The following is a 144,179-nucleotide window of genomic DNA, read 5'->3' as shown; positions in this document are numbered from 1 at the left end:
CTAAATACTCTTGTGAGAAGCTTAATCATGCAGGTGTTCCACAAGGATCAGTTTGAGGACCAATTTTGTTTCTCATTTATGTTAGTGACATAATTCACGCAAGTTCTGAAATCAAATTCACAATATATGCAGATGATACAACACTTCTTCTAGCCACCACCACTACCACCACATTATGTTCTGAATTATGTTCATTATATCAATGGATTAAATCAGAATAACTAAAACTTAATGTTACCAAGACCTATTATATATTTTCTCAAAATCGATCTCATAAACATTATTTGCCTACACTGATGTTACAGGGTGAGAAAATAGAGCGTGCTGAATGTACTAAGTTTCTTGGTGTATATGTTGAATATTTAAATCGGAATAATCATATAAATGAAGTTTGTTTGAAGTTATCTAGGGTATGTGGTATATTGTACAGAGTTCTTAATCATCTTTCAGCTGAGGCCAGGATGAGTATATATTACACTTTATGTTATCCGTATATCAACTACTGCATATCTATATGGGCGTGTAAGCCTACTTGGCCCTCTTTTCTTGACAGAGTATTAGTGGCCCGAAAAAGAATTCTTAAATGTATATTTTTCATTGGACAATTTGATTCTACTGCAGATTTATTTGCAACTCATAATTTGTTAAAAATTCAGTTTATTCATAAGAATATGTTGTAATTGTTAACATTCAGAACCATTAGGAATCCTGATACTCAAATATATAAATTTATTGACAGCCAATATAGCACAAGAAGAAATAATTTAAAACTACAGTGTCCAAGGTTCCACACAACTCTATTTAAGAACAGCATTATATGTAATTGTCCTCTTAAATGGAATACACTACCATAAATATTAAGATCTTGTTTCTTACTAATAATATATCTATGTTTAAGAAGATGGTTACTCTTCATTTAAGTACTTTACAGAACTTATAGATCTTTGCCATTCATTTCCACAGTTGATCTCAAGTAAATTGAATTTAATGTATCATTATTGAAATTGATGTGCTATTATTGTAAATAAGGATACTAAGGTTGCCTGTCCTATATATTATACATGTATGTATAAATCTGTCAGGAGCTGTTGCTTGACGGACTGTGCCTGTACTTTACATTAACATTAACTTTGGTTTGTAGAATTCGGTGATGGCAATAAAATTACTTTACTTTACTTTACACACACACACACACACACACACACACACACACACACACACACACACACACACACACACACACACACACACACACACACACACACTTCCCGGTATCGACTGGCTGTGGTTTCTTTCTTCTAATGGATGCGGTGATTTTATAATGACTGGTGCCCCTCCCCTCCACCACTACCACCACCATCAGTACCACCACCACTACTACCACTATCAATACCACTAACACCACTACCACCTCCATCAATACCACACTCACACCATCACCAGCATCATCATCAGTACCATACTCACACCACCACCACTACCACCCAGGGGCGTCTTTTCAATTTTCCTTGGGGGGGGCATAGGCTATTTAGGAGGCCCCCCTACTCCAATTTCTCCCCATGGATGGAGTGGTGAGTGACCAATTTGAAGCCATATGCAAAGCTATGTCTTGGGGATTAAAGCAATAAACAAATATATATACTGTATATAATTATTTACTAAACCAATTACTTCCTGACACACGCACAAATGGATTTTGTAGCATTGGCAAACGTTCAAAGTTTTAACTCCGACTTCGAACCACAAAAGAGAATAAAACCATGCTTTCGTGTAGCCTACAATTCTAAGTTAATTTTACTTTTTGTAAAGCATAAATATCATTTAAGTATTTGTGACTGATTTTGTCATATAGATTTTGCAAAAAATTAAAATGCTTAATTGGTTCTGATGCCACCCTGCCACCCCCCTACCGTGCCCTTTTTCCTCAGGGTCCCACAGTGCCTCACCGTCGCCCTGGATCTTTCCGGATCACCTCCCACTTTGAGAAAAACTAATCTAAATGAACTCTTAAGACTGCTACCAACAGGTACGTTTTTCCCAAGATGAGTAAAAGCTTTTAATGGTAGCCAGATACAATAAAAAAGGCACCTCGATACTGAATTGAACTGAACAGCGGGCTAGGAACATGTTTACATCGACATCCTTTACTATTCCTAGTAAATTATTGTGATTATTACACACACACACACACACACACACACACACACACACACAAATGGTCCTGACGAAATTTCAGTTTGGGTACCACATGAATGTGCAAAAGAGTTAAACAGACCACTATATTTAATATTCAAGGAATCCTTATACCAAGGTCATCTACCTGATATTTAGAAGAAAGCAAACATTGTTCCCCTATTCAAGAAAGGGAATAGACTGAATCCACTCAACTACAGACATCACTGATCAGTGTTGTAAGATACTGAAAAAGCTGATAAGAAAAGTTTGGGTAAACCATCTAGAAGAACACAATATGATAACAAGACAGTTTGGTTTTAGAAAGGGAAAATCATGTGTTACTAATCTATTAAGCTACTATGATACTTACAGAAACATTACAGAAAAGAGAAGGATGGCTAGACAGTATCTATTTAGATTTCAAGAATGCATATGACAGAGTACCGCACCAAAGACTTTTATGGAAACTATACCATCAAGGAGGTATCCAAGACAACCTATACTGTTGGATGCAGGATTTTCTCAGAAAAAGGGGAATGAGAACAGTATTAAGGGGAAATTACTCATCATGAAGGGATGTGACTAGCAGAGTTCCACAGGGCTCAGTGCTGACACCAATTATGTTATTACTATATATAAATGGCATAGACAGTAACACTGAAAATGGAAGCTATCTAAATATATTTGCGGATGAAGCAAAAATACAAAGGAAAATTACTAACAGATTCTTGCAAAGAGCTGCAAGAGGAATTAAATAAGCTTCATGAATGGAGCAATAAATGACATATAGAATTTAATATGGACAAGTGTCATGTATTAAGTCTGGTAAAAGTCAGAAAAGACCAGATTGGGTTAATAAGTTAGGAAGATCAACCTACACATATCAGATAGGGAGAAGGACCTAGGAGTGATTATCAGTAACAGACTATCTCCAGCTGACCACATCAGTGAGAAGGTACGTAACATGTATACGCTGCTTGCTAATATGAGAATAGCATTCATATATATAAATGAACACATGCTGAGAAAGATAAGAACATCATTCATCAGACCAACCCTGGAGTATGCATCAGTAGTCTGGAATCCTTATCTCAAAAAACACATAGATAAGATTGAAAAAGTACAAAGCGCGGCTACAAGATGAGTACCAAGCTTAAGGGATCTAAGTTACGGAGAAAGACTGGAAAAACTGAATCTACCAACACTACAGGAGAGAAGGAAAAGAGGAGACATGATTTTGCTATATAAATGCATTTCAGGGAAAGAGAAAAAAGACATAAATGAATATAAAACCTATGGGGAAGCTCAGCAAGAGGACTCCGCAAAAAATTACATAAAAAGAGAGGCGATAACAATGTAAGGAAATTCAGTTTCCCTAATAGGGCAATTGATCAGTGGAATGTACTATCAAATGAAATATTGTGTGCCAAAACTATTCATAAATTTTTGGATACGTATGATAAAAAGGGTTAAATACACCTGACAGTATGAGCTTGACTCATTCCTGTAAAGATTCAATTAGGTAAGAACACACACACACACACACACACACACACACACACACACACACACACACACACACACACACACACACACACACACACACACACACTATATTTCACTCAAAATGTATTGAGGCTAAATACACATTATTTTTAATTTCACGGTGTTAACCTAATAGTTTTTCATTAATTGTAGTTGATTTGGTGGCCCCCTTAGAAGGCCTGGGACGGGGGGCGAGCGCCCCTCGCTGCCCTCCCCTCCCAAATGACGCCCTTGCTACCACCACCATCAATACCACACTCACACCACCACCACTACCACCACCATCAATACCACACTCACACCATCACTACTACCATCAATACCACACTCACACCATCACTACTACCATCAATACCACACTCACACCATCACTACTACCATCAATACAACACTCACACCACCACCATTACCACCACCATCAGTACCTCACTCACTCCACTAACATTACGACCACCATGAATATCACACTCACACCACCACTACCACCACCATCAATACCTCCGCTCACTACCACCACCACCACCACCTCCATTACCACCACCATCAGTACCTCCGCTCACCCCCACCACCACCACCACCATTACCACAACCATCAATACCTCTGCTCACCACCACCACCACCACCACCACCAATATCTTCGCCCACCATAGCAACACCACCACCACCACCATCATTACCTCTGCTCACCACCACCACCATTACCACCACCATCAATACCTCTGTTCACCACCACCGCCACCACTACTACCACCACCATCAATACCTCCGCTCACCACCACCATCACCACCACCACCCACCACCACCACCACCGTCACTATTATTAGTACTACTGCTACTCACAACATATACTACATTACAACCATCAGCAAAAAAAAAAAAAGAAAAAAAAAAAAGGGCTACATGATTAGTACTATAATAGCACCACTACCACCGCTACTACCACCGCTACCACCACTAACCATCGCTGCTAACAAAAACAAACACAGCTTAGCCTATTCACCACCACCACCACTACTGTCACAAGAACTTCTACTTCCACCACGACCAGTAACAACAACCATACTGCACCATTACTGTAACCACCATTACCACTACTATCACTATTACAAGTAACAACACGCGACCGTCATCCACTCACTAGATGTAGTTGTGCCTAGTTCTTCCTTCGCCTATATCATTCTCTTTCTGTGTCTGCCCACTTCTCTTCAAATGTTTTCGAACCTTCCTTTCAGTTTTTATTACTCATCTTTCTACTTCAGGTGGCGTTACATCAAGTGAGAAGCCTAATGGTTTCCCGTAATCCAGGAAATAATTGACAACGTTGGATGGTAACCATATAGCCAAATTACGAAATAATATAGAGCCTTCTATAGTGTCCCTGTTCACTGGATGGGGAGATGCAAATGCGGCGTCCATCCGGGATGGGTCAGTTCGGCCAGACAGGCCTCTGTTATTGAACAGCAACAACAACATAATACTGCAACACCACTACTACCACCATTACCACTACTACTACTGCATCACTACCACCATTACCATCATTACGACCATTACCAGCACCACCACTACCACCATTACCACTACCACCAATACCACCATTACCATCGCTACCACCATTACCACTACCACTACTACAAGGGTACCACAATTACCATCACTACCACCATTACCACTACGACGTCGACCACCTCTACCACCATTACCATCACTACCACCATTACATATATAACCGGACGGCGCCACTGCCCGGTTATACAAACGCCCCTCAGCTGCTTCCCTATCTCCTGAATAGAGGATGATGGACTGCAGGAAAAGGGCAGCTTAAGCCTGCAGTCCACCAAGTTCACGTTTGACATACTGTAAGCCTGGGACCACAACAACGAGAGAGAGAGAGAGAGAGAGAGTTCCTACGCAACAATCAGTCTTCCATTACAAAATAAACGCAACAATCAGTCTTCCTTTACGAAATAATGATGCGCAAATTTTAGGACAGCTCCTCCTTCACCTCTCTCTCTCTCTCTCTCTCTCTCTCTCTCTCTCTCCGTTTATCTGTCTGTCAGTATCATTATCTGTATATGTCTGTCTGTCTGCCTGTCTATCTTACTGTCTATATCCTTGTCCATCTCTCTCTCTGTCTCTCTCTCTGTCTCTCTCTCTCTCTCTCTCTCTCTCTCTCTCTCTCTCTCTCTCTCTCTCTCTCTCTCTCTCTCTCTCTTTGTTTATCTATCTACCTACCCATGCATATATCTAACACCAGATGCCTTTACCAGTAAGGGATGGTAACAATCTACTCGCCTACAAGTCACCATGTCCTCAGAAATCAGGCTGCCTTCTCTCAAACTCACACACACATCTCTCATATACCTCTCCATCCCATCCCTCCATCTCATCCTCAGTCTCTCCTCTCCTTCTCCCACCTTACTTACATGCTCTCTCCTAGTCAGTCTCTCATTCTCTATTCTCTCCAGCTAAAGGTACTTCTAATGCTTTTTAACACATCCCCAGCAACACATGTAGTAGTAGCTGTAGTAGATGTGGTAGTAGTAGTAGTAGTAGTAGTAAAAGTAGTAGTAGTAAAGTAGTAGTAGCAGTAGTAGGCTAGTAGTAGTAGTAGTAGTAGTAGTAGTAGTAGTAAGAGTAGCAGTAACAGTAGCAGGCTAGTAGTAGTAGTTGTTGATGTTGAAATAGTAGTAGTTGTAGTTGTTGGTGTTGTTTTAGTAGTAGAAGTAGTAGTAGCTGTTGTTGGTATTATTTATGTAGTAGTAGCTGTTGTTGGTATTATTTATGTAGTAGAAGTAATAGTAGTAGTAGTAGTAGAAGTAATAGTAGTAGTAGCAGTTGTAGTAGTAGTTGTAGTTGCAGCCCCAAGTTCATCTGGACGTCAACCCGGGGGACTGCAGGCATAGATTCCGCCTTCCCTGCAGTCCACCATCCTCCTTTCAAGGTATAGGGAGGGGACTTAGGGACGTTTGTTTATCCACGCATCTCCACCGCCGGGCCATGTCGGTGCTACCCCATGAAGGTGTCCCTCTCCATCACAGCAACATGCGTCCTGAAGGCAAGTGAACGCGCTCCTTAACAACACTTTAAGATTTTTGGCTGCGTTCTTTTCCTTGGCACGCTATCCCGTCTCCACGCCCTGTTGCGCCACGTTTCCCCTTGTTTTCCTTTGTTTCACCCTGTTTTACCATGTTTCACTCTGTTTTGCCTTTCATCTTATTTCACCCTGCTTCACCGTTTCACGTTGTTTCACTGTTTCACCATGTTTTTCACCTTGTTTAAACCTGTTTAACCTTGTTTCGCCCTGTTCAACCCTGTTTCACCCTTGTTTTATGTTGTTTTACCCTGTTTCACCCAATTTTATCCATTTCACATTGTTTTACCCTGTTTAACCCTGTTTTATCGTGTTTCAACTTGTTTCACCTTGTTTCATTGTTTCACCCTATATTAGCCCAATTTCACCTTTCACCGATTCATCCTGTATCACCCTGCTTCATCATGTTTCACTTTGTTTAATCGTTTCAACCCATTTTGCCCCATATTAATCCTATTTCACCTTCTCTCACTTGTTTCGCTCTTGTTTTACCTTGTTTCACCCTGTTTCAGTGTCCGGAGTGGGTCTGTGGGTCTATCCCTGGTAGGGCGAGAGTGACGGCCCAGAAACGTTGTGGTAAAATTTCTAGCCTTGATTTTGTGACCCCAGAGACAAGCATCGAGAGAGAGAGAGAGAGAGAGAGAGAGAGAGAGAGAGAGAGAGAGAGAGAGAGAGAGAGAGAGAATCATGAAGCGTATCGTACCAAACTGTCAGGGTTCACTCGTCTCCGTACAAGCTTGGAATATTTTGTCCAGATATATTTGTTAAATAAATACACACACACACACACACATATATATATATATATATATATATATATATATATATATATATATATATATATATATATATATATATATATCACTGCTACTTCTAATACTGCTGCTGCTGCTGCTGCTGCTCCTCCTCCTCCTCCTCCTCCTCCTTCTCAACCTAATACTAATCCTCCTCTTCTCGATATTACCCACATTCCTAATTATGGGTTCTCGTATTTTATGACCCAGCATTAAAGGCTACTACTTTAAATATTCGTAGATTGAAAATTAAAATATTTCTTTCTAAAGTTACCTAAGGGTCTCGTGACATACGTATGTATGTATGTATGCATGCATGTATGTATGTGTCTGTATACTTCTCTGCATCAGCTAGTTCCAAGCTCATTTCCATATCTAAAGTGTGTGGGAAATTGGTTAGGTAATGCCATCACCCATACAAAAGCGGGCCTCCTGTTAGGAACACTCTCTCTCTCTCTCTCTCTCTCTCTCTCTCTCTCTCTCTCTCTCTCTCTCTAGCTATAGGAAATGGGTCCCATTCTCAACAGTTACTGAAGATCGTATGGACGAAAATTATCTCCATAATTCATGCATAAAGTCATCAGTAATTGTGGCTTGGTTAAGGAAGTTCCCTAACACCATTTCCTAAGTGATTTATTTTGTTTACTAAACCTTACTGTTTTCTTTTGTGTTACATGAATCCTTCCACTATCGCCATACTCTGCATAAACAACATAAAAATGGGTAATGACTACCTATATCTAAAATTAAATCGCTAAGAAAGAGGTGTTAGGGACCTTCCTTAAGTAAATTAGACAGAGGAAAAGCAAGTGGTCCTGATGAAATTTCATGTTGGGTGCTACGACAATGTGCAAAGGAGTTAAGTAAACCATTATTTTTAATTTTCAAGAAATCCTTGAGTCAAGGTAAACTACCTGATATTTGGAAGAAAGCAAATATTGTCCCCTTATTCAAGAAAGGGAATAGACAAAATCCACTCAACTACCGACCAGTATCACTGACCAGTGTTGTATACAAGGTATTAGAAAAGCTTATAAGAAAAGCTTGGGTAAATCATCTAGAAGAACACAATATGGTAACAGAAAGACAGTTTGGTTTCAGAAAAGGAAAATTATGTATTACTAATCTGTTGAGCTACTATGACAGAGTAACAGACACAATACAGGAAAGAGAAGGATGGGTGGACAGTATCTATTTAGATTTCAAGAAAGCATTTGACACAGTACCACACCAAAGACTTTTATGGAAACTGTACCATCAAGGAGGAATTCGAGGCAAACTGTTTTGTTGGATGCAAGATTTTCTCATAAAAAGAGAAATGAGAACAATACTATGGGGAAATTACTCAACATGGAAAGAAGTGACTAGTGGAGTACCACAGGGCTCAGTGCTGGCACCAGTCATGTTTTTAGTGTATATAAATGATATAGACAGTAACACTGGAAATGAAAGCTATGTAAATATGTTTGCAGATGATGCAAAAATATTTACTAACACAGACTCTTGTAAAGAGCTACAAGAAGAATTAAATAAACTTCATGAATGGCGTAATACATGGCAAATGGAATTCAGTGTGGACAAGTGTCATGTAATCAAGTTTGGTAAAAGTGGAAAAAGACCTGATTGGCATTATACGTTAGGAAATAAAACCCTACACACATCAGAAAGAGAGAAGGACCTAGGTGTGATTATCAGTAACAGACTATCTCCGGCTGACCACATCAGTGAGAAGGTACGGAACATGTATACACTGCTTGCAAAAATGAGAATAGCATTCACATACATAAATGAAGACATGCTAAGAAGGATAATAACATCATTCATCAGACCAACCCTGGAGTACGCATCAGTAGTCTGGAGTCCTCATCTCAAAAAACACATAGACAAGATTGAAAAAGTTCAAAGGGCCGCTACAAGATGGATACCAAGCTTAAGGGATCTATGCTACGAAGAAAGACTAAATAAACTGAATCTACCAACACTGCAGGAGAGAAGGAAAAGAGGTTACATGATAATGCTATATAAATGCATATCAGAGAAGGAGAAATAGACATAAATGATTACTTAACATATGAGGAAGAATCAGCAAGAGGACACTGCAAAAAACTGCATAAGAGGAGAGGTGATAAAGACGTAGGGAAATTCAGTTTCCCAAACAGAGCAATTGATCAGTGGAATGCACTACCGAATGAAATAGTGTGTGCCAAAACAATTCACAAATTTAAGGATATGTACGATAAATATGGTTTAAGACACGGAACAGTACGAGCTTGACTCATTCCTGTAAAGATACAATTAGGTAAGAACACACACACACACACACACACACACACACACACACACACACACACACACACACACACACACACACACACACACACACACACACACACACACACCTGTATCCCCGCTATCCTTATCCAATCACTTTTTTTTTTTTTTTAAATCTAGCATTAACAGAGTCCGGCAGGCTATTGTTTTTGGTCGAGTTTGTTTGTTGGCAACATTACGGAAAAACGGCTGAATGAATTTATATGAAACTTTCAGGATAATGTGGACACTGGTTCCAAAAGAGTGATTAAAATTTGAATGTAATCGAGTGACCTTGAAAGGTCACAATCAAGGTCACGGATTTTCGAACGGCTGTAACTTGCAACCAGTTGAAGATAGAGATATTTACTATTATCAACATACAGGAGCTCGCAATCCAGGCTTTCATTTGGCACCAAGACCTTTCATCTTGAGTAATCTTGAAAGGTCAAACTCAAGGTCACGGAGGCGGCAGGGTAGCACAGTGGCAGAGTGTTTTACTCGGGACCCGGGGGGTCGTGAGTTCGAGCCACGCCCGGTAGCTGCCATGCCTGGAGGGTTAGCTCCCTCCTGTCACCTGTCAGGGCGGTATGATCTAATAAGGTCTACCTCTGGGGAACATTTTCCCTTTCAAGGTCACGGAGATTCAGGGGGCTATAATTCGAAACTCGTTGAAGATAGATATTTACTATTATCAAGATATAGGAAGTCCCATATGAGCTTTTATTTGACACCATGAACTTTGACCTTGAGTGCCCTTGAAAGGTCAAACGCAAGATCACGTGTGTTCAGAGAGCCTAACTTGAAAATAATTGTGCTATTACCTTAGACTTTATTTCTGTACCGTCCTGACACTAAATAGCAGTAACGATTCAGTACTGAACAGCAATAAAGCAACTGTTGTCGGCCGAGATTTGTTGTGCCTGGCACCACATGTTTCTTAAATATTTTCACCCAGGTCTCTCTCACCATTGTTTTCTCACTCATTCTTTCTCGGTTTGTTTTGTATCTTTTTCTCATGTACTTTCATCTCTCTCTCTCTCTCTCTCTCTCTCTCTCTCTCTCTCTCTCTCTCTCTCTCTCTCTCTCTCTCTCTCTCTCTTTCTCTCCATTTCTTTTTTTCCCAATTACTTTCCTCCACCCTATCACCTTCTTTACCCCCATTCTCCTCCTTCCTTCTTCCCTCTCATTTCCACCCCTCTCATTACACCCACTCAGTCATTCCTCTTTATCTTCATAATTCTCACTCATGTTATAATTTCTCTTCGCTTACCGCCTATTTTTTCCCAATTTGTCTCTCTCGGTCATATCATTTCATTTGGTGTTGGGCCGGTATGCTCATCAGTTAAGGAAGCTACTGAACGCCTTTTCCTAAGCAATATATTTTGCTTATCACACAGTACTGTCCTATTCGGTGTTATATTAATCCTTAAAACACATCTACATTCTGCACAAATAACGTACAAAACAATATTAACCAGCCATATCCAAAAATAAATCGTAAAGGATGGGGTGTTAGAGCACATCCATATCTGAAGAGAATACGGGCCTTGGTGGAGACGGACGCCTTCACCTGGTGGCACCGATATAGCCGCTCCGTCCCTCTACTCCCTCCCTATCCTCTGAAATGAAGGATGGCGGACTGCAGGAGACAGGAAACTACAGCCTACAGTCCACTGGGTTTACATTCACATGAACCTACAACAACAACAATAATAACAACAGCTGTCAGTTTCTTCATTATTTACCCTATTCCTTTGCCTTCCCTGCCCATCGTTCCTTTTTGACGTTCTCCTTAATTCCCTTTCATTTTCTCAGTTTCCCTATTTTCTCCTTATTTTTCCATAAATAAAATGTCTCCTAAGAATAAAATCTACCATTAATTTATCAGATTTTCACATTGTTACTCCAGGCCCATCTTCCTTTTGCACACTTTAATTCTCGCCCATTTTCTCTTTTTCATCATTCGCTCTTCATTTTTTTCAATTTGCCCTTCTTCTTCGATTTTATGTTTCCATTCTCTTCATTAACTTTTTGAGACCATAGGCATTAATGTTAACTTGCAAAGAAGAGGAGGAGGAGAAGGGGGAGGAGGAGGAGGAGGAGGAGGAGGAAGTAGAAGTAAAGGTGGAAGAAAGAGAAGAAGATGAAGGGAAGGAGGAGGAGGTAGGGGAGGAAGAAGAAGAAGAAGAAGAAGAAGAAGAAAATAAAGAAGATAAAGAAGAAGAAGAAGAAGAAGAAGAAGAAGAAGAAAAAGAAAAAAAAGAAGAAGAAGAAGAAGAAGAAGAGAGAGGAAGTAATAAAAGAAGAAGAAAAAGAAGAAGAGGGGGAGAAGGAAGAGGAAAACGAAGAAGAGGAAGAGGAGGAGGAGGAGAAGTAGAAGTAAATGACAGACCTATAACAGTTGACTGTCATTTTTCCTCATTCACACGACAATCATTCCCGATCCTCCTCCTCCTCCTCCTATTCCTACTCCTCCTCCTCCTCCTCCTCCTCCTCCTCTTCTTCTTCTTCTTCCTCTTCTTCCTCCTCCTCCTCCTTCTCCTCCTGTCCGTCATCATTACCTTGCCGGTCATTAATTTTTCTAGAGCCATTTTTCTTCACAGCATTTTTGTCTTTTCCTCCCTTAACCCGTCTCCTCAGCTCCCCTTATCATCATCATAATCATCATCATCATCATCACGTTCACTCATTTTACCATTTCCTTGAAATCCTGAACTCCCATCACCATTAATAGCCTCTCTCTCTCTCTCTCACTCTCTCTCTCTCTCTCTCTCTCTCTCTCTCTCTCTGTCTCTCTCTCCCTACCTACATACCTACCTACCCATCATCATCATCATCTCTTCCTATCACTTTTGTTCAAGACTTTACCTCGCCCTCCTCCTATGATCATTACAATCACCCTCAATCATTTTCCGTCATCTTCCGCTTTTCTCCTCGTCTCCAAGCAGCCCCTTCATCTCCCTCATTACACCTTCATTTCCCCCTTCATCTCCCTCTACCCTTTCATTACATCCTCATTTCCACCTTCATCTCACTCCACTCCCTTCATTACACCCTCATTTCCACCTTCATCTCCCTCCACCCCTTCATTACACTCTCATTTCCCCCTCATAACGCCACCAAAGAGTCATGCATTATAGAGCTGAAGGACTGTAGGATTCACGCCCTTCCTTCCTCAGTCTTGGTCTGTTTTTACCTGAGAGAACTGGGCAAATCTGGATCCGGACACACCAGCCCACTTACCATCCATTCCCTGGCATAACGCAAGCATTGATCTTCTTCCTCTCCTTTTTCACCTCCTCCTCTTTCTTCTTCTCTTCCTCCTCCTCCTCCTCCTTTTCCTCCTCTCTCTCTCTCTCTCTCTCTCTCTCTCTCTCTCTCTCTCTCTCTCCCCATTTCTTTTTTTTCCTAATTACTTTCGTCCACCCCATCACCTTTCTTTACCCCCACTCTCCTCCTTCCTTCTTCCCTCTCATTTCCACCCCTTTCATTACGCCCACTACATTACTCCTCTTTATCATCATAACTCTCACTCATTATATCATTTTTCTTCACTTACCGCCCATTTTTTCCCCCTTATTTGTCTCTCTGCGATCATATTTATCATTCCCTTGAGTGTTGGGCGGCCCGGTATGCTCATCAGTTAAGAAAGTTCCTTAACGCCATTTCCTAAGAATTTACTTTGCTTATCACACCTTACTGTCCTATTCGGTGTTATATTGATCCTTTAAACATCTCCTTACTCTGTGTAAAAAAAACGTACAAAACTATATTAACCAGCCATATCCAAAAATAAATCGTAAAGGATGGGGTGATAGAGAGCGTCCATATCTGAGGTAAATACGGGCCGTGGAGAGGGACGCCTTCACCTGATGGCACTGATATAGCCGGTCGGTGGAGCTGCCCAGTTATACAAAAGGCCTTGTACTCCCTCCCTATCCCGTGAAACGGATGATGGCGGACTGCAGGAGACGGGAAACTTCAGTCTCCAGTCCACTGGGTTCACATCCAGATGAACCTACAACAACAACAGCAACAACAATAGCAACACCAGTCACTTCTTTCATAATTTACCCTATTCCGTTGGCTTCTCTGCCCATCGTTCCTTCTTCACGTTCTCCTTAATTCCCTTTCATTTTCTCAGTTTCCATATTTTCTCCGTATTTTTCCATATTTAAAGTGTTTCCTGAGAAGCAAAATCTATCAGTAAGTTTTTCTGTGTTAATCTTCCTTCTGCACACATTCTTTAATTCTTGCCCATTTTCTCATTTCCATCAGTCACTCCTCATTTGTCTTCAGTCTGCCTTTCTTCTTTGATTTTATGCTTCCATTCTCTTGATTAACTTTTTGAGACTATAGGCATTAACGTAAAATCGTGAAGAAGAAGCGGAGGAGGAGACAAAAATGGAAAAAGAAGAGGAGGGGGAGAACGGAAGAGAAGAAGAAGAGGAGAAGGAGGAGGAGGAGGAGGAAAAAGAGGAGGAGGAAGAAGTAGAAATAAAAGTGGAAGAAGAAGAAGATGAAGGGAAGGAGGAGGAGGTGAGGGAGGAAGAAAACAAAAAAAGAAGCAGTAGTAACAGAAGAAGAAGAAGAAGCAGAAGAGGGGGAGAAGGAAGAAGAAAATGAAGAAGAAGGAAGAGAAAAACGAAGAAGAAGCGGAAGAGGAGAGGAGAGAAAGAAGGGAGACCCATAATAGCTGACTGTCATTTTTTTTTATTCTCAAGTTATTCATTCCGATCCTCCTCCTCCTCCTCCTTCTTCCTCCTCCTCCTCCTTCCTCTCCTCCGCCTCCACCTCCTCCTTCTCCTTTCCTTCTTCTTCCTTCTCTTTCTCCTCCAGTCCTTCATCATTATCTTGCAGGTCACTAATTTTTCTAGAGCTATTTTTCTTCACAGCCTTTTTGTCATCTCCTCCCTTACCCCGTCTTCTCAGCTCCCCTTATCATCATCATCATCATCATCATCATCATCACGTTCGGTCATTTTACCATTTCCATCATATCCTGAACTCCTATCACTATTAATACCTCTCTCTCTCTCTCTCTCTCTCTCTCTCTCTCTCTCTCTCCCTACCTACCTACCTACCTGCCTACCTAATTACCTATTCAACATCATCATCTTTGTCTATCACTTTCCTTCAAAATCTGACCTCGTCTTTCTCCTATCATCATCACTATCACTCCCAGTCATCTTCCTTCATCTCCCTCTTTCCTCATCGTCTCCATGCAGCCCCTTCATCTCCCTCCACCCCTTCATTACACTCTCATTTCCCCCTTCATCTCCCTCCACTCGCTTCATTAAACTCTCATTACTCCCTTCATCTCCCTCCACCCCTTCATTATACTCTCATTTCTCCCTTCATCTCCCTCCACCCCTTCATTTCAGCCTCATTTCACTCCTTCATCTCCCTCCACCCCTTTCATTACACCCTCATTTCCCCCTTCATCTCCCTCCACCCCTTCATTGCACCCTCATTTCCCGCTCATAACGCCACCAAAGAGTCATGCATTATAGAATTGAAGGACTCTAGGTTTCTTCCCCTCCCTCCCTCAGACTTGGTCTGTTTTCACCAGAGAGAACTCGGTAAATCTGGATCCGGACACACCAACGAACTTACCAACTCCCTGGCCTAACGTCGGGGTGGATCTTCTTCCTCTCCTCCCCCTCCGTCTCTTCTTCTTCTTCTTCTTCTTCATCATCGTCTTCTTCTTCTTCTTCTTCTTCCTTTTCTTCTTCTTTGTCTCCTGTTCTCACATCGTACAAATAATCTTAGTAAAATGACGAAAATCACAGCAGGTTATAACTGTTTTCTGTAGGACGATTAGGGAAAGATGTGAGCAAAGCTTTCCTTGCCTAGTTCTTCCTGTAGAAAAATCTTCTGTCTAGGCTTTCCTGTAAACGAGTCTATATATATATATATATATATATATATATATATATATATATATATGTATGTATGTATGTATGTATATGCTGAATATACCCCTGTCTAGCTCCTCCTTTAAAATAAATAAATAAATAAATAAATCTCCTTTGTCTAGTTCTTCCCGTAAAACCATAAGTTACGACCCCCTCAGTATTAATTTGTGGTGACAGAAATTACTCGTAATTACTATACTCTTTTCACCTTAACTTGGCCCAGATTTTCGTCCTTTTACAGCTTGTTTCACGTAGCTCAGTGGCAGAAAAAGGCAATGCAACGGCTCTACAACATCTTCTTGGCACTTCTTCGTGACAAGGATCATGATATTTTAGTACCAAACTGCTATTGTCAGGTTAGAGAAAAAGCTCAATAATCCACCTTAATTTGCCAGAATTTATTGTACTTTTTACCTGTCCCCGCAAGGGAGGGGCTCGGGGACGGGCATTGTTTTTCCTCGGTTTGTCTGTTAGTATGTTTGTCTGTTTATCTGTCTGTCTGTCTGTCTGATAATAATTTAAGCGAAAACTGCTGGTGCAGTTTTGACTAAAATTACAGGGATGATGAACTATGACCTTTTGATCACCTGTTTAAATTTTGAGCGAAAGTGGGCCAAGGCCCAGGCTATAGGCCCAAAAAATGTAAAAAAAAAAATATTATCTCCATAACTTCTTTCAGATTCGTCATATCGACATGGAAAACAAAACCTAACAGTGCGTCTTTCAAATCTGCATCCTCATTACATGGGGGGGAGGGGTTACCCCACCAGTTAGCGGTAGAGAGGTCAGCGTCAGGTGGGTCGGGCCTAAAACTTCAAATGGGCATAAAATCGTAAATTTTCACCCGATTTACTCCAAATTTGATATGTGACATCGTTGACTAGATATTATGTTGTGTTTATATGTCAGCACTAAAATGACTGCCAGGGACGGGTTTGCTGTGCCTTGGCACCGATTCTTGTCTTAATTATTTCTCGTAGCTCAGTGGCAGAAAAAGATAATCCTACGGCTCCCCATCTTTTTCATTGGACTTCTTCGTGACTAGCACCATATTCTACAGTTCGTTCACTATAACCTGGCCCAGATTTTTCGTCCTTTTGCAGCTCAGTGGCAGAATAAGACAATACTACGACTCAAAACCCTTGCACTAGCACTTCTTCGTGACTAGCACCAGATTTTTGTGACAACCTAAGGCTAAGTGGAAAGAGTATACCCCCTCCCCATCCCAACCTCGGGCTTCGTAACACCGATTCCTTAGGGATTTATTTTGCCTATTGCATCCTAACAATTTCGTCCGTGGCATTTATAGTGTCTGGTTATCAATATAATTTGTATCAGTAACATATGAAGACAGTTAGTGTAATACAGAATAAATCGCTTAGGAAGATGTGTTGAGAGGCCTCGACTGAGATTGTGAGACGGTAGGTGGTGAGGAGGGAACAGTGAGAGATGGAAGGGGAAAAGAAAGAGGAGAGACTGAGGACGAGGAAAAAGGGAAAAAGAGAGGAAGAGGAGGAAAAGAAGTGGGGAGGCGGAGACATTGAAGAGAGAGGAGGAGAGAGGGATGAAAGGGAAAAGAGAGGAGAGGGAGGGGAGAAAGGATGATGAAATAAAAGCATGTATAAGAAAGAGAGAGGGATGAAGGAGGGGAAGGGGAGGAAGAAGGAAGAGGAAAAGAGAAAAGAAAAAGAGAACGGAGAAAGAGAGAGAGGGAGGGAAAGGATAGAAAGGAAGGAGAAGGTTAGGGATGACAGAAGGATGAAAGGACAGATGTAAGAAAGAGGGAGGAGAGAAGAGAGGGAAGGGGAGAAAGAAGAACGAGAAAAAAGAGAGACAGGAGAGGAAGGGAGGGAGGGAGGGGGGGAAGCGGTAGAAAGGAAGGAAGGGGAGAAAGAGAGAGAGACAGAGAGAGCCAGGAGAGAGGAAGGGAGGGAGGGGAAGGGTAGAAAGGAAAGAGGAAGTAGGAAAGGTATAGAAAAATTGGTCTTACTGACTGTTCTTCATATCAAAATAATCGCACTACCCTTGCCTTACCCTCAACCATTCCATCAACTCTGTCTGTCTGCCTGTCTGTCTGTCTGTCTCTGTCTGTCTGTCTGTCTGTCTGTCTGTCTGTCTGTCTCTCTCTCTCTCTCTCTCTTTCTCTCTCTCTCTCTCTCTCTCTCTCTCTCTCACTCAGTTATTGCTGCCTTAGGTCATTTGAGAGGCGTGGTGCGTGACGTCTGACATTTTTAGGACTCTCCTTTTTATATTACGTTATTTTACCCCGTGGTGATGGAGAGAGACGCTTTCCAGCGTTGGCACCCAAACAACCGGTCGGCTCTCCTGTCCGGTTATACAAACGCCCCTCAACTCCCTCCCTATCCCCCAGAAGCAGGTGGTGGACTGCAGGAGGACGGCAACTTCAGCCTGCAGTCAACCGGGTTTACGTTCATATGAGCCCGTCGTTGCAACTAATAACAATAGTAGTGATAATAAGAATAATGATCATGATAATAATAATAATAATAATAATAATAATAGCAATAATAGTAATTTAATAATACCAATGCCACCACGACCATCACTACAGATACTATATACGGTACTACTAATACCGGCAGTTAAGAGCAAGCGATACGCCTTGAGCGTAGCGAAGCGATGTTTGCTTTCAGCTGAGAAATGTGCGGCTCGACACGACAATGCCCGACACGACACGGCCCCACCGCGATGGCCTTCAGAGACTAGCTACTTTGTACTATGTGAGATGGAGAAGAGTTTTTTTTTTTTTTTTCAGAAGATACCAGATACATTCAGTAGGCTAAATTTTGTTTTAGCTGTATATCTACTCACGAGACCAAAGAAACCCCTTGGAATCTCAGCTTTCCTAGGGAATATACTGAGGGCTTCAATTGACATGCTCCGCTATGCTATCCAGTTTTAAAAGTTTTCATGATGTAACAGTATGTTCGCTTGCATGAATTCCAACAATGAAATATCGGATATTACGCTCATCATTTTACATGAACGTTTTTTCTATGATTAGGGGGTGGAATCAGCAAAGTTACTCTCCCAGTTTCTGGGTTTTATCATTCTATCAATAGCCAAGCGTTTACCGACGCAGATCATACAATAGACAAGGCAAGTCGGGAGCAGAGAACTGACCATTGCGTGAGTGGTAAATGCTATATGCACATCCTAAGAGAAAGTGTGACAGAGTGAAAGCGTGAGAAAGTAAATATTTTAGCTCAAGTACTGTTCTGTTTCTGTTCAACTACCTCACCAGAAATATTCTAAGTTTACACCAAGATGAGCTCACAAAGCTCATTGTACTGGCAATAATACCACTACCACTACTACTGCGACTAACAATAATAACAAAATAATAATAATAATAATAATAATAATAATAATAATGATAATAATAATAATGTCATCAGCATGAAATGATAAACAAAACACAACTTAAATAAACCATCATATTCTCTTTAAAGGAAAGAACTTGTACTCTCTCTCTCTCTCTCTCTCTCTCTCTCTCTCTCTCTCTCTCTCTCTCTCTCTCAGTGCACTAGGTCATTTATGAGGGATGGTGCGTGATGTCTGGCATTTTGGACACTGACCTGTTAATATTCTCACGTTCTTCTACCCTTTGATGGTGGAGAGGGACGCCTTCCCGCGGTGACACCCTTATAACCGGTCGGCTCTCCTGCCAGGTTATACAAACGTCCCTCAACTCCCTCCCTTTCCCCTAGAAGCAGGATGGTGGACTGCAGAAGGAGGGTAGCTTCAGCCTGTAGTTCACCGGGTTCATGTTCATACCAGCCTGGTGCTGCTGTGGTTATAATAAAAACAACAGTAAGAACAGCAACAACACTAAGAACAACATGAACAGCAGCAAGAACAAAAAGAAACTGATGAACAACGACAAATACTACTACTGACACTACTACTACTACTACTACTACTTCTACTACTACTACTGCTACTACTACTACTACTACAGTACTTGTAGTAATAGTAGTAGTAGTACTGGTGGTGGTGTAGGTAGTGTAATAATAATAATAATAATAATAATAATTATTATTATTATTATTATTATTATTATCATTATTTATTATTATTATTATTATTATTATTATTATTATTATTATCATTATTTATTATTATTATTATTATTATTATTATTATTATTATCATTATTTATTATTATTATTATTATTATTATTATTATTATTTTCAATATTGTTGTTATTATTACAGTATTATTAATGTAATTGTTGTTACAGATCCCGGTACTACTATTATGATTAAAATGATGATGATGATGATGATTATCATTATATAATAACAAGCTCTTTTCATCACGGGGCGGTAATGAAAACTAAACACGTGTGCAATTAATCACCTTATCATTCCCATCAGTAGGAAGAATTGAATACGTTGTGCTCTTTGACGCTCTCCTCAGGTGTGTCTAAAATTTTCCCTTTTTGTGATCAAGTAACAAAATAAATACATGAATAAATAAAAAGACAGAGGCGATGACTTCCCTGTGACAGTGTCTGTGTTTAGAACAGGCACGAGTTTCTTTTATGCCTGTGAGAGGAAGAGTTATTAATAATAGTTGGGATTTACGTGTGTGTGTGTGTGTGTGTGTGTGTGTGTGTGTGTGTGTGTGTGTGTGTGTGTGTGTGTGTGTGTGTGTGTGAGAGAGAGAGAGAGAGAGAGAGAGAGAGAGAGAGAGAGAGAGAGAGCATCTACGGCTATTGCCAAAGCATAAAATACATATTTCTGAAAATAGGTACGACTTTATAACACACACACACACACACACACACACACACACACACACACACACACACACACACACACACACACACACACACACACACACACACACACACACACACACACACACACACACACACTGGTCTACCGTTTCCTCAGACTCTTCCTCTCCTCTTCATTAAACATTGATACAAATTTAATCAATCCATTCAAAAAGAAGATGTAGAAAATATAAGAAGAAAAAGGAAGAAGAAGTAGAAGAATAAAGAAAGAGAAAAAGAAAAAAAAGGTGAAAAAAAAAGAAAATAGCAAGACAGAAAATAGAAAAGGAGAATGTCATAAATTTTAACTTACACTGATATTAATTTCAGAAATAATACTCCCGCTCATGGTTACAAATAGGGTGAAGGGAGTGGCGATTTTCTAATGTGTCTGCGAGGGTGGTATCTGTGGAGAGAGAGAGAGAGAGAGAGAGAGAGAGAGAGAGAGATGGGGTAGGGGAAGGGAGAGGTGTGGGTGAGGAATGAGATGGGGAGAAGATTGAGGAAGGGAGGAATAAAGTTGGAGGAAGGATGAGGTAAGGGAAGGGGAGAGGTGAGGTGGGGTGAGGTAGGGGAGAGGAAGAGGAGGAGTGAAACGGAGAGGGGGAGAAGAGGAGTTGAGGTGGAGAGGGTGAAGGGGGGATGAAGGGTGAGGAAGGTAGAGTGAAAATAGGGCAGGGAAGACATAATAGGACTGGTTGACGGTCGTGTGCAAGTTCCATCCATCCACCCATCATCCTGTCCTATGTCTCCCCGTAAGGAGTGTAGGAACTCGGGGCTAGGCAAGTTGGTCCTGACATTTAAGATGAGTGACCAGCCTCACTCATCCCCGAGTGACATTACGTGAGCAATAAACCTCAACCACCCCACTGGATATAAGCCTACAAGGGCTCAATCCGACTGGAGCACCTTAATTACCCAACAAACTATCAGGCGCCATAATTTGGTTATATGGTTACCACCCAGCATAGTAAATGGTCTCCTAGTGGACAGGAATCCATTTGGCTTGTCACTCAGTGTAGAGCCGCCTATAGGCAGAAGGAAGAGGAAAGTATGAAGGAAAGAGGGACAGAATAGGGAGTGTAAAGTCACCAGCAGGCAGAAAGAAGAGGAAAGAATGAAGGAAAGAAAGACACAAGAGGAAGGATGGAAGAGAGGAAAGGGCAGACCCCCAAAGCAGCACTACACTGAGTGAGTGGATGGTGAGTTACATAAAGTAATAAAATGGTCAATCGTAATCATCGGAATTTCCTTATTTTATCTCTCCGATTTAATAATAATAATAAAAAAAAATAGTCAATCGAAGCTGGAGATTATCGTATCCCGCACGAAGCATGCACCCTCACTGTGACGTGACAAACCCTACCAGGGCCACAGCTGGCCGTCACTCACAACAATGTCTGAGAATCATACATCAGTATCGGTGAGATTTCTGTGATATTCAGCTGTTATTATCATGTTAGGTATGTAAGACTTAGTGTGATAGCTCTCTTAAAGATGAAGTGTGCTATGTTTGTGCTTTAGTGAAGAGTTTTATTGGCTTTAGAGACTCGTAATGACGGCGAACCTTGCGACAACCAGGGGGTACAGTCACCCACAAGAATCGTGTCCTTTTCTCGATTCTCAAAAATGTGCGAGCAGGTTTGTCGAAGCTGCAGGGAGACTCATGCGTATCTGGGAACAGTGTCAGTGGGGGTTAGGGGTATTGGGGAAGGAGGGGGTGGTGCGGTAGTTGGCGAGTTGTATGCTGCAGTCATTATGTTATTGTATAGCTTTTCCTGCTCTTGGCTTTGACAAGTTCTGTACAAGGAATGGAGATGGAAAGGGATAATAAAAACTATAATATATTACCACATGCTAAAAAAAAGCATGCAGGTTCTAAAAAATCGAGTTGAAATGCGACAGGGAGGTTCCTCCTGTCCTCTCCACACACTCCCCGTCCACCTTAACACTGCATTGAATCCAACCCACTGACTCTTTTTCCCTGGGCAGCTGTATAGCACCTAGTCGACAAAACATTACAACATAACAAAACAAAGAAAACATTGCCTTATCGGTTCACATGTCTTTAATATGAGACGATGTAGCAGAACTTTATTTTGTGGCGACATCTGAAACCTTTACAGAAGTACGGTGTCAAGCTACTTATCAACCAGAAACACTGGAGGTTGGTGATGGTGAGGAGCCTAAACTCGGTTATAGACCTCAGCTGTGACGTAGTGTGAAAATGCATGGTCAGCTAAGGTGTAAGCATCACAAGTATTGTCAGGCAAGGCAACGAGGCAAGGGAACCATCGCTGTCAGTTATATTATCGATTCATTTCATATGATTAGTGTGGCACTAAAACGTAGTCATAATCAAGCTTTCAGTGTTTTACACTGCTGATTAGTAGGAAGTAATGTCTTTTGGGCAGATATTTAATGATATCCCCTATATACTGCATATGGAAACTAACCACCCATAGATATGTTGTTTCCAAATTAGTGGTGAGACAAAACCTAGAGGTAAAATTGTGACAGTATGGCCCAAAATGTGTTATCATGTATTCACATAAGTTAAACAGCGTTTAATTTTTCTTAGTGTTCTTAGGTCTATATGTTTACCAATCTTCCCCCAGTAATTTCAATAAAAAAGGAATAAGTAAACATTTTGTAATCTTGCAGTTGACTCCAATTTACGGTTATACTATACTGTTATTGTTTACAGTCAAATCATTTGATATATAGCACGGATATGTCTTTGTCATAATATAATTATTGGTCTTCATGTTTTATATATACCGAAAATATACCGCGTCTATACCCGGGTTTAGATTCTCCACCGTCACCAACCTCCATTGTTTCTGGTTAATAGGTGATTTAATTACTGTAGCTAAATGTTTCAGATGTTGCCACAAGGTAAAGTTCTGCTACATCGTCTCATATTAATGACATGTGAACCGATAAGGCAACGTTTTCTTTGTTTTGTTCTTATGTTGTAATGTTTTGTCGACTAGGTGCTATACAGCTGCCCAGGGAAAAGGAGTCAGTGGGTTGGATTCAAGGTAGTATTAAGGTGGACAGGGAGTGTGTGGAGAAGGCAGGAGGAACTTCCCTGTCTCAGTTCAACTCGATGTTTTAGAAGCCTCACGTCTGTTTTAGCATGTGGTAATATATTATAGCTTTCATTATCCCTTTCCATCTCCAAGAGCAGGAAAAACTACACAATGACATGAGTGAAGCAAACGACTCGCCCAATGCAGCACCATCCTCTCCTTCCCCAACCCCCCCAACCCCCACTGACACTGTTCCCAGATACGTGTGAGTCTCCCTGCAGCGTCGACAAACCTGCTCGAACATTTACGGGGTTCGAAAAAAGGACATGACTTTTGTGGGTGACTGTACCTGTAGGACAAGTGGGTAGCACAAAGATTTCATTAAGTCGTAATGAAGTTATTTATGAACGGAATCAGGGGCATATAGCTCTGAAATTGGGCAGTAAAACATAGGGACGATGGCACAAAGGCCGAAATATTCCAATGCTTTTTCCTCCTAGCTAGGCCTGACCGTCGACAGCTAGGCCTCTGTGGAGTATTTGGTTATCAGAACTCTTGGTCTTATGTACTGTTGATGTTTGAACATCTTTTTAGTAACAGCCAGTCTGATCTGCAGAAAAGATATTCGCATCGCTACCAATGGCTTAAGCCAAAGTTAGAGTTGGTTTTGCTTGACAGGTGACTGTTGGGTTATGTTAAGCTGTATATGGTAGGCTATGATATTTTTTTTCACCATATAGGCTCATACACACTGATTGTCTGAAATCTGGTATAAAATTTGTGTTTAATTTGGCCATTAATAAAATTCCAGAATTCAGAGCAAAAATTTGTTAAAGTTAGTGGAAGCGTTTCATCTTTAGCTTGAAAACTTGCTTTGACAGACTTCCGTTCTTTGTAAATATTGATTTACAATGCACATACCGTAAATTTATTTGTGCCTTAAAAATGGAAGTCTGTCAATGCGTGTTTATCTGAAGGGTAAATATCTGTTAATTTTAGCACGTTTTAGCTCTGAAACTTGAGTTTTTATTAACAGTAATATTAAGAATTTTTTTTTTTTTCCAGATTTTAGATGATCAGGTGTACATAAACACATATGGTGATAAAACTTATACCGTTTTCCCCCCGATCCGATATTTTCTCACACTGTTGCACAACAGTTGGAGTTGCCAGTTGTGATGAAGTACTCCCGCTGCACTGCTTGCCACCGCAGCTTCCTGGTTTTCATCTCTAGGAACAGTGATGAATCTTTATTCTGGTGTGATTCTACTTGTGTTCTTGCACAGTGGAACAAAGCACCAATGGTGGTTATATGCTGGCCTATCCATGACGAAGCAAAGCTGGCTGATCAGCAGAACCACAATCACACAGCTGGCGATCACAGTCTTGTTTTTTCTTCGGGCTCAGTGGCCTATGACGTCGCAGCCACTCGAGGTTCGCTCTGCCGTCAACCACTTTTTGTGCAACTTTGAAGGCTTGTATCTCTAAATTTTTACGTTGGTCTGTCAAATGTCATAGGATAATTCAGCACATTCATCTCCCAAATAAATTGTTTACTTAAAAAAGAAAAAAAATCGACCGTCAACCACTCCATTGGCGATGAAGGAAGATAATGATGACAAGGAAGAAATGAGTAAAAGCAGGGGAAGGAGTGAGGAGGAAAGACTGGAAAGAGAGAGAGAGAGAGAGAGAGAAACCTTGCAAAGACCAGTAAATACAAAGTTCCCAGTAAAAAAAAAAAATATTGAGCCGAATATCATAAAAAAAAGACACTGAACAAATCATCTCCAGGAAATGGAAAAAAAAAAATGTACGCTCAATCGTGTCAGTATTAAACCTAGCTCACTCCTCTCTCTCTCTCTCTCTCTCTCTCTCTCTCTCTCTCTCTCTCCCTCTCTTTTGATCAGTCGTTACTCTACATTATAAGCGCCGGAAATTTTTCATGTAAATTTATACTCTCAAGTATAGCTAGGAGGGTTAGCTGTGGCAGGGAGGTTTTTGAAAGTGAGTGAGTTGGATAAAAGAGAGAAAATGATAGAGTATCAGGAGAATTGAAAGATGAGTGGAACGCAGTGAACGATCAGGAAAATGGCAGTGTGGAGAAGGAATGGCAGTTGTTTAAGAGTGCTGTGGTAGGGCATGCGGAAGAGGTGTGTGGTGTGAGACGTGTGGGTGGTGGTGTAAAAGGAAGTGAATGGTGGTGCGAGGAAATAAGTATGGCTGTGGCTGAGAAGAGACGTGCATATGAAGTGTGGCTGCAGAGGAAGGATGAGATGTCATATGAGAGGTATAAGGAAAAGGGGAATAGGGCGAGAAGAGCTGTGCATGATGCTAAAGTGGCAGCAGATGAAAGGTGGGGTAGGCGACTGACTGAGAATTTTCAACAGAATAAGAAAATGTTTTGGAAGGAGGTGAAAAGGGTGCAAAAGGAAGAGTCTGGGAAGGAAGAGCAAGTAAAAGCAGAGGATGGAAGGATGTTAATTGAGATGGATGCAGTAAGGAAGAGATGGGCAGAGTATTTTGGGAGATTGTTAAATGTAGAGGAGGAAAGGGTGGCTGATATTGTGGTGGATGGAAGGGTGCAAGGAATAAATGTGTTGGGAGAGTTAAATGATTCTTTGATCACGAAGGAGGAAGTGGAGAAGGCAGTAAAGAAGATGAAAACAGGGAAAGCTGCAGGTATGGATCGGTGTGCCGTGGAATGCCTGAAGGGTGGTGGAGTGACTACTGTTGACTGGTTAGTATGATTGTTGAATGTGTGCTTTGTGAAAGGTATGGTGCCAATTGACTGGGCAAGTGCTTGTGTGGTCCCTTTGTATAAAGGCAAGGGTGATAAGTATGAATGTACTAGCTTTAAGGGTATAAGTCTATTGAGTGTTGTAGGTAAGGTGTATGGTAGAGTGTTAATTATGAGAGGTAGAAAGGGTACAGAGGGAGTGATTGGTGATGGGCAGTGTGGCTTTAGGAGAGGGAGGGGATGCGTGGATCAAGTGTTCGCTGTGAGACAAGTGTGTGAAAAGTATTTAGCGAAAGGCAAGGATGTGTTTTGGGCATTCATGGATATAGAGAAAGCGTATGATAGAGTGTTTTTGATTGGTGATATGAATGGTAAAGTTGGGAATGTGAAGGTGGATGGAATACTTGGTGAGTGGGGTGTGCCTGCTGAGATAGATGAGAATGGGAGTGCGTTAGTGGACATTTGTGCTGGGAGGGGGTTGGTGATAGCCAATACCCTCTTCAGGCATAAAATGATTCACAGGTATACATGGCGAGTGATGAGAAGGGTGGGTGGTGAACTGAATGAAAGGAAGGCAATGATTGATTATGTGTGTGTGGATGAAAGGATGCGAAGATGTGTAATGGATGCAAGAGTGTATAGAGGTTGGGGGAGTGGACTTTCTGACCACTACTTGGTGATGGCCAGAATTAAAGTACAAGAAAGTTGGAGGAATAGAAGAAGGGAAAGACGAGAGGAAGGAGTAGTTGCAAGGAGAGTGGAAAGGTTACAGGAGGATGAGAAAAGGCAGAGTATAAGAGAGAAGTGGAGGAACGATTGGGCAAATATGAATTGGAGCAGATGGGAGACGTAGAAGGTGTGTGTAGAATATTTACAGAAGAAATATGTGCAGCATGTGATGTAGTGTGTGGAAGGAAGAGAAGACGGAGGGGGGTGCAAGGAACAGCGTGGTGGACTGAAGAGGTGAAACAGGCTGTGGCACAAAAGAAGAAAGTATACAATGAATGGATGAGAAATAGGGGCGTGGAAGAGGTTGAGAGGCGGAAGAGAGAGGTATATGTAGAAAGGAAGAAAGAGGTGAAAAGATTAGTAAAAGAGAGTAAGAAGAGAGTGGATGAGGAATTTGGAAGAAATTTGAGTGTAAAGTGGAGGGACTGTAAGAAAATGTTCTGGAGAGAAGTGAAAAGAGTAAGACAGGGTGGAAGTGAAGTTAGCAGGGGAGTGAAAGATAAAAATGGTAGATTACTAGTGGAGAAGGGAGAGAAAGTGAGCAGATGGAGAGAACACTTTAAGGAATTGTTGAACGTAGAGGATGGAAGTAATGCGAGTATAAGTGGCTGGGGAATGGCTGGGAGAAGGAGGGAGGTGAGAAGACAGGAAGAAATTAGTAGGATAGAAGTTGTGGAAGCAATGAAGAAAGTTAAATTGGGGAAAGCCCCAGGAATTGATGGAGTGTGTGGTGAAATGCTGAAGCATGGGGGAGAGATAGTAGTAGAATGGATGTGGAAGATGTGCAGATTGGCCTGGGAGGAAGGTAGAGTCCCGGAGGATTGGAAGTCAGGTATAATTATTCCCTTGTACAAAGGAAAAGGGGAAAAAGAAGTGTGTGGTAACCATAGGGGCATTTGTCTTCTTAGTATAATAGGAAAAGTGTATGGTAGGATACTTATTGACAGAGTTAGAGAAAGAACAGAGGAATTAGTTGGAGAAGAACAGGGAGGCTTTAGGAAGGGAAGAGGTTGTGTAGATCAGATATTCATTCTCAGATCTTTAGTGGAAAAGTTTCTAGAGAAGGGAAAGAAGTTGTATGCGGCATTCATGGATTTGGAGAAAGCATATGACAGGGTGGATAGACAAGGATTGTGGAAAGTGTTAAGAATATATGGAGTAGATTGAAAGTTATTGAATGCTGTGAAGAGTATGTACGATGGTGCGAAGGCTGCAGTGCGTGTGGATGGTGAACTAAGTGAATTTTTCTCTTTGAAGGTTGGGTTGAAACAGGGATGTGTCATGTCTCCATGGTTGTTCAATCTGTACATGGATGGGATAATAAAAGAGGTACAAGGTAGGGTAGTGGATGTTGGAGTGGCCCTGGTGAGAGAGGATAGTGTTTGGAAACTCCCTGTACTGTTGTTTGCAGATGATACTGTGTTGTTCAGTGAAGACGAAGGAGAGCTGCAAGGCTTGGTGGATGAGTTTGAGAGAGTGTGTAAGAAACGGAATCTAAAGGTGAATGTAGGGAAGAGTAAAGTGGTGGTCTTTGAGAGAGGTGAAGTCAGTGAATGTACAGCGAGGTTGGATGGTGAGGAATTGGAAAATGTGAGTACGTTTAAGTATTTGGGTAGTGTGATGAGTAAGGATGGAGGTTTGGAGGGTGAAGTGCTTGAAAGGGTACAGCAGGGAAGAAAGGTTGCTGGTTCCTTGAAAGCAGTGATAAGAAACAGGGAAGTGAGCATGGAAGTGAAAAAGTTACTACATGACAGTATTGTGATACCAACTCTAACGTACGGAAGTGAAGCTTGGACGTTGTTGGAAGGACACAAGTCAAGAGTGAGAGCAGTGGAAATGAGTTATTTGAGAGGAGCCTGTGGAGTCACATGGAGAGACAGGCTGACGAATGAGGATATTAAGGAGCATTGTGGTGTTGATATGGATGTGATAGGAAGCGTTATGAGGAACACACTGAGGTGGTTTGGCCATGTGGAGAGGATGGAGGGTGAAAGACTGACGAAGAGAGTGTATGTGAGTGAGGTGGAGGGGGAAAGAGGGAGGGGGAGGCCGAGGATGAGATGGAGGGATGGGGTGGAGAGGTATATGAGAGAGGGGGGTGTGAGCTGGGAGCAGGGGAGTGAAACGGCGGGGGACAGGGCGACTTGGAGGCGATTTGTTTGTGGCCACCCCAAGCGGGATTGAGGCGTCTGGCAATAGATAGATGGAATAGGTAGTATGATAGAATTGATATGGAGGCTTTGTGGACTGTTTTAAAATTGTATGGGCTTGATGATAAGTTACTAAAAGGGGTGAAAAGTTTTTATGTATATAGTAGAGCATGTGTAAGAGTGGGAAATGCTGTGATTGATTGGTTTCCCGTGAGAGTGGGGCTGCGACAGGGATGTGTGATGTCACCTTGGTTGTTTAATATTTATATGGATGGTGTAAGGGAGGTGAATGCAAGAGTGTTAGGCAGAGGTCTGAGTCTGGTGAATGTTGATGGTGGAGAGTGGAATCTGAAGCAGCTGCTGTTTGCAGATGATACTGCACTGGTGGCTGATTCAGAGGAGAGATTGAGACAGTTGGCAGAGGAGTTTGGAAGGGTGTGTGAAAGGAGGAAATTGAAAGTAAATGAGAATAAGAGTAAAGTGATGAAGTGTACGAGGTTGGTAGATGGTAGGGGGATGAATTCAGTTTTGAATGGTGAGTTGCTTAAGGAGGTAGAGTAATTTTAATATTTAGGGTCACATGTTGCTGTGGATGGAAGAATAGATGCAGAAGTGAAGTTTAGAATGAATGAAGTAGGTAAGGTGCTGGGAGGAATGAAAAAAGTGTTTAGATGTCGTTCGCTTAAAATGGATGTAAAGAGAAAGCTGTATGAGGGTGTTGTGGTACCGACTGCGTTATATGGGGCTGAAACATGGAATATGGGTGTAGCAGAGAGGAAAAGTTTGAATGTAATGGAGATGAGGTGTTTGAGGAGTATGTGTGGAGTGACGTGTATGGATTGAGTGAGATATGATGAAGTCCGAAGGAGAACTGGAGTTGTTCGGGAGATGGCTGATAGAGTTGAGCAGAGGGTGTTGTGATGGTTTGGGCATATGGGGAGAATGGATAATGAGCGATTGGTGAAAAAGATAACTAGATCTGATGTGAGAGGTGTAAGGCTGAGAGGGAGACCACGAATAGGATGGATGGACAGTGTGAAGAGAGGGCTGGATGTGAGAGGGATGTCTTTTGAGCAAACAAGAGTGGCTGTGCGTGAGAGAAATAAATTGAGAGAAATTGTGAATGAATAAATGACGACGCAGCCCTGAGGGGATATTCTCCCGCATTTGGTCTGATCAGCTAGTCAGGTCAGGTGCTGGTAAGGGGATGGGCCCTGCTGCGGATGTCACTGATTGCACTGCGCAGTTGACCCTTGTGTGGTGTGATGCAGTGAGGATCTGTCCCTTCTCCCTTTTGGGGCTAAGATGCGCATGAATGTGTTTGAATGGATGAGTAAATGGGGAGTGTGTCATCCTGTCTCGGTTACCTCCCTTTCCTTGGGGGAAGCAGCCTAGGTATATAGATAGAGAGTTTATTCTTAACCCCATGAGCTGATGAGGGATGCCTTCACGTGGTGGCACCGATATGACCGCACGGTGGAGCTGCCTGGCTATACAAACGTCCCTCAGTCCCCTCCCTATCCCCCGAAAGGAGGATGGTGGATTGCAGGAGGAGGACAGCTTCAGTCTGTAGTCTACCGGTTTCATATTTCAGATGAGTCTGGGGCTGCAACTACCACTACTACTGCTGATACTGTAACTACTTATACCACCACCACCACTACTACTACTACTACTACTACTTTTACTACTACAACCACAACAGCCACTACTGTTGCATCTACTACTATTGCAGCTACCACCACCACTGCTACTACTACCACTACTGCTACTACTACTACTACTACTACTACTACTACTACTACTACTAGTCAGTCGTTTTCCATTCACTTTTCAGCCGTCTCATCTAAAACTTTATAATTGGCAATTTTTTCCAGCCTGAATCGCGATGTGTTTTTTCGTTCCTATATTTGCAACAGGTGACGAAAAATAAAGATCCTTTATTTTCCGGTTTGTCTGTGTTTTTATTGGAACTTGTTTTTTCTGTTTTACATCAGTCAGTGAAGCTGGGCGGAGGTTATGTATTCACCCGTGTATGTCTGTTTGTCTGTGTACACGATATGTCAAAAAGATGGTATCGGATTTCAATTAAATCTGGTGGATAGGTGGGCAGTGGGCCAAGGAACAGTGGATTAGATTCTAAGGAGGTTAGAAATTCGAACGCAGGAATAAATCATAAATACCGTTGGCGCTGGGGGAGGTATGCGCTCTCAGAGTTTCAATAACAGGGCAGGCTAAGACTGTAGAATTAATTGAATGAGACCGTTAAATTATTTGCCTGTTAAGAAAAAAGAATTACAGCAGTGAATCTTATATTTTCTTGGCCTTGGCGAGGCATGCATAAAAATGCCTGAATGTAGCGAGAATTAGTTACAAATACTTCATTAGCATGGGTTAATGCAGTGATGTATGGTTATGATTATGATGATGATGATGGAGATAATGATCATGATGATGATTATCATCATTATCATTATTTCTTTCCTCCGTCTTCTTCCTCTATCCTCTCACTCAGCCTCTCCATCCTCCTCCCTCTGCTCCTCCTCCACTCTCATCAGCAGGTAACTTTGAGAGAGAAAAGATAAGCAGGAAAATAAAGAAAAAGCAGCAGGTGAGGAAAGCGAACCAAGTTGTAATTGGAGACAGAGAGAGAGAGAGAGAGAGAGAGGGGGGGGAGGGGGAAGGGCAGGAGAGAGAGGAAGAGGGAGTGGAAGGGGAGGGGGAGGAGGGATATGAGACTGAATGAAAAGGGATGGAGAAGGGGGAAAAGAGGAGAGGGTGAGGGAAGGAAGAGGAAGGGCATGGAGTAGGAGAAGGGAAGATCAGTCGAAGACAGGAAGAAGAGAGAAAATAAGGAATGAGCAAGAGGAAAAGGAGGAGGATGGAAGGATCAAAGGAGAGAGAGAGAGAGAGAGAGAGAGAGGAAGGGAGAGAGAGAGAGGAAGGGAGAGAGGCCACGGGAGAAAAGAGGGAGGGAGAGAGAGAGAGAGACAGAGGGGAGAGGTAGAGAAAGGGAAGGGGAGAACAGGAGAGGAAAGAGGGTGGATGAGGGAGGAAGAAATGGTGGGAAGAAGGGAAGGGGAGAAAAAGGAAGGAAAAAGAAGAAAAGGCTAGCCATATGGAAAGAGACAGATGATATAATGAGAAGAAGTTAACTAGAGAAGTTAGGAGTAAGTCAGAGAGAGAGAGAGAGAGAGAGAGACGCACCCACACCCACACCCACCCACCCACCCACCCACACACACCCACCCACCCACACACACACACACACACACACACACAGTGAGACAGACAGATAGACAGAGTAGAAGAAACACCTGTCGATTTGTAAATACCAGTCGACTCGTAAAGACCTGTCGACTTCTGATATATTCTGAGAAAACGATTTCTTAACTCACTATGATTCCCAGGAAAGAAATTTAATCGGCTAGTCGTGGTCTGGGGGTTAAGTTTACAGCATGGTGATTTGGCCATATGGATTAGCAGTGATTTTATTGACAGTTCTAATAATTATAGTATGATTTTTTTTTAAATCTAGGAAAACGAAAGTTTGCACAGTGGTAGACCTGGGCCATGTTTTAGGTCATAATATTTTTCATTTACTAAGTAGGACGGATTTTTTTAGTGGTAGACCTTCAACCGGATGGTGTTTTAGGACTTTTGTTTTGTTTTGGTTTCAGAAGGAGAACGAAATTTTGCACAGTGGTAGATATCCACCAGGACCAGGCTTTGAGCCCGTGGGAGGCCGTCCACTTGGGTCCAGGGAAGCATCGGTATGCAGTGGTGCCAGGTCTATGGAAATATCTGTATTTCTACAGATATTTTGTTGTTCATCCAGAAAAACAGATTTTTAGGCAAAATCTACAAAAATTTTGGATATCTACAGAAAAGTTTACAGAAATCTGACAGGATTTTGTATAATAGTCAAAATATACATGAATCGTGAATTTAATAAATCTGAGACTAAATATTTGTACACAGTCTTTGCCTCGAGGTAGTGACTGATGTGAATAATGAGTAGGGGAATTGAAAAAATAATAGAGTTGAGTTGTCTTTTTGAATCATGGAAAAGTAAAGTGAACTTTATTTTTTTTTTAAATTATTATGCAGTACTTATCACCAAATATCTAATATACATATTTACTGATGGAATTTTTGTTTCCCTAGCTTTTCTATTGATTGAGACTCACTCACACCAAACTGTCTTTATATTCTGGGGTGTACATTAAAATCATCACGGGTATGTCACGTAATGTTTATGCTTTGATGGATTTTTCTTTCTTTGGCTCAGATTTTGTAATGGTTAAGATTTTCAGAGGCCAAGTCAAGTGTCACACTTTGCTTTGCATATTAAAATTATCTTGCGTTTATAAAGTCATATCATTTGTAATCACCATTATTTGTGTATTCTCTTGTCATGATGGTCATGTATGGTCTACAGAAATTTCCCTAAATCTACAAAATGTTTTTGACTAAAACTACAGATATTTCAGGGCCGGCACCTGGCAACACTGTCAGTATGCTCGGCCATAGTTGTTTACCCGGGCAACGGCAGATACCCCTGTTTGTATATACCTATTTGTATGTGTGTATGTGGGTGTATGTATGTATGTATATATGTGTGTGTATGCATGTACCGGTATGTATGAATGTATGTAAATAATACCAAGATATAAATTGTTAGATAGGTCGAGAGGTATATAATAGATAGACACGTAGGAAGGCAGGTAGTTAGATAGATAGATAGACGGATAAATAGACAGACACACAGATAGATAGGTAGCTAGGTAGACAGATAGGTAGACTAGTAAGTAAGTGGATACACAGATGGATAGATAGGTAGATAGAGATTGATAGACAGATAGACTGACAGACAGAGATAGGTAGATACAGATAGATAGGTAGATGGTAGATAAGTAGATACGAGGGTAAATAAATAGATTAAACAGATAAATAACCGAAAAGACCGCTTGTGTTGAGAAGCTAAGTTGAAATAAACCCATAAAGTTGATGTGCTGGAGAAGTTCAATGCGAACAACGTTGGACACACTGTGGAGGACAGTGCCACTGCTCGGCCAACTGCTGTCCAGGTTAACCATCCTCCTCCTGCTGTAGGTACTCGTACTTCTTCCCCCACCATACAGAATGAGTTCCAGTGAGTGTGGAATGGCACCAGGTTCGCGAGAAAAAGGAGCATCATTCCAGTAACCACATACAATAAATTTCAGATTCTCGCAGAAGTAGAGGAAAAGCCCCACGAGGCATGGGTTGTGGGGGACTCCATCATCCGTGGTCAGTTGGTAGAATTTTGAGACAGGGCACCCACTAAATGAAACCGTTTTTGTATTCCAGGTGCAGGAGTAGATGACGTAGATGAGGCTGTGGGTGACGTTTTTAAGAATGCCTTGTTATAATTCACACAGGTACCAATGATGTCGTGCAAACCCGATCAGAAGAGCTGATAGAGAAGTACAGAAAGACGATCTGACACTACAAGGAGAAAACTAACAATATTTTAATTTCAGGCATTACTTCCAAGGATTGATGCAGGGAATGCCTTCTTCAGCAAAGTGTTTAGTATAAATAACAGAGTCAAGTCACTTTGTTTACAGGAAGGAGTTGAGTTCATCAAAACATGGAACCAGTTTTACAAGCACCGAATACTATTTGTGAATGATGCACTACACCTGAGTGCTGTTGATTCTGCCCATCTCGGTCGTTTGCTTAGTAATACAGTAAGTTTTATTCTGGAGAAGAAACAAGCATCATGGCAGGCAAATGTAGACATCATGTGATCCGATAAATCAGTGTGTAATGGAGGCTCCCATCATCATAAACACATTAAAGCTCTTCTGGTAAATGTACATAGTCTGTGCCATAAATTTTCTGATTTAGAGGCCCTTGTCTTTACTGAAGATTATGATGTAATTGGTATAAAAGAATCATGGCTAAATACTGAGCAAAGAGATTTTCTAGCAGAGTTTATTTTATACACTGGGCTATCACATTTTTTGTAGTGAAAGGAAGAATAGAGCAGGGGGTGGTGTGTTGTTATATATTGTATCAGGACTTCATACAGTTGTAATTACCAAGCCATGTATTGAAAAAAGTGACACTATTTATATTTAGCTAAGAAATGAATCTTGTCATAAAATCTCTCGGTTTAACTTATCATCCATCCGGTCAGCCACTCAGCATTGACAGTGTAATCTACAGTCAAACTGCTGAAATCTCTTGTATACAAAGCACTGTAATAGTGATTTTAATTTACCATTTCCAAAATGGGGAGAAGCCCTATCCTCTCACACAGGGTTAGACCTGTATAAAACTTGCAAGAAAGATCGTTGTATCAATTTGTAAATTACCTGACACATGGAGCTAACATCCCAGATCTTATCATAGCCACATCAGATAATTTAGTGAGTAACGTTACTGTAGGAGAAGAATTTAGTGCAAGTGATCATTGCATAGTTACATTTAACATTATATTCAGTAATGATAATATCAGGGCCAGTTGCAAGAAAGTGCCCGACATTCAGAGGGCAAACTTCAAGAAATTAAACGCAATTGTAGGTGCAGGTGACTGGCATCCCATTGTCAAAACTTTAGGTATCAGTGACACAAAGAAATATTTGCAGAAACTCTCAACAGTGCAGTCAGGTTGTGTATTCTAATGAGCAACAGAAATTATAATACCACAAAAAGTCAAAGTGATAAGAATATATATGATGCCCTGCAATGGAAAACCAAAAAAATAATTAAATGCAGTAAGAAAAACCTTGAGGCACATATTGCAAGTATCAGTAAATAAAATCCCAAAGAATTTTTCAGTTACGTAAGAAGCAAAAGGTAATAACTCTAACAATGTGTCCCCTAATCACAGATAACGGAAAGCACACTGATGAAGAAACTACGATGGCAAAAATTTTTATTACTTTCTTTGCATCTGTATTTACAACAGAAAATATACATGCGAGTCCTGCTGTTTCTCCATTTCCTATAGGAGAGGGCAGCATAATCAATAACATTACAGTTGGTGATCTCGACATACTTGCAATTAGCAAATTAAAAGAGAATAAAACAACGGGACTGGACAAAATATCTCCACGTGTATTAAGGGAACTGCAGATTGAAATATAAAAGCCTTTATCTGGACCTTTCAACTTATCCTTTAAGAGCAATAAGGTGCCACATAACTGGAAGCTTGCTAATGTAACCCCAATATTTACAAAGGGCAAAAGAGCACGGCCAAAACACTAATCCCCAATTAGTTCAACGTCAATGGTTTGCAAATAGCTTCTAACTATTTTTAGAGACATTCTTATGAAACACTTACACACAAAGAGTCTCATCAAAGATTCGCAATACGATTTTAAAAATAATTGCTCTTGGCTCACGAATGTGTTGAACTTTTTTAATGATAAAGGCTACTGAACATGTGCAGTGAGACTAAATCTGTTGATGTGGTCTACTCGATTTTCAAAAGGCTTTTGACAAAGTTCCACACAAAAGATTCCTTCAGAAGCCAAAGACACATGGTTTCAGTGGTAGAGTTTTCGGGTAGATAGAAGTTTGGTTCACCGGACCAAAGCAAAGAGCTGTAGTAAATGGAAAATAATCAGACTGGATAAATGTTACAAGTGAAGTGCTGCAGGGTTCAGTGTTAGGTCCTATTCTTTTTTTAATTTATATAAATGATGTTGATGAAGGATTCTGCTGTAGGATTTCAATATTTGCTGATGATTCTCAAATAGGTAAGAGAACAGATACAGCATTGCAAAGGCAGGCATATCAGAGAGTTCTTGATCAACTGTTTAACTGGGACCAAGCATGGCAAATGGATTTCAATATCAATAAATGTAAAGTGCTAAACATTGGCGGTAAAAATGTAAGAGGTAGTTATAACATAAATAATGTCCAACTTCATAGGGTAAACCATGAAAAAGACTTAGGAGTTATAATGACAAACAACTTGAAACCAAGCAAAACCGTACAGAAGCTGTGAAAAAAGCCAATATATTGCTTGGATTGATAGGTAGAGCAGTTGAATATAAAGCTGATAATATCGTCCTCACTTTGTATAATTCCTTAGTATGCCCACACTTGGAGTATTGCGTTCAATTTTGGTCACTGTAAAAGATGTGGATAAACTTGAAAGGGTACAGCTAAGGATGACAAAGATGATCCCTAGATTGACAAATAAACCATACGAGGAACGTTTAGAAGCCCTGAATCTCTTTACCCTAACTAAACCGAGGTTACGAGGAGCTTTAAGATAGTTAGAGAAGGTACAGAGGGAGTGATTGGTGATGAGCAGTGTGGCTTTAGGAGAGGGATGGGATGCGTGGATCAGGTGTTTGCTGTGAGGTAAGAGTGGGAAATACTGTGAGTGATTGGTTTCCCGTGAGAGTGGGTTGCGGCAGGATGTGTGATGTCACCTTGGTTGTTTTATATTTACATGGATGGTGTTGTAAGGGAGGTGAATGCAAGCGTTTCAGGTGGAGGTCTGTGTCCGGTGAATGTTGATGGTAAAGAGTGGAATCTGAAGCAGCTGCTGTTTCCAGATGCTGCTGCAATGGTGGCTGATTCCGAGGAGCGATTGAGACAGATGGCAGAGGAGTTTGGAAGGGTGTGTGAAAGAAGGAACTTGAAAGTAAATGAGAATAAGAGTAAAGTGATGAAGTGTACTAGGTCAGTAGAAGGTAGGAGGATGAATATAGTTTTGAATGGTGAGTTTCTTGAGGAGGAAATGTGTTTTAAGTATTTAGGGTCACATGTTGCTGTGGATGGAAGAATAGATGCAGAAGTGAAGTTTAGAATGAATGAAGTAGGAAAGGTGTTGGGAGGAATAAAAGAAGTGTTTAGATGTTCGCTTAGAATGGATGTAAAGAGAAGGCTGTATGAGGGTGTTGTGGTACCGACCACGTTATATAGGGCTAAAACATGGAATACAGGTGTAGCAGAGAGGAAAAGTTTGAATGTAATGGAGATGAGGTGTCTGAGAAGTATGTGTGGAGTGACGCATATGGTTCGAGTGCGAAATGATGAAGTGCAAAGGAGAACTGGAGTTGTTCGGGAGATGGCTGAGTAAGTTGAGCAGGTGTTGCGATGGTTTGGGCATACGGAGAGAATGGATAATAAGCGTTTGGTGAAAAATATAACTAGATATGATGTGAGAAGTGTAAGGCTGAGAGGGAGACCACGAATAGGATGGATGGACAGTGTGAAGAGAGCACTGGATGCAAGAGGGATGTCTGTTGAGCAAGGAAGAGTGGCTGTGCATGACAGAAATAAATGGAGAGAAATTGTGAATGAATAAATGATGATGCAGCCCTGAGGGGATATTCCCTTGCATTTGGTCTGATCAGCTAATCAGGTCAGGTGCGGGTAATGGAATGGGTCTTTTATGATGTGGCAAGGATAAACCAGCTCTGCTGACGGGCCCTGCTGCGGATATCACTGATTGCATTATGCAGTTGACCCTCGTGCAGTGTGGTGCGGTGAGGATCTGTCCCTTCTCCCCTCTGGGGCTAAGATGCTAATAAATGTGTTTGTGTGGGTGAGTAAATTGAGAGTGTGTCGTCCTCTTTCGGCTACCTCCCTTTCCTTGGGGGAAACAGCCTAGGTATATAGATAGATTATTTTTACTGAGATCATTATAACGGAGCCATGTTTTGTAACTGACTCGTAAATCCCATTGTATTTACAAGTACGCAGTCTGTGCTACGCTATCATTACACTGTTGTACCATTAGTTTAATTTATGTTATAGAACTGGATATAATGAGTTTAGACTTTGTACTTTGTTACGGCCTTGCACACTTAACCTGGCCTGCGTGCGGGGGAGACCGGGTCTAGGGAGACCGGGTCTAGTTGTTACATGTCCAAGTTGTTACACCCCCAGTATCTCCATAATTAGTCTATAGATGACGGAGTGGTCTTCGCCATGTTATGCGGCTTTCATGCAAAGATAAAGCCTGAAGTGGCAATTTCAAAGTGTTGCTTGAATAAGAGCTAAGGGGAAAAAATAGGCATTTTAACTGTCAATTTTTTTTTTCCATGATCAAAGTTATTTTGATATATCAAAATTACGTGTTGATGCAGCTGAGTCTCCTGGTGCGTGGAACCATATATGTGAAAAGGCTATGAAATTAGCAAAGGTTAATGGCGGTGGCGTCATTTTTATAAATATAAAATGGCCAGCATTGGGTTTTGTTGTAATGGATTAGTTGTTACAGTGTCAATTTACCACATTCGCGAACAACTGTACTAAATTATCCCAATACTTTCAGCTAATCACATCAACTGTCATGGAGGCAGCAGTCAAACGAGTTATGGATAATAATCAGACAATAGTGCTGCAGATCAGTACGGTGTAACGTAAAAGTAACATATTGGTTAATGAATGGTGTTGGTAAAGGTAGTCTTATGTAGATCTAGGTGGTATCTGTGATTATCTGTCAGTTTACCTTGTCAGTCAATCTATCTATCCACCAAATATATCTATCTGTATCTATCTGTCTGTCTCAAACTATCAATTTATTCCTTCATCTGTATATATATTGTTACATAGCCTATGATTTCATCATCCTTTGTGTAATTTTAACGCACAGTATGCTGCATGTTTGATCACGAGCGTGTTCTGCCTCAGTCCCCCCCTTCTACCGTTATAGTAGAGTAAGTCGTTCTCTCTGTTGTCCAGAGCGGGATTGTGAACTCTATGTCCCCATGGCTTTCATTTGCGCGTCCTCTTACAAGTTATATCAGGCTCTGCCGGCCCCTATATAATGAGCTCAGTCTCTGCATCATGGCCACTTAGATCTGCTCCTCATTTTGTTCACATCTCTGTCTTCCCCTGTACAGATATTATTATTGTGAGTGCTCAAGAAATCTCCAAACATCTAGCAGCTGTGTGTAATTTGAGTATAACTGTTGTATTTTTTCTTGTACTGTATAGCATAAGTTTAATTTGTAGGCCTAGTGAAGTTTGTAATTTATGTAGGGTTCTTTGTCAGTCATTTTTGATAATAGTTTGTATCTGTAATTATTTATCTGGCATTCACTGAGTATTATCTGGTATCTCATTTTATCAGGGCTGACTTAGATAAATTTACTCTTGCTAATTTCGTGTTAATAGAGGCTATTGCAGTTGACCATATATTTAACCTGTTTTTGCCATTACATTATCCTTATGAGTCCTGAATGTTTTGTTGTTAATTTAAGCATTAAACTTTAACTTGTAATTTTACCTAACTCTTTTGTTTTGAACCTGGAACTTTACGGGACAGTAGTGACTCTTCGTATTCTCACTTAAAGTGTACATTATCTTTCTGTTCCGTAACATAAATTTGGCGACCTCATATCAGGATATTCAGGATATTATCATAAGGATATTGTTTGATATTTTGTGACTGTGATATATTCATGATGGCTACTATTTCTACACTTGATGAAGCCAAAGATTTTTTGTCAAATGTGCAAACAGTGTTGGATATAGAAAACAGAACAAAGAATGAACTTAAGCTTGTTGCTCAACAATTGGGAATTGTTGTTCGCTCTCATCATTCTAAAGATCAGATTGTTGACATGATTAATGAAAGCTTGTTTAATGTAACTCCTCCAAATGAGCAAACGCAGATTGAATTAGCTAAGTTACAGCTAGCCCTGCAGGAGGCTCGTGTTAATGAGGCAAATGCTCGTATTTAAGAGGCAGAGGTACAGGCTCAGGCACAAATTGAACTTGCCAGGATTCAGGCAGACCATGAGTATCGCATGAAACAAGGTGGAACTGGATCATCTAGCTCTGATGATTTTGATGTGGCTAAAAATGTTAAACTTGTCCCTCCTTTTAATGAATCTGATTTAACAAAGTATTTTCAGTTGTTTGAGAGGGTAGCTACAGGTTTTAATTGGCCTAAGGAGTATTGGCCAGTACTCCTTCAAACTGTTCTCACTGGTAAAGCTCAAGTAACTTATGCATCTTTGCCTCAGGATCAATCTGATAATTATGATGTAGTTAAGAGCTTGATTCTTAAGGCCTATGAGCTTGTTCCTGAAGCTTATAGAGTAAAATTTAGGACAACTTACAAGCAAGATAAGCAATCCCATGTTGAGTATGCAAAAATCAAAGAAGATTTGTTGGAGCAGTGGTTAAATTCTAAGAATGTGGATTCTGATTTTGGTAAATTTAAGCAGATGATTTTGCTGGAGGATTTCAAAAGGTGTATTAGTAAAGATGTAAGCCTATATCTTGATGAGAAAAGAATAGATAATTTGTCTGATGCTGCAGTTTTAGCTGATGAGTATGTTCTCACTCACAAGAGATATTCTAGAGGAAAAGGGAAAGCTGAGAGTAAGTACGTTGCCTCTACTCAGAGTACAGGTAACAGGAAAGAGAATAAGGATGATGTTTCTCAGGAAGTAAATACCAGCTTCACCTCTAGATTTCAGAAAAGTAAATGTACTTATTGTAGTAAGCTTGGTCATACTACGGAGAGATGTTTCAGGAGACAGCGTGATGTGAACAAAAAGGAGTCTTTAAATATTCAGTCAATTGGTCTAGTGTCCACTCTTGAGAGTTCCCAGAATTCTTTAACTGAGTTAACTGAACCTGCTTTGAGGGGTAACTTAAATTCTCATGATGGAGCTCCTCTTTTGAGCAGTAACGTGGGTGACACTCTCAAGAGTTCATGTGCTAATTTCCTGTCTGATGGTTTTGTCAGTCCTCTGGACAGTAATGACAGGAAATCAGTTCAAATATATCGTGATACAGGTGCTTGCCAATCCCTTATGCTGACCAGTGTTCTAGGCTCTAATGTTAATTCCTCTGATGAAACTGTAATCTTACAAGGTGTAGGGAATAATTACTTCTCTGTTCCTCTGTGCAGAGTGAATTTAGAGTCTGGTTTTGTTAATGGTTCCTTTATGGTTGGATTGGTTGAGACACTCCCAATGTCAGGTGTAACTTTCTTACTTGGAAATGATATTGGTGGAAGTCAAGTGTGTCCAGCTCCTCAGTTGTCTAGTGAGCCAGTGGCTGCGTCCCAGGATTGTGATGTCCCTGATGTGTTCCCTGCATGTGCTGTCACTAGGGCTAAGTCTAAAGTTACTGGTGATTTAGAGGATAATGATGATGATGATGTTATCCTAGCTGACACTTTTCTTGCTAATTTGGACCACTCACCAGATGAGGCAGTACCCCGTAGTGTTGATAATTTGTCTCGTCAAGAGTTGGTTGAGTTGCAGGTTGCTGACCCTGAGTTGAAAGGTCTAGCTAACTCTGCTTACAGTGAAGAAGAGTCAGCCGGTGCTTCTACTTGTTATTATGTAAAGTCAGGAGTACTTATGAGGAAGTGGAGACCCCCAACAGCATCAGCCGACTGTGAATGGGAGGTTGTACATCAAGTTGTAGGCAGGATATCATTAGAGTGGCTCATGATTCCAGTTTGGCAGGACACCTTGGAGTGAGGAAGACTGTGGCACGCATTTTGAAACACTTCTACTGGCCAGGTATCTTCAGGGATGTTTCCTGGTATTGTAAGTCTTGTCACACCTGTCAAGTTGTGGGGAAGTGTAATCAGACCGAAAAGGTTGCACCTCTAGTTCCCATTCCCCCTTTTGAGGCGCCTTTCACCCGTGTGTTGGTGGATATTGTGGGCCCTCTTCCTAAGACTTCTTCAGGATTTTCTTATGTGTTGACCCTGATTGATTTGGCTACTCGTTATCCTGAAGCCATTCCACTTAGAAATATCTCAGCAAAGAACGTGGTTAAGGAAATGCTGGGGTTCTTCACAAAGTTTGGTCTGCCCAAGGAGGTACAGTCAGACCGAGGAAGTAATTTCATATCAAATGTTTTCAAGCAGTCTCTGAAAGAGTTGGGCATCACCCAGATCACGTCTTCAGCTTACCATCCCCAGACCCAAGGAGCGTTGGAGAGATATCATCAAACACTCAAATCGATGCTCAAGAAATACTGTTTGGAACATCAGAAAGACTGGGATAAAGGTCTTCCATTCGTTGTGTTTGCTGCAAGAGAATCTCCAAATGAATCACTGGGCTTCTCACCTTTTGAACTACTGTTTGGCCATGAAGTAAGAGGACCCCTTAAGCTACTCAAGGAATGCTGGCTGTCGGAGGAAGATGACGTCAACCTGCTGGAGTATGTGATGAAGTTCAAAGAACGGCTGTCCACTGCTTTACAGCTGGCGAGAGAATTTAGGAGCTGCTCAGGAGAAGATGAAGACTTGGTATGATAAGAAGTCCAGGTTACGCCACTTTCAGCCAGGAGATCAGGTTTTGATTTTGCTACCAATGCATGGGCAACCTCTTCAAGCCAAGTTTAGTGGCCCTTATTTCGTGGAGAAGAAACTCAGTGATGTCAACTATGTCATCGCCACACCAGATCGTAGAAAGAGCAAGCAACTATGTCACATCAACATGCTAAAGTTATATCACAGGCGGGACGAAAATAATCCAGTCTGCACTGTAGCTGTTCCACCCGAGTCTGCAAGTGAAGCTCTCCCATGCAGTATGAGCCTGAGTGATAGTTTGGGGAAAAATCCTGATATCATGAATGATCTCCAGACTAAGCTTTCTCATCTACCACCCAAGGAAAGGCAGGAGTTTTCGGCATTACTGCAGGAGTACCCGCAAGTGTTCCGTGCCACTCCAGGAAGAACTACTGTGTTGATGCATGATGTCGAGGTTGGAGACGCAAAGCCAATTAAACTGCCTCCTTACCGTGTGAACCCAGTGAAAGTTCCTCTCATCCAGAAGGAGCTTGGCTACCTGTTGGACCACAAGATGATTGAGCCCTGTCAGAGCGAGTGGAGTTCTCCTGTCACTCTAGTCCCTAAGCCAGGTGGGTCACAGAGGCTTTGCATCGACTACAGACGTGTTAATCAGATAACTAAAACAGACACTTACCCTCTCCCTCGTGTGGAAGATTGCATAGACAAGATCGGAAAGGCTAGGTACATAAGTAAGTTTGATTTGTTAAAGGGATACTGGCAAGTACCTATGACTGAACGTGCTAGGGAGATCTCATGTTTTGTGAAATTAGAGGGACTTTTGCATGTTCTGTAATGCCATGTACAGATTGTTTTAGAGTAATAAGAAATTTCCTTTGTAAATTTCTTTTTTCTTTGTGGGGAGGTGTTACATAGCCTATGATTTCATCATCCTTTGTGTAATTTTAACGCACAGTATGCTGCATGTTTGATCACGAGCGTGTTCTGCCTCAGTCCCCCCCTTCTACCGTTATAGTAGAGTAAGTCGTTCTCTCTGTTGTCCAGAGCGGGATTGTGAACTCTATGTCCCCATGGCTTTCATTTGCGCGTCCTCTTACAAGTTATATCAGGCTCTGCCGGCCCCTATATAATGAGCTCAGTCTCTGCATCATGGCCACTTAGATCTGCTCCTCATTTTGTTCACATCTCTGTCCTCCCCTGTACAGATATTATTATTGTGAGTGCTCAAGAAATCTCCAAACATCTAGCAGCTGTGTGTAATTTGAGTATAACTGTTGTATTTTTCTTGTACTGTATAGCATAAGTTTAATTTGTAGGCCTAGTGAAGTTTGTAATTTATGTAGGGTTCTTTGTCAGTCATTTTTGATAATAGTTTGTATCTGTAATTATTTATCTGGCATTCACTGAGTATTATCTGGTATCTCATTTTATCAGGGCTGACTTAGATAAATTTACTCTTGCTAATTTCGTGTTAATAGAGGCTATTGCAGTTGACCATATATTTAACCTGTTTTTGCCATTACATTATCCTTATGAGTCCTGAATGTTTTGTTGTTAATTTAAGCATTAAACTTTAACTTGTAATTTTACCTAACTCTTTTGTTTTGAACCTGGAACTTACGGGACAGTAGTGACTCTTCGTATTCTCACTTAAAGTGTACATTATCTTTCTCTGTTCCGTAACAATATATATTTATATATATATATATATATATATATATATATATATATATATATATAGATAGATAGATAGATAGATAGATAGATAGATACATACATAGATACATAGATAGATAGATATCAGTCAGTCAGTCTGCCTATATAAATCAAGCTATTTATATCTCTCTGTCTCTCTCTGTCTATTAATAGATATTGAAAATGGAACAAGTGAGTGATTCAGTGAGTGCTGGTGACGATGGGAGAATAATTGAATGAGAGCAGTTGCTCAACTGAATGATTCAGTTACTGACAGAGGTTGTGATGAGTAACTGAATGCATGATTATGATATAATTTAATTTTACTTACACTACATCCAATATGCCACTACGCCTGTATTACATGCAAATGACAGTATAATAATTATGGACATATTTGAGTTCTATAATATTCACATCAGTTTCCCCCGGGGTGCGTAACAAGTTGCCCTGTGTCTGGGGTCAATTGTGATGAATGACATGCCATCATAAACCTTTAAATAACCATATGACAAAAAGGCCTTCGTTTATATTGTCTATATTTATAACACAATGATATATTTTCCAGCCTCCAGACAAAAATCATTGTATTATACCATTAACTTATGATGCAATGAGGAAAAATACAATTAAAAATGTCACAACTAGACTCGGTCTCCCCTAAGTGTCGCCAGATGAAGATGTGCCAATGTGTTTTAACCTTCTCAGTCTGGCCTGCCTCCAGACGCCTGAATTTACCTGAGGAGAGAGATTGCCTAACAAGGAGGAGTGCTTAGACAGTGCAACACCTACATCGGATATCCAAGTCATTTAATTCACCTTAGAAGAAAGATTATCTAACAAGGAATAATCAGTGTGCAAACCTAGGTTGAATGATCTGTCTAAAGCTGACCTTCTGTGCACGTCCTGTGTTCCTGACATTGGACCCAATGTCCTCAAAATACAGTCACTTCATCCTTGCCTGTCCTTAAACAAGTCCACCAAATCTGGTCCAATTCTCAACCTTTAACCTTGCCCTGTGGCATTTACCTTTGACCAACTAGTCCGCAAATTGACTCTGCATCCTTTCCTTGTCCTAAACCAGTTCGCCAAGTTTGGTCTGAATTGGATCAAAACTGGTCATTGACCTATGACCTTTTCTGCCAAAATCATTTGTACTTTTGATGGTCTTGATTTTTTTTTCTCCGAATTTGTCGCAGTGAAGCCCAATGATCTTCCTTACTGCTAACAGCCAGCCAGACACAGATAGACAGACTGAGAGACAAACAGATAGACAGACATTGAAGGGAAGACAGACAGAAAAACAGATAGACAGACATAGAGGGGCAGACAGACACACACACACACAGAAAGACACAGAAAGAACGGACAGACATACAGACAGACAGACACACAGATGGGCAGACAGGCACAAACAAAGAGATAGTCAGACACACAGAAGAGCAAACCGACCAACAAACAAACAGATAGTCAGACAAAGGGAAGGGCAGACAGACAGACACAGGGGCAGACAGACAGGCAAACAAACAGATAGACAGACATACAGAAGGGCAGACTGACAGACAGACAAATAGACAGTCACACAGAAGGATAGACAGACAGACAGAGAAGCAGAAGGGCAGACGGACAGACATACAGACAAATAAATACAAATCTTTTCTCACTACGCGCGCAGGTAAAAACAGATAATAACAAAAATAAGAGAAAAACAAATCAAGATCATCGTAAGCAATTAAAGACAAATCATGACAGATCAAGACAAATAAACACAGATCAAGACAAACAAAAACATTTCAAAACAAATAATAACAAATCAAAAGAAATAAAACAAAATCAAATAAAACAGATGAAAACAATGAAAACAAATTAAGACAAATAAAAGCAGATCAAGACAAATAAAAACAAATCAAGACAAAAACGGATCAAGACAACTAACGACAGATCAAGCCAAGCACAAACAGACCAAAACAAATAAAAACCAATCGAGACAAATAAAAACAGATCAAAACAAATAAAAACAGGTTCAGTCAAATAATAAAACAGATCAGGAAAGAAACAGATCAAAACACACAAAAAAAGATGAAAACAAAACAGATCGAGACAAATCGAAACAAATCAAAACAAATAAAAGCAAATCCAGACAAATAAAAGCAGATTTAAAGAAAAATACAAAAAAATAAAAACAGATCAACACAAATATAAGCCCACGTGTACTCTTGATCCTTCACTAATAATATTGTTTTTAAAAAATCGCTGAACATTTGAAGAAAAAAAACGTCAAGTCACACACACACACACACACACACACACACACACACACACACACACACACACACACACACACACACACACACACACACACACACACACACACACACACACACACACACACACACACACACACACACACACAGAAGCCCCAGTGGTTTATTATAATGCGTGTCAATAAAGTATGTTTCTTGCCTCCTCGTTAAATATATATGAATTTTTACTCCGAGATTAAATAGACGGGAGGGGAGGGGGGAGAGGGAGGGAGGGAGGGGAGGGGGGAGAGGGAGGGAGGGAGGGGAGGGGGGAGAGGGAGGGAGGGAGGGAAGGGGAGATAACGGAAAGAAGAGAGGTGAGGCAAAAAGGAAGAGTAGATGGGAAGAGAGTGGGAGTGATGGGGAGAGAGAGGAGAGGAGTGGTGGGGAAGGGAGGGGAGAGGGAGGAGAAGAGAACAAAGGAGCACAAAGGAAAGCAAACAGTAGCAGCCCTGTTGGTCCTTTCAAGGATGTTTGCTGTAGGGAAGGATATAGCTAGCAAAACAATTCTCTTTGTTATAGGTAAGGATTAAATGACAAGATGAGAGAGGGGGAGAGAGTAGGGGGATGAAGAAGGAGGGGAGAGGGGTGAGGAGAACAAAGGAGAGAGCGTAGTGAGAGAGAAGGAGAACAGAAGGCTGTGGGTGAACATAGTAAGAAAAAAAATTAGGAGGGAAAAGACATAGGTGAGACGAAAGGGAGCTATAGAGAAGGACAATGAAAAGAGATGGGAGGGCAGCGGGGAAGGGTTAACGAACAGAGATAGGGGAAGGGGGATAAAAAGAGAAGATGGGAAAGGAGAGAAGCAGAAGAAAACGAAATGGGGAGAGGAAGAGGAGAGAAAGGAGGAATGGAAGAGACAGGAGGAGGAGGGTGTTTAAGAGGGGTGAGAGAGGAAGGGGACAGAGAGAGGGGAGAAGGTTAGCACCAAACCAGTTCATAATGCTTAGTGTTTCATGCATAAATATTTCTGTTTTGTAACAGTAAAGTCGGCCTCTTTATATATTTATTTATTTATTTTCACATATTTATTTAAATCTACCTAGGACCGTAATCTCGCTTAATAACGAAACTCAGTGGCATTTTCTTTTTTTTTTTACCAAGGTACATGTAACTAAGTGATGTCAGTATTTTTTTTCTTCAATATCATAATCATCATCATCCGGACCTCCTTTCTCACCTTAGGGCAGGATGAGGAGTAGCAATGTCCAGACAGCCCAAATTTCCCCAGTCCAATGGGCCACGCTTTCATTCGCCCAACATTCATGCCCCCGGAATCGTGGATCAATCTGATACGCCAAAAAATTCGTCACGTTCTATAGCTTCACATAAACGTATCCGATAGAGTCAGTCCTGATGCTGTCACGTTAAAAAGGGGGACTAAATCCCTGATCATGCACTTCTCACAATATTCATCCTCCCAGCTCGGTCTCTTGTCAGTCCCCTAGCCTCACCGACTTCCAACCCCTCTCTTCCTCACACACTCATCCACCATATCCCTCCACCTTCTCCTTGCCCTCCCCCGCCCCCTCCCCCCTTCAAATTCGTTCAGATATACCTTTTTCACCACTGTATTGCTATCCATTCTCTACACATGACCATACTATCTCAGTAGACTCCCTTCGATTCTGGTGGCCACAGACTTCCTCACTCCACATCTTTCTCGAATCACATTATTTCGTTCCCTATCGACTCTCTGTACTCCACATATATTCCTCAGCAGTTCCGTCTCCACTGCTGTCACTCTTGACTCTTCATTTTCATTCCACACCATAGTCTGACATCTATATGTTAAAATTGGCACTAACACTCTTTCATGTAAGCCTCGTGCATCTGCAGCACTCAAGCCTCTGTTTCTTATCAAGGCCTTCATTGTACCAGCTACTTTACTTCCTTGTGTCAGCCTACTTTCCACTTTTGTACATTTTCCTTTCTTTTCTATAACTCTACCTTTTTTTTTTTTTTTATGTGTCTGACTCTGGGCATAGGCTTCACAGCCTGCTTTCAAGGCCCAGTAGTTCTCCTACGTACCGCACACCTCTACATGTCACCACTTCGGCGCTAACACCCACCATCCATACTGAATACATGCTAGGGCTGTCTCAGACAGGACTGGTGCATTGGTATTAGCGGGGATATTTTTACAACATGTCGGTAAAGTCTGATTTTTATGAAATTCACATCCTTAAACTGTTCCCTGCCCCAGCGGGATTTGAACCCGGGTCCGTTAGGATCGCAGGCCACCTATTTGAACTCTATCACCAATTTCAGTCTTTCTTCAATCACTGTAACATCGCACTGGCAGTCACCTCTCTCAATAACAATAATTTTCCTATTTTCTACATTTACTTTCAAGAGACGACGCTCATAGACATCAACAAAACTCAGCATTTGTCTACTAACTTCTTTTCCGGTATTTGCAAGTAGTACTGCATCATCAGCATACAACAAATTTGAGATATTCCATCCATCACCATTCATTACCAACGCTATCCCCCTTTCCATTACTCGTGTTTCTACTTCTCTCATCTCCCTTCCATATATATATATATTGACCAACCATGGGGAAATAACCTTGTCGCAAGCCCAAATCAATCTTGAACCTTTCTCTTAAATGCCCATTAACCCTCACACATGCTTCACTACCATCATAAAATCTCTTGACAGCACCTAGCAGCTTACCGTCTTCATCGTACATGCGTAAAATCTTCCACAATCCTTCTCTGTCCACTTTGCCGTATGCTTTTTCCAGATCCATGAATGCCATAAACACCTTATAGTCCTTCTCAAAAACCTTCTCCACTATCTGTCTCCCTTCAAATATTTGATCCACACATCCTCTGCCACTCCTAAAGCTACCCTGTTCATCACTCACTGGGACTTCTGTTATCTCATACTTTCTGTATACTAATTCATCCATCTACCTGCCCTACCACACTCAATAAACTTTTTTTTTTTTTACTTATGAAAAAGTATGTTAAAATTATCAAAATACCCTCGAGCCTCCGACTTCTGAATGCTTCATATCTTCCTGCAACCAGTGTGCTGTACAATCAGCATCAAAAATTGTGTCGCCTATCCCGCTGTTCTCCCCATGGGCTTTGATAATCAGTCCAGTGAGTAAGCAGGAACAGACATCGATGACTTGGTGTCGTTTGATAAGGATTCACTGCACTGATTTTCAAATTTCATAGAGAGAGAGAGAGAGAGAGTGAGAGAGAGAAGCAGGAGGAGTGACAGAGTTCTGATGTCGATTAGTACTGCACAGGGTAGTGTACCGTATTCAGCCTTTAAAATCAAAAATACTTCCTCCAGAGACATTTTTTTTTTTTTTTTTAATGCGAGGAAGAAGGAACCAAAGGCCATGAGCCCGCAGTAACAGTTCCCTCCAAGAGAAAAACAAAATACAATAAAGAGCCAAATTCAAGATCCGATCATTTTGAGATGCCTGGACACACTGCATTTGAAAGACTGGAGATCATAGGCAGCGGGAAATACAGACAGAGGTAGACAGTTCCAGAGCTGACCTGTTGCATAAATGAAAGAGTGGGAGTAACGGTTAACTCTTGCATTAGAAAGCTGGACAGAAAAGGGATGAGAGTTTGCTGCCAGACGGGTGCTACGCGCCCGTCATAGAGGTGAAGGAATGCAAGCAGACAGTTCAGAGGAGCAGTGACCATCAAAGTGGCGATAGAAAAGAGATAAAGATGCAACAGTGCGGCGAAGAGACAGAGGTTGAAGGGAGTCAGTAAGAGGAGGAGAGTTAATGAGACGAAAAGCCTTTGACTCCACCCTATTGAGAAGAGCTGTATGTGGGGAGCCTCCCCACACATGAGAGTTGTACTCCACACAGGGGCGGATAAAACACCTGTATAGAGTCAACAATTGTGCAGGGGTAAAGAAAGAGTGGAGTCGGCTTAGTACACCCAATCTCTTGGAAGCAGATTTTACAAGAGATGTAATATGATCTTTCCAAGATAAGTCCCGAGTAAATGAAACCTCAAGCATGTTCAAGGATGATGCAGGATTAAGCTGAATATTATTAAACATTAGTGGGTATACCTGTGGAAGATTTTGTCGGGTTGATAGGTGTAAGAACTGAGTCTTAGATGCATTAAAAACAACCATGTTATTTTTACCCCAGTCACAGATACCAGCCAAGTCAGACATTAGGTGTGTCATAGCCTCATCCCTTGTTTGCTGAAGTAACTGTTGAGATGGGCGTTGCGGGAACCGAATGGAAAGGTGAAGGGTGGAGTCGTCACCGTATGAGTGGATAGGGTTAGATGTACAGCTTAGAAGATCATTGATGAATAAAAGGAAGAGAGTTGGTGATAGGACAGAGCCCTGAGGAACACCACTGTTAATAGATCTAGGAGAAGAATGATGGCCGTCTACAACAGCAGCTATAGAACGACCAGAAAGGAAGCTAGTGATGAAGGCACAGATAGAAGGATAGAAACCATAGGAGGGCAGTTTGGAAATTAAAGATTTATGCCAGACTTGATCGAAAGCCTTTGAGATGTCAAGTGCAATGGCAAAGCTTTCGCCAAAGTCCCGAAAGGAGGATGACCAGGAGTCTGAAAGGTAGGTGAGAAGATCGCCAGTGGAACGTCCCTGACGGAACCCGTACTGACGATCGGAAAGAAGGTTGTGATAGGAAAGATGCCTTTAAATTTTTCTATTGAGAATTGACTCAAAAACTTTTGAAATACAGGACGTTAAAGCAATTGGACGATAGTTGGAGGGTTGGGAGTGGTCACCCTTCTCCGGGACTGGCTGAATGAGAGCAAACTTCCAGCAAGAAGGAAAGGTACAAGTTGACAGACAAAGACAAAAGAGTTTGCCTAGGCAGGGTGTAAGCACAGAAGCACAGATCTTGAGAACAACAGGAGGGACCCCATCAGGCCCATATGCCTTGTTAGTACTGAGGCCAGTGATGGCAGAAAATACACTGAAGAAATTTTAATGTCAGCCATGAGGAAGTCAGAGGGGGGAAGTGATGGAGGAACAGCACCGGAATCGTCTAAGGTGGAATTGGAGGAGAAAGTCTGTGCGAAGAGATCTACTTTATCAGTAGAAGAAATAGCTACAGAACCATCAGAGTAGAAAAGAGGAGGGAAGGATGATAAGGTAAAGTTGTTAGAAAGATTTTTGGCAAGGTGCCAGAAGGAGCAGGAAGAATTTGAGTTGGAGAGTTGAGAGCATTTAGTATGGATGAAATTATTTTTAGTAGAGCGAAGAACAGACTTAGCACGATTACGGGCAGAAACGTAAAGATTATGTGATTCAGGGGTGGGTTGGCTCCGGTACCTTTTGTAGGCCCTCTCCTTGTTGCGGACAGCATTAGAACAAGCGTGATTAAACCAAGGCTTTCTTGCATTAGTCAAAGGATATGAGAAAGGAATGTATGCTTCCATGCCCAAGAGAATAACTTCCGTAATGTGCAAGGCACACTCAGATGGCTCCCGGCCGTGGAAGCAATAATCATTCCAGGGAAAATCAAAGAAGTACTGCCTGAGGGCCTCCCAGTCCGCGGCTCCAAAACGCCACAGATGACGTATCCCTGGAGGGCCCACAGGCCGTACCGGAGTGATAGGACAGGTTAAGGTAATAAGGTTCTGATCGGAGGAGCCCAACGGAGAGAAAAGATTAACAGAGTAAGCAGAAGGATTAGTTGTGAGGAAGAGGTGAAGTATGTTGGAGCTCTCTCCAAGGTGGTCAGGGATACGGGTAGGGTGCTGTACAAGCTGCTCTAGGTCATTAAGGATAGAAAAGATGTAGGCTTGTTCACCAGGTGGATCCGTGAAAGGAGAGGAGAGCCAAAGGTGGTGGTGAACATTGAAATCTCCTAGAATGGAGATTTCAGAGAACGGAGAAATGGATAGAATGTGTTCCATCGTAGAAGTAAGATAGTCAAAGAATTTTTGATAGTCAGTAGAATTAGGGGATCAGTAAACAGCACAGATATATTTAGTCAGAGAATGACAGGAAAGTCGAAGCCAGAGTGTAGAGAATTCAGACGAATCGAGTTCAGGAACACGAGAGCAAGATAAGTCGTTGCATATATATACACAACAGCCACCTTTGGCTTTGAAATAAGTATAAAGTAGGAGGATACAGAAAAGGGTTTGGTGTCAGTTGCCTCAGACAGCTGAGTCTCCGTTAGAAAAAGAAGGTGAGGTTTAGAGGAGGAGAGGTGGTGCTCAACAGAGCGAAAGTTAGAGGAAAGGCCGCGAATGTTGCAGAAATGAAGAAGAAGAGAGTCAGACAGTGGTTCCAGGCACCTCGAGTCATCACCAGGAGAAGGGCGGATGGTGGGGGCATTTATGGTCCCCCCCCCCGGGGACTCCGAGGCTTGGTGAAGAGACGCTATTTTAGTTGAATTTTGAATAGGAAGTGTAGTGTGAACTGTGCATGTAGTTTGGTGTAGATAGTTAGAGAAATTTGTACTGGAGAGGATGCTGGCCTACTCTCTGTGTAACCGAGACACTGAAAAAGTTCACCAAAGGGGGATGGTCAGGAACTAGTCCTGAGGGCTGATGAAACGGGAGCTCCAGCACTCCCTGTCACCAGCTTTCCATCCACCTCAGGAGTACTGCCCTGCTTGACTGGTGCTACAGTCTACTCCTAATGTGTGTGTAAAACTGCATAGCCAAAGGTTACATGGTTCTTCAGCTTTAACCCGTCCTGCCTCGTCGACGTATGGGTACGTTGCAACATTTTGCATTTGCCAGTCCCGACGACGTACTGGTATGTCGTGCAATTGCAAGGTCCCTAATTTGCAATTTTCAATTTTCGCGAGTAATTTTTCGTACGTATACACGGGACACCTTCCTCAATTCATCTATAAGATGCCAAGCAGGGACAATGCCTTACACCATATAATCTCCCCCCTCCCCCCCTCACACCACTGTCTCAGCAATTCACATGTTACCAGTGACCTGGCCAGTAAAGACATTCAGGGCCAGAGTGATTCCCCAATCGATGACAATGTGGAGGACAATATTTACATAGCATTAGAGGAAGAAACAGTCAGAAATAATGACCAGGTAATGTGGCAAAAGAAGGTCAGGTATGGTGATGAGTTAATGAGTGAAACAATGCTTATAATGCCTATATTACTGTTTGAAAACCAATATACTCTTGTACTACATATAAATTCGTACCAAGTAAATAAATAAATACCGTTTATGAGTGGTGTGAAATAGTTACCCTCCCATAGAACTCGTTTTATTTGGTGCCAGCCTGTTAGAAAACCCAGTCAGGTAAGGAGGTACTGGTACCTAGATCGAGTATTTTAAACCTCAGGTGAGCGATGTCTCTATGAATTTTTGATGTATCTCACCAAGAGCGGAGGTTTTAGCCAAAAAAAAAAAAAAATCGAAAATGCCTTGGGATTGGGGGGTGTCAGAGGTGCGAAATAGCTTGGGACGTGACGGGTTAACTTAGCCTAGATTTTTGTCCTTTTGCTGTTAATATCACGTTGCTCGTTGGGAGAAAAAGACTGCTATGACTCTACATCCTTCCATAACTTCTTTGTGACTAGGATGATCTAGTGATAATCTATTAATTCATCTCAGCATTCAAGACGTATGTCAATTTTAGGCCGAGTTACTATTGTTGAGTAAACCCGGTCTTTCTAGCCGAGCAGAGCCATCAACAACATGCAAGTAACAGCCCCTGCAGGGCCGTCCCGTGCAGTGAACTGATGTCCAGTTGCAGTGGACAGCACCTCACCGTAGTGAAGCGTGGTGTAGTATGTGGAAGTTTGGTTCCTGAATGAACGCCGCACCTGCGCCCCTCCACCCAGTTAACAGGGGCACCATAATAAGCTCCACATTACTCCGTTATTTAGTTATATGGTTACCGCCCAGTACTGTAAAAGTTTCCCTGGATTACAAGAAAGCAAAAGGTTTGTCACTCAGTGCAGAGCCACCTTAAGTGATGTGAAGACCAATAAAAACTGGCAGGAAGTAAAGGGACATGTGAAAAGAGAGGGGGGGCAGACACTGAAAGAGAATGGTAAAGGTGAAGGAAGAAGTAAGCAGCACTACATCAAGTAAGTGGATGATGTGTGATGGCCGTGAATAGACGTAACTAGGTCTAAGTAACTTTGAACAACCTTCAAATATCCCAGTTGTGCCAGAAAAAATATTATTAATCTGGATGTGCTTCAATGACAAGAGTGTGTTTAATAAGACCTAAAGGGACGTAAATGCACAATTGGCTCCAGAAAAACGCGACCCGACCGTTTGGATGCGCATTCTCGGCTGTTAATGAAGCTTCCTAACAACTTTTCCTTATCGTTTTACTTTTAGATTCAACTGCCTGATTTCGTTTTCTACGGTATTTTCGCAGAGTACGGTAATAATAGAGTGATTTAAGTTACTCAAAAGAGGACGCATGGTATAATAAGCCCCCCATCCCCCCAAAAAAAATCACTCAGGAGGGGTTAGGTGTAATAAGAGAAATAAATCGCTTCACACTAGATATTAGGTGTATTTAAGCAAAATGCACTGCTTAGGAAGAGGTGTTAGGAAGTTTCCTTAACAGACGAGAATACGGACATTGGTACAAGGCAAAAATCTTACCAGGTAATACTATCGACTATTGGTAGGGTCGAAGATGTTCAGTATTTTCTTATTTCTTAAGATACCCACCGTCTTGACTCGCCTCCTTATCACTCTCCTTCTCCTTATCATCAACCACCTGATAACATTTTTTTTTCCAGTACGGTGAAGAGGGAAGAAAGGGGCTAGCTATTAGGAAAGCCAGTATTATGTTTAGTTGAAAATTACAAAGTTTTGGTAAATCTCTCTCTCTCTCTCTCTCTCTCTCTCTCTCTCTCTCTCTCTCTCTCTCCCTACCTAGCTGTGTGTCTGTCTACCTCACACTTCATCCCTGTCTCACTCCACCTTTCCGATCCCACCTGCCGCTCTCCACCATTACTCCTCTCCCCCTGCCATTTTCTCTCCCTCTCCTCCGCCTCCCTACCCATCACCTCATTCCTCCCCTCCTCCCTCTCCCCTCTACATTGTTATCTTCCCTCTCGTCCTTATCTACCTCCCCCCCTTCTCTCTCCCTCCTTCCCTCTCCCCGCCATATTATTCTCCCTCTCCCCTCCCTCTCCTATCCTATCTCTTCTTCCTTCCTTCTCTTCTGTTCTACTTCTTTCTCCCCGCTCACTGTTCCTCTCCTCCCCTACCCCTTTCCCTGCCTCCCCTCCCCTTCTCCCTACCACCAGCATTTCATTCCCCAGTCAACCCACCACCTCCTCTCTCTCTCTCTCTCTCTCTCTCTCTCTCTCTCTCTCTCTCTCTCTCTCTCTCTCTCTCTCAGGAGCGTAGGGGCCCTGGGCTAGGCTTCTCAGTTCAGACAGATAAGCTGAGCGTGACCAGCCTCGCTCTTTCCTAAACTGTATCATGTAAGCAATAATCCCCAACCATCCCTCAGATGTAAACCCTTACATGCTCATCCTGTTGGAGCGCCTTTACACGCAAGATCAACAGGAGTCCATTTGGTTACATGGTTACCACCCAGCACACTAAATAGTTTCCTGGATTACAGAAAATCTGGGTTGTCACTCAGTGAAGCATCGCTTTGAGGTTGTACTACATGTGACTGGATGATGGGCGCTTCTGTTTACCATCAATCAATCAATCAATCATTTCCTGTGGCACCCTCGGGGATGCATAGGGCCTCGATGAACTCACACCACCACATCCTATCTTGTGCTAACTCCTCAAGATCTCCCCAACACTCATCTCCAGCTTCCCGTCTCATTGTCCTCACCCACGTCTCTTTTGGCCTTCCTCTACCTCTCCTACCAAGTGCCACCCACCCTGGTGTACCTCGTACTATTCCCTGTCTCCTATACACATGTCCTAGCCACTTCCATCGTGAGAATCTAACATATTCATCGATCGGCTGCACTCCCGTTATTTCTCTAATTCTAGTATTTGGTATCCTTTCCCACCACTTAACTCCTAATATTCTTCTAAGTGCTTTATTTTCAAACACCAAGAATTTATTTTCCATAGTCACTGTGCTGTACCAAGACTCGTGTCCATAAATTAAGATACTCCTAACCATTACCTTATAAAGTTTGATTTTTGTATGAACAGAAAAATTGTTATTATTCCAAATATTTTTAAGCATTCCCATTGCCTGATTAGCCTTCTTTAACCTTTCCTCGAATTCAAAGTTCAAAGAACCATCCTTGGCTAAATAAGTACCTAAATATTTAAACCTATCAACTTGCTTTACAACCATACCTCCAATTACACATTCCTGCGCATTTTCCATATTCATATTGATTATTTCAGTTTTTCCACAATTAATAACCAAACCCACCTTGCGACCTTCACTCACCAAACAGTCCAACACTCTCTGCATCTCTTCTGGCCCATCACAAATCAAAACTATATCATCCGCATAATCTAAATCCAAAAGTTTCCTGTTCTCTCCCCAAAGTATACCTGCACCGGTTTCTGTTCCAACACGTTTCATAATGTAATCAATGACCAATATAAATAATAAAGGCGATAGAACACCACCTTGAATTACTCCGGACTTGACTTCAAACGAATCACTCAGACAACCATCAACCATCACTTTACAAAATGTGTCCCCATGCATGTTCATAATGACCCTCACAAACTCCTCTGGTATTCCATAATGTCTCATGATCTTCCCCATAGTCTCTCTCGAAACACTATCAAAAGCCTTTTCAAAATCAACAAAACAAAGACTTAACGGTACTCTCATTTCATTAACTTGCTGCATCAAATGCCTAACTATAAAGATCTGATCATTGCAACCACGTCCCTTTCTAAAACCAGCCTGTTCATCCCTCAGAATACCCTCAACCACTGGCTCCAACCTATTTAACAACACTCTACTGAAAACTTTCAAAGCTATCGGTGACAAAGAGATTCCCCTCCAATTACCACATTCACTCAGGTCTCCCTTCTTCGGAATTTTAACAATTACACCATTCTTCCAAACTGATGGTAGTAACCCCGTCACCCATATCTTATTGAATAGCTTGGTCAAGATCATTATTAATCTATCCCCCTCCACTTTAAACATTTCCGGAAATAAACCATCCTCCCCTGGTGCCTTGTTATTCTTTAACTGTTTTACTGCTTTCTCCACTTCTGCAAGCCTCAACTTTCCTGTTTCTATATTTAAATCTTCCTGAGCAGACGGTATATCCTCTTCTGGTGGTATTGGTCTATTAAGAACTGTCTCAAAATGCTCTTTCCATCTATTTTTAATATCTCCATCTTTGGTCAATAAATTTCCTTCCCTGTCTCTAACTGGTATTTCCTTGCGTTTACCTGCATTACCACTCAGTTCTCTAATCGATTCATATGCTATTCTTTTACTCTGTCCATCATTTTTGTTTATTAAGATTTCAGTCTCTGCAACCTTTTCATCCACACATCTTCTTTTATCTCTCCTTGCTAACCTTCTTACTTCTGAATTCAAACTCCAGTACGCAGCTCTTGCTAATTCAATCTCTCGTTCATCAATGCATTGCATCTCACTCCTCAATTTAGCCTCACCTCTCCTTTTTATCATATCCCACGTTTCCTCTGATATCCATTTCTTTCTCCTGAATCTATGTCTCCTTCCAATCGTACATTCAGCAGTCTCATGCAAAACTTTGTTCACATCCTCCCACATCTCATCTACACTTCTCTCCCCCTCTTCCAACGTTTCCAACACCAAAAACCTATTTCTGCATTCTAATCTGAATTCCTCCTTTTCTTCTCCTTCCCTTCTAAGCTTAACAATATCGTATCTACCAACACCAGATTTTTCCTTCTTCTGATTTTTAAGTTTAAACCTTATTTTTGCAATGCTGAGTTGATGGTCACTACCAATATCCGCTCCCCGTTTAACATGAACATCTAGCAGAGAACTTCTATGCCTCCTACTGATAGCGATGTGATCAATCTGATTTTTATATTTTCCACACGGCGACACCCAAGTTGTCTTGTGTATATTGCAATATTGAAAGAGTGTGCCCCCGATGACTAAGTCATTTGCTAGACAGAAGCTTCCAAACCTCACTCCGTTTTCACTCATCCTACTACCAACTCCCATCTTACCCATACATGCCTCAAATCCCTCATTTGAGCAGCCCATTACTGCATTAAAATCTCCAACGCAGATCAAAACATCATGTCTAGGTACCCTTCCTACTCCTTCTTGCAACTTTTCATAAAATGTGTCTTTCCTTTCATCGAGTGCATCATTAGTAGGTGCATAACACACAAACAGACTGATGTTGCCATGATTTGATTTAAACCGTGCGTATAACAATCGCTCATCTATAGGATCCCACTCACATAATGCCTTATGTGCCTTACAACCCAGTAACAATCCTACTCCCTGATAATGCATTCCGTCCTGTCGGCCAGATATCAATAAACGTATACCATCCTCCAAATCCAACTTATCAACGCCAGTTAATCTAGTTTCTGTCAGAGCACAAATATCAAGTCCATAATTTTGAAAAACCTGTTTACCATAATTCTATCCAAGTTGTAAAATAGGTCTATGGGGAAAATAAGTCCATGGGGAAAATAGGTCCATGGGGAAAATAGATCCATGGGGAAAATAAGTCCATGGGGAAAATAAGTCCATGGGGAAAATAAGTCCATGGGGAAAATAGGTCCATGGGGAAAAATAGGTTTGAGGGCATAATAAGTCCATGGGGAAATAGATCCATGGGGAATCTAGGTCCATGGGAAAAATAGGTTCATGGGGAATTTAGGTCCATGGTAAAAATAGGTCCATAGGGAATCTAGGTCCATGGGGAAAACAGGTAAATGGGGGAAATAGGTCCATGGAGAAAACAGGTTCATGGGAAAATAAGTCCATGGGGAAAATAATTCCATGGGGAAAATAAGTCCATGGAGAAAATAGGTCCATGGGGAAATTGGTCCATGGGGAAAATGAGTCTATGGGGAAATGCATCCATGTGGAAATCGCCCTATGAGGAAATGGATCTATGGGGAAAAGGATTTGTAGGGAAAATGGGCCCCTGGGGAAATGGGTTCATGGAAAAAATAGGTCCATGGGGGAAATAGGTCCATGAGGGGTAAACAGCTTCATGAGGAAAATAGGTTCCTGGGGGTAAGTGGATTCATGGGGAGAATTTGGTTCATAAAGAAAAATTGATCCATGGGGAAAGTAGGTCGTTGCGGGAATAGGTCTGTAAGAAGTGGGTGGATGGGGGGATGACGTCTGGGGTGTGCAGCTGCAGACAGGCTCATGTGCTATAGTTCTTACACCTTAATTTGGCCCAGAAAATCTTCGTTAAATAGCTTATTTTACTTAGCTCAGTGGAAGAAACAGTGTTATGGTTCTGCATCCATTACATCGCACATTCCATTGCACATCTTTGTGACCAGCATCATTTTCTAATGTTAATGTATTGCTAAAACTCTGCATTCAAAATAGAGGGACAGCAGTTATAGGCCTGGCTGAAGTAAAAAGAGTAAAGTATTTAGTTATTCTCAATCGCTTTACACATCTGAAATCGTGACATTCTAAAAGTCTTTGCAACACACAGTGAAGGGCACTGTCAGTTGGATTCAAGCAATTAGGGGTTGGTCTGGCTAACCACTTCTCTAATGGAACCCAGTTTGCCTGGCTCCATTATACCCCTGTGCCATACAACCCGACCACTAGAAGAAAATAGTGTCAGATAGGTGATATATATATACTGTATATATATATATATATATATATATATATATATATATATATATATATATATATATATATATATATATATATATATATATATGTATATATATATATATATAAACGTACGTATGTATGTATGTATATATGTAAAAAGAGTCACTTTGTTTGTTTGTTTATTTGTCCTTCAATCATGCCCAAACCAAGGGCCAGAGCCCCACATACCCATTTATATTCTTAATCAGGGTGACCCAACGATGGCTTTAGGGGGTCAAAATTCAGATCCGGGTCATTTGAGGTCACCAAGAGTGCTCTTGGCCGGAGCAAAACCGGACACCCCTGCAGCACAATTTTTGGCATGGAGACTCACATGACCTCCAGATCGGACATAGACGATGTGAGGTTGACTTCCGAGACCATTTGAGGCAACTGGTCGGAGGTCATTTGAGGTCACCGGTAATAGTAAACAAGTGCACACAAATACTGTGTGTTAGTCTGCGAAAGCTAAAATAGAAAGTTCCTGGACCTCTTATAATCTTTCTTCAAATCCATAAGAGGTACATGGTCTTTCTGGAGTAGAACGAAAGACTGAACTAGAACAAATAGGTTTAGGGTGTTTGCCTTTTTGACAAGGCAACGCCAGGTACTTCTGCTAGTGTGTATATATCTAGATATCTATATTATATCTGTATCTATCTGTCTGTCTCTCTGTATATATATATATATATATATATATATATATATATATATATATATATATATATATATATATATATGGTAAACGTATGTGGCTTGCAGTCCTGACGGACCCCAGGTCAATTCCCTGCTAGGGCCTGTAACTGTTTATGGATTTGAATGTCAAAAAAAGTACACTTTACTGATCTGTCAGAAGACCCGGCGACATGTCGTAAAAAATCCCCGGAAAAAACTAATATGCCAGTCCTGTATGAGACAACCCTAGCATGTATTAAATATGGACGGTGGATGTTAGCGCTGAAGTGGTAACATTTGGAGATGTAGGAGGACTACTGAGCCTTGGGGATATGCCCTAGGGATAGGCCCTGAAGCCATTGTCTAGAGTCGGACACATTAAAATACACACACACACACACACATTATATATATATATATATATATATATATATATATATATATATATATATATATATATATATATATATATATTTATATACAATGCTAGTAACGCTACTAATAAAAAGTAGCGGCGCTCCCATTCCCGTTACTAGCTCGAAAAAGTGGCGTTACTGGTTTCGCTACTTGAAACAAAATGTAGCGGCGCTCCCGCTCCCGCTACTTTGGATAAGAAAAAGGTACACGAAAGAAAAGTTTACAAAAAATTGTGATATAGCAGTACACTGTATACTGTTCTGATAATATTAGTCAGTCTGAGTGGTTATGCTGTGTACCAGGAATGTCAGTATATACTTAAATTGAAAATAAAAAAACATCACATACATGTCGGTGTCACGTTAATGAAGCTTAGAGCCGAAGGAACAGGAAAAAGCTTTTTATTGTATAATGTAACATATGTTCTTTTACATTGTTACCTAGTATACCTACTGAAAGTAACATACAGTACGTAAATAAAAGGCAAAAACATGTGGCCTACCATTGATACATATTATACAGATTTATTATATTTTCAATGATACCTATTTAAGATATGTACGAAAACGAAAGTAAAGATGAACTGAGGCTTTCTTTTAAAGGTTATTTATACAATAGCATTGTTTTTTTGTTTTTTTTATAACATTAAACTGAAAGTAACATACTGTTACGAAATAAAAACGTACCGGTAGTAAGAATTAGTCTGAAAGAGAGAGGGAAAGAGCGGGAGTTAGAGACGGGGATAGTTAGAGGCTGTGTGTGTGTGTGTGTGTGTGTGTGTGTGTGTGTGTGTGTGTGTGTGTGTGTGTGTTAGTATTGCGTACATCTAGCTGACATCGTTATTTATCTTGAGGAAAGCAATCTTTTCAAAATCTGAATCAGACATGCTAGCTCATTTTCGTCGCAGTATATATTTTCCTACAGGTAAGACTCTCTCTACAGCGGCACTAGAACGAATTGCAGTGTTAAGTGCAATAAACATTGATTTAAAATTCTTTGATGGAAACCTATCACAGTCAGTATTTAATGATCCAGTAGGGGGACTGCTGAGAAATAGGGTCACTTCATTTGAACTCTGTTGAGCTTGATGAGTATTCTCACTTAATCTTAAACACCCAAAGAAATCTCGGTGTCATTATCATTGACTAGAGTAGCGAGGAGCGCGGTAACGCTTGAGTACGGCCAAAAAGTAGCGGCGCTTTCAGTTCTGCTACTGGCTAAAAAAAAGTAATGGTGCTACCACCATCGCTATTAAAATAGTAGCGGCACTATTCCCAGCTTTGTATATCTATATATATCTGTATCTATCTATTTATCTATCTAACTATAACTATATCTATATCTATCTATCTATCTATCTATCTATCTATCTATATATATATCATCTATCTATATCTATAGCTATCTATCTATCTAATATATATATATATATATATATATATATATATATATATATATCATCTATGTATAACTATATCTTTATCTATATATATATATATCATCTATCTATATCTATATCTATCTATCTATCTATCTTTATCTATCTATCTATATCTAGATCTATCTCTCTCTCTCTCTCTCTCTCTCTCTCTCTCTCTCTCTCTCTCTCTATATATATATATATATATATATATATATATATATATATATCTCATCTCTCTCTCATCTCATCAGCCATTTCAGTGTTCCCTGCAGGACCGGCCTATCCCAACCGAAGTGGGGACGATACAGCCAATGTATCTCTACCAAGTGGCTTAGGCTGTCTGGTAGAGATTGTACAGTAAGTAGGGTGACAAGTGCTTGTAAGTGTAACTGTAGTGTTGGAGAGGCTTTGGATGTGTGTGTAGTCCGTGAACTAAGTGTACTCAGTCCGCGCAAGCCGACTGGGTGCAAGCATACTTTACAGTATGCGATACTGGTTCAAGCACAGCACCCCTTGTGTCCGCCAATGCAGTATGTGGCCAGAAGAACGCTCCAAAAGTTTATTACCCTGGCGGGGTATGAACCCTTGTTCTTCAATGTACGAAAATGCACACTTTACCACTGTACCACAGAGGATCCATCTCTCTCTCTCTCTCTCTCTCTCTCTCTCTCTATATATATATATATAGGGGTACTGTGGTTGAATCAGTGTCGCATACTATAAAGTATGCTTGCACCCAATCGGCTTGTGCGGGCCGATTACACTTGGTTCACAGACTACACACACACATCCAAAGCCACTCCAACACTATAATTACACTTACAAGCACTTCTCATCCTACATACAATCTCTACTAGACAGCCTAAGCCACTTGGTAGAAATACATTGGCTGTATCGTCCCCACTTCGGTTGCGATAGGCCGGTCCTGCAGTGGACACACTAATGGCTGATGGGATTATATGATATATATATATATATATATATATATATATATATATATTGTTACGTCCCAGTCCCCACACTGCCACAGGCTCCAACAGCAGTAGTACAGTACAGGAAGGACGTTGCCCAGTGAGTTGTTCTTCTTATGGTCAGCCTTTAGGTGTGCAGTACACAAGATCAGCTGAGGCGAAAATAAACACTGGCCCCTTAACCCGTCACGTCCCGAGGTTTTCCGCACCTCCGACATCCCCCAGTCCCGAGGTATTTTCGATTTTTTTTTTTTTGGCTAAAACCTTCGCTTTTGGTGAGAAACATCGAAAATTCATAGAGAAATCGCTCACCTGAGGTTTAAAGTGCCCAATCCAGGTAGGAGTTCCTCCTTACCTGAGTGGGTTTTCTAACATGCTGGCACCAAAGAAAACGAGTTCTATGGGAGGGTAACTATTTTATCCACTCATAAACGGCATTTATTTATTTACTTGGTACGAATGTATATGTAGTATGACAGTATATTGGTTTTCAAGCAGTAATAAAGGCATTATAAGCATTGTTTCACTCACTAACTAATCACCATACCTGACCTATTTTTGCCACACTACCTGATCATTATTTCTGGCTGTTTCTTCTTCTAATGCTATGTAAACATTGTCCTCCACATTGTCATCGATTGGGGAATCACTCTGGCCCTGAATAACTTTACTAGCCAGGTCACTGGTAACAGGTCCTTTGCCAAGACAATGGCGTGAGGGGGGGAGGGGGGAGGTTATGCAGTGTAAGGCATTGTCCCTGCTTGGTATCTTGTACAGGAATAGAGGAAGGTGTCCCGTGTATACATACGAAAAATCACGTGCGAAAATTGAAAATTGTGCAAATTAGGTACCTTGCAATTGCACGACGTACTGGTACGTCGCCGGGACTGGCAAATGCAAATCGTGGTGACGTACCCATACGTCGTCGGGACGGGGCGGGTTAAAGTTCACTGTCTTTATTTTCCAAGTAACTCCACTTAATGCTTTTCAACTTCACTGTTCTCCCAAGCACTGGAGCTATACACACTTTATAGATTGCAGTTACACTTAATGTTTAACAACACTTCACAGTTAGTACACTTAATGCTTGGTAACACTTCACTTATTACGCAAGTACTGAAAACAATCTTCACTGACAGTAATTACACTTTATACACTTCACTGTCTTCTCAAGTTCCACTGATATACAAACTTCAATAACCCGTCACTGTTTGCCACTGTTTTCACAAGTACCAAAAATATACAACCTTCACTGACACCAAAACTGACTGCATTTCACTCAGACTGACTTGACACCCGACTAAACTCCAAACTGACTTGACACCTCACTAAACTTGTAATAATCTCTACCCCATCCTTATATAAGCTTGCATTGTTCTAGAAACGTCCACTTCTCCAACATTCTAGGACATACTGTCTTGCATCAGCCCCTAACAACAACAGTTACCAACTACGAGACATCAAAACATGCTAGATAGATAGACATAACATTCTAAATCATTTACCATACGAACTTGAGTTACATAATTTAACAAGCAATGACTTAAATAAAACATTATAGAGAAAAGGAGCATAAAAATCAATGCATGACTTACGAAATAACTGTGCTTACAAACACCAGGCAAACTGGTAACTCTGACGACTCGTACCGAAATTTACGGTATCAGAAACGTCTCAAAGGTACGAGACTACCTAACTGGCAAATCTCCCTTCATAACTATATATATATATATATATATATATATATATATATATATATATATATATATATATATATATATATATATATATATTGTCACTGGTGTAGTTACCCCAGTAGCGAATGGGTGAAGCAGAGAATGAAAAGATAATTTAAGGAGATGGGTGAGCTGTCAAGAACGTTAAATCTTTTGTGTTATCAATTTTGCTGCCTGTAATGGTATAACCCTACACCTCACTATCTTGTCTCTGTTCACTCAAGCAGTCAGTTTATCTGCTGGGCGGATAACACTTGATGTTATTCCCAAAAATTACACAGAGACCCTTTTGTCCTTGACCATAAGTGGGTGTGACACATAGTGAGGGGGAAGAGCAAAATGAGAGTGTTTGCCAATAGGAGTCTAAAAACGCTTTCTTGGCTTTCTTAACAGCACACTATTGGTTATATGTGATATGTGTTAGTGCACCAGTGGTAGCAGATGCCTCCATTGTTTGTGTATGGCTGGAGTTTACACTTAAAACAGCAGTGGTGGGAGAGGTGGAGTGAGGCTACTTTATAGGCTCAAGGACCATGTGAGAGAGTCACTTTTGTCACTTTTTATCACTTACTTTTACGTTCCACTTTTTGTCACATTTTGCTGCACTTTTCCACATGTTTTCACACATTACTAAACACGTTACTGTACTTTGTTTACAAAACACATTGTTTGTACACCATTTCCCATTTTTGGTTCACTTCTCCATATAACACTAGAGCAGTGGTTCGCAACTCATTTCAGGCGATGGACCACCAGCCCAATTAAAAAAATATCGTGGACCATTTCATTTTTGAGTAATGATAAATAAAGCACAGACAACAAATATTTTGGTTAGAAATATAATTCTTATAAACAGAATTTCGAGAAATTATATAAAATAGTAGACAGCTGACATTTTGGTCTGAAATATATTTCTTTCAAACATAATTTCCAGGAAATACATGAATACTTCTCTAACATTTCGCTGTGAAATCTATTTCTAACAAACAGGTTTTTGAAATTATGTAGGAGTATACAACTAACATTTTTATTTTGTAACCAGACTTTTGGATTCTCTTCTCACTGACAAGCTTGTCAATGTTAGGAGTGGTACTTGATAATACACAATGAATATCGCTTTCCACTGCAAGCCGATTCCTCTGTTTGGACTTAATGTGCTACAAACATGAATATCTGCTCTCACACATGGAAGTTGATGCAAATGTCAGAAGACATCTGACTGCATGTGTTGTCAGATTTGGGTAAGTACCAGTCATACTGGAATAATCAATCGGAATAATACAACAAAATGAATGGCCAATTATTTATTTTGTTAAAATTTTTTGTACTGACTTCTCATTAAATTTAAAAATATATACACCAATCTCCAGTTTATTACCAAATATAGTGAACGTCCTGTGGACCACCCAAAAAGTCACCATGGACCACCACTTGAGAGCCACTGCACTAGAGTGGGCTTTATATGTAGATTATACCATCGATGAGTTCTCCTAGTTCCTCGATCTCTGTGGGTACATACCCTTCACTGATTGTAATATGCTTAGGTACCGGTAAGTAATAACTCGATTTTTATTTGTATTCTTAGGTCTATGTGAATTCCCTCTTGTAAAACGAATCCTGGTTTCTTCTTTGGTGTGTGATTGTTATAGTGCAAAGTAAAGTAAGTTACTTTTCTTGTGAGCTTTACCCGTTTTGGTGATTAATTAAGGGTTATGAGTGCACCGTAATATATATTCCCATAACAATTTGGTGACCTCCTGCCAGGATAGCTCTGTGACATAATATTGGCAACCTTGGTCGTGTACACAGTGCTTACTCTTACCTACTTAGTTATAATCAATAATCATGGCCGTAATGAGTGACAGTGATGTGAAAACATTTTTGGATTCTAAGCCTTCCCCAACCAGAGTGAAAACTCTCACAAAACACGAGCTCATATTGCTTCCCCAGGCCTTACATTTTAGAGTTTCTGCCTCAGTCATTAAGTCACATGATCGAATATTGGACACTATGTTTGAGCACAGCGAGTCCTCCATGGTTAGTTCTGAGCCATTTGATACTGCGCAAGGTGTTGACCCTGAGATTTTGGCATTGGAGATACCTGGCCCTAGTGATTTTTCTGCTCAGGACACTGGCGACAAAGTGCAATTTGAGCTAGCCAGCATTAAGCTGAGGGAAATAGAAGTGCCAGCTAAAATGTGAGAACAAGAATGGAATGCTAAAATGAGAGAACGAGAATCGAATACAAAATGAGAGAACCAGAATTACAAGCTCAAAATAATGAAACATAAGGAAATGGATCATGAAATCAGACTGAAACACTCTGATAGTTCACCTCTAGCTAGTAGTTCATCTGCCAGGGAATCTTTTGATGTTGCTAGGAACATTAAGCTTGTTCCTTCTTTTAATGAGCAAGATGTCACCAATTCCCTATGTTTGAAAAGGTGGCAGGTCGTCTTCCTTGGCTAAAAGACTCTGGGATGGTACTGTTGCCGAGTGTTTTGAAAGGAAACGCTCAAGAGGCTTATATTTCTTTATCAGTTGATCAAAATGCTAACTATGATTGTTTAAAAGATGCCATTCTCAACGCATATGAACTCGTGCCAGAGGCATATAGGCTTTAATTTAGATCTACCTTTAAACAGAAAGATCAGACTCATGTGGAATATGCTAGAGTACTCACAGGTTTATTTGATCAATGGGTACATTCTAAGAAAGTTGACAATTTCTCTAAACTGAGAGAATTAATTATCTTGGAAAACGTCACTGGTAACATAGATAGGGATGTTGCTACCCCTAGTAGAGAAAGATTTTGATACCCTAGCTGAGGCTGCTGTTGTTGCAGATAATTACAGTATAATGCGTAACCAGCTGCGTGCCAGAGCCATTTTAAAACGGTCTGACATAATGCCGTGGCCAGTGCCAGTGCCGTTTTAAATCAGTCTAAGAGAAAAAAACTTCACTGTGACCGCATTTTTCAAGATTCGCGAGTAAAAATTAGCAGGCATGTAAGGTAACTGTTCCTCTACCATCCCCCAGGCTGTCAAGGCCATACACTCACTCGCTCCCTCCCTCACGCTCGCTCTGCCTCACTCTGCCTGTGTGCCTCACTCAGTGCTGTACATAGTGAAGGCATTTTGTAAATATTTTCATGTAAGTGTAAGTTGTAAATGTTTTCTTGTAAGGACTATATAGTGAAGTAAAGTTGTAAATACCTTCTTGTAAGTACAAGGACTGTACGTAACGAAGTCAGGTTGTACCTATCTTCAAGTAACTGTAAGATAATGCATTCACAGTGAGAAAGACACGTAAATTGTGATAGATGCTGAAGTAATAAGTGATCAGAAAAGTGTACTGAGCATTGCTATACTTTCCCAACATAAATACCTGAGTATACCATACATAGAAAACGACTGTCTCTCACGTATGTGGTGAGCATGGGAGAGTGACTACATCTGTACACGAGTATGCAGGACTCAATAAAACCGATTTCCGACCCTCGGTGAGCATTTTAATGGCAAAATTCGTTGTTTCCACATCAAAATCAATCATTTTAGCCAAAAAAAAAAAAGGTCGAAAAATGGCCGGCACCGGGGTGACCCAGAGGGCTAAAAATAGCTGGCATGCAGCGGGTTAAGCATGAACATAAGCCTCAGTCATTTGTTAAAGGTAGGAGAGTGAACCAACCAGTTTTTGTGAAATCATCTCTTGGTAAAGGCAAGTTAATGTCAAGTGACCCTAGTAGGAACATTGCAACCCCAGAGCATGTTAGTTCCACAAAAGTAAGTGAGACAATGTTGCCATAGGGCCAAGATAAAGTGTCAGATTTTGCCAGTATTGCCAGAAAATGGGGCACTTGGAGGATTTGTGCTGGAAAAAACGAGGGAAAAGTTCCAGTGTGAAACCTATTACTTTGTAAACTCTTGGGGATCTTTTGACACCAACAGAGAACAGCAACCAACAGATATTGTTAGCAGTAGTCAGCTGGTGCATATTGTTGATAAGGCCAGAGTGGAGCTGTCAGTGGTTGATAGACTCCTGTAGAGCCGTTGTTAGACACTAGTAAGACTGGATCAGAGCAGCCGTCAGGATCAAGTGAGTGTGGTAATAAGACTCCATCAGAGTGTCCTCTCCCAGGCAGTACACAAAGTGACTCCTCCCCAGATCATTTATTTGCTAACTTCATATTTAAGGGATTAGTTTTACTTGATGGAAAAGGTGGTAAGGAAGTCACTATACTTAGAGGCACAGGAGCTTCACAGTCACTAATGTTGAAGGGGATTGTTGATGTAGCTGACCCCAATGAATGTGTCTTGTTGCAGGGTATAGCTGAGTTTGCATCTGTTCCCCTAGTTGAGATGAAGCTCCAGGCAGCGTTAGTTACGGGTTCAGTGCGTGTGGGTGTTGTTGACCAGCTACCTGTACAAGGGGTCACTTTCCTTTTGGGTAATGCCTTGGCGGTAGGACAGGTGAGTGCTGTTCCCTGCATGTCAAAAACTCCCCTGAGTGAGCATAGGACTAAAGAGCTGGAAGTTGTATGTCTTAAATTCTTTTCTGCATGGGCTGTAACTAGAGCTATGATGGCAAAGGCCAGCCATGATAATGTTGACAGTAATGACACTGGCATTGCCAACGATGATATTGGGCTTGGTACCTTTTTCACCCAGTTAACTGATTCGGAGGTTGATGATTCTCCCCAGATTGATGTAAATGCAAGGTTAGCTGATATGAAAACATCTGATCAGGAAATTGCCACTCTAATTGATTCAGCAGTAAGGGAAGATGAATGTGGGTCTGAATTGACAGAATGTTATCATATAAGGCCAAACAACGTGTTAATGCGAAAATGGAGACCTTCTAGTGTTGTTCATGATAATGAGTGGGAGACTGTACATCAGGTGGTAGTTCCAAGACCCTGTGGTCAAAAAATTATATCCAGTGCTCATGAGTTTTCTTTAGAAGGTCACTTAGGGGTGAGGAAGACACTCTTCCACATCTGGCAACATTTTTGCTGGCCTGGAATCCGTCGAGATGTCTCCCGGTTCTGTAGATCATGTCACACCTGACACCTAGTCAGTAAGAACAATAAGCCCATCCCCGCAGCTCCTTTGATTCCTCTACCTGTGTTTGAGGCCCCATTCACTAGAGTCCTTGTGGACATTGTTGGCCTTTTGCCTAAAACTTCATCAGGCCACCAGTACATCCTCACAGTTTTAGACATGGCCACTAGACATCCCAAAGCCATTCCCTTCAGAAATATTTTGGCCTAAATTGGTTGTAAAAGAGATGCTGACCCTCTTTACCCATTTTGGTAATCCTAAGGAAGTTCAATCAGATCAAGGCAGTAATTTTAATTCCAGACTGTTCAGATGAACCCTTAAGGAGTTAGGAATCTCCCAGATCACTTCCTGAGCATATCATCCTCAGAGTCAGGGTGCATTAGAGAAGTATCACCAAACATTGAAGAGTATGCTTAAAAAGTTGTCTGTTGATGAAAAGGAATGGGACAAGTGTTTGCCTTTCCTACTTATTGCAACCAGAGAGGTGCAGAGTGAGTCCTTGAGCTACTCCCTATTTTAGTTAATCTTTGGCCATGAAGTTAGAGGTCCTTTTAAACTCCTCAGCCAACGGTGATGACCAAATTAACTTGCTGGAGTATGTGTCAAAATTAAAAGAATGACTGGCCTATAGTATGGAAGTAGCTAGGGAACACTTGGAGCCATCTCAGGAGAAGATGAAGAGGTGGTATGACCACTCTAAGAAAGCTAGGAACAGAGTGTTTCACCCAGTCAATCAAGTTCTTGTCTTGCTTCCCATTCATGGTCAGCCTCTGCAGGCAAGTTTTGCAGGCCCTTATTTAGTAGAGAAGAGAGTAGGTGATGTAAATTATGTTATCTTAACCCAAGACCAGAGGAAGGAATGAAGATTGTGCCATGTAAATATGTTAATGGAGTACCACAGGCGAGACGTGGACCCCCCCTAGTGCTGGATGCATGGTGTCAACTGTTGAGTTAGTGGAGGATGAGGGCTGCCCTTTGACTTTGGAGCAGACAACTAGCTGGAGAGAATATCAGGATGCTTGGAGTACATTAACTGATCAACTCTCCCATTTGACTGCAGAGCAGTGTGCCAAACTTGTTGCCCTTCTTAGGAAGTTCCCTGATGCCTTCACAGACACCCCAGGATGGACAAAAGTAGCACAGCATGACGTGGATGTTGGAGAGGCCTGCCCTGTAAAGCAGTCCCCCTACTGGGCTAGTCCTCAGAAGCAGACCATCATCCAAAAGGAACTGACCTACATGTTGCAGCAGGAGTTAATTGAGTCCTGACAAAGTGAGTGGTGCTCCCCAGTCATAGTGGTTCCAAAACCCGATGAGTCACATCACTTTTGTACTAAGTATCGTAAAGTCAACTCCTTTACCAAGATTGACACCTACCCACTTCCAAAAGTAGATGATTATGTGGACACAATGGATACTGCAAAGTTCATTACAAAATTAGATTTAATGAAGGGATATTACCAAGTCCCACTCACAGAATGGGCCCAAGAAATTTCCTGTTTTGTGGTCGGTGGCAATACTTATAAACATAAGGTCATGTCCTATGGTATGAAGAATGCTCCTGCCACCTTCCAAAGGGTGATGAATGATCTCACCAAGGATGCTGAAGGTTGTATGACTTACATTGGTGATGTAGTTATATTTAGTGACACCTGGGAACAACACTTAAGCCATCTAGATGCCTTGCTGCAGAGACTGTCCTTTGCTAATTTAGTGGTTAATTTAACACGCCCTGTACCCACAACACATGATGCACGTTGCAACTTTTTTTCATGCTCAGTCCCCACAGTGTATGATGAATGTTTTGCTATTGCAAGGTCCGTCGTTTGCACTATTCTTAAATTTTGTGAGTGATTTTTGGCACATATACAAGGGATACCGTCCTCTACCTGAAGCCAGGTGGGGAAATGCCTTAACCCTCATGACCTACCCCCCCACACACAATTGTCTTGGCAACTCACCTGTTACCAGTGACCTGGCCAGTAAAGACATGTCACGCCACAGTACGAAAATCAAGGGCAGAGTAATTCCCCGATCGATGACAGTGTGGAGGACAAAGTTTTCATAGCTCTAGAGGAAGAAACAGTCAGAAATGATGATCAGGTAATGCCGCCAAAAAAGATGCGGTATGTTGATGTGTTTGGTGAGTGAAACAACACTTTACTGCCTATATTACTGTGTGAAAACTAATATACTCTTGTACTACATATAAATTCGTACCATATAAAAAAATAATTACCAATTATAAGTGGTTTGGAATAGTTATGCCTCCCATAGAACACGTTTTCTCTGGAGCCAGGCGCCATTGAAAACAGAGCCAGGTGAGGGTACTCTTAGCTGTAGCGGCATTTAAAACCTCAGGTGAGCAATTTCTCTATGAATTTTCGATGTTTCTTTTATAAAGCAGAGGTTTGAGCCAAAAAAAAAAAAGTAAAAAATTTGTCGGGTTTTGGAGGTGGGTTTTGTAATAATTTAGTTGGTATGGGGCAGGTTAACTAAATATGAATTTGTAAGGGCTCGAGTGCGGTACCTAGGTTATGTGGTGGGATTAGGCCAAGTGAGTCCGCCTGATGTTAAAGTTCAGGCCATAGTCAATTTCCCCCAAACCCCAAAATATGAGAGAGTTGCAATGATTCTTGGGTATGGTAGAGTACTACTGACGTTTTGTCCTGAACTTCCCTGATCTTGTAGCCCCTCTCACTGATTTGTTAAGAAAAGGAGTCAAGTATGAGTGGAAGTCAGAATATTCTAAAGTCAAAGCCATCCTAGGAGTAGATTGTAGCACCAGTCGAGCAGGGCAGTACTCCCGAGGTGGATGGAAAGCTGATGACAGGGAGTGCTGGAGCTCCCGTTTCATCAGCCCTCAGGACTAGTTCCTGACCATCCCCCTTTGCTGAACTTTTTCAGTGTCTCAGTTACACAGAGAGTAGGCCAGCATGCTCTCCAGTACAAATTTCTCTAACTATCTACACCAAACTAAATGCACAGTACACACTACACTTCCTATTCAAAATTCAACAAAAATGGCGTCTTTTCATCAAGCCTCGGAGTCCCCATGGTGGGGGGACCATAAATGCCCCAACCATCCGCCCTTCTCCCGGTGACGACTCGAGGTGCCTGGAACCACTGTCTGACTCTCTTCTTCTTCATTTCTGCAACATTTGCGGCCATTCCTCTAACTTTCGCCCTGTTGAGCACCACCTCTCCTCCTCTAAACCTCACCTTCTTTTTCTAACGGAGACTCGGCTGTCTGAGGCAACTGACAGCAAACCCTTTTCTGTATCCTCCTACTTTCTCTATACTCATTTCAAAGCCAAAGGTGGCTGTTGTGTATATATATGCAACGACTTATCTTGCTCTCGTGTTCCTGAACTCGATTCTTCTGAATTCTCTACACTCTGGTTTCGGCTTTCCTGTCATTCTTTAACTAAATATATCTGTGCTGTTTACTTATCCCCTAATTCTACTGACTATCAAAAATGCTTCGACTATCTTACTTCTACGATGGAACACATTCTATCCGTTTCTCCTTTCTCTGAAATCTCCATTCTAGGAGATTTCAATGTTCACCACCACCTTTGGCTCTCCTCTCCTTTCACGGATCCACCTGGTGAACAAGCCTACATCTTTTCTATCCTTAATGACCTAGAGCAGCTTGTACAGCACCCTACCCATATCCCTGACCGCCTTGGAGAGAGCTCCAACATACTTCACCTCTTCCTCACAACTAATCCTTCTGCTTACACTGTTAATCTTTTCTCTCCGTTGGGCTCCTCCGATCAGAACCTTATTACCTTAACCTGTTCTATCACTCCGGTACGGCCTGTGGACCCTTCAGGGATACGTCGTTTGTGGCATTTTGGAGGCGCGGACTGGGAGGCCCTCAGGCAGTACTTCTTTGATTTTCCCTGGAATGATTATTGCTTCCATGGCCGGGAGCCATCTGAGTGTGCCTTGCACATTACGGAAGTTATTCTCTCGGGCATGGAAGCATACATTCCTTTCTCATATCCTTTGACTAATGCAAGAAAGCCTTGGTTTAATCATGCTTGTTTTAATGCTGTCCGCAACAAGGAGAGGGCCTACAAAAGGTACCGGAGCCAACCCACCCCTGAACCACATAATCTTTACGTTTCTGCCCGTAATCGTGCTAAGTCTGTTCTTCGCTCTACTAAAAATAATTTCATCCATACTAAATGCTCTTAACTCTCCAACTCAAATTCTTCCCTCTGCTTCTGGCACCTTGCCAAAAATCTTTCTAACAACTTTACCTCATCATCCTTCCCTCCTCTTTTCTACTCTGATGGTTCTGTAGCTATTTCTTCTACTGATAAAGCAGATCTCTTTGCACAGACTTTCTCCTCCAATTCCACCTTACACGATTCCGGTGCTGTTCCTCCATCACTTCCCCCCTCTGTCTTCCTCATGGCTGACATTAAAATTTCTTCAGTTGATGTATTTTTTGCCATCACTGGCCTCAGTACTAACAAGGCATATGGGCCTGATGGGGTCCCTCCTGTTGTTCTCAAGAACTGTGCTTCTGTGCTTACACACTGCCTAGGCAAACTCTTTCGCCTTTGTCTGTCAACTTGTACCTTTCCTTCTTGCTGGAAGTTTGCTCTCATTCAGCCAGTCCCAAAGAAAGGTGACCACTCCCAACCCTCCAACTATCGTCCAATTGCTTTAATGTCCTGTATTTCAAAAGTTTTCGAGTCAATTCTCAATAGAAAAATTTTAAGGCATCTTTCCTATCACAACCTTCTTTCCGATCGTCAGTATGGGTTCCGTCAGGGAAGCTCCACTGGCAATCTTCTCACCTACCTTTCAGACTCCTGGTCATCCTCCTTTCGGGACTTTGGCAAAAACTTTGCCATTGCAATTGACATCTCAAAGGCTTTCAATCAAGTCTGGCATAAATCTTTAATTTCCAAACTGCCCTCATATGATTTCTATCCTTCTATCTGTGCCTTCATCGCTAGCTTCCTTTCTGGTCGTTCTATAGCCGCTGTTGTAGACGGACATCGTTCTTCTCCTAGATTTATCAACAGTGGTGTTCCTCAGGGCTCTGTCCTATCACCAACTCTCTTCCTTTTATTCATCAATGATCTTCTAAGCTGTACATCTAACCTTATCAGCTCATACGCTGATGTCTCCACCCATCACCTTTCCATTCGGTTCTCGCAATGCCCATCTCAACAGTTACTTCAACAAACAAGGGCTGAGGCTATGGCACAACTAATGTCTGACCTGGCTCGTATCTCTGACTGGGGTAAAAATAATATGGTTGTTTTTAATGCATCTAAGACTCAGTTCTTACACCTATCAACCCGACAAAATCTTCCACAGGTATACCCACTAATGTTTAATAATATTCAGCTTAATCCTGCATCATCCTTGAACATGCTTGGGGTTTCATTTACTCGGGACTTATCTTGGAAAGATTATATTACATCTCTTGTAAAATCTGCTTCCAAGAGATTGGGTGTGCTAAGCCGACCCCGCTCTTTCTTTACCCCTGCACAATTGTTGACCCTATACAGGGGTTATCCGCCCCTGTGTGGAGTACAACTCTCATGTGTGGGGAGGCTCCCCACATACAGCTCTTCTCAATAGGGTGGAGTCAAAGGCTTTTCGTCTCATCAACTCTCCTCCTCTTACTGACTCCCTTCAACCTCTGTCTCTTCGCCACACTGTTGCATGTTTATCTCTTTTCTATCGCTACTTTAATGGTCACTGCTCCTCTGAACTGTCTGCTTGCATTGCTCCACCTCTACGACGGGCGCATAGCACCCGTCTGGCAGCAAACTCTCATCCCTTTTCTGTCCAACTCTCTAATGCAAGAGTTAACCGTTACTCCCAGTCTTTCATTTATGTAACAGGCCAGTTCTGGAACTGATTACCTCTGTCTGTATTTCCTGCTGCCTATGATCTCCAGTCTTTCAAACGCAGTGTGTCCAGGCATCTCAAAATGATCGGATCTTGAATTTGGCTCTCTATTGTATTTTGTTTTTCTCTTGGAGGGAAATGTTACTGCGGGCTCATGACCTTTGGTTCCTTCTTCCTCGCATAAAAAAAAAAAGTCACCCAGTGCTTCAAGCTCCAAACTTTGATATACCCTTTATAGTAGCTGTTGATGCCAGTGACCTAGGGCTGGTGCAGTTTTGCTCTTACAGGAACTTTGTAGTTTCTTGTAGTGTGTTTTGTAGATCAGTTATACATATATTAGACTCGTGGACGAGCGGTTGTTATACGTGAGTAGTTTTCTAAGTAGGTAATCTTCGTTCCCTTTTTGTCATGCAATGACAGGAGAGGTAAAGATTAGTATGGGACTATTTTTATTTGTCTTGGAAATACTAACAAAATCTCTCACACACGAGTGAAGTATAGAGTCCCACGAGGTGCCTCTCAGTCTCGCTCTCTCTCTCTCTCTCTCTCTCTCTCTCTCTCTCTCTCTCTCTCTCTCTCTCTCTCTCTCTCTCACTCTTCCACACTCTCCCCTGTTGCTAGCCTCCTTCTCCCTACTACCTGCTGGTTCTATGGCCAGTCCCCTTCTGAGCTCTGATTCCTACATTCTCGTGTAGCAGGGGTCGTGTCATGTGTGCTCCACTGTCGTGGAAGCTTCTAGAACACTGTATGTCTGTGTGTATGTACTGCTTCCGGTGCACGATCAACAGTCCTTCACTTAAAGAGTTGCAAGCTAATTTCCCGTTCCCACACCTTGTCTGGTGCTCTGTCTATCTATCTATCAATCTATCCATCATGCTTTCTGTTATGATTTGTATTTATAATATGGAGTCCTGACATCGCTCAGTCATGCAGCTGGTGGTCCTCCGACAGCAATCATCATTGACATTACTAATCTATTAATACATAATAGTCGTCTTCTTCACTCTTAATGCATAATATTGATTATAATGTTGTACAGATATAGTATTCATGGTAATATTGTACTGATCCAGTAATATTACATTTTAAACAAGTTGTATACATAATTGAACAAATGCAATATAGTTAAATTGGTTGTTGTATGACATTTTGTAAGATGTGTATGTGCAACAGACATACTCATATAATTGTGCAATGGTAATATTGCTAAGTCATTACATTCCATATGGAGTTATCCCTTTAGTAGTGTCTAATATTTCACCTAACTTGTGTGATGATTCTGGTAATACAGAATTGTAGTAACATTGTATGAATTGTTACATAATATTGTAGTAACATTGTGGTAATGCAAAACTGTAACATTGTATGAATTGTTACATAGTGTTGTGGTAATGCATAATTGTAACATTGTATGAAATGTTACATAATATTGTGGTAATGCATAACTGTAACATTTTATGAACTGTTACATAATATTGTGATAATCCATAATTGCAACATTGTATGAATTGTTACATAATATGTGGTAATGCATAACTGTAACATTGTATGAATTGTTACATATCGTTTGTAGTTACATAATTGTAGCAATTGTAACATAATGCAATCGTTTGTCGTTACATAGTTGTTACATATCGTTTGTAGTTACATAATTGTAGCAAGTGTAACATAATGCAATCGTTTATCGTTACATAATTGTAATAATTGCAGTCTTGACATCACTAATCCGGTCATGCTGTGGTCGATGATAGTGATGATGTGCCATGCCACTGACTCGTGGAGGATACTAATTTGCTGTTTCACTTATAGAAGGAGTTTATGCGGTATTTTGGCATTTGTAGTAACACACCTATTTTCATTTGTTTGTTATGTGAACTTACTGTATTTCTTTCTTTCTCTTGTTCCTTTTTTTTTTTTTTTTTTTGTATGTATTGATTTTCTATAGTTTCTTTTTCTTCGTTTGTCTACGATTTTTCGGTGTTGTTCGAGGTTGCATAATTGCTGGCTAATTCCCGTGGGACCCTTTTTTAAAGGTTTAGTTTATATTGCACAAATATCACTGAAAATGATATTATATAGCCCCATATTTTGTTATTTTATAATATATATATATATATATATATATATATATATATATATATATATATATATATATACACACACACACACTATATACAATATTAACAATATACACTGACTTGTTCACTTGTTCCTATCGTGGGCAATGTATGTCAGAATTGTGTGGAAATATTTGTCTTCACCATTGTGTGGAAGATGTTCATTCTTGCTAACGTCATTTGTGTTGGCCATTTTTTTTTCTGGTTTTCCTTGTAACTTAATTTGTCTGTTTCCACTAAGTAACTTTAATTAATAAATGTTTAATACAATTCTTTTAATCGCCCACTGAGCACCTGTGATAGTATATTTTCTTTATTAACTTGTAGATGTAATAATGTATAGTTGTATGTATGAAACACGTATTTTATGTAGGTATAAATGGTAACACTCGTTGGTAGTTAATAAATGCTATAATAAATGAATGAATATATACAGTGTAGAATATTTATTGTTGGTGATTATCTAGTGATTGAATTATGCAGATAACTGAAGTAAGTATGTGTACGTAAGTTGTAACTATACAGCACGTTTTATATGTTTGTGCAAAATGTGTTGTCTATCACTGTGTCTATTACTGTGTATTGTATAAATGATGTAACTATGTAACTCACTAATTTTTACCGTGGTGGAAATGGTGTGAGTGGTGTTGCACGTGGTGATAACGTTGACCTTCACCGGTTGATTGACGTGTTGTGGGGTGTCAGACACACATTGATAGGCGTGGCGTCATCTCAGCAAACACGTATGGTGACGCAGACTTCCCACACTGGTAGCTGTGGTGAGTAACTGAGTAGCGATGAGTAACCTGAGTAAGGAAAGGTGAGTAAGATGCGTTATAAATATGGCTCTGGTGTTTTGCCCTGTGTCTTGACCTCTGTGTCAGTGATGGAGGTAGGGAGGAGAGAGTGTTGGGGTTTTAGGGCTTGTTACTCTGGTCTTTCTTTTCCTTTACTTGTTTTGTTTTTTATTCTTCTTGCTGCTGCTTGAAGTTGCATGAAGAAGATTATAGAGTTTTCTTGTAGACTTGTTACTTGTAGTTGATCGTAGATGGTTGTAGTTCGTTGTTTCGTCATAGAAATTGGAAGATTGTTTGTATCAATATTTTGTTAAACTACTGGCAAGGCACTGTGTGACCTCTTCACCTCTACATCAGCGTGATGATTGTGGAGACGGAGGGGGGGTTGGAGAGAATTGTCAGGAGCTGGTTGTGAGTTGTTGCTTGTAAGAGGCATTGTTTGTTTTCAATCTTGATAATGTAGAATCGACTGTACACTCGTAGACTCGTAGGCTCGTAGGCTTGTAGACTCGTAGGCTCGTAGGTTTGTAGACTCATAGCATAGACTTGTAGGCTCGTAGGCTTGTAGCCTACTAAGCTAATCTTGGTTAGAGTCTCGCCTGCTCTTGTAGAAATTCACTGTAGATTCGTAGACGAGGTTCGTACATTTGCTGCCGCCATATCTTACAGTAACTTTGTAGTTTCTTGCAGTGTGTTTTGTAGATCAGTTATACATATATTAAACTCATGGAGGAGAGGTTGTTATACGTGAGTAGTTTTGTAAGTAGATAATCTTCCTTCCCTTTTTGTCATGCAATGACATGAGAGGTAAAGATTAGTATGGGACTATTTTTATTTGTCTTGGAAATATTAACAAAGTCTCTCACACATGAGTGAAGTATAAAGTAGAGTCCCGCGAGCTACCTCCCTGTCTCGCTCTCTCTTTCTCTCTCTCTCTTCCACACTCTCTCCCCTGTTGCTAGCCTCCTTCTCCCTACTACCTGCTGGTTCTATGGCCAGTCCCCTTCTGAGCTCTGATTCCTACATTCTCGTGTAGCAGAGGTCGTGTCATGTGTGCTCTACTGTCGTGGACGCTTCTAGAATACTGTATGTCTGTGTGTGTGTATTGCTTCTGGTGCACGATCAACATTCCTTCACTTAAAGAATTGCAAGCTAATTTCCCGTTCCCACACCTTGTCTGGTGCTCTGTCTGTCTATCTATCTATCTATTCATCATGCTTTCTGTTATGATTTGTATTTATAATATGGAGTCTTGACATTGCTTCAGGATACTAGTTAAGGCTTTGAGATCCCTGTGTGCTATTTTAGCAAAAAATTCAACAAGGCCCAGAGAATTTATTCAACTATTGAGAAAGAACTCCTTGCACTCATTCTTGCCCTTCAACACTTCTCTGTTTACAGTATGTTGGTCCAGAGTCAGGTGATGTAGTGTACACTGATCACCACCCTCTGAAAGTTTTGCCTCAGTTTTAGGACAAAAATCTTAGATTGAACCTGGGGGCCCTATTTCCACAGGGATATGCCTTAGAGATTCGACATGTAAAAGATGTTACTAATATTTTAACAGATTACCTGTCCAGACCTTAAATTTATACAGTATCCAGAAATTTCCCCTTCATAAATTTCTTCCCTCAGGAAGGGAGGTGTCACTGGCGTAGTTACCCCAGTAGCGAATGGGTGAAATAGAAGATGAGAAGGTAATGTAAGGAGATAGGCAAGCAGTCAAGAACTTAAATCATTTGTGTTATCGTTTTGCTGCCTAGACCCCACTATCTTCCCTCTGTTTACTCAAGCAGTCAGTTTATCTGCTTCTGGGCAGATAATGCTTGATGTTTTTCCCAAGAATGAGGTAGAGACCCTTTTGTCCTTGACCATAAGTGGGTGTGACATATAGCATGGGAAGAGCAAAATGAGAGTGTTTGCCAATAGAAGTATAAAAAACTCTGTCTTGGCTTTCTTGACAGCATGCTATTGGTTATGTGTGATACGTGTTAGTGCACAAGTGGTAGCAGGTGCCTCCATTGTTTGTTTATGGCTGGAGATTACACTTAAGACACCCTAGTGGCTAGTTAGCCAGGAGAGGTGGAGTAAGGCTACTTCGTAAGTTCGAGGACCATTTGAGAGAGTCACTGTTGTCACTTTTTATCACTTACTTTCACATTACACTTTTTGTCATATTTTGCTGCACTTTTTCACATATTTTAAACACATTACTAAACACGTTACTCTAATTACAAAACACACTGTTTGTGCACCATTCCCCTTTTTGTTTCACTTCTCCATACAACACTATAGTGTGGTTTATATCTGGATTATATCATCGTCGTGTTCTCCTAGTTCCTCGAGCTCTGTGAGTACGTAGCCTCCACTGTTTGTAATCTGCTTAGGTAGGTAATAACTCGTTTTATATTTGTATTCGTAGGTCTATGTGCATTCCCCTTTGCAAAACGAATCCTGGTTTCTTCTTTGGTGTGTGTATTTTATAGTGTAAAGTAAAGTAAGTTATTCTTGTAAGCTGTACCTTACCCTTTATGGTGATTAATTAAGGGTTAAGAGTGCACTGTATTATATACCCTCATAACTGTTAATATATATATATATATATATATATATATATATATATATATATATATATATATATATATATATGTGTGTGTGTGTGTGTGTGTGTGTGTGTGTGTGTGTGTGTGTGTGTGTGTGTGTGTGTGTGTGTGTGTGTGTGTGTGTGTGTGTGTGTGTGTGTGTGTGTGTGTGGGGGGGGGGGTTCTTCGAGGGTTCAGTTACGGAACTCCTGTGGCTTTCTGATACTTTTCCTAACCATTTAATTGCTGAATTTCCATCCATCCATTCATCCACCCATCTTTCATTCTTACTCGTCTATTAGGCTACCCCTTAAGGAGCATAGGAGTTCGGGGCTGGGTTCCTCAGTGCAGATATTTAAGGCTAGAGTGACTAGTCAAATGTCCTTGAACTGCATTATCAAAGCATAAAACCCCAACTCACCCTGGGACTGAAGCCCTCATGGGACACATCCAGTTATAGCACCTGAACCTATAATTCCACCGTGATATCCTTTACCTTATTACCAATATGGAAACAAAGCAGAAGATTTCACAGGCTTGATGAATGGTTGAATGGGGGTATGGGTCATTAACACTAGCCAGGTGGATGAGTTGAATAGGGGTGTAGGTCAGGCCAGATGGATGAGTTGAATGGGTGTGGGGGTCATTAAGACTGGCCAGATGGATGAGTTGAATGGGGGTGTGGGTCATTACCACTGGCCAGATGCATGAGTTGAATGGGAGTGTGGGTCATTAACACTGGCCAGGTGGATGAGTTGAATGGGGGTGTGGGTCATTAACACTAGCCAGGTGGATGAGTTGAATGGGGGTGTGGGTCATTAACACTGGCCAGGTGGATGAGCTGAATGGGAGTGTGGGTCATAAGCCAGATGGATGAGTTGAATGGGGGTGTGGGTCATTAACACTGGCCAGGTGGATGAGCTGAATAGGAGTGTGGGTCATAGGCCAGAAGGGTGAGTTGAATGGGGGTGTGGGTCATTAACACTGGCCAGGTGGGTGAATTGAAGGAGGGGTGTGGGTCATTAACACTGGCCAGGTGGATGAAATGAATAGGAGTGTAGATATTTAACACTGGCCACTTTGCTGCTTTTTCCACTCCACAGATGTCGGCAAGGCGAGGTCATTTTCTAGGGGGAGAGGAGGAGGTTTTGAGAGAAATCGTGACCTAGCAACAGCGAGCGTCCCATCAGAGAAAACCGGGTTTGGAGCTAACTGTGCTGTTGCTACGGACATTCTTCAGGGTTAATTATGGTATTATTTTACACCGAAAAATCACACAGTCGACCTTTGAGGAGTGGGACTGCTTGTTACGTAGATATAACTAATGAGAAGGGGCTAGGACACTAACGATAATGATGATGACGAGAAGGAGGGTAATGCTTTAAATGGTGAAGATGATGAGGATTATTATTTAGATGATGAGTTGTATGATTATGATGATGATAATGGTGATAATGATGGTGAGGACTATATGATTATTTTCGTGATGGTTGAGATTATTTTTTGTGATAATGATATGGATTGTATTGGTGCTGCTGCTGATGATGATGATAACGTTGAAAATGGACTTTATACCACTGTTCTCTATACATTGGAAGTCTGCGATGTAACCAGTTTTAGCTTACTATTTTAGAATATTTTCATGTGTGTGTGTGTGTGTGTTCCCAAGTTAGCCCATATCGTAGCCTTACTTCCTCCCCCCCCCACCCACACCCACACACAAACCCGCCCCCTCTTATTGGCGCCTGGCTGGCCTGGCCCTAGTCTGTACCCTGGAGAGAGAGAGAGAGAGAGCAAATGCAGAAAGAGGAGTAACAAAGGAGAGCAGAATGAAGATAGGGCATAGAAAATCAGCAGGGAAATATGATTCCTTTCTCTCCCCGCACCGTATCCCTTTTCGCTCCTCTCTTTTCACTTTTCTTCCTCTCCCTCTCTCTTCTTTCTTTCCTCTCTTTTTGCTGTTTTCCCCCTATTTGTTCTCCCCCCCCTTTTTTTTCAGTTCCTTCCTTCTCTTCTCTACCTGTGTTCCTCATTTCCTCCTTCTCTTCTTTCTCCTCTCTCTTCAGCTAAAATCATGAAAACTATCTCCTTAACCAAAGTCACGAAATCTCTCTCTCTCTCTCTCTCTCTCTCTCTCTCTCTCTCTCTCTCTCACACACACAGCTAAAATTATACCACTGGTCAATACAGTTTTTCTGGCGTGACTGTTTGCAAAGGATTTTAGGTAATTTTGGGGTGCTGAATCCTAATTTGGTATCAGTTTTTCTCTATCACATCATGTTTTTGAGATACGGTATGTTGTACGTTTGTTGAAAACTCTCAGTTTTGCGCTAAAGTTTATAGAACTGACATAGTAAAATGATTCAATTTATTGGAAATGTGATACTCAAATTACAGTACTCTTTTTGTTTTTATTTCACATTGCCGTTTTAAGTTTAATAAGTTTTAAGTTTAATAAGTTTAAAAAAGCAAAATTGGTAAACCATAGGTCCATAGATCTGACAAGTTACACAATGTTAAAACAACAGTTTAATTTTTTATCTAAAAAGTAAAAACAGTCAGTAACACCACTAGGTTATTTCAGTTGCAAAATGTTTTTCTCAAAGACATTCTTTTGTATGCAGCATCTGGAACATCTCTCATGAGGCTCCAGTGGTAATCAGCCATCATATTACAGTCCCATCGGCCTTGGTAGTGTTCTTCCATTACTTTGATATCCTGGTGAAAACGCTCACCTTGTTCCTCGCTCACATGGCCAAGATTTTCTGGAAATTCGTCCAAATGGCTATGCAAGTAATGCAATTTCAAGCTCATCTTGCATCCCATTGCTTGCAAACTGGACAAGAGCTCTTTCACGATTTCTTCATAGTTGTGTGATTTCCGGTTCCTAAAAAGTTTTTCACAACATTGGCGAATGCTTTCCAGGCTATTACCTCAATAGAAGACATTGAGACAACAGACTGTGGATCGTTCAGCAACTTTCTGATTTGAGTTCCATCGAATATTCCCGCTTTTTCTTCTCTTCACTTAGAGCAGGGAAAGCTAGGCATATATAGTTGAAACAGTTCTCAGAGTGAAAAAGAGCCTTAACAAACTGTTTCATTATGCCAGGCTTGATATGAAGTGGTGGCAGAATGATATTATCCGTATCAACCAATGGCTTACTTATGATGTTCTTATGTCCAAGTGTCAAGCTGTCCCTTAACGGCCACTCATCCTTACCCCAATACTCTTCCTTTGCCCTACTATCCCAGTAGCAGAGATACCACGGGTACTTCGTTTAGCTGTTTTATTGCCCTAAAAGGAAGTTCACCATTCTCAAATCAACACAAATCAACCAAGCATGATCGTTGCATTTCAACTTTTCCAGAACAACTTTTATGTTGGCATATTCCTCTTTAAGGGTCACTTTGTGCCCTATAGGAATCGATCCGAAAGTGTTATCATTGTGAGGCAAGACACATTTTAGGTTTCTTTTTGAACTGTCGATGAAAAGTCTCCATTCACTGGATATGTATCTTGATAATCCCATTTCCCAAAGAAGTCCTTCAACATCGTTGCAATAAACAAATTTGTCATTTGAAGTGAAGCACTTCCGCTGCTTCCCTTCTCTGTTACAATAAAATGAGATGTTATGGTGGTTCCACTCTAAACTGGCGATTTGGGTGGGGCACGAACCTCTGTACAGTGTGCCACGTTTTCCATACCCGTGATGTCTCTCTCTCTCTCTCTCTCTCTCTCTCTCTCTCTCTCCTGTGGGGAGATGTGCGTCACCCTAGGGAATTTTGTTTCTTTTATGTGTCTTATAAACTTGTGCTTTCATTTCTTTTTGTTTTTTATTATATTATTGTTTTACATATGGCGCCAGATGACCTCGGTGTTGCGGCGCCTTGATTTGTTTTCATTCAATCATTCTCGCCCTCCTTCCTTCCCTCCCTTCATCTTTCCCTCAGCTTGACAATGCACTCAACACTGCCCCTGGCCTGCCTTCTCTCTCTCTCTCTCTCTCTCTCTCTCTCTCTCTCTCTCTCTCTCTCTCTCTCTCTCTCTCTCTCCTAGGGGGAGATGTGTGTCACCCTTGGGAATTTTGTTTCTTTTATGAGTGACCTATAAACTTAAGCTTTCATTTCTTTATTTTGTTTTTACTATATCTAATTATATTTAAAAATATTATTGTTTTACATATGGCGCCAGATGACCTCGCTGTTGTGGCGCCTTGATTTGTTTTCATTCAATCACTCTCTCCCTCCTTCCTTCCCTCCCTTCCTCTATCTCTCACTAAGCTGCACTCAACACTGCCCCTGGTCTGCCTTCCCCCCCCCCTCTCTCTCTCTCTCTCTCTCTCTCTCTCTCTCTCTCTTGTCTGTGGTATTTTAGGATACATTTTGGTTATTTTCTTTTACGTTATAATGTACATATTGTAAATTTGACTATTTCCACACCACCCAGGTGATACGAGGAAGCTCTGGCCAGGTCGGACTGAGTGTGTGTGTGTGTTGCCGCTCACAGGGGTTTAATGTATTATTATTTTTTTTTTACTAGGAAACTGGCATATTTTTACTTATATTCCTGCACATTATCATATAATCATAATTGTGACAATATTACCAACCCCAGAAATACGGTAACAGCCAATAAAAGTGACTACTTTTTTTTTTTTTAGCAACACTGTAAAATATTTATACCACGTTTCTGTATTGACGTGTAAATATTTTACGCATAATAAGTTTACTGTTCTTCCATATATTATAATACAACCGTTACCATTGTATTCTTATGTGTTTATCTTATTGTGATGCCTTTTACATATATCAGAGCCGTTCACATCGCGGGTATGGAACACGTGGCAACACTGTACAGAGGTTCGTGCTCCACCCAAACCGCCAGTTTAGAGTGGTACTACCATAGTGCCATGATGAAGATTTTTTCTTTTAGCCTTGAAGCCAACAACTCGGAAGATTGTTTTGGCAAACCCAAGTCTCCAATTAACGTTCAACTCAAACTGACTAAACAGTGAAGGTTGGCCAAACAAAGTTTCTGATGGATGAAAATCCACGTCGATTTGTTAATCTCCACTTGATGAAAGATGCGAGGATGACCCTTAAGTTTCATCATCAATATCTGGGAAGTCAGGAAAAATAGGTACTGGTATGTCATCACAATGAGGGATGGGCCTTAAAGCTGATTCGAGGTTGGGATATTTCAAATACTGTTTGTTTTTTCTGTTGAATCCTTTGACGTCAACAAGACTGAAATAGCAATCATCGGTATGGTTTTTGGCTCTCTCCAAGTCATGGGAATGCCAAATTTCAGCTTGACACTCTTGCCTGAGACGAAGATCTCAGAGTCTCCACACAAATTTTGCAAGTTTTATGAGGAGCCCAGCTTTTGTCCTGATCTCCCAAGGGTACCTTAAAGTAAGCAAGGTGCACTTGTTTTACAAAAGTAGTGATGTTGCGCCCTTGAGAGGCTAAAGTGAAACAGCCACAGATGTAGCAAAAAATATCTAGATCATTGCAGCATTTTCTCCACTTTGAAGAAGGAGTAGACACGATCTGATCAGGAAATTGCAGTCCAACCACAAATTGATCTGTAAAGAAAAAAGAGTAAGATTAGACACTACAGTTTACAATTTAAAATTAAATAAGATCTTTATGTACTAGCATATGTATGCCCTAACCAACCAATATACCTTGAGAGAAATAAAGCACACTGAAAGAAGTCAGCTTTATACTAAGAAATTTCAAATGTAACTTCACAACCATAAATGCTTAAATAAACTTTTTATGTTGCTGACATTCGCTTATTCATATTTTTTGGAGCCATAACATAAACACTTGAGGCTGCTATCGATCAAAGAAAAACTCCTTATCAACCCTAGTGAGAGGCCACTTGTGAGGCCCCTTTGCCCTCCCTTCCTCTTTAGCCAGACCTTAAAGACACATAAACAAACAATATGGAATAGATGCAAGTATTTAAAGGCAAAATTAGCCTTAGGTTTAATCAAATAAACCAAGTTTGCTCTCCCAAAGTGCAACACCTAAGGACCTAAATTGGTTCATTGAAAAAAAAAATGCATACCCGTAGCATGAAAACTAGATGTAATAGAGCAAATCTGAGCTCATTTTCGGATCCAGCACCCCAGAATTAGTCAAAATCCATTATCAAAGTCCATGCCAGAAAAAAGTTTATTTTTATTTATTTTTTATTTATTATTTTTTTTTGTAGACCAGTGTTATCAGACGTGGTTAAAATTGTGGTAAAATCGCCCATCCTGAAGTTTACATCAGTACCAGGCTAAAGATAGATTATTCTTACTAGGCGGAGATTTTCGTGTCTTTGCATCTTATTTCATATAATTAAGAGTTGGAAAAAGACATTAATACGGGTCCACATTCGTTCCATGGCACCTCTTCGTGAATAGCACCATACTTTACTGCTAATCTCTTTCTACAGGTCAGTCATCAGCATGGAAAGATGGCAATTTTACGTCTAGTGAAAAGTGGACGGAGTATATGAGTAATTAATTTAGGAAACATCTTGCGATCTCATTTTTACACTATCTTGTCCTAAAATTGCCAGCTCTCCAATTTGAATGCCAAATTGTAACAATAGATTAACTGCAAAATAGGATGCTGGTCACAAGGAAGTGATATGGAATGGACGTAGAGCCGTGCATTGTCTTTTTCTGCTACTGAGCTACGTGAAATAAGCTGCAGAAGGACGAAATCTGGGCCAAGTTAGAGGGAAAGTTTTATATTACCTCTCTAGTTTTTTATCCATCCCTTCTTTTATATCTTTCTCTCCATCCTCCCTTCTCCTCTTCTCTCTTCTTCTCTCTCCCCTCCCCCTCTTCTCCTCTTCTCTCTCCTTCCCTTTTCCCTTCCCCTCTCCTCCCCTTGCCCCTCCCCCTTTTTTTTCTTCTCTCTCCTTCCCTCCCTTTCCCCCTCCCCCCCTTTTTTTTCTTTTCTCTCCTTCCCTCCCTCTCCCCCTCCCCCTTCTCCTCTCCTACTTAGTCCCCTCCCTTTCTCCCTTTACCTTCACTCTGACTCTGCCCTTTACCTTTCCCCCTCGCCCCTTTCCCCTTAGCTCTCCCTCTTCTCTCTCTCTCTCATCTCTTATCATCTCTTACCCTTTCCGTCATTTCCCTCACCCCCTCCCCTTCTCTCATCCTCCTATAAGCATCTATCCCTCATTTGTCTTCCCCTCTTCCCTCTTAATTTCTCCTCCCCTCTCCTCCTCATCACTCTCCATTTCCCCCCTCTCCTCTCCTCTTCCAGTGTAGTAAACTGTAATACAGTACTGACCTTTAAAGGTCGCCTGGATAAGTATGTGTCGTCTAACCCCCAGCTTAATATGTTTACTCCTGAATAAGACACTTGTGTATGTATAATGTTTCATTTTATTTCATTTTATTTTGTTGTTTTACAGCCTGGATCAATTTATTAAATGCCAATATAGTATATGCACAGACTAGGATATGTACAGATAGCCCTGAGTTAACGGTCACTACTCATACTTTCGACCTGTAATGGGCTGTGGATCACTGAGGGTACCTGTTAGAAAGTGACCCCCTCGGGATTTTTTTTGATGTAACAGGGGTCACTGCTTAGGGAGGTGACTTCTGTGCTTGTCCCGCATGGGAATGTTCCTTGTCTCAGTGGAATGAATGGAGCTGGGGCCTGAATGACTGCTGCCTACCTTAATAGTGCCAGGCAAAGCTGCCGCACCACCCCTGAACATTCACACTGTGCACTGCGCAATTTCCACGCTGTGTCCGCAGACGCTCCATTGACTCAAGCTACACTTACATAGTGTCATGCATTATTTATTTATTCGATTATTCATTTTACTTTACTACTTTTCTCTTTCAGGTTATTCATACTGGCAGCTTATAGATAAAGTTTTATAGAATGTAGCCTTTCCGTTTCTGTCTTTCCTATGAAATTTCCATGTCAGTTTTTTCATGCTGCATGGTGGTTTTTCTCACTTTTTTTTACCAGTTTTAACTAGAGGGTTTGGGGGCGGGGGAAGCTTTCATGCTTTACTATCCTTATACTTCAGCATGTAGAGTTGGATCTCGTAGTCATAGTCTACTCTAACAAACAACCTCGAAAGGACCATAAGGTCTGTTGCTGTTTGCATTCCTTTGTACTCCTTTGTACTTCATTTCCCCCCTCTCCTTTCCCCTTCTTTCCTCTCCATTTCCCCCCTCTCCTTTCCTCTCCCTTCTCCCTTCCCACCTCTTTTTCTACTCCACTGAATCGTCATCCAGAAAGTGAACAACGATATTAAAGTCACCCGGCAACGTCTATTAACAACAAGGACGCCCTCTGGCCTTGTCTTTGTGGCGCAGAAGAAAACGGAGAGAGAGAGAGAGAGAGAGAGAGAGAGAGAGTCGGAAATTGAGGGATGTGACCTGGAGAGAAACTTGCAAAGAAAACAGGATAACAGGAAGGGTTGCGGGCGGACTGAAAGAAAAATTGTTCTTTTCAGTTTGATGCACAGTATTACGCAGGAAGAGGAAGTAGAGAAAACTGGAGGTGGTGTATTGGAGAAGGGTGATGTGTGTGTGTGTGTGTGTGTGTGTGTGTGTGTGTGTGTGTGTGTGTGTGTGTGTGAGAGAGAGAGAGAGAGAGAGAGAGAGAGAGAGAGAGAGGATGTAAACAGATCAGATAATGAGTTAGCTGTCAAATGAAGCAGTGCAATAAATGAAGCACCTAAGAGACAGGCAGAGGGTCGTTAGAAGTATAATTGCTAATTAACCCGAATCCCCTACATTCTATTAAGGCCTGTTATCACAGCCCTAACCAGCCTCCTGTGTATCAGCTCTCTCTTCCCTCTTGGCATGTTTGCCGATGTCTGTATCATTTCCCCTTCTTCAGTGTGGTACAGTCAGTGTAACCCTCCATGTAGCATCTCTTTCAGCTATCGTTTCTTGCTTACTGAAGAGTGTATCATATACCTTCCCCAATACGGTACAGCAAATATAACTAAAAATACGCACTATTTATCATCCCATTCAGCCACCCTCTCTTGCTTGCTGAAGAGTGTATCATATTACTTCTGCAGTACGGTACAGCAGTCGTATTTGATTCTGAAAAGAGGTGATCAATGGTAATCTGGAAATTTCTGTCCGATTAACTCAGTAATATATAAGTTGATGGAAATCGTAAAAAAAAAAGTTGAGGATTTAAAACAACATAGCCTTATCAAATACAGCACTGACGCCAAAAATTATGTCATAAACCCGTATTCTCGTCGGTTAAATTCCACCTTAGACGATTCCGTGCTGTTCCTCCATCACTTCCCCCCTCTGACTTCCTCATGGCTGACATTAAAATTTCTTCAGTTGATGTATTTTCTGCCATCACTGGCCTCAGTACTAACAAGGCATATGGGCCTGATGGGGTCCCTCCTGTTGTTCTCAAGAACTGTGCTTCTGTGCTTACACCATGCCTAGGCAAACTCTTTCGCCTTTATCTGTCAACTTGTACCTTTCCTTCTTGCTGGAAGTTTGCTCTCATTCAGCCAGTCCCAAAGAAGGGTGACCACTCCCAACCCTCCAACTATCGTCCAATTGCTTTAACGTCCTGTATTTCAAAAGTTTTCGAGTCAATTCTCAATAGGAAAATTTTAAGACATCTTTCCTATCACAACCTTCTTTCCGATCGTCAGTATGGGTTCCGTCAGGGAAGCTCCACTGGCGATCTTCTCGCCTACCTTTCAGACTCCTGGTCATCCTCCTTTCGGGACTTTGGCGAAAGCTTTCCCATTGCACTTGACATCTCAAAAGCTTTCGATCGAGTCTGGCATAAATCTTTAATTTCCAAACTGCCCTCCTACGGTTTCTATCCTTCTATCTGTGCCTTCATCGCTAGCTTCCTTTCTGGTCGTTCTATAGCCGCTGTTGTAGACGGCCATCGTTCTTCTCCTAGATCTATTAACAGTGGTGTTCCTCAGGGCTCTGTCCTATCACCAACTCTCTTCCTTTTATTCATCAAAGATCTTCTAAGCTGTACATCTAACCCTATCCACTCATATGCTGATGACTCCACCCTTCGCCTTTCCATTCGGTTCCCGCAACGCCCATCTCAACAGTTACTTCAACAAACAAGGGATGAGGCTATGGCACACCTAATGTCTGACTTGGCTCGTATCTCTGACTGGGGTAAAAATAATATGGTTGTTTTTAATGCATCTAAGACTCAGTTCTTACACCTATCAACCCGACAAAATCTTCCACAGGTATACCCACTAATGTTTAATAATATTCAGCTTAATCCTGCATCATCCTTGAACATGCTTGAGGTTTCATTTACTCGGGACTTATCTTGGAAAGGTCATATTACATCTCTTGTAAAATCTACTTCCAAGAGATTGGGTGTGCTAAGCCGACTCCGTTCCTTCTTTACCCCTGCACAATTGTTGACTCTATACAGGGGTTTTATCCGCCCCTGTGTGGAGTACAACTCTCATGTGTGGGGAGGCTCCCCACATTCAGCTCTTCTCAATAGGGTGGAGTCAAAGGCTTTTCGTCTCATTAACTCTCCTCCTCTTACTGACTCCCTTCAACCTCTGTCTCTTCGCCGCACTGTTGCATCTTTATCTCTTTTCTATCGCTACTTTAATGGTCACTGCTCCTCTGAACTGTCTGCTTGCATTCCTCCACCTCTACGACAGGTGTGTAGCACCCATCTGGCAGCAAACTCTCATCCCTTTTCTGTCCAACTCTCTAATGCAAGAGTTAACCGTTACTCCCAATCTTTCATTTATGCAACAGGTCAGCTCTGGAATTGTCTCCCTCTGTCTGTATTTCCTGCTGCCTATGATCTCCAGTCTTTCAAACGCAGTGTGTCCAGGCATCTCAAAATGATCGGATCTTGAATTTGGCTCTCTATTGTATTTTGTTTTTCTCTTGGAGGGAACTGTTACTGCGGACTCATGGCCTTTGGTTCCTTCTTCCTCACATAAAAAAAAAAAACACCCCGTCCCAACCGATTTTCCACCACTGACCCCCCTCATCCCGACCAATGTTGAAAAAAAAAAATTTCTTGACTCAAACCTCCGCTTCTGGTGAGAAACATCGAAAATTTATAGAGAAATCGCTCACCTAAGGTTTAAAATACTGAATATAGGTAGCAGTAACCCTTACCTTATTGAGTTTTCTATCAGGCTGGATCCAAAGAAAACGAGTTCTATGGGAGGGTAACTATTCCACACCACTCATAAACGGTATTTATTTATTTATTTTTTTATTTGGTACGAATTTATATGTAGTACGAGAGTATATTAGTTTTCACACAGTAATATAGGCAATATAAGCATTGTTTCACTCACCAAGCACATCAACATACCTGACCTTTTCGGCAACATTACCTGATCATCATTACTGACTATTTCTTCCTCGAGTGCTACGTAAACTTTGTCCTCCACATTGTCATCGATTGGGGAATCACTGTGGCCTTGAATTTCGTACTGTGGCATGACATGTCTTTACTGGCCAGGACACTGGTAACAGGTGAATTGCCGAGAGAATGGCGTGCGGAAGGGGGGAGGTCATGCGGGGTAAGGTATTGACCCTGCCTGGCATCTTGTAGAGGGTGTCCCGTGTATACGTACTGAAAATCACGCGCGAAATATGGTAACTGTGCAAATTAGGGACCTTGCAATTGCTGCGTGTTTATATACATCAATGGGAGTCACAGTGACAAAATGTGTGGACGTATATATACATCAATGGGAGTTGGCGGGTTAAGGAAGCTTCCTAATACATTTTCCTAAGCGATTTATTTTGCTTATTACACAACACTGTCCTATTCCTTGTTGTATAAATCCATCAAACTCCATCATACCCTGCAGAAATAACTTACAAAGAAGATATTAACCAGCCATATCCAGAAAAAAATTGTTAATGATGAGGTGCTAGGGAGGCTCCTTACCCGACGAGAATACAGGTAGCAACCATATGAATACTAGGGTTGTCCACATATAACGCTCCCCTTCCACTCTGCTGTGCGATTTCTCTTGTTGCATGGACGGCTCAGTCAGCATTATCGGTGTGTAGGCAGCATCATTTACTCATATCCTACTCCCACTGCCACACCCACGCCAACACCAGCAGACTGACCCGCCCCCACCACACAATGATATAATTAGGCTGAGTTTGTACTGAAGCGTTAATTATGGGTCACCCTGTATGTAATGAAGTGAAAAACTGAAGACAAAACATATTACGTCACAGTAACGGCAAATCTCCATACGTATCTCCCACGAAGCTAGTGAGACCTCCAATAGTTTTTCCTATGTGTGTGTGTGTGTGTGTGTGTGTGTGTGTGTGTGTGTGTGTGTGATTGACCAGGTAATTCACCGGGTAGGTCAGGATCACCTGATGTTCGTGATCGTCAGCTTTTACCCTCCCGGAAGGGAGCTGAGAGCTCATATAGTCCGATCTAAGGGCAAGGCTGTGATCTTCACAAAAGCACACACCCGTCCCCATGCTCAAGGGGGACAGTAACCACCCACTTCGTCAGTGAAACCTTTCGCAACCTGAGCGAGGCGCGAACTCCCGTCCACCAGTTGGCAAGTGGGAACGTTACCACTGCACCAGCGAGCGGTGTGTGTGTGTGTATGTGTGTGTGTGTGTGTGTGTGTGTGTGTGTGTGTGTGTGTGTGAGTAAAACTGTCGAACATAGAGTGATTTACGGCTATATAAAAAGCTGGACGCTCTCTCTCTCTCTCTCTCTCTCTCTCTCTCTCTCTCTCACACACACACACACACACACACACACACACACACACGCATACTTTTTTACCCAGTTTCCTTTTTCTCCCATATTCCAGGAAGACCTAAATGAGATCTCACCCAAGCTGGGAGGACTTCCTGTTACTATGCGCCATTTGTTTTCATCTGAGGGAACTAGGCCACTCCCATACCTTGAATACTAAGTCGTGGCTGCATGGAACTCACTCAGATTTAGTTCTGAAGTCAGAATGAGTCTCCGTGGTCACTAGTCAAACCCACTTCCGGTCTCCCTCAGTTTATTTTTCCTTCTGCTTATGATCTCCAGCTATAAATATATTTTTATGGCCAATGTATAGTGAGGTTTTAATGATTCTAAATATCTCTTCTTTTTTTTATACAGAAAGGGAGAAATTTTGTAAACTTGCAGCCTTTAGTTTCGTCTTTCAGTATACAGTATATACACACACACACACACACACACACACACACACACACACACACACACACATATATATAGTGTATATATATATATATATATATATATATATATATATATATATATATATATATATATATATATATATATATATATATATATGGAGCCTCTGTGGTACAATGGTAAAGTGTGCGTTTTCGTACACTGAAGAACGAGGGTTCGCGCCCTCCCAGGGTAATAAACTTTGGGAGCTTTCTTCTGGCCACGTACTGCTTGGCAGACATAAGGGGTGCTGTGGTTGAACCAGTGTCGCAAACTATATAGTATGCTTGGACCCAGTCGGCTTGCGCGGGACGATTACACTTGGCTCATAGACTACACATACATTCAAAGCCACTCCAACACTACAATTACACTTACAAGCACTTCTCCCCCTACATATAATCTCTGCCAGACAGCCTAAGCCACTTCGTAGAGATACATTGGCTGTATCGTCCCTACTTCAGTCAGGATAGGCCAGTCCTGCAGTGGACACTCAAACGGCTGATGAGATGAGATATAGTACATATATATATATATATATATATATATATATATATATATATATATATATATATATATATATATATATATTTTGTGTACTAATATTAATACTTAATCAGTATGAGATAAATAACAGGGAGGAGAGGGAGAGCTGGAGTAGACTGGGAATGGAGGGGTGGAGAAGAAAATGGGGGGTGGGAAGGTGTAGGGGGAGGAAGCGGAAAACGGTAGGGGAATGTTGAGAGGGTGGAGGGGAAGGAGATGGAGAAGGAGTTGGAGAGGGGGTGAGCAAAGGTGGAGGGGAAGGAGATGGAGGAGTAGCTGGAGAGGGGATGGGGGAAGGTGGAAGAGGTGGAGGTGAAGAAGATGGAGAGGGGGAGTTGGAGAGGGGGCTGAAGAGAGGAGAAAGAGATAGTGGATAGTGGAGAGCCAATGGGTGATCAAAGGTGACAGGTGGCATCTTGAGAGAGAGAGAGAGAGAGAGAGAGAGAGAGAGAGAGAGAGAGGAAGGAAGGGAGAGAGGAAGGAAGGGAGGGGAGAATCCACGTAGGTTTTAGAAAGGGGAAATAGGTCAAAAGCTAAGACAGTGCGGGACGGACGGAATAACCCGTGGGATTTGAGGTGTGTAGCGTTCTTCTGGGATATCGGAAGAAATTTTAAATAGTGGATCACAGGCTGGGTTGACATGGTGATGGTCACGGGGTGTCAGGCCAGGTGTGGTGGCGATGTGGGCTGGTGATAGGGTTGTGAAGTGCTGGTGATAGTGGATGCTTTGTGAATAGATAGACTGTTGTGTGTGTGTGTGTGTGTGTGTGTGTGTGTGTGTGTGTGTGTGTGTTTACCCTCACAATATAAAGTTCTCTAAGCGTTTCCTAATTTTACCAAGGCGTCTCCAGCAGTAACCAAATATCATAAATCCAGTCTCTCTCTCTCTCTCTCTCTCTCTCTCTCTCTCTCTCTCTCTCTCTCTCTCTCTCTCTCTCCACAGCCCTATTGTGTACTAATACGGGGAATATCGACGCCCGGCTGTATTCTCTTTCTCTGGCCTCAGGGGTGATGGCTAGACATGGCTTACACTACACTAATTTGACTCTAACTTGACCTAATATTGCCATCTCTCCGTCTTTCCTTACTTATACACATTTTTTATATCATATTACTTAAACACTTACTTGGCCTGCGCTGGAGATGGACGCCTTCAGGTGGTGGCATCGATATGACAGAGTGGTGGAGCAGCCTGGTTATACATACGTCCCACAGTCCCCTCCCTATCCACCGGAGGGAGGATTGTGCGCTGTAGAAGGACAACTTAAGCCTGCAGTCCATCGGGTTCAAGTTCAATTGAGCCTGGGGTTACGGGAATAACAACAACCATTTCTACTACCATACTACTACTACATCTATCACAACATCTACTACTACTGCTACGACTACTACTACTACTACTACTACTACTACTACCGTACTACTACCGTACTACTACTACAAATACTATTACGGTCTAACATTGCCATCTCTCCGCCTTTAATGCTTAGTTGTAACAATACTGTATATTAACACTAGAATATGGTGTTATTCCCCCCTCCCCCAGCTGTCATAAATCCCGACAATCGATATTCCCGCCACCTGAAGGGAAGGAAATACAGAAACACTGATCACTAGTCATTTCTCATACAAACACATTCCAGTTATTTTCACCCTCATGGATATTATGAATAAATGTAAGAGCAAAGGAAAAAAAATGTTTATCAATCTAGAACGTAAAGAAAACAAGACTCTGCGACGAGACTCGCTTTATCGGTCATCCAGAGACGCTTATAGTGACTTCTACGTAAAACTCTCTCTCTCTCTCTCTCTCTCTCTCTCTCTCTCTCTCTCTCTCTCTCTCTCTCTGGGGCGGGGTGGCTCAGTGGTAGAGCATCTGACTCGAGACCGAAGAGTCGAGAGTTCGCGCCACGACAGGGCAGCTGCCCTGCTGGGAGAGGTAGCGCTCTCCCGTCAGTAGGGCTATATGATCAATCAAAATCTAGCTCGGGGAATCCATTTCTTTCACTCATATATATATATATATATATATATATATATATATATATATATATATATATATATACCGTAAAGTGGGGAAACTGCGCACCTTATTTTGAGGTTTTTTAACTATGGAACGAGTTCTAGAAGGAAACTGGAAAAAGTGAGACATGTTTTTATTGTTCATTAATAAGGCAACCATTAGCACATATTGAAATGTTTGTGAAAATATTCATGTGGTACGCAGTGGAAAAAAATATAGGGTCGCGCATTTACCCCAGCGTTGGGGGTAAGTGCGCAACATTATTATTTTTTCAAATTAGAGCACACTTAAGCATATTTAAACAATCCTATGCATACCTTAGATGTATTATTTGTATTGTACTTGTATTACAAGCTACCTCACTGGCCATACAGAAATAAAAAAGCATACATACACAAGTATAAAAGGATGAAAATAAAGAAAATATAAGAAAACGTAAAGTTTTTATCTGGTATTAACGCATGACCATGCCAGTCATTTCTGAAGCCTTAAAGTAAAGTTTGTCTTTAATAAAGGAGGGCTTAGGCAAACACTTAACAATAGCAGTTACTTCAGTACGCCAAATGTCCTCATTTTGTGGCTCTTTAAAGTATGAAAATTCACCTCCTGACGCGCTGTAATCACTTCTGTAATACTTCACTGACACTTCTCCACTTTCTTCCCTCCCTAGCACGTTTCCAACAAAATGATAGTCTGAATTAGCTTTTTTGCCAGTAAACTTTACAATAACATACAACTCCTCCTTTATTTCCTTGGTCTTGCTCTTCTTCTGATCTCCTTCCTCTTCTCCTTCCTCTTCTCGATCCTCCTCTTCGGGTTGTTTCCCTGAACTTTCCTCCTCCTCATACTTGAGAAGAATCTCTGGCATGTCCACATCACTTGATGAAAGATTCTCTTCTGGGATACTGTCGGAGTCGGATTCAGATACTCTCAGCTTCCTTTTGGCACTGGTTTTCTTGGTTTGCTGGCCAGAGGGACCCTCACCAATGTCCCTGAAGGAAACACTCTTGCCAGGCGACATGTGAATGGCCCTACCATGCCGTGCAGGCCCAGGTTTCTTGGCGGATGCCTCCCTCATTTCCATAAGCTTTTCCATGAGCAAAGGACTTACTAAGTGGTGCGCTGACTGAGAGACATTTGCCTTTTTCAGTTTATTTGTCACTTTTTGCCGGTCAAGTGGGTAGAGCCCAGTTGTTCTAAAGCCACTGATGGCGTATTCTGCCTTATTCTCCATACATTGCAAGAGCGACAACAGTAGCTGTGGAAAGTGGACCTTCAGCAGTGTAATGTGAAACTTTCCGTCAGCCTGCTTCCACTCTGTTAACACCTTCCGCCATGCAGCCTTCATTGGCCCATACACAGCCACGTCAAGGGGCTGAAGGAGGTTTGTGCTATTTGGTAGCAAAAAGAGCATGCGAATCCGGTTCTGTTCACAAATTTCGATGACGTCAGCAGAAAGATGAGAAGAAAGATTGTCGCCAATAATGACTCCTGGAAAATCATTTGACAGGTGCTGGAAATAAGGCACAGCCATCCTCTGAAGCCAGTCCTTGAAGCAGTCAACATCGAACCACCCTGACTTTGTCCTGTTATACCTCGAGCCGACAGGCCCTCCCAGCACCCATGAGTCCATCATGCGTTCCGCTTTATAAACAACATATGGAGGCAGGAAATGTCCATTTGCCACACAAGCAAACATGAGCGAAACGGCGGACTTGGACGTGTTCATTATTCTCTCTGCGTACTTAACCCCCTTCCTAAAGATCATTAGCTTTGCCTTCGGATCATCTATCAAATTGGTTTCATCATAGTTCACGACATTCTCAGGTGGAATGTCTTTCAGTGTATCATCTAAATTGTCAAAAAACTTGTTCACAGCTTCAATCAACACTGCTGCTCTTTTTCTACTTATATTTTGACACATACGTGTGGACAACAGATCTCTATGTCTAGCTAGAAAAGATCGGACCCACTCTTGACCAGGCATATTGTTCTTGAAATACGGACAACTTCGGCCTGCCTTATCTAAGAAGCTTTTCACAAAGAACCTTAAGTCCATATGGTCAAAAGCATAACCATAATCACCGAAGGCGGCTAGATGCTGGGCAATGGACAACTCTTCCTCCAGAAGCAAGGCTGGTTTACGCCGTTTCTGATGTGTGCCGCGCTCTGGATACAAGATCACGCAGGGTCCTGTGAGGGATGTGTAGAAGTCGTGAGACCCTCTTGCAGGGTTCTCATTTTTTTTTTTTTTTATGTGTCCGACTCTGGGCATAGGCTTCACAGCCTGCTATCAAGGCCCAGCAGTCCTCCTACATACCATACACCTCTACATGTCACCACTTCGGCGCTAACACCCACCGTCCATATTGAATACATGCTAGGGCTGTCTCATACAGGACTTGTGTATTGGTATTAGCGGGGGTATTTTTACGGCATGTCGGCGGGTCTTCTGGTAGATCAGTGAAGCCTGATTTAATGAAATTCAAATCCTTAAACTGCTCCCTGCTCCAGCGGGGATTTGAACCTGGGTCCATTAGAACGGCAGGCCACCTCTCTACCGATTGAGCCACGCCTCCTGCTTTTACACACCTCCTGCTTTTACACGCCTGATAGCCTCCAGCAGGTCCTCTGGGGATTAATGGCACCTTTGCTTGGGGTCCGTTTTTCTCATGTAGTGTCGCACCTTCTGTACAAACATGAGAAATAAATTGCATTGACAGATAGAAATTATAGTATTTGGGCTGTTTCTGTTTTGTTATGCTCTAAAGATTGAAAATGTAGGCTATCATGCATGAACCAATTCATTAAGGTAGTAATTGTAGGCAATAAGTGACAAAACCAGCAAGTGCACATGTACCCCATGAAAAGTTGCGCAATTACCCCACCATTCATTCAAGACTCACTACTCACTAATGCTTAGACCTAGCAACTTATAATTATAGCATAATCTACCTTAGGATATACATAATTAATGAGCCCAAATAGAGTACCCTAGGAATATTTATTGTTAGGTAACTTACCCTTGGCGTTCCAATGTGTGGTTTCATCCAAAATTTCCGTTGATGCCTCGTCCTCCCTGTACAAAGCTGTGGTGGTCACTGTTGTTGATAAAATGGTTGGGTAACACTTGTTAAAGTTGAATCAAAGACCCTGCTCCGTATTCAAACTGTGAAAAATTAAGAATATAAAAAATCAAAACCTGTTTTTGACCATTTTAAAAAATGAGTCACTGAGGTGCGCACTTACCTCGATGGGTGCGCAATTACCCCACCTTACGGTATATATATATATATATATATATATATATATATAATGGAGTTTGTAATAATGAAAATTTGTTTTTTTGCAAAAAATGGAATTTACCTCCCATGTATAATTCCATGTCGTACAGTTTTGTAAGACAATTTCCTGTGTAAACCTGAGGTCTTTCTTCCTGGCTCCTACTGTTTTCTCCACTTCCTCCCTCTCCAAACCTCCCTCCCCTCACTCCTAATAAAACTTCACTTGCCATCCCTCCCTGACCTCCACGTACGGTGACTATAGTCTTACTATCAATAATTTTTGGTGTCTTTCAAACAATAAAGGTGTTACAGGAAAATTACATGTTTCATTAATACTTGCTATTCTGTTATTGTTTTAGTGGGCCCCAGTTGATTTTTTAACATTTACCAGTATTGTAATATCTGGTAACACATATGCTCAATCGACCGTAAAAGATTAACTGTCAGCCTCATGAATCATAGTCGCCATTCAGCTAGATGTGACGTGGGAAGGGTACTTGGGTCCAACTTTTGTTTGCATACCCCTTTTTGCTCTACTTAGTTAACAGGCATGGGTGATTATAACATTAGCTGCTCTAACTGAAGAAATGATGCTGTGAAATGGAATGGAATAACAGAATACGTTCTCTTCCACTGAAATATTAAGAACAAAAATCCAAGCAAATTTAGCATTGTGAAACAAGTAACTGAAAACAAATACATGAAAAATACACCTAGACGCAAAAAAACAAGCAAGGATCATAAAGATTTGTGCTTACAGTAAGTTGTGGGGGTGGAAGCCGAGCTTTTTTTTTTTTCCCTGGTATACTTGTCATCCAGTCAAGTGAATGTCGGATCGAATGCCTCGAGAAAAGACACGTCAGCGTCGCACCTGTGTCCACCCCCCCCCCCAAACAAAATGAGGCATAATGGCAGAGTAACGTTTGGTTAGTTATAGGTTGGTTTACTGTCAAAACACAGCATTTCTGTTTTCTTTATTTTTTTTTTTTTATTGGCCGAATTGCTTCATCTATTCCCGAACGAAGGTGCGACGCTGCCGAATCATCTCGCGGTGAACTCACTCCAACGTTGCCAAAATGACTTAGTGTATCTGAAGACAAAAACACGCAACCTGGAGGCGTTGACAGTGCCGTGTTGGAAGGCACTTGATGTTACTGACTGTTTGTGCCCGACAAAGATATAGTTTATCCAGATTCACGCCAGCCAAAAAAAAAAAAAAAAAAAAAAAAAAAAAGTCACTAATAAGCGCAGTGAGAAGTCATATGAACCCTGCTTTGCCTTTTTCTGCAAATGAGCAAAGTTGAATAAGTTTCAAAGCAAGAAAATAGGGGCCAAAATAAACAATGAGGTGTGTATTATCTCTTCTTTATCTCTTGTTTCTTCATATATCAAGGAAAATACTCTCCTGTGTTATATTTAAATTATTTCTAGATTTAAGTGAAAAAAAAAAAATTCTACTGAGCCGTAAAGTGCGAGATAAAGCTCTAAGTAAGAGGTGCTTGGGCTCGCGCCGGCTGAGCATACGAGAATTCTACCCACGGATACCTTTTCCATGGTGTTACTGTACAACTGAGAGAGAGAGAGAGAGAGAGAGAGAGAGAGAGAGAGAGAGAGAAAGAGAGAGAGAGAGACAGACAGACAGACAGACAGACAGACAGAGACAGACTGAGACAGACAGAGAGAGGAGGGGGAGAGGGAAAATGGGAAAGAATAATAAAAACTTAGATGAACTGAAGGACCAGTGAGAATATAATAATAAAAAGAATCAAAATATCTTGTGGAGAGAGAGAGAGAGAGAGAGAGAGAGAGAGAGAGAGAGAGAGAGAGAGAGAGAGAGGAGGGGGAGAGGGAAAATGGGAAAGATTAACGAAAACTTACATGAACTGAAGGTTCAGTGAGAATATAATAAAAAAAAAGGAATCATAATATCTTGTGGAGATAGACAGATACATAGATAGATAGATAGATAGAGAGAGAGAGAGAGAGAGAGAGAGAGAGGGTGTACTAGCATGCATACGCCCACGCTCGTGATATATAATGCAGCCCCTCGTTACTGCCAGAATTAGAAAGTACTGTACCAAACTGACGTGAGGAAATTTAATTAAACACGCGCGCACACACACACACACACACACACACACACACACACACACACACACATCTTGCCTGTCAGTCTCAGATTTTCAGGGCAGTAGTGGTAGTGGTAGTAGTAATAAACTGTAGTAGCAGTAGTTGTTCTTGTAGTAGTGGTGGTGGTGGTGTTGGTAGCTGTAGGTGTAGTAGTAGTAGCAGTGGTAGTAGTAGTAGTAGTAGTAGTAGTAGTACATCACCTGCACGTGAACCCTGTGGACTACAGCCTTAAATGCCTTTTCCTGCAGTCCATCCTCCTCCTCCTGCGAGATGGGGAGGTAATTGAGGGACTTTTGGTTTAGCCAGGCAGTGGAACCGTCCGGATTATATCAGTGCCACCACACGAAGGCGTCCCCCCCCCCCAACAAGAACAACATTCAGGGGTGGGTCGAATATTTAACCTCCCAGTGTAGCCTAATCGGTCTTGACAACATAGCCTGGAAATATGTCAATGTTTTCATCTGAAGGAAATGTATCACTCTTGTAGCCTTATTTGTGGTTGCTGCACTTCTTCGTGACTAGTACCGTATCTAGTGCTAATCTATTGTTACAGCTCAACATTCAAGATGGAGAGAGAGGAATTTTACGGCCACCTAAAGTGAAAAGGGCATTAAGTAGATTTCATTTTTCTTTAATATTTTTCTCTTATTTAGGCAATGTTGACGATTTGATTCCGAGAAGTTTTGTTCGATATTTATTGTTCTCGGTTATAGATTTAGTTCTTTTCCTCCTCCCTCCTATTCTCTCTCTGTCTCTGTCTCTGTCTGTCTGTCTCTTTCTCTCTCTCTCTCTCTCTCTCTCTCTCTCTCTCTCTCTCTCTCTCTCTCTCTCTCTCTCTCCTAATTCCATAACTTGTCTTTTCCTCGTAATATGTGTGGTCTGCCCTCCTGCCTGCCTATCTGTCTTCTTTTTTTTTTCCCCTATCGTATTTTGCCTTTCTATAAAAGGAGTACAGCAACTAATCTAAATATAAATAATCGGGGGGTAACAAGAATTACGTTGAAGCTAAAACTGCCATTTTTTTCTCAGTCCCTCCTCCTAAGATATGAACGAAATTGAGAGACATTTGAATATTTGAGCAGCTCCACCACTCGCTCATAACAGTGTCATTACGTGAAGGCTTCCCTCTCCACTCATCCTCCAAGAGCGTATTCTCGTCGGTTAAGGAAGCTCTCCAACACTTCTTTCTTACCAATTTATTTTTCTTATTACACCTTACCGTCCTTGTACGTGTTGCTTAAATCCTTCTAATATCACCATACTTTGCACAAATATTGTGCAAAGATATAGTAACCAGTCGGATCCAAAAATAAATAGGTAAGGAAGAGGTGTGAGGGAGCTTCCTTGACCGTAGAGAGTACGAGGGCAAGTAAATGAATAAAATTACTTGAAGGATTATACAATTATACTCTGAGTAGGCCTATAACTGCCATCTCACCTTCTTAATGCTGAGGTGTAACAATAGATTAACACTACAATATGACTGTCATGAAAAAGTGCTATAGAAAGGACGTAGAGCCAAGGTGTTTTCTTCTTCTGCCACAAAGGTACATTTGGCCACAAGATTCCCTGAACACCTCCAGCGACATGTGGAAACCCCATCACGTTTGTTTACTCGAGAGTAGTAGTAGAATTCCATGAATGAAGGGCCGATGATGTGTCGTGACTGCTGATTGGTTAACTGGAAACCAGGGTGAAAAGTTTCCTTATTGAAGATAATAGAAAGTACTTAGTGTCAAAAACACAACGAAATAATAATGCATTTAACATTTACAAACTGACTCATTAGTGAGGGTTGTAGGGTTCATGAATGCATACTATTTATCTCCTACCGATGCTGAGAAAACGGTGAACCAACTTAATATCCGTGAAACCGGCAACTCTCAAGGAAATGTTTTGAAATACTGTTCGAAAAACGGAGATAAACGGTTCGAGTACGGTCATGAGTGCAATGTGAAAATATTCCATCCGTCATACTTTGTCCTCTACAGAAACATTAATAACGCTGAACTTTGTTTGGAGCTTTCCAGGAAAAACTAAGATAAATGTGTAAGTGATAAACCACTGAGTTTTGCGTAGATGACTGTGAATCATCATATATGTCGTGTTACAATCCCATCCCAGCTTTACGGACTGCATATTCTGCCGCCCTACATAGCCAGATTCCTGTTTCTACTTAATCCTTCACAGCCTTTGAACCTTCTATATAGCTATATCATTCTATCTCCTACTCCTTCTGCTTAGATTTCTTTAATTTGCACTTTCACTTTACATCTTTCCTTCCCTCCACCTTGTTCTCACTTTCGGTCAGTGAGAAGTATAACGAGTTAATAAATATAATACACGGAGGCCAAGATAGATATATCCCTTCAAAACCGTTTAAAACGAATAATTCAGAAACAAGATGGTTAAACAAAAGATTAAAATCTCTCATAGGCCAAAGGAAAGGAATATATAGAAAAATAAAACGTGGAGAGTAACACTTACGTAACCGGTACACGATTGTAAATTGAGTAGTAAAAAGGGAGATAAGAAAAGCAAAGTGAAGTTATGAAATTAAGGTTGCTAGTGAATCAAAAGAGAACCCCAAGGGTTTTTATCACATGTACCGTACGAAAAATAAAGATAGGATAGGACCACTCAGAACAGAATCAGGTGACATTACCAGTGAAGATAAAGAAATGTGCTCCATCCTAAATAATTATTTCATATCAGTATTCACCAAGGAAAATTTAGACCTGGTCCCTCAAGCAGCAAATACTTGCGATGAGAATACGAAAAATATTTTTAGTAAAATAACCATTAGTAAGGAGGACGTATTGAAAGAAATTAATAAGTTAAAACCTCAAAAATCGTCAAGTCGGGACGATATATATGGAAAAATTATAAAAGAAACCAAAGAAGAATTATGTCAGCCACTTTTAACATTATTTAATGACTCTTTAAGTTCAGGAGAAGATCCAGAGGCGTGGAAGACCGCAAACGTAGTGTCCATCTTTAAAAAGGGTGATAAATCAGCTGCGTCGAATTATCGTCCGATAAGTCTAACGTCAATAGCAGGAAAAATGTTAGAGTCAATTTTGGCAAATAAGATTAGAGAACACTTGGAAAGATTTAATCTTATAAACTAAAGTCAGCAAGGATTCAGGCAAGGACGATCCTGCCTCACAAACTTGTTGTCATTCTACTCGGAGGTCTATGAGGCAGTAGATAGCGATAAAGCTTACGATGTTATTTATCTGGACTTTAGTAAAGCTTTTGACAGGGTCCCACACGAAAGGTTAGTTAGAAAGGTTCGAGCACACGGTATAGAAGGCGATATCTTAAAATGGATAGAATCCTGGCTGAAAGGACGAAAGCAGAGAGTATTAATAAATGGAACTAAATCGGACTGGGGATTAGTAACTAGCAGTGTACCACAGGGTTCAGTACTCGGTTCCTTATTATTTATTATATATATAAATGATCTAGACTTAGGAGTCAAGAGCAGCATCAGCAAATTTGCCGACGATACAAAAATAGGGCGTATCATTAACTCGTCTGACGATTGCCATAACTTACAAAAAGACCTCGATACATTGTCCAAATGGTCTAAAACTTGGCAAATGGAATTTAACGTTGAGAAATGTAAAGTACTTAACGTAGGCAAGACCATTGGGGACACTAAATACAGCTTAGATAACAAAGAAATTAGCAAATCGGAGTGCGAGAGGGATCTAGGAGTTATTGTTAGTAACGACCTTAAACCAAGGCAACAGTGTATTAATGCGAGAAATAAAGCAAATAGGGTCCTAGGATTTATTTCGAGAAGCGTGAGCAACAGATCATCAAAAGTAATACTGAAACTTTATCTAGCATTAGTAAGGCCACATTTAGACTACGCAGTACAATTTTGGTGTCCTTACTATAGAATGGATATTAACTCGTTAGAAAATGTACAGAGAAGAATGACAAAAATGTTACATGATGCCTGGAACTTGTCGTATGAAGACGGACTGAAAAGACTAAGTCTGCATTTGCTAGACAGGCGTAGAGTAAGGGGAGACTTAATTGAGGTGTTTAAGTGGATGAAGGGTATAAATAAGGGAGATATTAGCAAGGTACTTAAAGTGAGCATACAAGATAGAACTAGAAATAATGGTGTCAAACTAGAAAAATTCCGTTTCAATAAGGAAATAGGTAGAAATTGGTTTGGTAATAGAGTAGGAGACGAATGGAATAAGCTACCTAGTAAAGTAGTTGCTGCCTCTTCCATTGAGAGTTTCAAGCATAGGCTAGATAAGCATATGACAAATAAGGGGTGGATATAGAAAAAAGAAAATCTTATAACCAATACTAATTCATAATTTTTCCTTTTCAGGTTACACTGTGATAGTCTCTATTCTCCTTTCACACTTTCCTGTAAAATGTCCACGCCAGTTTTTCTATACTGCGTGGTGTTCTTTCTGACTTTTTTCTGCCGGCCTCGGCTGGAGAGTTTGGAGGGCGGGGAAGAGCCTTCATCTTTGCTGTCCTTATCTCATTCTAGTAGTTCAGTTACTCTTCTAGGAGCTGCCTAGCATGGGCCAACCGGCCTACTGCAGTTATCCTCTCTTCTTATGTTCTTATGTTCCATCTTTCCTTCCCCATCCTCATTCCCAGCATCTTTCTGTCTCTCCCTCCTCCTCCCTCTCACCTTCCATCTTTCCCTTCTGCCCACTCTCACCTTCCACTACCCCTTCCTCCTCACTCCCACCCTCCATCTTCCCCTTCTTCTCGCCCTCACTTTCCATCTTCTTCCTCTCCCTCTCACCTTCGATCCTCACACTCCTCTCGCTCTCACATTCTATCTTCCTCTTCTTCTCACTCTCTCTTTCCAACTTTCCTTTCTTCTCACTCATACCTTCCAAACTCCCTTTCTTCTCTCTCACCTTCCGCCTTTGCTTCCATCCCATGCTCGCTCCATCTTTCCCTTCATCTCATTCTCACCTTCCGTCTTTCCTCCCATCTGACTCTTACTTTCCAGTTTTCTCTCCTCACTCACACCTTCCCTCTGTCCGTCCCTCCTGTTCACATCATTACTATGTTTCTCTCTCTCTCTCTCTCTCTCTCTCTCTCTCTCTCTCTCTCTCTCTCTCTTTCTGTATATATATATATATATATATATATATATATATATATATATATATATATATATATATTCACGTTGAAAAGTCCCTTATTCCCTTCGTTACAGTACGTAGGTCATGATAACCGTGGAACCGTGATAACACATATCAATCATTCATTCAGAATCTCAAGTGTTTTGAACACTGATATCGTGGTTATTGGTCAAGTATTATGAGGAAAAACCTGGTCATAGGCCCGTAGGTGATCATATTTTGCATAAGCTTATGTATTGGTAATAGGTAAGGACAGCATAGTGACATGAAATGTCTTTAGACGAAACTGGTGTTGGGAATGCTACAGGGTTCGTCACTGAACGTGGATGTGGAGGTATGAGTAGCAGACGAATGAGTGAGAGTATTGTTGCCAGGATAAGGAGCATAGTAACCTCTTCAAACTGGGACTTCTGGCCATCAGCAGGGCAAATCCGTCTAGCATTAGTCAGAATAATAGCTTTTGCTTTAGCAATTCGTGCTCCGACTGTAGCATCTGAACCGAACTTCTTGAGTCCTCTGACTGAAACCTGTTGCACAGTGTGAATCGATGAAACCACCGGATTAAAACACCAATGTGTATTCGGATATCTTTGTGCGTGAAGACAGTCAGTCAGCACAGAGATCGCACAGCGGAAACACGACAATGGACTACCACCAAGAAAAAGTCGCCGAACGAGGAAGGATTGTTCGGATGAGGGAGAGTGGCATGTCCCCTACGGAAATAGCAAGAGAGCTTCGGATATCCCGGACAAACGTTTACTTGTGGCTGAGGAGATGGGAAGAGGAGGGAAATTTGAAAGATCACCACCAGACAGGTATGCCTCGGAAAACAACTGCTGCCGAGGATGAGAGGATTGTTAATGCTGCTGAAGCAAACCCCTTCACCAATGCTGTCGCCATTCGTGATGATCTCCAGCTTGATGTGTCGGCGGAATTAGTAAGAAGATTGCGCGAGCAAGGAATACATCACAGGATCCCAGCAAGGAAGGAGAAGCTGACAGCGAGGCACCGGATGTTCAGGCATCAATTTGCCCAACGTTATGTTCAAGAAGATCTCGATTTCTGGGGACGAGTCATATTTAGTGATGAAAAAATATTTTCATCCACAACACATGGAAGAATCCATTGTTGGCGCCGAAACAACACCAGATATGACGAGGAACATATCTTTGACGAGGCTAGGAGTGGACATATAACTGCTAATACATGGGGGTGGATTTGGTTGCACGGTGTGGGAGAGGTGACCCCAATTCATGGTCGATTGACTGCCGACCAGTACATAGAAATACTCGAGGAAGTATGCTACCGTCTGTCCGGGGCTATGCTCTCCCATTCCCAGAAAGAGTCCTCTTCATGCATGATAGGTGTCCAATTCACACTGCCCAGGTAGTAACACGGTGGTTTCAGGAGCAAAGAAACATCGAAGTTCAGGTCTGGCCTAGTAAGGATTGTGACATGAACCCAATCAAAAATATATGGGCCAACATTGTGAATGTTTGGGAGCCAACGGAAGAGAGGACGAGAGAACGGCTACATCAACATGTGCAACAAGAATGGGAAGTGTTGAGAAGGCCTGGATTAGTATAAATCATGTTGCGTCTGTTACTGACCGTTAACAAAATGTTATTGACAAACATGGTGGCTGGACACGGTACTGATCAATTTTGTAAAGGGTTGAGTCATATGGGAATCATTTTGTTGCAATGTAATTTACCCATTTGTTTACACTTTCCTGTGTAGCCTCACTAGCTTCACTAAAAGAAACCTAAATAACAACATAATGTTACTTTTCGAACCCATGTTTAAATTGTTGTTAACTACTCCTGAATTGATAAAATATAAATATAAAATTTGTTTTTTATCAATATATTTACCTATCTTTTATCTGTCTGTCTATCTATCTATGGAAATTATATATATATATATATATATATATATATATATATATATATATATATATATATATGTGCAACGAATATGTGAACTTTGTAAATACCTGTAATATTTATGTGAAGGTATTGTGAGCATATAATATGAATCCAACGAAACTGTGAACTCTCCATCTAAAATTAGAAAGCTCTTTGTAATGAGACGTTACTTTGTAACTAATCGTATGCTGTGGTGTACTGTAATAGTTTCAAAGATGTTCCCATAACATTCCTTCATCACCCACTATTCTCCTCGTGAAGGAATGATGATGAGTTGGAATATCACACATCCAGAATTTACACTTCCCCCCCTGTGGCGGGGGGGACACAACCTGGCCGCACTATGGGGTGGTGCTACTACTCTGCGGCCGGGTTGTGTTAGGAATAATACTGCCACCGTATTCCCTGCGTGTCGTAAAAGGCGACTAAAAGGGGCGGGGTGAGGGGACTAGGGACCCCCTCCTCTGTTTTTTAGTTCCTAAAAAGAGACAGGCCAGAGAAAGGGACGGGGGATGGAGTTATCCCCGTACCCTGAAGATTGGGTCTATGAATGTGCGTGGATGTAGTACAATTGAGGCTAAAAGGGAGGTGATTGGGAGAATGTTTGTGAGAAGAAAGTTGGATGTGTTAGCTTTGAGTGAAACGAAGATGAAAGGGAAGGGGGAATCTATGTTTGGAAGTGTGAATGGAAGATTGTCAGGTGTTGATAGAGGAAGGGCAAGAGAAGGTGTGGCCTTGTTAGTGAGTCCGGAAGTACAGCAGTGTGTGATTGAATGGAAGGAGGTGTCATCGAGACTGATGTGGGTGAAAGCGAAATTTGAACGTGAGTTGTGAGTGTTTGTGAGTGCATATGGGCCTGGTAGTGAAAGGGATGAACAAGAGAGGGAGTCTTTCTGGAATGATGTTGATGAGTGTCTGCAGAGTTTTGGAGCGAATGTGAATGTGGTAATGATGGGAGATCTGAATGCTAGAGTGGGAAATGTAGCAGTTGAAGGCGTAGTTGGTATGCATGGTGTGCCTGGAAGAAATGAAAATGGGAAACGAATGATAGCGATGTGTGTTGAGCGAGAGATGGTGATTGGGAATACGCTGTTTGAGAAGAAAGATATTTATAAGTATACATGGGTGAGACAGGAGGGTGGAAGGGTTGTTGATAGAGCCTTGATGGACTATGTGGTTGTGTCTAGGAATGTAATAGGAAGATTGTTGGATGTGAGAGTTCTGAGAGGGGAGGGTGGAGGTATGTCTGACCACTACCTGGTGGAGGGAAAGTTAAGAGTAGGTAAGAGATGGGTGAGAGCTAGGAGGGTTAGGTGTGGCAGGGAGGTTTTGAAAGTGAGTGAGTTGGATAAAAGAGAGAAAAAGATAGAGTATCAGGAGAAATTGAAAGATGAGTGGAACGCAGTGAAAGATCGGGAAAATGGCAGCGTGGAGGAGGAATGGCAGTTGTTTAAGAGTGCTGTGGTGGGGCATGCAGAAGAGGTGTGTGGTGTGAGACGTGTGGGTGGTGGTGTAAGAAAAGGAAGTGAATGGTGGTGCGAGGAAGTAAGTATGGCTGTGGCTGAGAAGAGACGTGCATATGAAGTGTGGCTGCAGAGGAAGGATGAGATGTCATATGAAAGGTATAAGGAAAAGAGGAATAGAGCGAGAAGGGCTGTGCGTGATGCTAAAGTGGCAGCAGATGAGAGGTGGGGTAGGCGGCTGACAGAGAATTTTCAACAGAATAAGAAAATGTTTTGGAAGGAGGTGAAAAGGGTGCGAAAGGGAGAGTCTGGGAAGGAAGAACGAGTATAAGCAGAGGATGGAAGGATGTTAATTGAGATGGATGCAGTAAGGAAGAGATGGGCAGAGTATTTTGAAAGATTGTTAAATGTAGAGGAGGAAAGGGTGGCTGAGATTGTGGCAGATAGAAGGGTGCAAGGAATAAATGTGTTGGGAGAGTTGAATGATTCTTTGATCACGAAGGAGGAAGTGGAGAAGGCAGTAAAGGAGATGAAAACAGGGAAAGCTGCAGGTATGGATGGGTGTGCTGTGGAATGCCTGAAGGGTGGTGGAGTGACTATTGTTGACTGGTTAGTAAGATTATTGAATGTGTGCTTTGAGAAAGGTATGGTGCCAATTGACTGGGCAAGTGCTTGTGTGGTCCCGTTGTATAAAGGCAAGGGTGATAAGTATGAATGTACTAGCTTTAGGGGTATAAGTCTGTTGAGTGTTGTAGGTAAAGTGTATGGTAGAGTGTTAATTATGAGAGTTAGAGAGGGTACAGAGGGAGTGATTAGTGATGAGCAGTGTGGCTTTAGGAGAGGGAGGGGATGCATTGATCAGGTGTTTGCTGTGAGACAAGTGTGTGAAAAGTATTTAGCGAAAGGCAAGGATGTGTTTTGGGCATTTATGGATTTAGAGAAAGCGTATGATAGAATTGATAGGGAGGCTTTGTGGACTGTTTTAAGATTGTATGGACTTGATGGTAGGTTACTAAAAGGGGTGAAAAGTTTTTATGTAAATAGTAGAGCGTGTGTAAGAGTGGGAAATGCTGTGAGTGATTGGTTTCCCGTGGAGTGGGGCTGCGACAGGGATGTGTGATGTCGCCTTGGTTGTTTAATATTTACATGGATGGTGTTGTAAGGGAGGTGAATGTAAGAGTTTTAGGTGGTCTGAGTCTGGTAAATGTTGATGGAGGAGAGTGGAATCTGAAGCAGCTGCTGTTTGCAGATGATACTGCACTGGTGACTGATTCAGAGAAGAAATTGAGACAGTTGATAGAGGAGTTTGGAAGGGTGTGTGAAAGGAGGAAATTGAAAGTAAATGAGAATAAGAGTAAAGTGATGAAGTGTACGAGGTTGATAGATGGTAGGGGGATGAATATAGTTTTGAATGGTGAGTTGCTTGAGGAGGTAGATTGTTTTAAATATCTAGGGTCACATGTTGCTGTGGATGGAAGAATAGATGCAGAAGTGAAGTTTAAAATAAATGAAGTAGGAAAGCTGCTGCGAGGAATGAAAAAAGTGTTTAAATGTTGTTCGCTTAGAATGGATGTAAAGAGAAGGCTGTATGAGGGTGTTGTGGTACCGACTGCGTTATATGGGGCTGAAACATGGAATATGGGTGTAGCAGAGAGGAAAAGTTTGAATGTAATGGAGATGAGATGTCTGAGGAGTATGTGTGGAGTGACGCGTATGGATCGAGTGCGAAATGATGAAGTGCGAAGGAGAACTGGAGTTGTTCGGGAGATGGCTGGTAGAGTTGAGCAGAGGGTGTTGCAATGGTTTGGGCATATGGAGAGAATGGATAATGAGCGATTGGTGAAAAAGATAACTAGATCTGATGTGAGAGGTGTAAGACTGAGAGGAAGACCACGAATAGGATGGATGGACAGTGTGAAGAGAGCGCTGGATGCGAGAGGGATGTCTGTTGAGCAAGGAAGAGTGGCTGTGCGTGACAGAAATAAATGGAGAGAAATTGTGAATGAATAAGTGATGACGTAGCCCTGAGGGGATATTCTCCCGCATTTGGTCTGATCAGCTAGTCAGGTCAGGTGCGGGTAAGGGGATGGGTCTGTTATGATGTGGCAGGGGTAAACCAGTTCTGCTGTCGGGCCCTGCTGTGGATGTCACTGCTTGCATTGCGCAGTTGACCCTTGTGCGGTGTGATGCGGTGAGGATCTGTCCGTTCTCCCCTTTGGGGCTAAGATGCGAATGAATGTGTTTGAATGGATGAGTAAATGGAGAGTGAGTCGTCCTGTCTCGGCTACCTCCCTTTCCTTGGGGGAAGCAGCCTAGGTATATAGATAGATAGATAGATTTTTCTGCACCCATTTAATCAGTATTGATGTGTCTTTATCTCTTAATCCCACATGCGTTTTTAACAAATAGAACGGTAATATGTTGGTCGAAAAACATTATATTAGTAAAGAAAGTGGACAGAGTGAAAATGAGATTAATCTCCCTGACACACTGGCAAGATGTGGAACAGTGAACTTAGTGTGGTGGGGGGTTCGAAAATAATGGGGGACGGGGGGGAATAGGGTGGACCAACCTACTTCCAGCTTTGTATTGCAGTACAGTAGGGGCTAAACTGGCATCATATTCTGTAGAGGGGGTTGTGAGAGGGGTTTGTATGCCACGCATCGCACCAGTTTGAACCTTGTATTATAATGACTCATACAAAAGCTACGTGTAATACGTTCATTGTATGGTGGGATTCTTACACACACACACACACACACACACACACACACACACACACACACACACACACACACACACACACACACACACAGTTATGGCATATAACATTACATTACATGTCATGAACATAAACCTAATTATGTGTAATAACAATGTAGTACAGTAGTAGCGGAAGTTATGGTTGGGAGTAGGGTAACTGAGTATGTGGACCGGGCAGGGGTTGGGTAGGACACTGCTATGGCTGGGTTGGACATTGGCAAGGCAAGGTGTTTGAAACCTGGGGGATAGATGATGGAGTGGGAATAAAAATAAATGCTGGAGTTGAATAGGGAAGGTGGTAAATCAACAAGGGAAGACACACTCTTCCATATGCGCCGCAATGACTAATTTACGGCCTCAGATGACCTCGAATAAAAAACCTTTTTAAACACAAAGTGTTTATCTTTGAAAACGCTACATCTCTTGTTTTATGCACGTTGTCTCTAAATTGCTTCAAAATCCCACTTTTGAGAAAGTGTCGACGAATTTGCCAACTTCAACACACACACACACACACACACACACACACACACACACACACACACACACACACACACACACAAAACACCTTAGATGACCAGGAATCCAAAAACGTTTTAAACAAAAAGTTATTCTTGTTTAAATTGCTACAACTTACCTTCTATGGACATTGGCTCTAACTTGCTTCTAAATCTCACTTTTTGAGAGTATCGACGAGTCTGCCAACAACAACACCAACAACAAGAATAAGAATACCGCAGGCCATTCCCTAGAGCTCGCTTCGACGCAAAAATATCCTTCAGCTGTATCCACAGCAAACCAAACCTACGTAAATAAGGCAGCTAGACATTTATAAATGAAGCGGTAGGACAGACAAATACTCTAGATGTGTGTATATATTTGGCATAGAGAAAGAGCTAATATACGGATATATTTGGTGTGCATAAGGGATAAGTAGGAAGAGATGGAAGGAAACCGCGATCAGAAGAGATGGAAAGATAGAAGACAAGAGTGAAAAGAAGGGAAGGAAATATGGAAGGTGAGAGTGAGGACGGAGAGGGAAAGATGGAAACTGAAATCAACCCGAAGGGAGAACGATGGAAGGTGAGAGTGAGGGGGAGGGAAGAAATGATGGGAGGTGAATGTGCGGAGGGAGGCAAAGCCTGAGCGAGAGACGAAAGTAAATTTGGAAGGTGGGAGTGCAAAGGGATGGAAGGATGGACGGTGATGGTGAGGTGGAGGGAACCAGAGATGGAAGGTGAGAGTGAAATGGAGGAAGGGAAAAATACCTGTGAGTGAGGCTGAGGGAAGGAGAGTTGGAAGGTCAGGGTGAGGTGGGGGGAACGAAAGATGCAACAGTTATGATTAAGAATATATAGGCTGTATAAGGAAGGTTAGAATACGGTCTAGTATTAACCTTTTCCCTAATAATAGAATCAGTTGGCATATTATTGTGGCTAACACCATACGATTTTATTCAACGTAAGGGAAAAACTAACAGTCAAAGGATTAAACACAAATGCAAAGCTGGCTGTGTAGGGCAACCGAATTTAATGTTGGCCCGGACTTTCACTCCAGCGTGTGGTGATTCCCGGTACTTTATTCGAAACTCAGATCATTACTACTTAAATGTAATATTCATTACAATAACACGTCGCCACTCGATTATTCTTTCCTGTCTTTGACAATAAGCTATTGAGTAAAGTACTGGGAGGTCGCATTCTTGACAGTACTCGATCCGTTATGCTTCGAAAAGTATTTCATCACTCGTAGTTGAGGGTTGTCGGCTACCCGGATACTGGGCTTCCTCACCTTGTTTCCTATGTCGCTGCGTGATAATTTATATGTAATGAATTTCATGTCTATGCATTGAACCACTATTCTTCACTGATATATTACCTTGAATACTTATATACAATATTTATTTTATTTATCCAAGGCACTAAATATTTTCTAACATTCTTTACATGGAAACTTTTCATCCTGGTTTCCAATCAACCAATCAGCAGTCACGACACATCATCGGCCCTTCATTCATGGAATTCTACTACTACACTCGAGTAAACAAACGTGATGGGGTTTCCACATGTCGCTAGAAGTGTTCAGGGAATCGTGTGGCCAACTGTACGTAAAATAAGTTCACAAAGACGAAAATTTGGGCCAAGTTAAGAAAAGAACGGTATACTGGAGATTATCATAAACTTAATAAGAAAAAAACTTCCCTTATACAGATAAAGTCACCCTAAGGAGTAAAAATAAATATACTTTGTATGGGATAAATAAACGTCCATTATTTTTTTACTGTTCTCTGTCAAAAATATTTAGCCAAAAATAATGCCTAACGCGTATATTTCATTTTTTTTTTTTTTTTTTTGCTCGCAATTCAGAGCTTAACCTCGATCAGTGCATGTGTGTGTGTGTGTGTGTGTGTGTGTGTGTGTGTGCATGAACGCATGCATTTTACTATCCATTTAAGTATTTGTGCAGAGATCAGTGAGACGCGGACAGAGGGATCTGCGGCACACACACACACACACACACACACACACACACACACACACACACACAATCACCCCCGTAGTGTTGTAGGAAAATGGCTGATAATGTGTAAGCTTTAAAGAATTCAGTAACCATGCATAATGCCTTCCTTCATTCTCTCTCTCTCTCTCTCTCTCTCTCTCTCTGTAGCAGTGTCCGAAGCAGTGACAGCAGCAATGGAACGAATGATGGAAGCAGTAAAAAGGAAAACAGTGGATAGCTTCCAGGTTCAGCGGCAAACTTTACTAATGAAGTATGAATGTGACAAGTTAGAGCAGTATCAAAGAAGCGATAACTTACACATTTGTGGATTGTGAGGAAGAAAGAGAAGAAACAGAGGAAACACTAGAGGAGAAAGTGGTCGAGCTTGCTTCGAACATTAGAGTTCACTTACAACCTGGAGGAGTCTCAGTGATTCATCGCCTGGGGAAGCCCCAAGATCGTGCTCGACCTGTGATCATTCGGTTTAGCAGTAGGAAGAAGAGGAATGTAATTCTCAAGAAAAAAAGGTGAGCTGAAGAATAAAAACATCATTATATTTATTAAAGAGGACTTGACACAACTTAGAGCAGCGATGATGAAGATAGTGAAGGATCAAGTGGGAGTTAAAAATGTTACTTCAAGAAATGGGAAGATCGTGGCCTGGCTAACCGAGGATCCGAACCGTGCCATTGAGATAAACACCCCAGACGACCTGAGTAAGGTGGGGATCGTGACCCCAGATTGGAAGCGACTGAAGATGGATCAACTTGTGGGGGACACTGTAGCATAGGGTAAATGCGTAGCACACAATAATATACCAAGAGTAAATATACTCAGAAGCAAAGGAGAGAAAAACAGTGGAAATAAAGCTGAAATAACATATCAAGATATCAATATAGTATCAATTAATGTGTGTGGTCTTAAATCTATCTATCTATATACCAAGGCTGCTTCCCCCAAGGAAAGGGAGGTAGCCGAGACAGGACGACACACTCCCCATTTACTCATCCATTCAAACACATTCATTCGCATCTTAGCCCCAAAGGGGAGAACGGACAGATCCTCACAGCACCACACCGCACAAGGGTCAACTGCGCAATGCAAGCAGTGACATCCGCAGCAGGGCCCGACAGCAGAACTGGTTTACCCCTGCCACATCATAACAGACCCATCCCCTTACCCGCACCTGACCTGACTAGCTGATCAAACCAAATGCAGGAGAATATCCCCTCAGGGCTGTCATCCCTTATTCATTCACAATTTCTCTCCATTTATTTCTGTCACGCACAGCCACTCTTCCTTGCTCAACAGACATCCCTCTCGCATCCAGCGCTCTCTTCACACTGTCCATCCATCCTATTCGTGGTCTTCCCCTCAGCCTTACACCTCTCACATCAGATCTAGTTATCTTTTTCACCAGTCGCTCATTATCCATTCTCTCCATATGCCCAAACCATCGCAACACCCTCTGCTCAACTCTACCAGCCATCTACCAAATAACTCCAGTTCTTCTCACTTCATCATTTCGCACTCGATCCATATGCGTCACTCCACACATACTCCTCAGACACCTCATCTCCATTACATTCAAACTTTTCCTCTCTGCTACACCTATATTCCATGTTTCAGCCCCATATAATGCAGTCGGTACCACAACACCCTCATACAGCCTTCTCTTTACATCCATTCTAGGCAAACAACATCTAAACACTTTTTTCATTCCTCACAGCACCTTTCCTACTTCATTTATTCTAAACTTCACTTCTGCACCTATTCTTCCATCCACAGCAACATGTGACCCTAGATATTTAAAACACTCTACCTCCTCAAGCAACTCACCATTCAAAACTATATTCATCCCCCTACCATCTACCAACCTCGCACACTTCATCATTTTACTCTTATTCTCATTTACTTTCAATTTCCTCCTTTCACACACCCTTCCAAACTCCTCTATCAACTGTCTCAATCTCTCCTCTGAATCAGCCACCAGTGCAGTATCATCTGCAAACAGCAGCTGCTTCAGATTCCACTCTCCACCATCAACATTTACCAGACTCAGACCTCCACCTAAAACTCTTGCATTCACCTCCCTTACAACACCATCCATGTAAATATTAAATAACCAAGGCAACATCACACATCCCTGTTGCAGCCACACTCTCACGGGAAACCAATCACTCACAGCATTTCCCACTCTTACACACGCTCTACTATTTACATAAAAACTTTTCACCCCTTTTAATAACCTACCATCAAGTCCATACAATCTTAAAACAGTCCACAAAGCCTCCCTATCAATTCTATCATACCGTACGCTTTCTCTAAATCCATAAATGCCCAAAACACATCCTTGCCTTTCGCTAAATACTTTTCACACACTTGTCTCACAGCAGACACCTGATCCACGCATCCCCTCCCTCTTCTAAAGCCACACTGCTCATCACTAATCACTCCCTCTGTACCCTCTCTAACTCTCATAATTAACACTCTACCATACACCTTACCTACAACACTCAACGGACTTATACCCCTAAAGCTAGTACATTCATACTTATCACCCTTGCCTTTATACAATGGAACCACACAAGCACTTGCCCAGTCAATTGGCACCATACCTTTCACAAAGCACACATTCAACAATCTTACTAACCAATCAACAATAGATGCTCCACCACCCTTCAGGCATTCCACAGCACACCCATCCATATCTGCAGCTTTCCCTCTTTTCATCTCCTTTACTGCCTTCTCCACTTCCTCCTTCGTGATCAAAGAATCATTCAACTCTCCCAACACATTTATTCTTTGCACCCTTCCATCCGCCACAATCTCAGTCACCCTTTCCTCCTCTACTTTTAACAATCTTTCAAAATACTCTGCCCATCTCTTCCTTTCTGCATCCATCTCAGTTAACATCCTTCCATCCTCTGCTTTTACACGTTCTTCCCTCCCAGACTCTCCCTTTCGCACCCTTTTCACCTCCTTCCAAAACATTTTCTTATTCTGTTGAAAATTCTCAGTCAGTCACCTACCCCACCTCTCATCTGCTGCAACTTTAGCATCACGCACAGCCCTTCTCGCCCTACTCCTCTTTTCCTTATACCTCTCATATGACACCTCATCCCTTCTCTACAGCCACACTTCATATGCACGTCTCTTCTCAGCCACAGCAATACTTACTTCCTCGCACCACCATTCACTTCCTTTTCTTACACCACCACCCACACGTCTCACACTACTCACCTCTTCTGCATGCCCCACCACAGCACTCTTAAATAACTGTCATTCCTCCTCCACACTGCCATTTTCCCGATCTTTCACTGCATTCCACTCATCTTTCAATTTCTCTTGATACTCTATCTTTTTCTCTCTTTTATCAAACTCACTCACTTTCAAAACCTCCCTGCCACACCTAACCCTCCTAGCTCTCACCCATCTCTGACTTTTACCATATTATATGTGGCGATTTTAATGCGCGCACGGGCACTACTACTGATATTGTCCCATTATATCAATATGGTCTAGGGGATGATGATGATAATGAGGAAATTGATAGATGTCAGCGAGAGTATGGTGCAGCTTGGTTTTCCAATAGAGAGGTATTCTAGAGATATGACAGGCGTTAATGTGTATGGTAAGAAATTATTAGAAATATGTAGAAACAATATGTTGTGTATATTTAATGGAAGAGTAGGAGAGGATTGCATGATTGGTAAAGAAACTACAGTCTTTGATACAGTTGTTGACTATGCTATTGGATCACTATTCATCTTACCTCACATGCAAAACTTCAAGATTTTGGATTTTGACCCTCTTTTTTCAGATGTGCATTGTGGTATATCTTTTGGTATTAGGAATATAACAAAGGTGAGTATCCATTTGTGTGAGGATCGGGAAAGTAAGGGATGTATTAAAAATAGTAAGGGGACATCTGAGGGAAACAATAAACCAGGAAAGTGGGATAAACGTAGAGCTACTGAATATGTTAACAGTATAAACCATGATTTTGTGGCTCAGGTACTCGAAAATGCTAATTTTAAGTTTATTTCGGATATAAATGATGATTTAAGGAAATTTCTTATTGAACCAGCTTTGAAAAAATTTTCACAGAAGGGTAAGGCATTTATAAAGAAAAGTAATAATAGTACTATGTCTGGTTATGATAAACAATGTTATTGAAGCAGGAAAGAGTATCATAAGGCAAAACATAAGAATAATACAGAGAAAAATCTGAATACTGTAGTTATAATGATAACAAAAAGTAAGAAATATAACCAAGAACTGAAACGAATCAAAGGGAAAGAAAAATGTACTTTAATTGTAAAGTTACGGAATGCTGAGACCAAAGACCCTAGATTATATTGGCAGATTTTACAGGGAACACAGAAAAAATCTGATATACCCATACTAATTTCAGAATTTATGAATCATTTTAAGAGACTAGCACAAGAGGATAACCTCGAAGATTCTCTTGGCAATATAGACATTGATATTGATACTGAAGACGAAAGTGTGTTAAATAAAGTGGTTACAGAGGATGAGGTGTACAAGTGTATACTGAAGCTTATGAATGACAAGGCTGCTGGTATTGATAATATTATCAATGAATATATAAAAAATACTAAACACCTATTGTGCCCCTTATATGTAAAACTCTTTAATAAGGTTCTAGAGACAGGAAATATCCCAGAGGAATGGCTGATAGGAATAATTGTTCCTATTTATAAGAACGTAGAAGTAAATGATGTAAATAATTATAGAGGTATAACTCTACTAAGTTGTGTAGGAAAATTGTTTACAACAATACTCAATGTACGATTAACCAAATTTTGTGACGATAATTCTATCATTAAGGAAATGCAAGCAGGCTTTAGGGAGGGATATTCAACTACTGATCATGTCATTGTATTAAAAAATTTAATTGATCTGTTTCAGCACAAGAAGAAAAAATTGTATTGCCTGTATGTTGATTACAGAAAAGCTTTCGACCTTGTGTGGAGAGATGGGGGCGGATGCACTAACACGTCCCCGTAAGGTCCCCGTAAGGGCGCCGACGCTACGGTCCCCGCACGATGGTCGGTGTTTTGCTATGTACTAACATTTCTCCCACCATCGTACGGTGACCGTAAGGCTAAGGGGGGGGGGGGGAACTCGCTGTGTTTGAGGGAATTTTTCCCCGTTCAGCTGATGGTCGCTTTGGCTAATCACAACGCAGGATGCTTCTCTGTCTAGACGCTTCAGCCAATCATCGTGTTTGGTGACACTGGCTCTCAGCTGAGAACTCCAAAACAGAGGACAGGCTTGGATGAAATATATGAAGTGCTTGCCAGTTTGGGAAGTGCAGTGAGCAGAAAGCATTACTCACAATATTACCAGCATAGCTACTGCTGCATGTTGTGCAGCAGTACTGCACATTACTATTATTCAATAATATACGAGTACATTAAAATGCCTTCAGTATACTGTACAGACTGAATCGCTCTTATATTTAACATTTCAGCCGTACAACACTTATTACGACATTAATGTGCGTTCTGCAAAACTAAACTGACACTGTTGTACACTGTACGGTACTGTACCTGACATTTTATGTCGAACAAAAGCACCCTAGAAAAAGCACCCTAGGATAAAAGCTCCAGCAAAGAAAATTTGTGTAGTTTTTTTATTTTATTTTTTGCTTAACAGTAACCTGACCTAAGAACCTAAAGTAACCTGACCAAAGGTAACTGAACAGCCTAAGCTAAGCCAACGAGCCTAACCTAACCAAATCTTAACCAAACAATTTCACCTTACCTAACAACCTAACAATACCTAACTAAATAACCTAACCTAACAGAACTTAACTGAAGAAACATAAGAGCCACATAGAACAAGCTATCCTAAGCCAGCAAAAATATAATAATAATCGACCTAACAAGCTAAATTTATCCAACCCTAACCTTGCTCTGAGATTCACATATATACTGTTCTTAGTCATTCCTCACTTTTGCCAGAAAATACTGAATAATTCCTTTCTAAGTCCCATGAGGGATTCCATCCCTCCTTTGAAGTTTTGAATAAATATATACTCGGGTTAATCTTAAATTTTTATGGCATGGAATTTAGTGGTTTTAGTGAAAATTTTGGTATAAGCTTTTTATATTAAGATTTTGTACTTTTATGTGGCCATAACAATTATGTGAGGATCCAAATTTTGTCCTTACTCTCAGAAGGCACAAATCAAAAGCCAAAAACCATAAAATCTAACCAACATAACAGGCTTTTATGACCGTTTTGGCTTTTTTTTTTTTTTTAAATAAATTGCCCCCTTGAAATGTCAAAATTCCCCTTGCCCTGTTCATACAACTATCATATGCTAACTCAACATAACCCTAAACTTAAATTATCCTAGCCTAATAAATTAAGATAATTTTAACCCACCCCATTCCAGTAATAAACTACCCTAACTTAACCTAAATTTAAAATAATTTGGTTTAAACTAAAAGGAACCAAGGCTTAACCCAATTCTTACACCAACCTAATCTCACCTAACCTTAAATTAGCCTAACATTAGTTTAACATAGCTAACCTTATCAATATTCAATCCAAAAATAAACAAATCTTACCTAACAAAAATAAACCTAATCTAACCAACATTTAACCTAACCTAACCTAATTCTTAAATTAACCTACCCTAACCCAGTACTAACCTAACCTTACATGAGCCCAAATTAAACCAAGCTAACCTTACAATAATGCAATCCACATATAAACAAACATAACTTAACAAAAATTAACCTAATCAAAAATAACCTAACCTTGATTTTAAATTAACCTATCTTGAAACTATATTAGAAAAGGGATTTTTTTTTTTCTAGGGGCTTGACCTATTAGGCTATTCTCCTAGAGGTTCTTGTCCTGACGATGTACTCTACTACACAACAGAACATATTATACTACTCTACAGCACTACACCTTACACTATTTCACACTAACATTGCTGTACACTACTATAGACTACATTAAAGCACACTATAATTTTCTACCAACCTAAAGCGTACGTTAATACTGTAAAACACTAATTTATAGTACTACACAACACTGATGAGCATATAACACAGTAGAACACTAATGAATACATACTGAAACCACCAATTTACACTAATGTACAATTCAGCGCACTGTATATTGTTGTACAGCACCTCTATTAACTACCCAGTTTAGTGAAATAATTCGTTTACACGAGAGAATGCTTAATTCAATTTATTTTCGGGTGTCTGAAAGATACGGGAGACGTTAAGGATGGTCGGGCCCAACCTTAGCGGCGATCGTAACTCCGGCTCCCGTAAGGTCTCCGAAAGTGTTTAGTGCACACCAACATCCGACGCCGCTCCCTTTTCCCCCGCCCGTAGCGAGTTACGGGACCGTAACTGCGTTAGTGCATCCGGCCCATGGCCTCTGGTATAAACAACTGAAGATAGGAATTAACGGTAAAATTATTAGAGTAATAAGGAATATGTACAGCAATACAAAATCTTGTGTTTCAGTTACTCAAGAAGTCTCTGACTATTTTGTAAGTTATACTGGTGTCAGACAGGGAGAAAATCTGTCACCATTTCTCTCTTTGTATGTGAATGAAATTGAAGAATACCTGTTAGAACAGCTGTAATTACATTATTATTGATGACGAATGGGTGGATAATATGCTTAAAGTTCTCGTCTTGATGTATGCAGATGATACTATTATATTAGCTGAGAGTGAAGTAGGTATTTGCAATGCACTTAAAGCTATGGAAATGTATTGTGACACATGGAAGTTAGACATCAATTGCAAAAAGACAAAGATTACTATATTTAGCATGACAAGATGTGGAACAGAGGATTATAACTTTCAATTTAAAGGAGAAAAGATTGAAATTGTTGAGGAATATAAATATTTGGGTGTTATCATGAATTATAATGGAAGTTTTAAAACATGCCAGGAACAACTGGTGCAGCAGGGTAGGAGAGCAATGTACAGTTTGATTGCAAAGTGTCGTAAATTTGATTTGCCTGTTGACTTGCAACTAGAGTTGTTTGATTCGATGGTATTACCGATCATTACATATGGCTGTGAGGTTTGTGGATACAGATGTATTTAGGATATAGAGAAAGTACATGTTACATTCCCGAAACATATACTTAATGTTCGTAAAACAACATGCAATGCCATGATTTATGGGGAGTTGGGTAAATATCCTATCAGTATGCATGTTAAAAGTAGAATGTTGAATTATTGGTCAAGAATAATTACTGGTAAGCAAGATAAACTTTGTTTTGTAATGTATCAGTGTCTTTACAAACTGTATAATGAAAACAGTTTCAAATCACAGTGGTTGAACTATATAAAAACTTTGTTGAATAATTCAGGTATGTCAGGCATATGGTTGGGCCAAGAAGTTAATAATAGTTTATGGCTGAAACTTGCTTTTGAGAGAATGGTTAAGGACCAGTGGATCACTGAATGGCAGTCAATATTGAATAGTAAATCATCACATCTAGTAAAATTACCAAAACAGCACAGGATTAACCTACGTAAATTCAGAACTAATAATCACAGATTACCCATTGTAACATGTAGGTTCAACAGAATTCCTAGAGAAGAAAGGTTCTGCAATAAATGTAATGATAATATCCTTGGAGACGAGTATTATGTATTATTTGAGTGTATTAATGATGACATCACAGCATTAAGGCTTAGGTATATACCAATGTATTACAGAAATAATCCCAGTAAATGTAAGTTAGCAAATTATTTCAAAGTAATAGCTATGCCATACAGTGCAAAGTAGCATTACTCGTCAAGTCTGTACTTAATATTGTTAGGTAATTTGTATTGATAACCCTAGGATACACTATACTATGTACTAAAATCGGGAGGTGTGCTCCATACTTTGTATAAAATCTGAGCCTAATAAATATATGTCTATGTCTATGTCTGTCTGTCTGTCTGTTTGTCTGTCTCTGTCTGTCTGTCTCTCTGTCTGTCTGTCTGTCTGTCTCTCTCTCTCTCTCTCTCTCTCTCTCTCTCTCTCTCTCTCTCCACCCCCAGTACCAAGCCGGTTGTAGTCGTGGGGGGGCTCAGGGGTCTGGGGCTGGGTCCTGATGGTGGGGATGGCGTCGCTATGCCCTGCTTCCCCTGCCCTTGGGTCCCAGTCCTTGACCCTACTAATTTTGCTTGGTCCTTTTTCTTCCCTTCTCTTCTTTTATCTTCTTTTCGTCTCACCTTCCTAAGGTGTGAGAGCTGTGCTGATGGGATGCAAGGCTGTATCTTTTGTGTCAGTCACGAACGGCCTCAGGGAACCATGGGTACGGTAGCCCTTGTATTTTTTGCCATTACTCCTGACTCGGGCTCTCAGGAGCGGACCAGTTTAATTCCTGTCGTATACAGTTAGGCTCATCATGGCCACTGATGATTCTCCAACACTTATTCAAGGAGGAGCAACGGGAGATACTCCTCCATAACCTTCTCCCGAACAGGCGGATCCCCCCCCCCTACTTTTCTGCCTCTTTCCTCCTCTTCCTATTCTTCTGTTTCTTCGACTCCCCCCCCCCTCTCCTTCCTTCCCCTCTCTTTCCAAATCCCCCGTCACTAACATCAATTTTCGGTCGCCAGACGTGGCCTAAGTATTTTAACATCCAACCAACGGCGAATGACCTCACTCTCCATCTCTCTCTCCATCGACAAATAGGTCCTGATATCACATTAACATCACGTTCTAATGGAGACCGCCTCTTGACTGTACAAACTGCTGCGCAAGCTGAGAAGGTGTTATCACTTACTGACCCCTCTAGTCTCCCTATCTTGGCAGTTCCGGATACCCACCTAAACTCTACCACTGGAACTGTTCTGGTCCCGTCATATATAGCCATAGGAGACCGCAGCTTTTCAGAATGTTCTGCAGACATACAAGCAATCTTGTCAGCCCAACACCTTCCAGTAATTTCTGTCCAGTGCTACACACTTCTCCCTCTGGGGCACCGCAAATACTCGGTTAAGATCGCCAAAATCATCGTTAAGGACCGTGATCTTCCCACATCTGTGATTATTGGTGGCACACGACTCCGGGTCAAAGAGTACACGCCTCGTCCTCAACAATGCTCTTCTTGTTGGCGTTATGGCCACCCAGCCAAACACTGTACTTCAGAGGCAGTGTGTCCTACCTGTGCCCAACCCGGCCACACCTCTTCAGTCTGCGTACAGTAGCAAAGATCCATGTCTGCCCGAACTGCCAAGGCTCTTATACTGTCTCATCCCGGAATTGTCCAGTATACATCTTCGAATCCGAAGTCTCCAGGATTCGCTGGAAAGAAGGTCTCTCCCTCCATGCAGCTCGTGAACGTGCCCATGACTTGGGATTCTCCTCCCATCTTACTTATGCTCGAGTGACCCGTCCTGTACCTACCACCTCTGCCGTTTCTCAGTCCCACCACACAGCAGACACTACAACCTCTAACTCCTTTTCTGCCATCACCTCCCTATCTGACACACTTGCCCCTTTGGTATCGCCAGTCCCCGGTTCCTCTACTGCCTCCTCCTCCTCACCTACCCCTCCGACTGTCACTGTTGTTTCCTCTACCTCTGTTTCTGCTCTCCCCTCTTCCACCTCCCTTTCTCCCTCTTCTTGTTTTACTTTCTACTCTCAGGCCCCTCCAGTTTCTCTTTCCAACTCTCTCTCTGTTCTAGACTCTTCTACTTCAGCATCCTCCCTGACACCTTTCTTGTCCACTCCTCTCTCTTCCCCTCATCGCCCTTCCTGTTCTGCTGCTCCCCCTCGCTCTTCCTCTTCTCTCCACCAACAATTATTCCTTCTGCCACAACATGGTGCCCCCCGTCCACCTCCCTCTGGCAAACGTGGGCTGCCTCCCACAGCATCAGATGCCGAGGGTACCACAAAACCTACACATTCTCCCCCAACTCATAAAATGCTTACCGCTCGTCCCTCGCTCTCCAGGACACCCACTTCAACAAAGATCCTAGTCTTGACTCAACGATCTGGTTCCAACCCAGCCTCAACTCCACAAGCCACTCCACAACTGGCTCCAACTCCCCTGTTGACATCACAGGCGACACTCTCAACAGGCGCTGAGAGTGAAACCCTCACAGACATTATGGAGTTTCTAGCGACTCCTTTACAGGAACCATTGAGTCCACAAAAAATGCTCCAAACAGCAGAAATCTACTCAGCTCCTTCTGATCTCCCTCCTACTCCCATCCTTCCTTCCCCTTCTGCCCCCTCTCTTCTTGTCCTAATCCCTCTCCTTTATCCCTCCCAGTGCCACTGGGCTATAGTGACCGCCCTGCTCATTCTCTTCTTCCACCCTCTGCTCCTATTCCTACTATCGGACCAACTCGATAATATGTGATACCCATTCGGATCACAAAAGTGATGACATCTAGGGTTGGTGGCGGTACTGTCAAAGACGAGGGAGAGTGGCCATGTGCAGTTTGCCACAAGGGCGTGGGAAGTAATTCCATCTTGTGCGGTGTTTGTGATAAATGGGTGCATAAGAGATGTAGTTGTATCAGAGGTAGACTGCGAGATAATGCTGATTTTATGTGCACAGCATGTCGAGGTGAGCAGGTGAAGATTGTCAGACGTGAAAAGATTGAACATGCTGGTGAATCTCTTGAGTGTGTGGAAGAGTTTTATTATTTGGTAGACATGTTGTGTGCTGGAGGTGGGGCTGGAGCTAGCTCTGTGGCTAGGGTGAGAAGTGGTTGGAAGAAGTTCAGGAAGCTCTTGCCTCTCCTGACATTGAGAGGACTCTCCCTACATGCTAAGGGGTATGCAGCATGTGTTAGAAGTGTAATGCTGTATGGTAGTGAGACCTGGACAGTGAAGGAGAAAGATATTAGCCGGCTCAGACGTACAGAAATGACAATGATTAGGTGGATGTGCAGTGCATCCCTGCGTCCAAGGCCTGGAGGGGCTTGGTTTACGATGGAAGAGTTGAGAGGTAGGATGAGACTGGAGTGTATTGGTGTTGTGATGAGGAGAGGTAGACTGAGATGGTTTGAACATGTGGAGAGGATGGGGGATGATAATTGGGTGAGGAAGGTGAGAAGTGTTAATATTGGGGGTGGGGTTATGAGGGGTAGACCTAGAAAGACATGGGACGAGGTCATTAAGTGTGACCTCAGGGTTAAGGGACTGAACAGGGAGGCTGCAATGGATCGTGCAGCGTGGAGAGTCGCCATTAGGTGACCAAGGCTGACACATGCAAGCATGTTGGAGCCTTTAAAAACGAAACGATCTGCCATAAATTCAATTTTACGACCCATCGTAAGCTTCCCAAACCAAACCTCGATCTTCCTTATTATTATTACTTTTATTTTACGCAATGGCTCCCATCATACAATGGAATATCCGCGGTCTTACCACACATCGGCCAGACCTCCGGTTTTTAATTTCTCAATATAACCCACTGATTCTTTGCCTACAAGAGACACACCTCACCACCCCCCGTCCCCCCATTCCGTCTTATTCATATCTGAGTCTACCCCATTCCCAGTATGATACCTGTATCCTGATACATGTTGATGTTCCTTTTCAAACCCTTTCTGCTACGACTATTATCAAATGTACCTTTGCCAGAGTGTTTCTATCTAGGTGGGTTACAGTGGTTTCACTGTATCTTTCCCCTTCAGGGGAGGCGGTGGTTGAATCGGTAGAGAGGCGGCTTGCAGTCCTAATGGACCCAGGATCGAATCCCGGCTGGGGCAGGGAACAGTTTAAGGATCTGAATTTCCTAAAAGCAGACTTTCCTGATCTACCAGATGACCCGCCGACATGTCGTAAAAGTACCCCCGCTAATACCAATACACCAGTCCTGTATGAGACAGCCCTAGCATGTATTCAATATGGACGGTGGGTGTTAGCGCCGAAGTGGTGACATGTGGAGGTGTAGGAGGACTATTGGGCCTTGGGATGGGCCACTGCCCCCAAGAAATAGGCCCTGAGCCTTTGCCCAGAGTCGGAGACGTAAAAAAAAAAAAAAAAAAAAAAAAACCTAGCAAGTTTAATGATCTCGATCAACTTTTATCTACCCTTCCCCCTCCTATCCTGGTTGTAGGTGATTTTAACTGTCGGAACCCCCTCTGGGGTGACTGTTTTAACTGCACGTGGGTGCTCCTTGGAGGATTTCCTCCTTGCCCATGATATTTACATTTTTAACTCTGATTCCTAACCCATTTTGACAGCCGTACTCGAACTTTCTCTGCCATTGACCTATCCGTCTGCACCCCAATAATTTCCTTGGGCTTCACCTGATCGGTCCTGAATGATTATTGTGCCACGGACCATTTCCCAATCTTCCTAACCCCCACATCTTACTATCCGGTCCCCGGCCCTTCTCGATGGTGCTTCAGTAGGGCAGACTGGGCGACTTTTATATCCCAGGCTGTTCCTCCCACTCCTCTTCTGCTCTCCCATGATTCAACTGCTTTGCTTTCCTGTTTCCGAACCTTTCTCCTTACGGCTGCCCGAGCCTCTATTCTGCGTACCTCCAAACCTGTGTCATCGAAATGTGTGCCATGGTGGAATGACCAATGCAATTCAGCACTCCGGGTCAAGAGGGCCAAGTGGAAGAGCTTCCGCAGAATAAAGGGCACTGTGTTAGAGGCCCAAGCTTTTATACTTTTTAAACAAGCTAATGCTCTCCTTTGCTGCACAATCTGTCGAGCAAAAAAGAACAGCTGGATGTCTAATGTCTCTACCATCGTCTCGGACACACCCATTCCACGTATATGGTCCCGCATCAGGAAAATAGCGGGTAAACGGTCACCTACCCCGACTCCAGTCCTCACCACCAATGATGGAGCCATAGGTGATGTTTTTCAGGTTGCCAATATTCTGGGTCACCATTTTAACCAGATTAGCACTAGGTCCCATCTCCCCTCTGGCTTTTTAACAACCAAAAGATGTTCAGAACGGACGCCCTTGCAGTTCACACTGTCGTCAGATGCAGCATACAATGCCCCTTTTTCCAGCTTGGAACTCAAAGCAGCTCTAACTGCTTGCGGTTCTACCTATGAGGGACCCCATGGTGTACACTACGACATGATAAGACATCTGTCCCAGACAGTCCTTCACTTTCTGCTTAGAATATAATTATAATACTATATGGTCCACTGAGAACTTCCCTAATGAATAGAGACATGCCTACCTCCTACCATTCCTTAAACCTGGCAAATCTGGATCGTCACCTGGAGATTATCGCCCTATTGTTCTTGTTAGCTGTCTATGCAAACTGATGGAACGTATGGTAAACTCTTGCCTAATGTGGCATTTAGAATCACGTGGTACGATCTCGCCCTTACAATATGGTTACCATAAGGGGCGGAGTACCCAAGATGAGGCTAGCAACCTTCATCCAACAAGCCTTCACTAACTCATAGGTTGCCATAGCAGTGTTTTTTGATCTTGAAAAGGCTTATGATACAGTCTGGAGGTATAACATTCTCCATGTCCTACAACACTCTGGAATTGATTGATTGATTGAAAATAATAAAAATCTGGCGGCGCAACTGCCAGGGTCATATGCCGCCGAATGACAAAGTAAAAGACACAGCAAAATAAAAAGTGCCTATTCAAAATAAAGTTAATATCTGTTAGTAGGAATAAAACACTAAAAATAATAAAAGGATAGTTTATAAAATAACAATTATTTATAAAAGTGAAAGGAGGCCCGCCTCCTGAAGAAAACTAAAAACATCAGTAAAATCATTAAAAGCCTCACCAAGCATCGAGGACAAACAGTAGGCTCCATCTGCCACCCCATGCCTATGAAGGAACCTCTGACGCAGATCCCCCAGACTCGGACACTCGACCAGCAAGTGACGAACAGTAGGGGGAACAAGGCAGTCATCACAGTACGGTTGAGTCTCACCACACATGAGGAACCCATGTGTAAGCCGAGAATGCCCAATGCGAAGCCTAGCAAGAGCCACCTCCAGTCGCCGAGACATAGAGGGAAGAATCCTTGGCACAACCACTCTCTGAAAAATTTCTTTTAGTTTATTATGAGAAACACCATCCCAGTGTCTCTGCCAACAAGAACGAATTGTGTACCGCAAGTAAGGTGTTACATCAGAAACAGGAAGTGGGTAGTCGGTTGGGGGCTGTTGAGAAGATGCAGCTTTAGCTAAAAAATCTGCCCTCTCATTGCCCACCACACCAACATGTGCAGGAACCCAACAGAAGTCTACACGGCGGCCACGCCGGCCAAGAAGAAAAAGCCATTCTAAAATTGATAAAACCAATGGATGGGATGCATTAAAAGACTCCAGTGCAGACAAAGCACTACGTGAGTCACTAAAAATCACAAAAACGGATTGGGGGAGAGTAAAAATGATTTTAACAGCATATAAAATTGCAGTCAGTTCTGCCGTATACACTGAAGTAATGCCAGGAAGGCTACCACCCCTACTAAATGAAGGGAAGACAACACCAAATCCTACTCCAGTATCAGTCTTAGACCCGTCAGTGTAGACGGGGACAGAACCCTCATGAATAGAGGCATGTTCTAAAAAGAGAGAGAGGGACACCTGAGAGGGAAGTGAGCCCTTTTTTCCAACAACGGACCTACAGAATGTCACGCGAGGGAGTAGCCAAGAACCCACCCTTGGGATCCGATGTGGACAAATTGCCAGTCTTGGGACAGAGAGGGCTAGCATAACAGACCAGACCCTGTAACCAAATGGCTTTGGGAAATTAGGACGGGTCTCAAAAACAGAAGATCGGGAATCCTGGGAGACAATGGCACATGAAATTGAGTCTGGAATGCGGTGAAGACGATACCAACACCTCATCATTAGCAACTGGCGCCGCAAGTCCAAGGGGAGTACACCAGCATCTACCAACAAACTTGGAATTGGGGATGATCTGAATGCCCCGGTTGCCAGACGTACACCAGCATGATGCACAGAATTTAACAACCGGAGGCGGGCATCTGTTGCAGAGGAGTAGACCTCACACCCATATTCAAGTTTAGGAAGAATAAGAGACCTATACAAGAGAAGGAGGGTCTGACGGTCAGCACCCCAAGAGGTATGAGCTAAAACCCTCAAAAGACTCAAAGCTTTAAGACAAGCCACCTTAACAGAACGAATATGGGGAACCCAGGTTAATCATCTATCAAACAGAAGACCCAGAAACCGTGTCTCTTCCACACAGGATATTCTCCTACCATAGAGGTACAAGTCAGGGTCTGGGTGGAACCCTTGAAGACGACAAAAATGTATAGCCACCGTCTTTGCTGAAGAAAAATGGAAACCGCGTGTTTCTGCCCAGTCAGAAATTCTATTGAAAGCCAGCTGCAACTTCCTTTCTATCAGAGACATTCTGGACGCGGTGAAGGATGAGAGGTCATCGACATACAGTGATCCTCGTACACCATCAGGAAGTGCACTGATGATGCTGTTAATGGCTACAGCGAACAGAGTAACACTAAGGATACTCCCCTGTGGTACTCCATCTTCTAGTGGTCGGGTATTAGAAAGCACTCCTCCCACTCGCACCTTTAAAATTCAGTTAGATAAAAACTGTTGAATAAAAATAGGCAAGCGTCCTCGAAGACCAAACTCATGAAGAGAGAGTAAAATACCATGACGCCAGGCAGTGTCATATGCCTTCTCCAGGTCAAAGAAGACCGTGACCTGGTGTTGGTTAGTGGAGAAAGCCTCACAGACAGAAGATTCCAAGGACAGCAGTGCATCAGAGGTAGATCGCATTGTTCGGAAACCAAACTGGGCAGGGGATAAGAAGTCACTTTCTCCAAAAACCACACAAGCCTAACATTGACCTTCTTTTCCAGAACTTTACATATACATGATGTTAGAGAAATAGGCCGATAATTCGTTGCCTGTAGGTGGTCCTTATTTGGTTTGGGGATGGGGATAACCACAGCAACACCCCAACTAGCCGGAAACTCCCCGGAACACCAAATCTTATTAAACAGAGAAAGCAAAAACATAAGGGACTCATCAGATAGGTGACTTAAAAAGGCATAAGGAATATCATCATAACCAGGAGAAGAGTCATGGCACTGCGACAGAGCTGCCTGGAGTTCAGAAATTGAAAATGGAACATTGTAAGGCTCTCCCCCAGGAGAGGTAAAACTGAGATCACGAGACTCTAGGCGCCGACGGTGGCAAGCTGAATGCGTATCCGCATTCTTCTGTGACACACTGGCAAAATGATCAGCAAGCATCTCTGCAACAGCAAAAGGATCAGCCACAGTTCCACCTGCTGCAGATAAAACGGGAGGCGAGGGGGCATTAAATTTCACTGAAATTTTCCTTACCCTGTTCCACACCTGGGTGATGGAAGTCCTCTAATTGACGGAGGAAACATAACCCTTCCAGGATGATCGCCTGGCCTCCTTTAAAACCCGCCTCATATGAGCTCGTGCCCTCTGATACGCCACCAAATACTGAGGATCCCCACGGTGATGACGAAGTCGAGAGAAGGCGACTCGTTTAGCTCTCACTACGGAACTGCACTCAGAGTTCCACCAAGGAACCGGACGTTTAGGAAACTGACCTTTAGTTCTTGGAATAGTTAAAAGGGCTGCTGAGTGCAACAAGTCAGTGAAATATGACACTGCCTCAGTAAGACAGCTAAACTCATTGACAGAAAGGGAAGTGGAACTTAATTCCCTGAAACGTGGCCAGTCAGCCTTACCCAGAAGCCATCGAGGAAGACGTGGCTGAGGTCCGCCTGCACTAGCAGTTAAAAGTAAGGGAAAATGGTCACTGCCATATAGGTCTGGCAACACATCCCAGGTAAAATCTAAAACTGCATCAGCTGAGCATAAAGATAAATCAATGGCAGTAAAAGTTCCAGTCTGGCTATGGAAATAAGTCATTTTATCAGCATTGAAAATGCCCAACCCCTCATCTTCCACTAAAGAGGCCAGCATGACACCCCGAGGGTTGGCCTCACTGTTTCCCCACAGTGGATGGTGTCCATTCATATCTCCTAATAACAAAAAGGGAGAAGGAAGGCCACGAATAAGGCGTTCCAGATCCGCCCTTTCAACAACAGCACTGGGAGGTAGATAAAGACTGCAAACTGTATGCTGCCGATGTAAAAACATCCGGACAGCGACAGCCTGCAGGGAAGTAGAGATGTCCATATGACTGTATGGAATATCCTCGCGAAGGAAGATAGCAGCACCTCCATGACGACCTTGACCCTGCACAGGATCTGAATAAAAGGCATGGTAGCCAGAGGGACCAGAAGGAACAGCATCACCTACCATGGTCTCCTGGATGCACATGCACAGAGGAGTAACTTGAGAAACAAGATGACAAAGTTCCTCATAGTTAGCACGTAAACCTCGACAGTTCCACTGGATGATAGAATCCATAATGGAGGAATGATGACTAAGTGCGGGACTGTACACCTGACAAGTGAGAGGGTTTGGATTGATGCTTATGAAGACCCTTCGCAGGGGCCTGCCCAGCAACAGAAACCCACACCCTCTGTCGAACATCTGTGGGCAAACGAGAGGACGAGGAAGGATGTTTTACCACACTCCTTCTTGGAGTGGGCAAACCAGTTTGTTTGGAAGGTGGCTTGGGGGGTGCCTTTGGAGGCGTGGGTCGGGCAGTGTCCCCACCAGAAGTCCCAGACGTGGAAGTAGAGTCCACAGGACTTGAATAATTTGAGGATGGCATCGTATGCTTCAGATCTGAAGCGCCAACAATTTGTCCAACAACTTCCCCAAGTGGGGACTGAACCATATGTGGACCATCAGCTTCAGCTGTCACCTGGCTAAATTCCCCAGCCTGTGGGGTAGAGAGAATAGGAGAGGGGTCGACACAAGGGTCGACAACAGAGACCTTAGGTGGTCGGTCCTCTGTCTCAGAGGACTCTGACGAACAACGTTGGCGTTTGCTAGGTACGGATGGAGCCTCAGTCACACTGGGTAAGACAGGAGAAGGAGTTCGGTCGGTGTGGACATCTGCCACCACAACAGAATTGTGTAAGGCATCAGCCACGGAAATGTGAGGAGAAACTGCAAGTTTAGAAGGTGGGCGAGGTTCAGTCTCACAAATAGTACTACCCTTGGAGACATCAATCTGCAAATCACTAGTCGAAGCAGAGGGCACTGGAATGGGTTGAGGCTTCCTCTGAGATACAGGGCGCCGCACCGACACTCCAGAAAGGACAGCAGCGTAAGTAACACCCGGCTGGAAAAAGCGAGTCTGGGCTCTCTTCTTAGCTTCAGGAAATGAAACCCTCTCGGTTGTTCTAATATACAAAATCTCCTTTTCCAGGCAGTAGCGAGGACAGTTTTTAGAATTTACAGCATGAGGACCCCCACAGTGATAGCATTTAAGGGGTCCTGGACAGTCATTGTTATGACTTAGTCCACCACAAGAGACACATACACCAGGAATGCCAGCCTGTGCACGGCGGCAAAAGCGGCTGATATGTCCATATCCCTGGCAGTGGAAACAGCGCTTTGGGGTTGTTATGTATGGTTTCACCGGAAGTGATAGCCAAGCCAACTTCACAGAGGCAGGCAAGGTCAACTTGTCAAATGTTAGGAACAAAGTCGGTGTAGGGGTCAAGACACCATCTACCTTCTTCTGCAAGTGCTCTACATTTACCACACCAGCAGATCGCAGCTCCTCCAACAGTTGCGCCTCCGAGTACCGGAGGAGGTCATGACAAAATATTACTCCCTTACTTCTGTTAAATGTAGCGTGTGGAGTGCATGTAACCTCTGTACCAGAAACTGAGGTCAAAGACATCAGCCGGGAACTTTCTTCCGGTGAGGAGACCTCAATAAGGATGCTTCCATCCCCCTGAGATGAAATTTTTGGCTCTCTCTTACAGGCTGCTAAAATTGCATAGTATAATTCAAAAATATCTATCTCTTTCACTGATCCACCTATAGAGGATTTTAAGACTAGATATTTTGTGAAAGACTGTGGCACCGTGGTTTCTGGGGAGAGCTCCATAGCTAGACCAATCTGTCGGAACTTCCTCCTACTCCCAGCAGAACGCTAGGGAACAAGAGGAACGTCCCCAGGGGCATGGAAAGGCTCCAGGGTGGCAATAAGTGAGGAGTCCGAAGAATGTCCGGGGGCAGAGCCAGCGTCATCAACAGAGTTATAAATATTCTTTGCCATATTTTGACACAAAATAACTTCATTCCCCCACCCCTCCACCCTCCACGGAGCCCAACATGGGGAGGTCATATGCCATGGATAACACCACTGGCGACCCCAGAGGTAGCGGGAGAGTATACGTGGGTAACCACTGGGGGACCTGGGCAAGGGTGACACCAGGACGATAGGAGCCACCAGGCCCCCCAGTGCCCACTTGACCCTAGCCAACGCATGACCAGCCGATTGACCTGGTCGAGCCCAACCAGGCCGCCCGTCTAGCCAGAATAAGGGACCAAAGAGGTGTATTGCTAGCTGCAGGGTGCATCGTGCAGTATCGCTCAACCTCCAGGACTCCCGTCTCCTAGCATTACGGGACGCCACGCACGGCAAACACGTGGGGAGGCAACAGTCCTGCCCTAGATGGCAAGTGGGCCTCCTCCACCAGTGATGTAGGGGGTGCTTGGTCCACGACACTGACAAATGCCGAACCCTACTAAGGTAGGCATGCCTCCAAAGTAGGTGGCACTGCCAGCCACGCTTCAAGCCCCGCCACCACGTCAAGGTGACCCCCCTCAGCGGGGACACTCTGGAATTAATGGCAATATGGGGGTCTTCTTACAGATCTTCCTTTGTGACCGGACCTTCCGTGTACACCTTCAGAATGTCTTATCCCAGTCATACGTACAATATGAGGGTGTCCCACAAGGATGTGTGCTTAGTACTACTCTTTTTATCCTTGCAGTAAATTATATCATTTCATCTCTTCCTCATGTTGTTCGTGCATCGTTATACGTAGATGATATTACTATATATGCAGCTGGAGCGAATGTTCTGGCCTTACGAGCCCTACTTCAATCAGCTATAGATGCTGCCGTAGGGTGGGCCACGAATCCTGGCTTTAAATTCTCCCCCACGAAATCCTGTGCTATAACTTTTATGACCCGTCATTTAATCCCTCAATCCCCTCTTACACTATATGATACCCCCCTGCCATATCGATTATCAGCCCCTTTCCTTGGCCTTGTTTTTGATTCTCGACTGACTTGGTCCCCACATCTCACTTCCCTTAAGACCTCTGCTTCCCTCAGACTTCGGTTATGACAAACTCTCAGTCATATGTCTTGGGGTGCAGACCATACAACTCTGCTCTGACTCCATACTGTCTTAGTTATGTTGAAGATTGATTTTGGCTGTCAGGTTTATGCATCGGCCTCATCTTCCATCCTTCACTGCCTTGATTCTGTTCATCATCATGGTTTGTGTCTGGCATTGGGTGCTTTTCACTCCGCCCCAGTTGCAAGCCTGTATGTCGAGTCTGGTATGCCTGCTCTGTCCTCCAGATGTGACAAGCTAACTCTCCGTTATCACATTCGCCTTCTTCAACACTCATCTGCAGGTTTCCCCTCCTCTGTTACGCACCTCTCCCCTCCTTTTCCGGCCTCATTAGCTTCATCTTTTCCTTGTAGGGTTTCCAATTTACTTGCATCCTTTCTTTCCCAGCTATTTCAGTTCTCCCTCTGCGAGATTCTATCTTCCCGCCTTGGCTTCTTCCTCACCCTACTGTGTGTGATGCCCTGCTCTCTCGTCCAAAATCCTCTTCCACCCCACAGGAACTCTATCATCATTTTAAGGATCATATGCGTTGTCATTCCTCAGCGACCCCAGTGTACACGGATGGCTCTAAGTCTTCTATGGGCTCGGGTTTTGCAGTTCTTTTCCCAGACCATACCTATCAGATCTGCCTTCCACTAGTCGCCAGTATCTTCACTGCTGAACTGCTGGCCATTTTACTGGCCCTTCGTGTTATACACCGATCAAGGTTACACAACTTTGTTATTTTCACAGATTAACTTAGTACACTACATGGTATTCAGTCTATCCCAGCCAGCAACCCACTAGTGTTGAAGATACAGAAATGGTCGTTCGGTATGAACACCAGATTGAAGTCTGTCTCCTTCTGTTGGGTTCCAAGCCATGTTGGGATACTGGGTAATGAGAGGGTTGACGCCTGGCACGTACAGCTGTCACCTCTTGTTCTGTCACACCTCATCTTATCCCAGCAATTGATTATCTCCCGATTGTTACCCGTCTCCTTGGCAAGCGGTGGCAAACAGAATGGACGTCTACAACCAATAACAAACTCCGCTCCATCAACCATACTATCACTCCCTGGCAGTAGTCCTTCCACTGCAACAGGCGTTGGGAAACAGTCCTAGCCCGTCTGCGCCTTGGTCACACGCGGATCACACATGGCTTTCTAATGTCAGGAGACACTCCTCTGATCTGTCCATGTAGTCAGGTCCCACTCACGGTCCACCATCTTTTGCTTGACTGCCCTCGGTTCCAGGCCGAGCGCAGACGGACTCTCCCGTTCCTTTACTCCCTTGGATGTCCCCCTACCTTAGCTTACCTTCTTGGTGAATCCCCTGTGTATTCCATGACACACCTCATGCTCCTCCTATCTCAAACCCGTATCTTGCCTCACATTTAGTGTCTTCCCCACCTTCCCCTCTACCTTCATTCCACTATAGCATACCTGTCATCTTTACACAGCAGTTTTAGTGCCATACAGTATAGTCCTCTTGGGCTTGGTGCTAATCCTTATTACTTACCTCTCTCTCTCTCTCTCATTATCGATAACTTTATATCTGCTTTTTTGGCGCAAGTTTTCCCCTCGCTTTCTCTGCTTTCCCACTTCGTACTTTGTGTGTGTGTGTGTGTGTGTGTGTGTGTGTGTGTGTGTGTGTGTGTGTGTGTGTGTGTGTGTGTGTGTGTGTAATCCCAGCAGGACAGTGGTAGTTCCCAAGTTGACCAATCCATCTTTCTTGTATCATTCCTTTGTTGAGTCTTTGTTGAGAGAGAGAGAGAGAGAGAGAGAGAGAGAGAGAGATGGGAAGGTGGATAGACATTCATTCATTCATTCATTCACATTGATTCATTGACTGATAGAAAAATAAGTCTGACAAACAGATTGACTGACAGAATCCTGCACTTATGGAATAATGAACAGACTAATCGAAAGACAGATAGATTAACAGAGAGATGCTGTCAATAGATAGAGTAAACTTTCTGATTAACCGAGTGATTGATTTATGGAATGACAGATAAACAGATAAACCGGTAGACAGGCGGATGAATGGACGGATGCATGCATTCATTAACTGATTAGTTGATTTATTATTGAAGTAAATCAATATTTGCCATAACGTCGAATGTGTGTGTGTGTATGTGTGTGTTCTTACCTTACCTAATTGTTCTTACCTAATTGTATCTTTACAGGAATGAGTCAAGCTCGTACTGTCCCGTGTCTTAAACCATATTTATCGTACATATCCTTAAATTTGTGAATTGTTTTGGCACACACTATTTCATTCGGTAGTGCATTCCATTGGTCAATTGCTCTGTTTGGGAAACTGAATTTCCTTACGTCTTTATCACCTCTCTTCTTATGCAGTTTTTTACAGTGTCCTCTTGCTGATGCTTCTCCATGTGTTAAGTAATCATTTATGTCTATTTTCTCCTTCCCTGATATGCACTTATATAGCATTATCATGTCACCTCTTTTCCTTCTCTCCTGTAGTGTTGGTAGATTCAGTTTATTTAGTCTTTCTTCGTAGCTTAGGTCCCTTAAGCTTGGTATCCATCTTGTAGCGGCCCTTTGAACTTTCTCAATCTTGTCTATGTGCTTTTTGAGATAAGGACTCCAGACTACTGATGCATATTCCAGGGCTGGTCTAATGAATAATGTTATTATCCTTCTTAGCATGTCTCCATTTATGTATGTGAATGCTATTCTCATATTTGCAAGCAGTGTATACATGTTCCGTACCTTCTCGCTGATGTGGTCAGCCGGAGATAGTCTGTTATTGATGATCACACCTAGGTCTTTCTCTCTTTCCGATGTGTATAGGGTTTTATTTCCTAACTTATAATCCCAATCAGGTCTTTTTCCACTTTTACCAAACTTGATTACATGACACTTGTCCACATTGAATTCCATTTGCCATGTACTACTCCATTCATGAAGTTTATTTAATTCTTCTTGTAGCTCTTTACAAGAGTCTGTGTTAGTAATTCTCCTTTGTATTTTTGCATCATCTGCAAACATATTCAGATAGCTCTCATTTCCAGTGTTACTGTTTATATCATTTATATACACTAAAAAAATGATTGGTGCCAGCACTGAACCCTGTGGTACTCCACTAGTCACTTCCATGATGAGTAGTTTCCTCTTAGTACTGTTCTCATTTCTCTTTTTATGAGAAAGTCTTGCATCCAACAAAACAGTTTGCCTCGCATTCCTCCTTGATGGTACAGTTTCCATAAAAGTCTTTGGTGTGGTACTGTGTCAAAACCTTTCTTGAAATCTAAATAGATACTGTCCACCCATCCTTCCCTTTCCTGTATTGTGTTTGTTACTCTGTCATAGTAGCTCAACAGATTAGTAACACATGATTTTCCTTTTCTGAAACCAAACTGTCTTTCTGTTATCATGCTGTGTTCTTCTAGATGGTTTACCCAAGCTTTTCTTATAAGTTTTTCTAATACCTTGCTTACAACACTGGTCAGTGATACTGGTCGGTAGTTGAGTGGATTTTCTCTATTTCCTTTCTTGAATAAGGGGACAATATTTGCTTTTTTCCAAATATCAGGTAGTTTACCTTGACTCAAGGATTTCTTGAAAATTAATAATAATGGTTTACTTAACTCCTTTGCACATTCTCGTAGTACCCAACATGAAATTTCATTAGGACCACTTGCTTTCCCTCTGGCTAATCTACTTAACTCCTCCTATATTACTTTTTCTGCTATATGTATATATGGTAGTATGTGTGGACATGCATGTTCCACATAGTCCCTCTCAAAATTTTTTTCTTCTGTAAAAACTAATTGGAAATTCTTATTTAGTGCTTCACAAATATCCTTCTCTTATGTATAAGTGATTCCCTCGTCCGTAATTGATTGTATTATATCTTTTACTTTGGTTTTGCTTCTGATATAGCTGTAAAACAGCTTTGGTTGATCACTACTTTTATTTATTATATCCTCCTCACTCTGTTTTGGGCTTCCCTCCTTATTCTTGTATAATCGTTTCTTGCCTGTTTGTAATTATTATACGCCCTTTCACTATTATGTCTTCTGTATCTATTCCACAACATATCTCTTCTTTCTTTTGATTTTTTACATGCTGTATTGAACCATTTCTGTATTTTCTTATCTGCTTCTTTGTGCTGTGGGATGTACTTCTGGACTCCTATTTCATAAAATTCACAAAATTTTTTATATACGGTACAGCATTTAAATCTTGTCCTCTAAGCTCATTTTCCCAATCAACTTCTAAGAAATACTTCTTTAGGTCTTGATAATTTCCCTTTTTATAGTTTAGGCTCTTTTTGTAACTGTCATTGCTGTTTACTATGTCATATGCTATCCTGAAATTATAATTTAGTACTGCATGATCACTTTTGCCGAGTGGAGGGTGATATATTAAACTGTCAATATCATTTTCTTGCCTAGTAAATATTAGATCTAGCACTGAAGGTACATCAAGTCCTCTTTTTCTGGTGGTTTCCCTCACATGTTGCGTTACGAAGAACTCTTGTACGAGATCCAGGAGCTTTTGGTCCCAACAGCTTTCTTGGCTAATTATATCTAGAGTATTCCAATTTATATTTGTATTGAAATCCCCAGTTAGTATAATTCTTTCTGATTTCTCTTCCATTTTATGTAGTAATGATCTTAAACTCTGAATTGTACTCTCTGCCAGGTCCTCATATTCATCTCTTTCCCATGTGTTTGATCTGGGTGGCATGTACAAATTGGCTACAATTACTTTACCTTCAGATGTGTTGATCTCTACTGCAATCAGTTCTACTTGTGATGGTATAACTAGTTTTATTTCATTGACTTTTAGATTTTTCTTAGTTAATATTATAATTCTTCCTCCTTTTTTTAAATTTCTGTCTCTTCTCCATATATTGTATTCCTCTAAGTTTAGTATGTCATTGGATATCCTTGGTGTTAATTTTGTTTCAGTTAGGCATATTATTTGTGGTTCATTTTCT

This window comes from Coenobita brevimanus, chromosome 28 (genome assembly GCF_032717465.1).
Source record: "Coenobita brevimanus isolate Jiangsu-jjx chromosome 28, ASM3271746v2, whole genome shotgun sequence".
Classification (NCBI taxonomy): domain Eukaryota; kingdom Metazoa; phylum Arthropoda; class Malacostraca; order Decapoda; family Coenobitidae; genus Coenobita; species Coenobita brevimanus.
This window is presented reverse-complemented; position numbering follows the sequence as displayed.